Genomic DNA, 144,179 nt, shown 5'->3' with positions numbered 1-144,179 from the left:
GGGTTAGAAGAGGCCAAGAATGTCACAGAAGTGACAGGCTTAGTGTCAGGAGATAGGGATTTGATTTCCATACTTTTCAGCACCTCTTGTTACTTGAACCTTCCAAGAACTTTGACATTCATAACAGAAGTGGCTAATTCCCACCTCTCTCTTCCCTAGCAATCAGCTCTTAGTGGGAGACAGCTAAAAAGAGTCACAAAGTTTTTCTCAAATAGCTTTGATGCACACCCTCTCACTCAGTACTAATGCTGTCCTTTGCTTTTTATGAAGTGGCCAGGACTTCATCAGAGTGCACAAACTTGGAAGCAGGAAAATATCAAAATAAATACTATAGTTATCACCCAGAGTTCAAGAATGTGCCATGTAGTCATTCAACCGCTTTATAAAATAAACACTTTGTTTTAGGATCCCTAGTACATTATGTGTATGAACTCCTTTTCACCTCAGAGCTAATGACTGGATTTTCAAGGCCTTGTCTGAAGTTAGCAAATACTAACTAGGTGCATGAAAACAAAAGATCAAAGGGATGCAGCTACAGGATAGTGTAAAGGGCATTTCAAGGACATTCAGCAGTCCAAATGCCCTCTCCAGACATCTTACCAGAATCACCCCCCAACGTATGGTCATATGCTGCTCTCAAAGGTAGTTCATATGGTGCCTGAGCTCACCTCACAACTTAGTACATACTTACAGATCATCTCTCCTAGCTGCAACAGCCAGTCCAGCACACACCATTTATCCCACTGTTCAGATCTCCTCTCTGTGCTCGTTAGCACATTTTGCTGTCAGTTTCCAGCAAGGCCCTGGGTATTGCAGTTATTTCAGAAGACTATCAAAATCAGACTTGCAGAGTCTATCTTATGTTACTTTTTGAGATGGTTTACTGAAAACTACATAAAGCAGAAATGCAGTAAAGCTGCTATAATGTCTCCCTGTAATAAGACACAACATGACATTGGCTAGATTTGAACCTCCATTTAAAAGCAGGGTTGAGAGAAAAAGTTAAATTTACTAGGCACTTAAGACCTAGTCTAAAGACTAGTGAAAGTAATGGAAAACTTCTCAATGTCTTTAGCTTTTCCCCAAACAAAAAAAAAAAAGGAACCATTTTCCACAACTAGAATTTAAGATTTTCACTTTTCTTATATTGACTAAGCACTGGTTGCCCAAGAAGTGACCAGTACACACTGCAGCACCTCTCCATGGTACATTTAGATTTCACGTGTGAATTGTCTGTGAACAAACTAAAACTTCCCCAAATTCATTTGCTCTTCAGAATTCTTTGTTTTACGGACACTGTGTGCATCACAGTGGCCATCAAAATGTCAGGCTGATTTGGCTTAAGATGTGGGTCATGCTAATTGGTGGAATAATAATAACAACAATAAATAATGCACCATATTTTCAGTGCAGATTATCATTACTATGAATGCACAATTTACTGTCCCTGAAAGTTATCAACAATAATTTAGAACTTGTTATTTTCAAGAGAGCGTACCTCTATACAGCTTTGGGTGGTAAAACATTAATGGAAAGTGGATAGAGGTATCAACTAAATTGAAGTACACATTAACAACTGGAAAGCTTATTTATGAATATGTTTTTTGTTGTATTCATTAAACTTTATGGATACTCAAATGTGTATTTGATCTAAACTGCAATCTAATTTTTTCAGCATATGAGATTGTTCTTTATTTTTTTAATGAGTCACTAATATAAATAATGAGTTTTGAACATCAAGGAAATAAAAAATGGCAATGTATTTATTTTATAGCATGCGTGATTTCATGTTCTAACAATATTTTCTTTTTTGCACTCCCATATCACAACTGGCTTTTGAGCATATGGAGAAGCAGGCGTGTCAAAAGTATCCCAGGGTGTACTAAAAGAAAGGAAAAAACCCATGGTTTAAGGTTGAATACGAATATAAAGTTTAATAGCTTTAACTAAAAACTGAGAATCACTGTTCCTTTTGTCTCCTGTGCTGACTTGCCCTTTTGCATAGTTTTACTGCAGTTGCATTAAGTTTTATATTTCAGCATATTCCCACTGCATATTAGAGAAGTGGAGATGTGCCATGTGAAGATACCTGATACACAGCTAGAGTTGGGCAAAACGTTTTTGGCCAGAATGTTTTCCCTTTATGACAGTGATTTAATTCTGTCCATTTTGGGTAAGCTGTTTAAGGAAAAAAACAAACAACAAAACAGCAACAAAAAACAACCTAAGTTTTAAAACTAGAAAAGCATCAGCATTTTTGTTCTGAGATACTTTGATTTTTAGTTCAAGGTATTTGGCAATCAACATCAGTTTTATGAAAGAATTAACGAGGAAACAAGTAACCCTTCCCAAGCCCCCAAACTTGGTATCAATTAAAAATGATTTTTTTTCCTACCTTTTATTTGGCTGAACACATCATTCCAGGTTGATGCAAAAAGAATTCTTGTAAATCTTCCAATTAGTCCCCCAAACCAATTATTTGTCCAGCTCTGCATATAGAAGTCTACTTAGAATAATCTCTTTGGCAAAAACACTAACTGTAATTTTTTCATGTGACTGTCAAAATACAAGGTTATTTTCAGATAGATGAATGGTATGCTTTCAAGCAACTGCTCTTGCAAACACTCTCTCCATTTGTTTGTGCTTATCATGCATCAGTAATTTTGCTTTGATACTGAAAATGTACAAAGGTACAACCCATGGTCATGAAATTATGCAAGAAGGATGTTAATAGAAGGCTAAAGAGGAACATCTGCCTTTGAATCTACAAAATGCAAATATGTAAATCCATGCAAATATGAAGGCACTGTTGGCTTAAAGGGGATGCCAGAATCTTCTTCTGTTTTACTGTTTTCAAACCTGGGATCCAGCTCCTCATGACATGAAGAGTGACTGGAAAATTTGCAAATAAAATTTATTGGGATTATCATAATCATATTAGTTGGAATAAAAATCATGGATAATTAGGGGCCTGAGGCAAGATATGTACTTACATCTCTGTTAAATAAAAGCCTTGTTTTGCTATCAGATGGCAGTGGGCGATACAAGTGGTCTCCTCCTCTGAAAATCAGGACAAATACTTGTTCAATGACACTGGAATGTCATGGATCCATGCAAAGCCTTTTTAGTTTTGCAGGGTAGCACAGGGAGCTTCATGAATAGTGAAGGGGGAAATACCACCTATCTACACCATGAATGAAATAAGCATTCATGAGAGGCAAGTCATGTTGTGAAGGTGATAAATTATCACCATTTGTGAGAAATGAGAAGGATATGGACAATGTCCAAAGTCACCTTGATGAAATAGTGTTGCTAATAATGTATTGAGTATTACTCGCTTCATGGAAACACAGATCTGAATCTACTGCTCTTAACAAAGTTGGAGAAGATGGTAAAGCCTGCTGAGATATTAGAGCTGGAAAAAAAGAGAAGTCCAGATGGAGGCTCTGCTATTCAGTGCAAATGATGGCAAAAATCCAGTTCTCTTGAATTCAAACCCGAATAATTTTCCCACTGTGACAGAAAGTAAGCACTGCACAGAGTCATGGCCTGTAATGCAATACTTTGGACCAAACTGTCTTCATGTTCCCAAAATACTCTGGTCTTTTCCCAAGAACAGGACAATCAACCGAATGTAATGAAAGCTGTAGAAAATCATTCTCACTGCTTAGTAAACGTTTTTCATTCATACTCAGTAACTAATGTAGAGCCAAATACAACTAGCCAGCAACATTATGTGTCGTGCCTTCCCTAGAACTCCTCAAATCCGCTGTCAAACACAAGACAGCAATGTGAGCTTGCAGCCCAGAAAGCCAACCATATGCTGGGCTGCATCAAAGGAAGCATGGCCAGCAGGTCATGGGATCACCTCTGCCTCTGCTCTGCTCTGCTCTTGTGGGACCCCATCTGGAGTACTGTGGCTGGTTCTGGAGTTCCCTGTGTAAGAAAGACATGAAGCTGTTGGAATGAATCCAGAGGAGACCGCAAAGATGATCAGAGAGCTGGAGCACCTCTCCTATGAAGACAAGCTGAGAAAATTGAGGTTGTTCTACTTGGAGAAGAGAAGGCTCAGGGGACTCCTCATAGGAGCCTTCCGGTGCCTGAAGCAGGACTGCAGGATTTTTTCTAAGGGAATGTAGTAATAGGATAGGATGATAGGTAACAGTGTTAAGCTGAAAGAGCAGAGTAGTTATTAGAAAGAAATTATTGACTGAGAAGGTGGTGAGACCCTGGAACAGGTTACCCAGAGTAGTTGTGGGTGCCCACTCCCAGGAAATGTTGAAGACCAGGTTGAATGGGACTTTTTTGCAACCTGCCCATGGCACGGCGGTTGGAACCAGATGATCTTTAAGGTGCTTTCCATGCCAAACCACTAGATGATTCTATGGTTCTATGACTACCAGAATGCTAAAGTTACTTGATGAGTAACCGGTTGGTGTATCAATCTCAGATAGATCAAGTTTGCTGTTTCTAGAAATAGGGCTGACTGTCAAAGCTATTAAGATGCAAAGTTTAGCCACTCATTTGTTGAAATTGTATTTCACCCATTGTTTAAGCTACAACATGTTTTTTATTCTCATAAGTGCAGACAACACCTGTCAGGCATTGCCAACAACACAGATGTTCAATTTCATTCTCTTCCTGAAAGGTAGATTAATTCTTGCTGTCCCTTCTATTATTTAAAATAAAAAAATAAGAAATTTTTAAAAATTCAGGAGAGTAAATGGAACAAGATGTAAAAGCCACACAATGTCCACTTTGCAGGCAGCTGTAGCTTCAAAACCTAAGAAGGTAATTTAAAATTACATATGGTTACTGCCCCATGGGAAGCAATGCTATCTTCAGCACAGCAGTTTATCTACTACCAGGTCTGAGCTCTGACATATTTCATCCACCTGACAAGAAGTAAGTTCTGCCACAAGGTGAAGAACTTCTGTTTCTTTGCATCCTTTAGTGACTGGGCTATGAACATTTTCACACAAGAATCTTAAAATTCCCTAAGGTTCATAACTCTAGTGGAAAAAAAAAAAAACAAAAAACAACAAAACACAAAATCCCACAACCAACTAGACAACATTTTTACAGTTTTGCTTTCACAATTCCTAGTCTTTGGTGTGAATGAAATAAAAATAGGATGAAACCAAGTCATACAGGAAACATGCGTAACCTGACACTGAAAAGCCAGGTGCCATTTGAGTGGTTTCTTCTGTGCTCCCCAATATGGGCAAAGTTCAAGTCTATGTAATTTGTCTCCATACTAGAAAAGTACCTGCATAATGGAAGTAATTAAAAGATAGGCACTCATGGTGTTTATCAGAGAAGTAAAAGAGGAGATGTGCAAGGTAAGCTGATAACAACTCCATGCAGAGATGTCCAATAAATGACAGTTAATTGCCTGAGGAGACTGTGGGTGAGAGCAGCTCTGCAGTGGGAAGGGATGAAGCATGTGCTGGCCCCAGCCAGCCCAGTTCTGCCACCTGGTGAAGCGGGTTGGGGAGCTTGCTCTTGCACTATGTGAAAAGACTATGATTACCAGCAGGTTTTGCACATGATAACCAGAAAAATGATCCTCACTCTGGGGCCATCATGCACAAGCTTAAGCAGATGAGTAAGTGTCCAATGCCAACCCTCTTGTACCATCCAGAGACCTAGACATCAATATATAACTAGGGTCTTTTTTCTGTTAAAGGATTTTGAATAACTGAACCATGATTCTTCTTTTCCCTCTCTTCATACGTTCTTTGTTTTCTTTCCTTTTTGTAAATTAATTGTAGATTTATTGCCTTGGGTGAATTTTTTTCAAAGGACTCACAGCTGCCCTAATCCTGATGCTGTTGAAGTCACCGGGAGTTTTGCCAGTGCCTTTAATGAGAACAGTATTAGGCCAGTGGTGTCAGCTTTGAAGCCCCCGCTTTGTGTGTACCCATGTGAAGGTGGGGAACAGGGTGCAGATAAAATGAGAACCAGTCTAAACCTGGATCCAGCAAGGGAAAATAATGCAAATAAAACCTTTCTTGTGGTTCAAAGGAATCTCTTCAGTCATTTCTTGCACCATTCCCAAAAAGCATCAAATTGCTTTTGCAACCAGCACCTGGTTGTGGAGATGCTCCACTGTGCGGCTATGGCTTGGTTTAATGGTGGTTTAATTTACCTTTTGATGCTAGCTGTTTTTCACCTAGGAAAACTGTGCAGCATTTACTTTTTCTCTTCAAGTGCTTCAAGTGAACAGTCTCCTAGTAATGCATGCTTAGTCAGGAATTTTAAAGCTGGAAGTGACCATCATTGTTATACGGTTACACCATGAGCTTTTTGACAGTGCATAGAGTTGCAGCCAATAATTTCAATGTTCACCCACAATTTCTGTTTGAGTTAAATACATATTGAATATTTGTGTGTGTTTTCTGTGCAATAAACAGGCAAATACACACCTAATCTACCTGAACTGGGTGTGCCACAAAGAGAGAAAGCATTAAACAGATTGAAACAGGCAACTTATTGTTAAACACAAAATAAAATCAGGAATTATTTTTGTTATTATTTCTGAATTGTATGAATATTTTATTGTTTCTATTAAATATTAAAAATTTGTTGATTTTGTTTGGCATTGCCTGTTAGGATTTTTAGATTGGACAAAGTTTATACTAATAAACACAAAATAAATTCAATTTATTTATCTGCATTCAAGAGTAATACTAAGATCAGTATTTCTCCAGAACAGATTACTACATTGCCTTGATCTATGCAGTGCCAAGCGGGATGATAAACAGGCTTCAACTTGCTTGGAATACTCTTGCCAGTATTAGTATTTCATAAAAGAAAGCAATCACAGTTTTACAGATTACAGTATTTTTTGTAAGCTAGCAAAGGCAGTTGATTATAAGATATTGTTATTTTAACACCCCACAGGCCCTAGAGAATTTGGTAAAGAATGAGCAGAACAAGTAGAGTGCTGGAAAAATAAAACCTCTGAATTCAAATCCTGATCCTGCAGTCAGATGTTCTGTGGCCGTCTCAGTGTGGCCAAGGCGCAGTTAACTTACTAAAGCTTTTGCTGCTTAAATCAAGTGATTGCATAAGAAATACAGATTTTAGGTCAACAAAACAAAAAACTGTGGCCTTCGTGGCACCTCCTTTTTTAGTTTTTCTTAAATCCCAGTAAGGGTATGTAGTAGGGCTGTAGTATCAATTGTTCATATTTAGGCAAATCTAAGTCCATGCTCATGTTTTGATAATTATAGACAACTATTCACATCATAGAAGCTATTAAACAGAACGAAACAATCTCTACCTCAGAATATCCTTGAGGACAAAGCATTAAGTCATAAGAAGTATACCCTGGCTGACTGGTTTGCATGCTCTAATACTCCTGCTCCTACTTTCTTAGCAAAAGAAATCGCATGGTTCTGGTGGCTACTGGGCTGCTTGGGCCTTCATCTGATCCACCTGGTATGTCTGGGGAACTAAACACAAGATGCCCAGAGGCCTTTGTCAAGGTTTCTGGAAAGAGGGCCTCAAACTGTGTAAAGTAATGTGAAGAATGTGCCATGTCAGAGTGGATTTTTATAGACTGAAACTCAGTGCAATGGATTCATTCACTGGGGCATAGAAAAGAGGAATGAAAGGATACTAAGAGATGAAAAGGATTTGGGGATTGCTTTGGAGATCTGTGTTCTGTGTAGGGCACCAGTGCTGTTACAACACCTACAGTGCTGTTTGGGGAGCAGTTCTGGTTTGGGTCAGAATAGAGAATTTTCTGTCTTGTAATTTTGGATTCAGATAAGTCTGTCATAGGTAGCTGTACTTGCTGAAATTAACAGCAAGTTTCTCAGTCAGTGTCTGCTTCTAGGAGTGATAACGCTCAATGTTTAGAGTTACTGCTAGAGAATGGTGTGCAGGACCAAGGCCACTGCTCAGTTCTGAGGAACATCTTATGCTCCAGAAAGAGAAAGGGAGCAAAGGGGCACACCTACAACCATCCTTGAGGGAAGAGTGGACAAGACAAATGACCAAAATTGACCAGAGTATTCCACCCATACATGTCATACTTGGTATAAATATGAGGGATCACGAGGGTCAAATCCCTTCAGCCTTTGCCTGTGCCCATCTTCACCCTTCTGCACTTGTTCCTGTTCATTTCAGCATCCTGGGAGGATTCTGTCTATTCATTTGCCCATGGTCCTGATCCATGCCAGCCTGAATCTGTGTTCCTGCCTCCAGCTCCCAACTGCTGCTGACCCCAGGAATCCAGCCTGGACTTTCCCAGGGCTGCCCTGCAGCCTTGGTGGTGACCTGAGAGTTATTGAAAGGAAGAGGGGAAGAATGTGGTATCATTTTTCCATATATTTGTATATATTTAGTAATTTTCTCTTTTCATCATTACTGTTTCATTAAAGCTGTGTAGTTTAGTTTCCAACTCATAGGTCTCTCTCCCTTACTCTCTCTCCTTTCTTTATCAGGGAGAGAAGGGGGTTTAGTAGAGACCATCTGTCATTCGGTTAATTGCCAGTCCAGCGTTAAACCATGGCAGGGTATGGTCACTGAAGATACCTGTCCCTAGAACTAAGAACAGATTCATCTTGGACAATACCAGTCAAAGTGGCTCAAACAGACCAAAGTGGAGAGTCTCAACCTGTCTCAGCAATCAGTACTCCAACTGAAAGAACTCCACTTGCCTCCTGTACCCCATTTACTTACCAGCATAAATTAGCATAAATGTAGCCGATGTAGCTATTAGAAGTTTTGGGAAGAACATCTGATTAGCAATTACATTGTGCTCTAGCATTGAACAGAAGTACTTAGTGCTACTCAAAATTAGAAAAAAGATGGCTTCTAAAAATGGTTCTTAAAATTACTCCTAGAATGTTTGATTGTTTTATTGTCAAGAGCAATCTCAGCTCTAACTTGCAAATATCTTCTCTAGCATCATTCAAGAGCCTGGGAGAGTGTCTCTTTGGAATATGTTTCTCAGTCTATTTTAAACTATGTTTTCACTTCTGCTTTAAATGTAATATTTGGCAATGTTTCTTTAAAGGGTTCTTATGTACTCTTACTGCAAGGGTTTTGAATGTGCCTCTGAAAACCACCAAACAACAAAGTTGTTGTTGCCATTGCTGCTTGATCTTTCTGGGAGGCCAGTCCCACACAAACCTCCTTCTCTCTTCAGAATACTGCATATTGTAAATACAACAACAACTTTCAGTTTAGTCAGAGGAAAAAAATGTGGTAGCTTTTTTTTTTTCTTTCAGATCATGAATTAATTTTTTGTTTCATGAATGTGAGTTTTGAAAGATGCACGGCCATTTACGTTAAGCAAAAAGACTTCAGATATAACAAGAAGCATGAGTGATGTGGTGAAATACTATTTTCAATTTGCCATTCTGGGACTGAACAGAGCATTATATGTAGATGTGCTCCCAGACTATTATTCCTTTTTACACCTTTAGAGTCCTTCCTGTGCTGTAATCACAGGTATTCTCATCATATAGTAGGAAGATAAATGTTTTCTGTAGAAGTGAGTGAACTCTGACACTTCATATTGTGAGAGCTCTAGCCCTGTTCATGAGACTGAAGAGAAAATAAGGAAAAGGCAATTTAAGAAAAGAGGAAAGAACAATATTATTCATGTAATACCTGCTTTTCAAATTTAAATGGAAAATTATCCTCCCATTCCATAAGATTATTTAAGATTTTGCATTTTTTTCCCCTGCTGAAATGGAAGCAGGAACTGAAGGGTAGGAAAATAATATAAACTGGGGAAAAATAATTCAGACCAGATGAACCATACCATTTTGTTTAGGCATGTTAGACATCTTCTATCTTGATTGTGGCTTTTTAATATAATTATTTATTATAAGTATTATAAGTGAGTTAAATGTTTTAAGGAAAAATGTAAAATGAAGGTGTAAATTGAAATTTGTATGTGTCTGCAATGTTTGAGAATGACGCTAAAAATTCCCTATAAATTTGGAAATTTGGGATAGTTTATGAATCAGTTTTTGTTGAAATAGTGCCCTTCTCCCTCATAGCTTCATTTTAACTAGTGGACAAAAAAGATGGTAAAAAACTTTTACTCATCTCTACCAGTATTTTCTGTCCTCTTTTCTGCCATTTGCCACCTCTTGTCATTTTAAATACAGAAAAGGTGATTAGTTTCAAAATTGTTGCAAGCCATAAAACTGGGCTGCTTCTTTTAAGCATTGTTCTGCCTGCCGAGTGCATGTGCCTGTCAGGGAGGGAGGAGAGAAGGAGGCAGGGTGGGAGGCAGGAAGGGAGGAAGGGAGGAAGGGAGGAAAGCATGAAGCCAGGAGGGAAGGAAGGGTCACCGATTCTTCCACATGTTTTAGCTTAGAGTCAGAATGAAGCATGAAAGGTGTATTTTGTATTCCAGAGGATATGCAAAACAGTGTTCTATTTACTGGGAAGTAGAATTAAGATCTTGCAGACCAAAAGGAATAGAGTCATAGAGTACTTCTCAGTAAAGTCAGGCAAAGTGTAATTATGGTTGCTATCAAACACTCAGGAGAGAATTTTCCTTCTTCACAAGAAAATGCTTGTCCCCCATCAGGGTGAAGAATAAAATCCCAGGTGAGGAGGGAACTGAAATAGAACTTAAACTCTCAGACTAAAAAGAAATTCCAAACTAGACTGGGAATTTTGCTGAAAAAAAGCCCAGATCAATTCTTGTTTCCCTATTTGGTCTTCATAGCAGGGCATGATGGATTATATCTAGTAAATGCTGAAATCCAGACTTTTGTTACCATATGCACTGTAGTGATGACCAGCTTACAGACTTCTTAAGGTACTGGTATTTTCTCCACAGTTCTGATCGAAAGAACCCCTTAAGTTAACAGTTACAAGCCATGTCTAGACTTATGGTTCTGACAGTGTAATCTGCTGGTTTATGTAGCTCTTCCTTTTCTTTGCTTTAGAAAATGATCACATTAGTTCCTAGTTCGTGTTTTACAATGCAAACCAAACAAGGCTCTTCTACTGTCTTGTGGATTCCTCTATTGTCCTCTCTTCTTTCCATTCCTCCCTCATTACCATCTGAACAAATCTCTCTCAAATATGATACCCAGCTTTGAACTTAACAGTATAAAAGAGGTTTCATGTTTTCTTGGTACTCTGACTGTAGCAGTACTCCATTTCTGCTGTAAGTTCTTCTACTAGTACATACTACTATTATGTCTGCTTTTCTTTCTGACTGGCATTGGCAGTTTATAGCTGTTCCTTACTCAACTGCATATGAAGCTCTTACTCCTCACAATTAATTTCCAACTGATGCTATACTTTGAAGTCTCTACAGGGTCAAATTCTTCATAATCCAAATGCAAAAAAAAATTCCATTGGGCAAAATGAGATGATTTTTCTCCCAAAAATGCGGAGTAGTTTCATTGCAGTATTCATGATATCATGAGGTGCTAAGAAGTTTTAGCTTGGACTGATTTGCACTAGTCTGAAAAGTACTCTGGAGCTTTTCCATGCACAGAAAATGCTGAACAAGTGTGCCAATAGTCTATTTCATATCATGTCATTGGTATTACTAATTGCATCATTCCTTTGGATCTTCTTACATCTGAGTCAGTACCAAAAATATGAAGGATATTCTGAAAAACATCCGATTTAAACCAACAATTAATTTAAGGAATTTCAGAGGATTCTTTTAAATGTAAAAACCTTAAAGTAAATTCCCCAAACCATTTCTTGTTCTAATCATTGATTCTTCATCCTATCCTGTTCTTTTTGATAATTGACATGAGACTTGCTAACAAGTGCATAGAATTTTCTTAATTCTAAGTTTTGCAAAATAGTTAACTGTAACGCACAGAAAATGTGATGTATAGCTTCTTCCATATCAAGGAATAGCCTCAACAATTGCATTTTTAATACCATAACATTAAGAGGTCCCTTTGCAAAAATAGAATAACTGCAGAATTTGCCTAGTTTTCAGAATTGCTCCTAGTAAAGCTATCTCATTATAAATTAAAATCTCATGATGAAGAAAATAGCAACACCTAACATTATGCACATAAGAACACTACAAATGTAGATGCATTTTGTAAACAGAAAACAAAGTTTGCATATTGAAACTTTTTGCATACCTCTTGGAAATGAAAACTGCTCTTAATTTAAGTATGTCTGTTGCAGGTATATGTATCATTACAGAGCTGCTTGCCAAAATCCACCTGTATGCATCTTTCCATCAAATACAAACTAAATGTAGTAATTCTTAAGTAGTAAAATACTAACAGTTGTAGAAACATGCTTATGTGCCAGTTATATGGACATTTAAATCATACTACTGGATTACATTTTTTTCAATGTAAAACTAGAGTTTGGATGTCTTTAGAATTTGGCAGAGTAGCCCAACACAGTACCAAGTTACAAGTCTTGCTAACAAAAGAACTAACCAACAATATTGCTACAACAGCAGCAAAAAGAACACAAAAGAAAAATGTTGCAGTCCAGTTGCTTCTGGACAGCCAAGGATCAGTCTCTCAAGCATACCTTGCATTATTTGTGGAAGGAAATGAGTCTGCCAGTTTCTTCCTGAGTTGTAGGTCTCTTCACATTTTGACATGCATTTGTCACATGGAGATGGACCCTGAATGGTAGATTACAAGCTTCCAAGAGGCTCACATTCATGAGGACAAATGCTGGAATCTCCAAGAAATTATTCCTGGTGGTAAAAGCTACCAGAAAGTGCTTTTGCTGCCCAGATTGTCACAGTGTGCAGCATGAGCCATGTTAGTCCACTGATTTTAAGCAGCTATTTGAAGAACTAATTTGGTGTATGAAGCCTTAAATCCTTGACTATATGAGAAGTTCCTCCTGTTTCTTAGCTTAGTTGAATTCATGTTGATTTATGTCAGCTCATCTGACAGCTTTGTTTAATTTCATCCTTCTCTCCTCCATCTTATTGCAGCTTGATCAAAAATTTGAAATGGAAAAGAATTCTAAACCAAAAGCCACCTTCTTTTAACGTGTATTGACAACTGAGGATGTTTTTGCCAATTTCTAGGTCAGGAGATTTTTTTTTTTAAAAAAAGTTCTGCTATAAGTTTTGGGTTGAACGAATGGGTCTTTTGGTATATGGAATCAGGAATTTCCCAACTAGCAATTTCTTTGGACTTTTATTTTCATATTTAAAGCCACTGACCTTCAGTTTTACTGTAGATACAGAGAAACCATAATATGTGACTGACTATAGCCAACTACAGCTAGTGAGTAGTGGGGGGAATATAGAAACAGGCACTTGTAAGACTGATCGAGGGGAGAATGTATTATATTTTGTTATATTGGTCAGTGATACCATAAAATACATGCAAATCTCTGAACATAAAGCCATAAAGGAGGACGCATAGTTTAGCTTTTTTCTTTTACAGCAGCACAGCTTGGTAATTCAAGATGTATTTCAAGTGATTCAGAGGCACATGAAGAAATGAGAACAACTGTTTCCTGTAATCATTATAATTAATTCTGAAATGTTAGGTAAACTACATTCACTTAGGTCTACTCCACTGAATAAACCAGGACCATCTTAGATTTAAAATCTAGTGTTATTAAAAGAACTACTTAAAAATATTGGCACAATTAGTCTGCTCAGAGGCAAGCTACTGCATAGCACTGGTAGTCTGGGATATTCAAAGAATAGTGGCACTCTGTCAGCACAGTAATTATGTCAGTTACAACACAACTACACATATATTTTATATGTTGTATATAACCAATTGAACAGGTGGTTATATTAGTCTCACATGCAAAATACTTAAAAAAGAAGATTCCCTGCCTGCATTTCTCTGAACCCTGCCTGAGGGACAGAACAAGGAGTGGCGAACAGACAACCCGTTTCAGCCCTCACTCTCAAGATCATTGACACTAGTCAAGGAAAGGCACCACAGAGACAGATCATGAAAACTGTTCCCAGGCTCTTTCAAGCTGATTTGGTTCAGAAACCACTTCAAAGGATTGTGGTTCAGGTGCACACCTCTTGGTTTTACATCTGTGGAGCTGCAGCTACAAGGACCCTCCCCTCCTCACCTTCTCTGAAAACTCTCTCTAGAGATGGCTGGTGCACGCTGGAATCCGGCTGCATGGTGTTTCACCTGAGAATCTTTCCAGAAAAGATAAAAATGATCCTAATTTTTTTCTAGGTACCATCTTAAGAATATGCTAACCAGTGTTACACACAGCATCCAAAATACAGAGCCAGCGAATCAGAGCAAATAATCTAAAACTTGTAATACCAGTCTTTCAAAAGGGAATTTCCATCCATTACAACTAATGAATGGGAACCACAATCTTTTGATAGCTCAGTGGGCTATACCTAGTTCTATTCTGTACGTTTCAGTTGTCTGAAGACTTCCTGCCCACATTTATCTTCTTCATTTTAAATAGAAGGCCATGTATGAGTCTGAATATGCTGGACTGCTGCAGCTTCACTCTCTTTGTCAGATCTGTGTTGCACACACTCTTTAAATTTGAGTTGTTTCTGAAAACCTGGAGGTTTGAGGGTTGCTACTATTTCAAATTAAGCTGGAGCCTGATATAGGTCTGCAGTTAAATGCTAATAATTTCTGTCATTCTTTGGGAAGGGTGAGTCTGAAAATATTGACCAAAGTGAAAATGGATAAACTAAGATTCATTCATAGATTTGGAAAGCCATAGATAATGGAAAGCCGTAAGGATTCTATATTTCATCTTGTTTACACTAGTTCATTTCTAGGACATGGAGAGCAAAAAGTAAGGCCTGAGAGAAAGAGACCATGCTCCACCTTCAGTTACTAACAGTTTTGCCTAAGCAAGAACAAATTGGCATGTGGTGCAGTAAAAACAGATACTTTTGTGAGAGCTGGTCAGATTTCTGTATACACAGGCACTAACCAGAATTATACATGCAGAGTGTCACTGTGCTGCATAGTAACAGCTGATACCACTCAGCCCTTCTCTTCTTTTTCAGAATTTCCCTTGAGTGTGTGGTCTCTACAGTAATGGCCAAATGCAGCTTGACTGTGTCTAACTCTAGTGTGGGTTGGTGACAACAATATTCAGGATAAAAATATTCTAATTCTGGCTTAACCTTGATCCACCAGACTGCATGACAAATATGCAGAGCAACAAATATGTGCTTGGAGGGTTATAACTTATATCGACCACAGTTGACAGATATTCGAGTTCAGAAGGCCCCTAAGGATTCACACATAGCTAATGCACTGCCCCCTGAAATCTTGCTAGCAAGGACGTATTAATTTTTGCAACCACCGATCTTTCTCAGGACAGTTGCACATCTGGTGTTTTTATTCCCACCAGTACTTGCCCTGTTCAGTAGTTAAAAATTGTCAATATTGATAGCCCTTTAAAACTCCCCCGTGATTCTTAGCAGAACAGAAGAGCTTTGAACAGGATTAATGGCTTGAAAACTGTTAATCAATTGCATTAATAATTATCTGGATAGTAACCCTGATATCACTGGTTGATTCCAGAATAATCTGGCTTCTTAATTAGGAAGCTAGATAGAGTTATTGAAGAAATTACTCAATTCCATAAATACGTACAATTTAATGTGAAAGAAGTGTCAGAACCATCCACATATCCACGAGAGAATCTAAAGTGTCAGAGTAGGATTAAGGAAATGGATCACTTATTTCATATAACCCATTTTTAGGTCCACTGATAACTAACTCACCCACACTACACCTGCAGCTAACAAGCTGTTGCAAGGAAGAATGTCCTGCAAAAACTGGAGAGGAGGAACTGGTTCAGCTTGAGGAAAAGTAGCAACTGAGGCACACTGTGTGGATATGGCTCACATACAAAAACTAAAAATTAGAAATCAGACCAAATGTAAATGGTGCTTAAGAAATGGCACACACAAATTCTTCACAAATACTACTCTAATTCTGGAAACCCCTCAGGGGCTTGCACAAAAAACACACACTGAATGATAAATAGGGAAAACTCATCTGTCAATGGATTTATTTGCAAACATCATGCTTCATTGTCTCTGTCTTACAAATCTACACATTACTTCATCCCACTACTATCATTATAAGGTTGCATGGTATTGACTAAGGTTAAATAGCACTCATTATATTTCAATCTATAAACTGAAGCCAATCAGCATGCCTTGATAGTTCACTACTCTAAATTCTCAATAGGATTGAATAATAGAGGAGAGCTAAATCAAAGCTAACTACTTTAGCTCCAGCCAGTCTGTCTCCACTCAAAGCATCCATTCAGTTGGGAAGCACATCAAAATTTAGAGCATCGACATGTACTGTGAAAGGCTTTCACACCATGAGGAATCTTATACTCGTGGCTTGAAAGCCAATAATATGACACACAGCCTATATTTGCACCATGCTACAGGAGTGCTCAGTTGCTGACTGCAATGAAAAAGTATTTATTAGCCTATGAATTTTATTTAATATGTGTGCACTGACATTATGTTTGTTTTTTCTTTAAACTGAAAACATCAGAAGATTAGAAATGGTTAACAACTCTACTTTTTAATTCTACTTCCAACTGAGAGTCCAGAATCACAGAATAGTGATACAATTCTCCATCAAAAATCTGGGCGACACAGCCATATGGAACACAACACAGAACACTAAAATCTGTTTTCCTAGACAGTGAAATTAATGGTTTTTTTCAGGCTCATAATAAAGGAACTTCTATGCTGCTGGCAACTTCGTATCTTAATTCTTGATATTTTCAGTGAAAGCGCAAAAGAAATGAGCATCTAAATTGCCTACTTATTGTGGAATGACAACCATCTTGTTTGGACAAATTCCCATCGCTTTTAAGAAAGACCCTTGAGTAAATCAGAGATAGCAGAAGTATAACCTTGCTTTCTCTTTTGACCACAAATTTAATTTCATTGCATATTCTTCATGATGAACACACATGGTTAAAGTAATGTATAGAGTATATTTGTTCTACTGTGTTTCCCTTTATGTTTGGACATGTGAAAATCAAGTGCATTAGGCCTACCCTGGTTTTTTTGAGATTGGAGTCTGGTCAGATATACAAGGTCACTGCACAGATGTTGTACCAAATGCTCTTTGCAACATCTGTATTTCTTACAATCTTCTTGACAAAGCCTGAATATTAGTGAAAGATTACTCTTTCTCATTAATGCCTGGCAAACAGGAAGGACATGAAGAATGCTGACCTTGAAAGGCTTTGATTTAACTGTTGACCTATGATTTCTTTTTACTTTGAAGAAGAAGGATTTCTTTCACTCCTACAACCTTCTGGCTGTCCTAACATTGTCTACAGCCAGAAAGGATGAAAAGCCATTGCAGCTATGAAGTACATTTTGTACAGCAGTGAAATGCATTGCTGCTTGCAGAGTATCAATTGCTTCAGATTGCAACCCAGAGGCAAACATGGATCTGTGTTAGTACTCTCTTATGTCACTGAGTAATAATTGTATCAGATGTGTCAGGTCAGAAGTCCAAACTACCAGGGGGATATTCACATGGTAGTGACTTCCTCAGATCCTCAGAGGACAGAAAAATCAGGAAAATAACCTTGAGTTAATGATGCGGGAACTCGTGTGCATTCATGAGTAACCAGTTTACAGCATGTTACGGTATAGATTATATAATTTCACCACAGAGAACTATGACAATTTTCAAAGTTTTTTACTATCCTAGCCAAAACAGGACAATATGACTGATTAGATGATGTGTTTAGGGGAGGAGCTTCCAGCTTTAATTATGTTTGCTTAACATTTCACTTGCTTTGTTTCTTTATCAAAAGGTTCAGTATTTAGATTCTGACACTCTTCTATGTTTTGTTAGGGGGTTTGTTATAATTAATTTGGTAATAATATTTACCTCTTTCCCACTTCTCTTCAAAAAAGTTCAGTGATTCAGTCTCCTCTTACCTTTTGCTCTCTAAGTTTGCTTAAGCAAATCTAGGAAAGGAAGTTCCGTTTAGAAATTAAAAAGTGTACTAACTGGCAATAGATTAAAAAATTCAAGTTTTCTTAACTATCATATCATCCTTTCAAAAGCAACTTCTCTTCCTGGCCTACATTTACACTGAATAGCTCACATTTTCCCCATTCTAGTGCTATTTTCTTGTCTTGTGCTTGCTAATTGCTTGCCAATGGCTATGCACTCACTTTGCAGGAAGAAGGTTCCCTACAGGCCTCCTTCAGGTACTTGAAAGCCACTGTAAGGTCCCAAAGCCTTCTCTTCTCCAGGCTGAACAACCCCAACTCTCTCAGCCTGTCTTCATAGGAGAGATGCTCCAGCTCTCTGGTCATCTTTCTGTGGCTTTCTTTTGACTCATTCCATGAGTCATGTCCTTCTTGTAATATGGACTCCAGAATGGGACACAGTACTCAAGGTGTGGTCTCTCACAAAAGTGGAGTAGACGGGGAGGATCACCTCCCTTGACCTTCCGGCCAGGTCTGTCTTGATGTATCCTGAGATACTATTGTTGAGTTTCTCATAAACCAGCACCCCCAAGTTCTACTCTTCAGGTATGTTCTCAATCCATTCCCTGCCCAGGTGCAGGACCTTGTACTTATTGAATTTCATGCCATTTGCACAGGCCCACCTCTCAAGCCAGTCCAGGTCCCTTTGGATAGCATGCCCAGAGTATGCCAGCCAGACCACACAACTTGGTGTCATCAGCAAATGGCTGAGGGCACACTCAGTCCTACTGCTCATGTCACTAGCAAAGATGGTAAACATCACTGGCCTAGTACACACCCTTGAGGAATGCCACCCATCATTGGTCTCCATTTGGACATTGAGCCATTGACCACAACTCTTTGTGTGTGACCATCCAGCCAGTTCCTTATCCACCAAGTGGCCCATTCATCAAATCCATATCTTTCCAATTTAGCCACCAGTATGTTGTGTGGAAAAGTGTGGAACGCATTGCAACAGTCGAGGTAGATGTCTTTTGCTCTTCCCTTGTCCACCAATGTTGTGACCCCATCATAAAAGAGCCTGTGTAGGACTATGCTCTGAGAGATCACCAGCATTCCTAAAACGCTGAGGCTCCCTTGAACTCCTGATAAATTATTTCTGGGTACCAACAGTTTGAAAATGACTGACACTAGTGTGTGCTGTCTTTCCACATTACTGTGGCTTTCCAGTCATCCTTACCTTACATCAGCATTCTTACTACAACTGAGACAAATTTCCCAATGCATCTTATACTGAATATGTCAGACACCTAACAGACTTCTATAAGATACGCAGTTTTTCATGCAATGCATATTTTGAGTGGAACATTTTAATCATTCTTGCCGATACTCTTCCTAATCTGAAATATATTTAGGGCCAGATGCACCCACCTCCTATCATTTGTCATCAATGAGATGACATCAATGAGAGGCAGTAAGATTTGCTCAAGCAGTGGGGGTACAATGTACACACCTTATGTTTTCTGAAAATAGTAACTCGAAATATTCTCAAGAGTTTGTTATTCTAGAGATTATACTCAAGTAATGTGTCAGATTTGACTCTCTGTGAAGGAAGCTTGCTGGCCATATGTATTCATAACATGCATACATCAGAACTCAAACACCTGCAACTCAGATACTTAAGGGGGTTGGATAATCCTTTAATGAATCTGATTCTATAGGATGAAGCTGAGCTGCATTAAGTCTAACTTCCATATGCTGTCTACCAATGCTACTTCAAGAGAAATTCTTCTCACATGTCTTAAATCAGCATTTGAGAAGTAGCAATAGAGGAATCTGTAGGATCAGAAGAATAGTTCAGTGTCACCCTGAGAGCTGCCGAGCACAAAAAAGATACAACTCTCTTCCAGCACATTATGGGTACCATATGTGGTATATTATCACATTCCAGGACAACGTCTAGTGCAGTACAAGCAATAGGAACCTTTCCCACCAATCTATTATTACAACTCATTAACTGCCTTCTCAGCTGTGATTGCAGACCTTGCATGTTTTCACTCCATGAATAATCATGCTCTTACCTTTAATAGCACAAGATCGTCATTAACAGTGAATCTATAGTTCATTTGCTGAAAGTATTTGCTGTTGGTGCTGGGTTTAATGCTGTTGTTTAATAATAGGATTTCAAATGTGGTATAGGGTTGGTGAGTTAACTCCATGTGGCAAGGTCTATTGCCAGGGCATGAGTAGGGTGAAAGGTCTTAGGGCTACAGGCTGAGGAGACAAAGGTCAGTTGGCAAAGGTCAGGGTCACCTGTGGCTTATAAGCCTCCTAGGTAGCAGCCTGCAGCAACAGAAAAGCAGAAAAAGGGAAAGGCATCTCCTCGGAGAAATTCAAAGATAGGGTTTGATCTAACATTGCAATGAAGGGTTTTTACAGGATTTTTTCCTCCATACTATTCCTAGATGCAAAGCATGTTTAAACATCATTCTTATCTTGCTGTGGCTTTCCAAGAACTCAATGGAAGAGAACACAGATAATTGTTTTTCCATATGGACAGGAAAATATATGGGATGTGGCAAGTTTTGGATTACCACTCTGCAATATTACTCTTTCCAAACTGGATGGAAGAAAACACAAAGATATTTATAGTTAGCACTAAACAGATAAGAGAGGGAGCTTATAGCAATCATATCTTTGAGAATAGTTTATAGCAGAGGGGATTCTTTGGCTCTTCATAGAGCAGGCTGTTCATTTTCCCAAAAGACCAAAGGCACCAGCGGACTGTAACTAAATCTGGCATGTAGGCTGAGTTCCAGGGGTAATTTCTAAAGAGATGAAAGGATAAAGATATTTCCTGAGAAGAGCAGATGAAGGAACCTGCCTTTCTGCCTGAGCCATAGGTAAGGAAAAAAAAGATCAGATTGCAATTTACTTTAAGATTTTGATATTCACCACAGCAACTTGCTTTTAACTAGTGTGTAGCACAGGTGTATAGCAAGCCACAATTTGATACAATTGCAATCAGGAGCCTGATAAACTTCTTAACGTGGCTGTATTGCATCCAGTGTAACAGCAGCCTCCTTCAGCTAGCTTTGTACCCAGATGCAGGACAGTCATGTTATGCTTGTCATTCAACCACATTATGCCACCAAGTAAACTACAAGGGAACAGTTTGATAAATGTAAAAGGCCTGCATCTACCAGAAGCTCAGCATAATTCCTACCTGAGGTATGTTGTAAGAACTGGAAGAGAAAAGGAAAGAAGCTGTTCCCATCAAAATCTGTCTCACCTTGACATGGGACCAAAACAGGGCTGAGAGACAAGCTGGAAAATTTCCATTATTGTGACAATTTAGATGCAGTAGTAGAAAACATCTGTAACTATTTTAATAAAATTATAAGACTTTTGGGACTATGATTTTATTGCAGTGCTGCCTGGACTCTCTCCCTGTAGTGAGCACTGGTGAGGCCACTCTTCTAGTGGCCTCTTCTAGTACTGTGTTCAGTTTTGAGCCCCTCACTACAAGGACAATGTGGGGATCTAGTGAGTCCAGAGAAGGACAATGAAGCTGGTGAAGGATCTAGAGCACAAGTCTTATGAGGAGCACCTGAGAGAACTAGCTTTGTTTAGTCTGGAGAAAAAGTGGCTGATGGAAGACCTTATTGCTCTCTTATAGCAAGGTGGGGTAGGTCTCTTCTCTCAAGTAACAAGCAACAAGACAAGAGGAAATGGCCTCAAGTTATTAGAAGAAACTTCTTCACTGGAAGAGTTATCAAACACTAGAGCACACTTCCCAGAGAGACTTTAATCACCATCCCTGGAGGTGTGTTAAAGATGTGTAGATGTGGTGCATAGGAACATGGTTTAGCAGTGGTCTTCGTAAAGTTAGGTTATTGGTTGGACTCAGTGATATTGAAGGTCTTTTCCAACCAGAATAATTCAATGATCTGTGAACTGCAGCAGAATTAGTGTGCAACCTCCTTACAAAATACAAAGCATCTTACATACACAACCCACCTTCATAGCTATAGGTCTTTCTTACTCTCACTACCATTGGAACCTAGGCTGGTTTTCTGGATTTAAATTTACTGCTGCTAAACAAAGACTTTAGTGGTGACCTTGAGTTCCTCAAGAGAAACAAGTGCTTCTGCAGACACATGAAACAAGATCAGAGCCTATCTACATAGCAAGATGAGGGATATAGACGAATAATGAAGAGTAAGAACCAGAAGGTTTTACTGTCTTGCTGGGAGACTACAAAGGGCCATAATGGCCCTCAGCATATGTCAGAGACAATATTGGTGTATGTCTCCATTCTGTGATCTTAGACAGAAAGGGAGTACAGAAAGACTCAAACAATTTATATGAAACCAAAGATGAAAGACAAATTTTATTCAGGTGAGAAAACCTGATCTTTGTTTCTGAATTCAAAGACATTGAAAGTTTGTTATTTAAAGATCAGTTTGTTGGGGAACTGTTCACTTCCCCTTATAGGACAGACTGAAAAAAAATTGTTCCATCCTACAGGAAGCTTTCAAGGAACAAAAATAGCTGAAGAAAAGCCTCAAGGAATAACTCTTATACGTTCCTGAGTGGAACAACGGCAAAGTTAAGCAGAGGAAGAAGGATGATCCTTCCCTGAGAATGGATCCAGGGAAGCATCAGAAAATACAGAGAGCAGGATGGAACTGTATGTGGGGGTTCACAACATTTGGGAAAAAAGCATCACCTTGCCATGTTTTTTTTTGCTCAGCTACCAAAGGACAAAAAAAAAAAAAAAAAAAAAGCAAAAAAAAAAAGCAGTATTTACACAGTCTGTCAGCCATTAACTGCCGCATTTGTGATCATAATACTTGACCAATGACTGATTTGATTGCAGCTGGATTGAATAACTAGCTGGTGTTGCTGCCAGCTGAGATAAGCAGCACTGTTCACGTGGAGGCATGTGGCTGAGTAGTGGTGAGGTGTGTTCTGAGGCCAGTGAGCAGCAGCTGGCTGTTGATAGGAAACCCACAAAATGAGAAGTGTTGCTGCTTAGATATCATCACAGCTGGCACACAAGAAATTTTCTTCTGTGCTGCACAGCGGTGCAGTGTGAACCATGACGAGAGAACATCAAAACATCAAGAGGGTAGAAGGGTATAGGTTTAGGCTCTATGCAGGATGCTGTCAAATAGTAAATGGAAGGTTAGGATGAAAAATTAAATCCAGAATTGCCTTAGCTTTAGGAGATGCACCTGACAGTGGTTCCAGCTCTCTGGAGATATTTTCATCCTCCATGTCCAAGTACCTGATGCAGGAATCTGACTGCTGAAATAGTTGTTACATTCTGCTTTGCAAGTCTTGCTGGGGAGACTACCAGCTTAGAAAGCCTTTCCCCACAGCAGGCCTCTGCACAACCACATGGATCTGTAACTACAGTTGCTGAAGTAGTTGATAGCTGTACTAGGTTGGTGTTCATTCCCATATGGGATGAGAAGGCGTTGTGATGCACACTCTGCCAGTGTTTATCACAAGTGCTTGCTGATGACAGATAAAAAGCAATACCTTTTCCCTTTGTTTTCCTTATATGTTTGGGGGGAGAGGGGCAGAAAGAAGGAAGTAGGTAAGGGTAGTTTATGATTTAGTTGAAAGTTATGGATTAGAGCATGGTTTTTACTTCCTGAATTGCATACAGAGTTAGGTACTGGAAACAACATTATAAAATATACACTAGATTGGAAAACTTGGGTCATCCTTCTAAGCAAGGAACTTCATTGTACTTGCTTTTAACAGCTGGCACTATGCCTCCCTTTTGACAGCTAAGTCCCTTACTGTTGACTGCATAAAAGGAAAGCATTAAAAAAAAATATCAGTCTCTTGCATTAACAGGAGATGACGGAGGGAGAGAGAAAATTTTAGGAATGTTAATAATTTATATGTGACATGAAGTGAGGAAGAATGTTTTGTATTTCATCCCTTTCTTCCTGAACAGTTCTCACATTATCAACCAGGTCCCAGCTAAAATGAATGCTAAATATTTCTACTAGTGAATAAATTTCACTGAGCTTCAGAGCATTTTCAAAATCCAGTTCTTACATCAAGAAGTGATGTCTTTCTTTCCCAGAAAAAATCCCAGTGGTTTTCACCAGGACAACATCCCAAATCTGGTTTGACTACTATTACTAAAAAGAAAACAAAGTTAGGGAAAGTGTGTTATTCCTTAATTATATTAATAAGTCACAAATAAATCATAATGATATGACTGGTTGATGTGATGCACCATACATGCTGCTTCTGAAACGGCATAAAAACTATATGGATCAGACAAAGAAAGTTGCGAAGCTGATAGTAGTGGTTTATTGACTTCTTTAGAAGAAATAAAAATCAGCCAATAAAAATCCTGGAGTAAGAATTAAAAAAAAAATCTATTTTGGTTTTGAAGGATGATAAGTAAATTGTAGTTTGTTTTTGGCCTTATTTTATAATAGGAGATCAATTTTAAATGCCACAGCATGAAAAGCAAAGCATTTAAAAATTTCAAGTATACTTTCTATTAGCTAGCTTTCAAATGTTTCTTGAAAAGAAGCTGGGAAAATTTTATTTGTCAAAAGAGACAGTGAGAAAAGCAGGTAAAAATAATATGAATAGGAAACTTTAACCTTTAACCTTTAACCTAGGTCTTCTTTTGATCAATTTCTCTTTGGGCTTTAAAAACCTAAGACCCTCTTCTTTTTTAGGCAATGAGCAACTTTGATTGATGGTTCTAGTTTCAATGTACTTTGTGTTTCAATGTACTTTGGCTTTGAGTATTAAAAAAACAAAACAAAACAAAACAACAAAAAAACCCTCACTTCAGCTCAAGCCACTAACAGCTACAGCACAACCCTCTGCCAAAATGTAGAAAGGCTAATGTCTGCAATGAGCTAAAGGTTGTATTTAAAAAGAAACTAAATAAGGACCTTATAACTGGACCTGAAAGATATTTTGATCCTTAACTAGCTTTGTCTCTGTCCAGGGACAAAGAAGTTCATGTCAATTTGTCCATATCAACAAAGTATGTCATGCTTCTAGAGAGATTCAGTTATCTCCATGCAGATTACAAAGGGTATTTCTTTTTATTTAAATCAAGGGTAGTAAGATGCGCAAGTACTAGTCAGCTTTACTAAGGATGGAAACTTGGTATAGGCTTTATGCCTTAATTACACGAGCCATTCACTGCATCTCCCAGTTTAGATGATTTAGACCCACATACCCAGAGCTGTAAGTACTTCACACTAAAAGAGCTGATGGGAATTTATGGAAGTACCTGAAGTCCAGGATTTTTGTCAAGTTGTACAGGCAGACTCATGCACTTACCTGTGTTGGACCTGTAAAGCCAGTCCCCAAGGACTTGTTCATGGTGACTGAATTTGATGTAGCTGTCCTTTAATTATCTATGACCAGTCAGGAAAAGCGAGCTAATTTTGGACATTATGTCAGAATTAACTGAAGCAGGGACTCAAGCCATTCAACGTTACACTGTCAGTTGTGAAAGTTAAACACAATATAAAGTGTTATAGATAGTGTCTACTCCTTCTCTATTCAGCAGCAACGGGACACTTGCCAATGGCTTCAGTGAGTGGGAACTGGACCCTGAGGTCCCATTCTCCAGGTCCAATTTCTGCAGTTGCATTTATGAGCTCTATCTATGAGTGAGCAAGTCAGGTTCTCATTGACAACTCTTTTTTTTTTTTTTTTTTTCCCCCCCAGATAATGGATATTGCACACTTCCTATCCACCATTCCAATTAAATTGCAAAGCTAAGAAAATTCTATCACAGCTTGCAGATAATGAGAGGTGTCTTGCATTTACAAACTGGCTTTCAGGCACTGGAAGCAACCAGAAGTACAAAGAGGTATTTGTTGTAGAACAGCTTAACCATTCTGAAAGCAGGTGTTCCTGATAGCAGATGTTGCACAGAGTAACTACACTGCTTCAAAAGTTATTGCAGTTGGGAGCCCCAGTGCTTGCTGAGGGAACCTCTTACCTTCTGCATCAATATTTGCTGTTGTGTTAGTGGTATCAGTAATAGCTAATTGGTGGAAAACCTTTTTAAAAGCCTCGACAGACTGACTTTCAAAAGTTAATCCAGCTATGTTAGAAATCAATCTACAAGTGAATGAAATTCTGCTTTTGGAGTTTGTTATTTACTGATGCAAATACTGCCAGGTAGTCTGATCCAGAAAAAGGGCTACATATTTAGCAGGAGGCCACATTTGTGCCTTCTGGCTTTGAGGATACGTAAACCAAAAATTATTATGAGTATGCTGGTTATTACAGAAGAGGTGAAACTTGCTCACTGATTTATGTTCTGTCAAAACATGCCAATTCAACAAAAGCAAAACACTTAATTTGGAGTTCACTGTGTTTCTGTAGTTTTACAGTATAATGACTGGGTTTTGTATTAGGCATCCTGCTTTCTATTTAAGGAAAAAAAAAAATTAAGCATTGTGGTAACACTGAAATTAACAAAGCAATAAGTAATTCTTAAATATCCTTTGAGCTTTATGAATTCACAAGAATGTTACATGTTTTGCCTTATTTCATTTGCCAATCAGTTTGATTCCAATCCCTCTTGATGAGCTGTACTTCTGGCATCTGGTCATCATATTTTTCCTGGGGATATTTTCAAACTCAGTTAGAGAGTCAGTACGTAAAAAGCCATCTTCTAGTTGGTTGGTTAGCACATCTTGTCTTGTTGCAAGTTTTTTTAGCCGGTAAAACTCCCTAAACTTACAGTTGCCTTATTGCTGAAAGGGACTGTAGACAGTTTACTTCGCTTTGAAATTTTTCAAACAAACTTTTAACTAGGAGCAGTCTTTTTTATGAGTAGTATTTATAGCATCCATTTAAACCTATTGAAGTTCCATTCTTCCACCTGACAAGCTTGATGGATTCACACATTCTACATTTCCTGGTAGCTGAACATATTTTGTGGCAGCTTTCTGCTGCAGTCTGAAAATGGAAACTCCTGGTGATAGGATCAAAGCCAGAGGGGGGAAAAAATCTGCACAGAAAAAAATCTGCACAGAAAAAAACTATCTGCTTAAGAAACCATAGAAAAATTGAGGTAGAAATATGGTCAGCAGTAGACTGAGTACTCTGCACCGGGACCTGAGATTTGGAATCCTTTTCTTGCTGTGGAAATATAAGGAAGGTTTTACAATCCTTGGAGGTACAATAATGTGCATTGAACAGTTCACATCAGAGCAAACATCTACTTCTAATAAAAATCCTTATCTCTGTGCAAAAAGCCTGTGTGACTATGCATGTGATTTGCAGCTTCCTATAACTTTGAAATTTGCCCGGCAAATAAACTACACAGGGGGGCACCTCTGCAGCTCACCACCCTCACAGATCCAAAGGCTTCATTCTGCCTTACCTAAGCCTTGCAATAGGATCACAAACACTTGACATGATGGATCATTTTAAAAAAGCTAAGTGATTACTGTATTTGCAGTTTTACCTGGTTTTTTTTTTTCCTTCAAAAGCCGTAGACTGGCTAATAAGGCTGAAATTGTGGGACAGCAATTAGCGAACAAGTAACACGGCAGTTCTTAAATGGGATTCCAAATGGTGTTTGCTATAAATGTAGTGTACTGTGTGCTGTGAACAGAGAAAGTTTTACACTATTGTTTTTTTCATGTATTCTAGTGGGTGGATCAACTGTTTAAAGAAGTCAAAAAATATTAAGGGGTATATATCTGTGCATGCCTACAGTTAGTGTTCACAAATATCCTTCTAAGTATTTCAGATTATTTTAATTTATTTATAAACTCGCATGCTCTGGAATTTTATTAGTCTGCATTCCACTCCAGGAACAAGTTCCAAAGAGCTCCAGGAGTACAGAAGAACATGAAGGAAATTGTTGCTTTCAGACTGACTAGAGAGACTATAAAGTCATGCCACAGAGTAAGAGGTAATATTATCTGAAAGAGGAAACAGTTGTCAAGGACAGGAGAGAGCTGTTCATTTTTCAGAGGCATGATGCAGCAAAACTTTTTGAGGGAAAGGTGAAGGCCCATGTAATCATCCAAATTAGGGTCTGGATACGAGAGATAAAAGTCACAGAAGTCAGGTATTAAAATGAATGCTAAAAATTAAGGAAATGGTATTCATGGTCACTCTTAGTGAGAACAGTAAGAACTTAAACATTCTGGCTGTTGCCTTTTTCACCTCCATGCTGAAATCCACAAAAAACTCAAGGAAAATAACATTTTTTTGAACTATGCAGATATATTTTAAACGTCAAAGAAAAAGGGTATCTACAGTCCATGCCTGAGTCTGTCTTTGAGCCAACTGTACAATTTCCATAGCTGCATTTACCTCTCAGTACACAGTCTAAGGAGTAAAATGGTAGAATTCCTTACTCATCAATGAAAAAATTACTGCTGGTAATTCTGGTCATTTCAAACTTTCAGGCTACACCCTTTTTTTTTTTTTTTCATATATAGAGACAAGGATGTTGTAATTGCTGTTTGAAGAAACCACCTAGAGACCCATACCTACACAGAGACAAGGACCTTTTTTTATCCATCTGCATTTTATTTTCTGAACAGTGATTTTCTAAACAAAAAATAAATACTTTCATTTTAGTTAAAATGCCATTTTGCTTTTCCAGCATTGACTAGCAAGTTGCCTTCAACAATGTAACTAATGAAAATGAGATAGAAAAGGAATCTCAAGAGACAATCTAGTCCAATACTATTTTTTTGAAGCAAGAGAAACATGCTTCCACCATTCAGGTCAGATGTTTTTCTTCCTTTACTTTGTTCAGTAAAATGCATGGTACTATAATACTTCAGGGAGAACAGCAGAAATAAATTATCTCATATGCCACGTAAGAACTGAATTACAGGATGTACTCCTATACAAACTCCATTCTTTGGAGATGACTATATAGTGAGACATGAAGCTCATGTCTTAGTGCTGATTGTCCTGCAGTGCTTGTTTGGTCCATTTCTTTCCCACTCAAAATTATTCATTGTGAAAGATGAGGTCCACTTTCTGTGTTTTCTTGTACCTTTCCAAGCAAAGTGTATGTAATATTCACAACACAGATGGATATAGAAATTGGAAGGCAGAAAAAACAACTTTGAAGATTTTAATTCAAAGCAGAAGAAAGTGCCATGGCCCTTTTTTTTCTGTATCTATTTGTGGGGAGAAGGACAGAAAGGAAGTGTTCGTTTTATTAATTTCATGCCCTTCATTCAGAAGACTAGCATCTCTGATAGCTATTGCTACATCCAACTTGATAGCAGCATGACTTGTTGGTTTCTGTTTTACTACCTCTAGGAAGAATTTACTCCCTGACAACTACTTTGGGTCTCCTGATCCTCAGAAGAAGTTGGTTTCCTTCAGTGTCCTTCACATCTTACATTGTTTATGTCCTACAATTTTGTCAATATAAAAAACAATTTAAAAATGCACCAAGCCTTCTGAAACTCATCCCTCTGGCACAGTCTTTTCTAAGAGACATACAAAGATTGAAAACCAGTAAAAGAAATTGTGTCACCTTTAATTAGAAAGCTAATACACATCTGAGCTGTGCTCCCTACACAGGAAGAGGAGTTGGACTTGATGATCCTGATGGGTCCCTTTCAACTTGGCAGATTCTACAATTCCCAGAGAATTCAAACAGAAGTTTTAGTCAGTTCTTCTTCTTCATGGGTGATTGTATATGTTCTTGTTTATACATCTGAAGCCAAACAAACATGTTCATGCAATACTATAAGAGCTTGATAGCTCACTTTTTACAATAAGGTTTACCTCTAATTAGAAAACAAAGAATGTCATTATAAATACGCCCTTGTCACATGAGAAGACTGGAAAAAAAGTTGCTAAGCTGCCTGTTTTTTGGAAATACAATACTTTCCATGAACTTCATTTCACCTGTGTTAACATCATTGGTGTCAGGTAGCTGGCAAATTATCTAGCAAGTCATAATTAACCAACTGCTTTAAAAAGTACCAAGTCTACTGAAGCAAGGCTAACTGTACATACCAAGTAAATCTAAAAATTATACATTCTACATATCTTTTCTCATAAAACTCACAAAGAAGACATGGAAAGTGATGTGCTTAGATGCAGAAAAGGCTTGTGACATTTTCAATTGAAATATAAATACTAAGTAAAATCAGTCAAGCAAGAGGGTATTTATTGCATTTTACACATTTAAAGTGACACTATTTGAAGAACTGCTGCTACTACCAGTAAGAGTGAAACCTAACTACTTCTCTACTACTCATTGAAGCAGTGATAAAACATGCAATGTGATATTTCATGCATGTCCAGCTAACACATTTGTAATTGTGCATCTGTACATAGCAGCCTATTAGCAGTTTAATGCTATTCCAAATTACTATGAGCCTCAATTAACTTGTTTATCTTCAGTCTATGACTGAATAATTGGTATAGAAGTCAATGGAACTAGTTAAGACATGCTGAGACTATGGCCCAAAATTAATCTTAGCTATTCTAGTAAGAAAACTATTCTTATCAATAAGTAGACTGAAAAAAAACCCAACCCAAACCAAAACAATCTTACAGCACGAAGAGACAAAATCATGGAACCTTCCCAGTTAAAGATGCACCATTAATTACATAATAAGAGACTAAGTACAAAGATATCACAAAATGTTTTTAAACAATCCATTGTCTTAATATAGACCCAGCATATTTTCCTCCTGCCAGATTTTGTGCAGAGGTAAATGGGTTATTATTGGCAGCCCATGCCAATATTTATTTTTGTAAGTGTCTTTTTTTTTCTACAATGCAAAGCTTCACCAAATGGTACTTAGTATTTGGAAAACACAGTAATAAGGGCTTAGCAAGAGGATGAAAGAACTCTTCACAAAACTGTGTAGGAGTAGCTATTTATTTCAGTAGCTCTATGTTACTGGGAAAAGACAAATGCAAAGACCACCTTTTGAAAGGGATTTGTATCTTGCCTTTCCTTGAACAAATATAATTCACACCTTATCTGTCCATCTGTAGGATAATGCCCAAAGCTGATCTGTGCTTGATGTGCAAATGCTAGGTCTATCATTTGCATGCACAAGTGATATGCAGAGACCCATTTGCACTTACATATGTAGAAGATGACATTTGAAAAACTGGCTCCTAGAATCATTCCTTCTGTGAATGTTATGCAGCCATCTGTACAAAAGTAGCAACCAAATACTTTGCCATCAGCAGTGTTAGACTTTCATATATGAATGGTTGAGAGAGTTTTCTTGTACAAACTTCATTTCAACAGAAAACTGTTTTTCCAAATAATACATTTTTTCAACATAACGTTAAATGTGCTCATGATTTTCAGTTGAATCCTTCTTTTTTTCACAATTGCCAAATGTGACTGACCCAATACATGCTAAGCATGTTCATGCCGTGGGACTCAGTTTTCTCTGTGGTGCTATGACCAGAGATCCTAGTGACACATCCTAGCAGCTCAGCAGAGAAGTGTGATCTCTTGAGGGACTGTAGCTTGTCAAATGAAACATTACCTTAGATAACACTACATCATTTTTGGAGGAAAAAAAAAAATAATCAAGGTTCTTTTTCTTACCCCACTTCTAAAAGCATTTTAAAAAATCCAACAAATACAGATTTTTCTCTCCAGTCCATTTCAGTGAATCTGAAAACCCAAACTTGCTATGAATGATGCATCATTCTTCCAGATGGGAACTGCTCTAGGTCAAAGGCCATTTTCAGAGAAAAGTATTGTGACAAAAATTGTCAAAAATATTATCTTTGCATTAAAACCAATGCAAAGTCAGCTGCCCAAGCTAGGTACGACCTGGTCAGTACTCTGCTTTCATTGAAGTATTTTGCAATGAGAGGCATGAAGGGAATGATTTCTGATGATGAGAACCACATACAGAATCCATGGGTCATGAACTATGCAAAATACTCAGTATGCTAAATCTGCTGGGGACTGCACTGTTGAGACACTCCAGTATGCCCAGTTAAAGATATCAAACACACATGCTGCACGTTAGATTACAGCTGACTCAAATAGCCTAAACACAAGTGATGGCTGGTGGGAGAACTCATGAAAACAAGAGTGGTAATTTTCATAATCTGCTGGAATAGCACTCAAACTACAACAGGTTTTCTCTGCCTCCACACACTGTGCCAGAGAAAGTGGAAGAGTAACTTCTATTTGTCATATTGGTCTGTGTAAGTGCTCATTCCATGTTATTTTTCCTCAGTGTGTTAATGAGACTGAACTTTTCTGTGCACACATATACACATGAATAGATTTTTTTTTTTTTCAATGAAACATCATCAGTCTTATACTCAATCTTCTGCTGGGGAAAACCAAACCAAACCCAAACATAGCAAATGAGCAAACCGACAAAACCCAAACAAACCAAACCCAAAAAACAGCATTTTACATTTTATCCATATATTTAGGGCACACTTTGCTTTCAGATATGTAAATACTGGTATCTGCTGGACAAAACAGAATTTTATCCATGAATTGTAAAAAAATTATTTACTCTTCCCAAAGAAGTGTTGCTGCAAGCCAGCACTTTTTAGAAAGAGATGTTGAATTAGACTTTACCTACAAAACCTCTCTGGAGAACCAACATGCTCCTTTTAGGAGGAGATATTTAGAATTTGCCATTAGAGCTTTCCCTTGCTTTAACATCTTGATTTGCTCCTTTCAAGAGTAGAGAATGCAGAAAAAAAACAATCTTATCACACGTTGTAAGTGCTTTATTGTGACATCCTACTTTCATAGCATTTCATATACACTTTATGATATAGTGAATTATTTGCACAGCATGCAAGACAAAGACAAATCAGGATACGGAAGCCAGTGGACTAGGTATTTTCTTTTTTTATATGTTTAAAAAATGCTTTTTAGAGCCCAGTCCTCTACTGGAAGCTGAAAACAGTCACCAGTGCTTTTTTTTTTTTTTTTTTTTTTTCCCTACCTGAAACCTTTCTGAGTCAGGTTGCAGGGGAAAAAGACATCAGGTAGATGATAGTTTTTATGAAATACATGTTTAACATCGCTCCTCCCTCTTCAGGTTTTCATCTATTTCCATAGAAACAGAGATGGAAATGGACCATTAGCATATGAGTCAATTTAAATTACCCACAGTCAATTTGTACCAGTGAAAAAAAGTCCTTGAATTAAGGACAATAGAAGTTTTATAATTATTCTTTAAAAATGTATTTTTTAATGTATTTTTCTGCACCTGCCAGGCTGGGTCTCTGTGGAACACAGTCACAAAGGCACTTGGAGCCAACAGGGAAGCAGGAGGAGGATGAGAACTCCAGATCACATGCAACAGCTGGAAGTAAAAAGCAAAACAAAAGACAGATGAAACGTTGGGGTTCTAAAGCCTCAGCACTAAAGTGCTAATTTAAAACTGCATAAACTTGTTGTTTAAAGAGCATCTTTTTAATATCTTTGTTTGAAAACCAAATTCTCAAGTCTCTTTAACAACTGCAGCTATAGCTTTTAGGGATTCACTCTCTTTGGAAAGGTGCAATTAAAGGAAAGAAACAGCTTTGTAAGTCATGGGGATACTTTGTTACTAATCATGTAACCAGTGCAGTCTACCCCCAGAGACATACAGGAAGGATTTCCAAAGTATCTTTTGCTAAGTAATTGCAGGGCGCTGAGCTGTAGGAACGTTAGCCTCTTGAGATGATGGTTTAGCAGCATGGTACAGATGCAGAACCTGGCATTTCTTTTATTGTGGTGAAGCTCCATTGCCATTAATGACATTACTCCTGCTTTCTAAGCATGAGAAGCTTCCTTTGTGGGAAATCAGAGCAATCAAAACCAGTTTTGCAGTGGCTGTTTTCAAGCTCGAGTATGCATGTGTTGTGCTCTGCACATCACGTCAACGCCTTTGCTCTTGTGGCTTTGTAGGCAGTTAGAAGTCTACCTGTTCTTTGCAGAGTTCGTGTCCACTGGACAAGGCTTTAAAAGTATCAGCTAGAAGTTTCTGCTGCAAAACCATCCTTCTGCTTGAAGACAGAGCAGCAGTATTTCTGCATAGCTGTTGGGATGCCTAGGGCTCAGTTGCTTCTCTCTGGATGAGTTTCACTCCTCCCACAGATGGTTAAAGGATGAAAATCACATGCTTTGGTGCTTGAGTTTGGGGGTTTTTGTTTGCTTCTTTCTTTCTTTTTGTTTGTTTGTTTGTGCGTTTTTGGTTTTGTTAGGGTTTTTTTTTCAGGAATTCTGCCTGATTTCTACAGTGCAATGATATAAAGGTCAAATTCCACCAGCTTCTGCCAGAGAATTCTCTGAATTTTGTTCCTTTGTTCAAAGATACACAATGAAGCAGTACATTTGCCTTTAAAATGTTTCAAGTCTGGGGACTTTTTTTCCCCTCCAAAACCTTTACCTTTGTAAAGTATTTGTTGATTTGTCTATTTAGCTCCACTGTTTCAGTATTTAGTCTTCAGCACTGGGCTGAGTACTTTTTTTTCAGTCTCCACAGCGCTCAGAAGCGAAAAAGAACATCATGTTCCTGTGCACTGCTCAGAACACATGCTTCACAGCTTTGCCAAGTTTGCAGCTGACCACTTGGCCTACATTGCAAGAAGACTAATTTTCAAAATTTACAATTGTTTTTTTAAATGTGTGCCAGATAGGCCGACTCACTGTGAGACTTCTTTGATTTTATTGACGTTTAGAGCCTCATCCTGTTCTCATTGAAGTCAATGGCTGTATTGCCAGTCCTTGTAGAAGGGCTTGGATGAATCTCTAAGTGGGCAGAACCATACCCTTTCAGCTATTTTGTCCATTGAGAAATTAAAAAGATCATCGACCCCCACTCTGTAGTGTTGTATAATGGCCTTTATCCTGGATTTTAAAGGAACTGCATGATCTTTAAAGATAGCTACCAAACTAAAGGTGGCAACTGACAAATTCCCTAATGTTAAGTCTTTCATGCAAACAGCAGGACTAATGGTGTTATTTTGTTTACTTTTTCCCAGAAATAATGTGTGCTTTTTAAAGTCCCAAGTCCTGCTTGCTGAACGTAGTGTCTTCTCTAGGTGAAGGAAGTGAACGAACAAGCAACTGTTAAGCATCTAAAATACTATGTTGTGATTGTACTAGCACAAGTTTTAAAACAGTGGAAGTAAGCATAACTCTTAAGCCCTAAAATGTTTTGATTAGTGTTTAATGTCTGAATCAATTTCAGACTGAACATTCCGTTTACAGAAACAGACTACTGAAAATCAGCATTTGCAAAGATAAAAGTATAAGCTAAGAGACTTAAAATTCACTTGACATTAGAGTTTGCAGCCAACAACCGCATCCAATCTGCATCACAAAAAGAGCAGGGCAGCAAGTGTTCATATATGTACTTGTATGTATATGTTAGAACACAAAAAAACCTCAAATGCATGCAAAAAGAAAGAAGAAAAACAAACATAACAGGAAAACGGTTTAGGGTCTTTTGTTCCAATTACTCACCAAACTATTGAGGGGCAATGAAAGCAAAGGAAGCTGAGTAATTTCTCTCCCTGCTTGCTAAGGAGCTGCATTCTTTCCAAAAATGTGAAACAGCGTAATATCAGTGTGGTATATGAATGGAGGAATGAAGGAGCTAAGATAGACTATTCACTGAAAGAAAAAAAATTTTTTGAACACTACTTTTCTCTCCCCATATCAGTGTTACCCTTCATCTCTGGAGTCATTATAAGAAAGCACATAGAACAGACTGAAATTAAGATAATTTATTAGAAGAAAACAAAAGAATATTTGTCCTATAGAAGAGCTGATGCACACTGCTTCTCTTCCTATACTTCTGGTGAAAGAACACAAACACCTAATGATTCCAGTGCAGCTGAAGTTGTAATTCCCACAACTTTCTGGTATCTGGATTCAGGATTGCTTGGGACCCTAGAATCCTTGAATTGGAAGATCCCAGTGCATTTTAGTTGCTACTGGACTGTTCACTCCTGAAGGTTATTGGAATAACATTCCCAAAAACAAAAAGAGAGAGAGAGAGAGTTGCCTGCTGCAGGCAGAAAAAGATACGGCTTGTCTGAAGTGGAGCTAAACTAGGGCGATGTATCAATACAAGTTTTTAATAGTGATGACTATAGGAATATGAAATGCTACACCAAATAGAAGTGTGGGAGAACCACTTATAACAGCATTGCTTATATAACTTATAACATATATATATATATATATAACATACATATATACATAACATAACATACATATATAACATAACTTATAACATCCTTTGCATTCCCAATCTCACCACAATCTAACATAATTGAAACTGCATTGTTAGAGAAACTGGTAAAAAGTACAGAATGTGTTTCTACATTTCTGTTAAGGTAAGGGAAATGTTATGAAATCAGTCAAGAGAATCACTAAATCCAAAATCAAGCAATTATGGAAGAAGTTATGTGAGACTGCAAGAGGGAAGGAAGAACAGGCTTTCCTCTAAAAAATGAGCAAGGAAAGAACAAAAATCTTTTACTGTGAGTGTTAACATTTGAGAGTTTTCTATCTAAAATGGCCTTAATTTCCAGGTGCATTGTTTCCCAATGAGGAAACAAAGACAGTCATAGGAAGACAAAGAGATCAGAGTAGCTCAAATAAAATGAGAAGAGTCAAAACCAGGAAAAGCAATAGCCCAGGACTCCAGGGCAAATATCTTACAAGGTAGATTAGAGTCATACAATGATGCTAGACCTGTTTTCCCTTTCCTTTGCTTTGCCTTTGCTTTCCTTGCTCCCAGCACACTCATCTCCCCTCCCACCCTTGTCCCAGCTAGGCAAAAGAAGACAACTATAATGAGAAGGACCAAGAAATAACTCTTCATGAACCACTATATCTAAGTATCTGCAAAATCTGAAATTTTTTACAGATTTTATACCAGAAAGGCAAAATAAGAAAAGAAAGGAAATCTGCCTCAACTACTGGGGTTGATCTAGTGCCTATCTGATGTAGCAGTCATTGGTTATTTATAGTATAGTATCATTCAAAGGGTTTGTGTGGACCAAAGTCGTAGGTGCTATGCAAGCACATTGTAAGGTAAAAGGAGTGTCTTGTGGATTTGATAACCAGTGAGAAGAGCAGGGAAGCATTAACTAGAATACACCCTAAAGAAAGAGGTTGAGAAACAGGTCTCAAGTCACAATTTCTGCTTGAGACAACAATGACCATGTCAGTTAGATGATACTGTCCACAGGCTTAGCAGCACATTTAGTCAGTTCACATCCTTGTCTGGACAAAAGTGGCTCATATGGGCAGAGAACCTGATGAAGAAAACTGCAGACTGTGAAAGTGATAGAGGCAGCATGGGTGTGCATGCATGGGGGGAGGCTATGTCATCTTTCTTTGGTTTTGCTTCAAATGTTTCTTTGCTGTTTCCTCCATTTCTTTACTGGCCATTATATAAACAACAGCACCAGAAGTTCATAAGGGACAGTACTCCTACTTAACTAGCCTCTGTGTGCTATGTTTCACAGGCTAAGTTAGGGTGTAGGTCCAGTATCAATAGCTTTCACTTATTTCTTGGAAATACACATGTGGGACAGGAGTTCTGGGCTGCAGACCTAGCAAACAGAGATGTGAGACTACTGGAGCAGACTAACTACACCCATGAAAATGTAGACTGCATAAAAACATGCTAGGGCACTGCACTAGGAATTTGGTTTGCCCCTACAGTCAGCAGGTCTGTACTTAAGTCATGCTGCTGATCTTTAAATGGAAGCATGAACCTAATTGCAGGATAAAGAGAACTGGCTACAGAATGCAACAAGACAACCCATCCCTCTGAAATCACAGTTGAAGTAGCAGTGGTGCTTTTATTGATCATGCAATCCCCTTTTTAGGAATATTTATTTTAAATGAGTCAAATTTATCTCCTAGCTTATTTGTAACAATGGACTTCTGCCTCCTATAACAGAAACAGATAAATGCTCAATTAATAAATGAATGGTTATGTTTATGAAATAATACTCAGTTTTATATAGGCTAACAATTTCCTTGGAAAGAGGCTGATTAAAATCTAAGACACAGAAGGGGAAATTGTTACAAGTTCCTTGCTTAAATTTTTACTTTCAGTGCTGCCTCAGATAATATTCATACATTACCCAGTGAAAGAATTCTAGCTTCTCTTTCTCAGAGATAAGCATACCCACATCCAAGATTTTCTCATAAAAGAATAAAATTCTGTCCCGTATCAACAACAAATTAATACTTAATTTTCACACTGTTGTACCCTGGAATGAGAAAAATATAAATTAGTAACTGTTCTTATAGACTGCTTACAAAAGCCACTGTTTTAGTTAATTCCTAATTTGATCACAACTTAATAGAAAATGAGAAAATGTACTGTAAATGTTAGCACTGAAGCATACAATTTGGATTCCAGGAGCAATATTATGGGTAATAAATCTTCACAGGAATAACTCTTTATCCAAAAAAAGATTTGATGAAGATATTATTTTCCTACATGGAAACAGATCAAGGTACTTAGGATACTGCTTCTCTGTCATGTATCACTCATAACTAAGATTGAATCTTGTTCCCTTGTATGGTGGAGGAAGTACTTTTACTGGTAGATACAGTTACATGGTTACATACACTTGTGACTATTTAAGAAACCTGTGTGGTAACCTGATGAAAAACTCCAATTAAATCTTCTCTATTGACAAGATTAATAAATATTTAACAGTTTAAGTTCATAACATTCTGGCAAGGGAATCCTCTACACAGATCTGTCTGCATAACACCCTTTTACTGGCAATGCACCTAGATACATAAATAACTCAGTGGCAAAAGCAGACGTGGTGGTTCACCTCAGGTGAGGATTGACAAGCAAACTTCAAAGGGCTCAACACAAGGATACTGGACTATGCAGTTTGTGTCCTTTGTGGGACTACATATGACAGTGGTTTTCTAAGGAGCTGAGTATCCTCTCACAGAGGTGGGGTAGGTCCCAAAATTATAAAGAATGTTCAGTGGAATACATTCCAACCAGAATTATTATACCTGGTAGTAAACCTGCATAAATGAAACCAGTCAGCAATTTTCTGGAATGACAGGTGGTTGTACTTGCCTTCTAGAGCTTCACTTCTCCAGAAAAAATACTATATTAAAACATTAAAGTTATCAAAGTTCTTACTCATGAGCCAAGTTCCCATTGGACTAAGCTGGTGATCCATCACAGTGTTCTACTGGGATCTTGTCCAGCTCTTCTGCAGATCAGAAGACTCCAACATGCAGGCTATGTCCAGGTGAATTGGACAGAAGTGATCACAAGCACAGGATGTCATACTTTCTGCTGAGACCATACTATCAACAAAGACTGGTGAGAAGCTAGGACTGTTGAGTAGACAAAGATGTAGACCTGCCAACCTAGGCGTATGTTCTGTGGGCACACATGGGAAGAAGAGAGTTGTAAACTTACTCTGCAGCTATAGAGGAGGTGCAGAATTAAGTTAATATGCAAAGTGTGATTTCTGCTGCAGGCCAGGCTATGTAGACTCCTAGAAGGCCCCACAGCTTTGCACTGCTCTCCTCCAGTGGATCTGTGTGTTGCTTGGTGCATTATAGAACAGAAGCTATTGCCACTAGCCAGAGTCGAGCTGCAGGGAAAGCACTGAGACTCTGTCTCCGCATTCTGGAAGTTCTCAGCTTGATCCTAAGCCTGACTGCTCCGTCCTAGCAACTGCTCTGAGGGCTATCATGTTTCCCTGCTAGACCACACTACCCCATTAAATCAAGGTCACAATGGGCAAGTCACCCCCAGCAGTGGTTATCAGAGAACAAATCCTCCAACAGAAACAGCACTGCAGTAGTTTTTAGGACGAGGCGTGGGCATCGGCAATTTCTACACTGAGCACAGAGGATGACCTAAGCCCTTTACCTACCTCTCACCATACAGTTCTCCAGAGTGTGCCTCTTTTTGCAATACCTCTCCCAAAGACAAGCACAGCTGGGCCTTGAATCCCCCTGATGCACCTCTCCACAGGGTGTAAGACAAGAAAAACTGTGAGGTATAGTTCACACCTGTTGCTGTGAAGACATCCCCACAGCAAAACTACAGAAGGCATCTGTCCTTTTATTTGGAAATAGTCAGAGGAGAGAATTTTTCTCCTTCTTCTATAATTACACCAGCTTCATCACCTAACTTAAGCTCTCTCAAAGTGGTCTGATTGACTGAGACAGTCAGGACAACACACTGAATACCCAGCTGTGTTCATGGACGGAAGAAGGACACTTCAAGAAATACTGAGGCTTCAGAATGAATACTGGCATGAGAAATAAAACTTATTTCAGAGTATCTCCAAAAATGGTCTCCTTTCAGCTTTTTGTGCCAAGGCTTACTAAGATTCTATGCAGTGTTGATATGACATGAAATATAGCACTGTGTGGGAAACAAGCTCACCAGGCTTACTGGAATCACCTGGTTCTCATTTTAGCTGCTACATTCTGTACAGGACCCAGATACATATATCACACATCGATCCAGCCTGTCCCTGTTCCCACCACAAGGAGCAGAAGAAAATCAAGTTTGTATTATATGATCATGGTCCGTACAGAGAATTGCAATTACAATGTTTTCTCAAAGATCCAGAATATGTGATACTGTCCACCTTGATATAAGGTAGGAATTCCAGCCCACTGTGAAGAATGTATGTAGAGTATAAGCTCCTTCACTTTTCTTTAGAATAAGGGCTTTTTTTCAGTTCAATATTCTAGAGCTGAAGTGCTATTCTAAGTATTCTCTGCCTTGTTTAATTCTTTTAGATCATCAGTAAGCACTTAAAAAAAGAAAAAAAGGAAAAGGAAAAAAGGAAAGAAATAAAAGAAAAAAGAGATAGGGAAATTTTCTGTGTGTTAGAAGTGAGATATTGGGCTGTGAATTCAAAAGGAGCTGCCTTTCCTCAGCTCTCCTGAGTGTAGCATCATGGGACAGCATGTGCAACAGAACGCATGACGTTCACCCAGACCTCATCTCACTAGAGAAACACTCTCCAATGACAAGTGCTTACAAGTGCTTTTCATAGGTGAAACTACCACACATGCTCCTGTAACTCAGATTGCACACAGTTTTTATTAACCACATTTTTGGTCTCCAGCTTCTTTCATTTTGCTGTTACTACAAGCAGCTGAGAGCCAGTTGTAGCTAGACTAAAATACCTAACTTGGGCAAGGCATATCATAGGCTCACATGGCTTAGAATTTCTCTGGAGGACATTTTAGTCATGAATATCTAAATTGTATTTATTATCTAAGTATCTAAAGGCCTCTGTGCTGAATGCTGTAGAATTGCTGAGTATTGAAAGAAGGCATACTGGTCAAACATGGAGCACCATTTTCTGCCTCCTGTCCTTCAAAAAAAAAAATATCCTCTGGTTCTGCAGGGCAACCTGAGATGGGGGATTTGCTTCCCACAGTCCAGCCTCTTTCCAGTTTTGAGTTCGGTCACATATAAGAACAATCACAGTTTCAGAACATGTTGCACTACTTTAATAAAACTTCCTCTCATCACCATCCACGAAAATGTCTGTTGTACCAGCAATTCTTCTGTCTTGCAGTTAATCATGATGTTTCTTACAGTGTACCTCATAGTTTCACTCCATTCCCCCAATCTATATAATTTTGCAGTTTTTTTCCTATGCTCAGGTCATCAACATTAGAAGCAGAAGACTTTCTAGACTATCCTAGACTTTCTCTCTAGGAGGACTAATGAAATTCAAACCATTTTTTCTGTGTCATATTCAAGACTTTTTACTGTTGGCTACCGTTTCAATCTATTTGTGTACTGAATTCAGCTTTTTCTTACGTCTTCGAGACTGTCACAAGATCCCTCTGAGATCTGACTTATGATATGACACAGCTGATGAAATTCAAGTTCCCCAAATTGTTTTACCTCAAAAACTGATGCTTCAGAAAGCAGGGCAGAGAGCAGTCCTGTCTTTTAAGAAGCTGATGACCGTACCATAAGTCACTGTTGCATGCATCACATCAAGAGGTCTTTTTTTAGCAGCACACTGCATTAATAAATTGCACTTGGTTTCTGCTTCAAGCAGCCAACACACTCAAGCAAGGGTAGTGAGAGACCAAACTCTGTTCCAGACAACATAGCTCATTTTCATCACAGTCTGAGGGGGATCATGGTATCTACACCAGACACTGATTTTTGTTTGTCACTCAAACCTATGTGTATGCAAAAAAACAAAAAAACAAAAATCAAACAAACAAACAAACAAAAAAACCCAAAACCCCAACAAACCAAAAACTGCTCCCTACACCAGTAACAGATACTGCCTGAGAACATGTGACTCTGTTCTAGGTCCATTTCCCTCTCTTGGAAAGGTTACTGAGAGGCACTCCTTTTCCAAGACGTGTTTTGATTCGAAAAGCACACAGAAGTGAAATACGTGTTCTAATATGAAACAGGCAACAGCAATGTACAAATTGATGGATAATGGACATACACTACCATCCTTATCTTTGAATATCCATTCTTTTCCTTAGACCCCAAAGCCTTACTTGAAAACTGTGGTTTACCCACATGCACACACTTTTCTTTGTGGTTTAACAGATAAAATGAGAACGGGAGGAGGTTTCACCACTTTTGCTGCATGAAAAAAAAACATTAAATTATTCTGTTATTCTGAGGCTCACTGATAATATGAAGATGACAACTGAACATCAAGGATAGCATTTTCTTGTTCTGCTAATAACAGAGGGCTTTTTTGGTTGGGTTTTTCAGTTTAGCAAATTCCTTATGCAATTGTCTTGATATCGGTTCTTCAAGTTTTTAACTCAATTTTTTTTTTCTAAAATAACACTCTTCTTCACTTTTTTTTTTTTATTTTTGCAAAGACAGTAATTTCTAAACAACTACTCAGTTCATGCTCAGATACACTAGCTCACATACATCAGTCAAATCCTGTTCTTCCTCTTATTAAAAAGGTGATCTAGTAGCACATACCAAATTATTATTCTCCTAGAAATATCATATATAGTATTCTGACTCCACTATATTCCAAATAAAAATAAAAGTAATTCAAATTTCATAGAATCACAGATTGGCAGAATAAACTAGGTTGGAAAGGACCTCTGGGGCCCATACAGTCCAGACCCCCAAATCTACTCCAAGTTGCGCTAGCTTCAAAGTTAGATCATGCAAAAAAGAGGGTTCCAAACACTAGCTGCTTCTATAATTGCTATGTTTACATTAACATTCATTTTTACAATAAGAGATATCTTCTTGTAGCACAGCAACTACAGTGCTGCTGTAAAATGACACAATCACCCCACTGACAGGCACAGTTAATGATCAGAGCTATCACAGTTATTCACAGTTCGCATGTGCATGAGTCTTGTTCTACATGTGCCCTGAGGAGACCCATGATGAACCACACTGTCCTAAAGCTGCAAAATGGAACTGGCACCATTAGTGCCACTTGCTGTTCCTACCATGAAAGTGGAGTAGATACGAATAGTAAAGGTAATTTGCCACCACGCATTTCCCCTTGAAAAAGCGAGAGGCAAATGTTCTCAGCCTTCTCCTTGAACTGAGATTGTGGGAAGCTTTACTTTCTAAGGTGCAGTTCACAGCACCTGTATTATTTTTGGCTTGCTAGCTTGACAGCTGTCATGTCATGATAGTATTTGCAGCAAACAGGTGGAAGCCTTGTTGCTATGCCATTAGTTAGCAACAGAATACCATGATACACCTTTTTAATCATGTAGCAAATTTGTCTCAGTTTAAAGAAGTAATAGCTCTGCCCCCCCAAATTAAAGAGCAAAGATTAATTAATTTATTGCTACAATAAAGAAGAACTGCTTTCCTAGCCCAGGCAGCAAAAGAAAATTGAATACGCTTTTCTTCAGTCCCTGAACTCCTAATAGGTTCAGAGGATGAACTCTAATTTTGTATTTGCTTCCTAGCACTGTAACTGTTAGAGATGTCACTCAAGATGTATTTTATGTAGGAGCAACAGCACATGTTCCTGCCTAGCAGAATTTGGATTATTCATGCCCATATTGCAGTGAATTTCACAGGCTCCATAAAAACACATCTAAATTGGCAAGCTTTCCAAGGCTTGGTCTTGCATCTTATGCACTTTGCAAGAGAAGAGAAGTTGCCATCTATCAGGTACCCATATTGAAACTTACTGCGATGAGTGACTCCTATAAATAATTGATCTAAGGGTCCAGAACATCTCAGACAATTAGTAATACGATGTGATCTCTTTTACCTCCGTATTATTAGAAGAAACTAGAAAACCCTTACTCGGGACTGACCAGTCTCACCCTAAACTAAACGACATCTACTTCTCTGATCCACCTCACTACTGTGGGGTGCAAATTTACCTCTGATCAGATATCAATACCAATACCTAGAAATGGCATCTCTAGGAAAACAGTCTTGGTAGAAAACACATGTACAGATGGCCCTGGAAACTTGCATGTATCAATTCCCATGGAGGTTTCATTACTTCTGGTGGTCTTATTCAGATGGTGCTGATAGACATCAGTGCACAGCTGATACAGTGCATGTGAAAACTTCCAAGATTTCTGTTCACACTGCACCAGTTGTACACACAGAAGACATGAGTCTTTCATGGCTGTCAAACCTAGCCTTTTCTATCACTTAGCATACAAATACTGAAAGAGCAGAGGAGGAATTACTCATAGATTTCATAAAAAGCAGAATCTATATTTATATAATTTTATACAGTTGAAAGATAAACACTGATGTTGCAATTGCAGATATGATATTTATAACACTATTTTATCAATCATGATGTGACTTCAGACATTGAGAAACATTGTATATTTCTTTGTTTTAATAGTCTGTAGATCAAAAAAATTCTTATAAATTTTAAAGTGTTTCTTGAGAAAATGTGAATTTTTATATACTTAGTCAAATAATGAGACTAGAGGAAAAAAAATCCATAAAAAGTCGACTTTCAGACAATTAAAAATAGCTTGGATCTTTCAAGCAAAATATTTTGAAGACTTTCAGGAAAACAAAGTATTTTCTGGGTGTGATTTGGACACAGAAATCTTGTGTTCCACCAGTTTTGTGCTTTAGAAATGTGCTCCAAAGCAGAATGGAGCTAGCAGATCATATTGCAGAGGTAAAGTCCTCTGCTTTTTCAGAGCAGTCATCTGGTTTTCAGATTTCAGGTGGGAGGAGGGGACCAATTTTGGAGCCACTTTTCTTCTACTGGGAAACTTCAATTAAGAAAAAGTATGATTTGTCTGGATTTATGTCTTCTTCTGATAATTCACATATATGCACACTTACAGAACTATGAAAGGCCTCCAGAAGGCATTCATTCCATCTCTCCAGTCAAAGCAGGACAACCAGTATCTCTGCCAGGCAACTGCTTGACTAGACTTCCCAAAAACCTCCAGGGATGGAGATTATACCACCTCCTCAGTTGCTCTGCGTCTTGGAGAAAGGAAAAAAAAAACCCTACATGTCTACCTTAGCATGAAATTTATCATACAGTGGGAATGTTTATAAAGGGAGATTTGTCTGATTAGCTGAGATACTGAAATTTAATGCTGATGCCAGTTTTTTGGCTGGACAGAAGCCAATCTATCCTTCCACAGAACTGAAATAAATTCAAATCAAATCACGCTGTGATGCCATGACTGGCATGCTGCTAAACAGCTTCCTTTCAGTTTTAATATGAAGGCCTTCAGACTTACTTCTCTGATTCTTAATACAATAGAAAGCTTCATTTCTTTCTTTATGGATTCCTCTATCTTATTTTTAGTTCATTCCTTTCCTTTATATGATAAAATGCTTTTAAGTAGTGAAGGAACAACTTTTCATGTGGCTGTTTTGTCTTCCGAAACTACATTTCCAAATAGCAGAATTTTCTTTGTCCTAGATGTGACAAGAAAACATTACTATTTGCAGTCTTTGATGCTTGTCTTTCTTGCAATCCATTTTATTTATTTTGTGTTTAATTCATGTCTACAGTAACTATGGACAGATTTTCCTGTTGTTTTTCTGATTCCCCACTGTGGTGGTTGCTCCTTTGGGAATTACACTTGAGTCATTTAGCAACATGTCCTAACAGAACAGCACAGTTAGAGTGTGTGAATTTATTTTCATCTTTGGGAGTAAGAAAGAATGTAAGCATCAATTCTCTTTCAACTTCAGTCTTCAAATCTGCAGGCTGAAAACCCAATTGCAGTTAGACAGTATAATATTGTCACAAATCACAAGACTCTGCTCTGAACTAAGTAAATAACATATGCCATTAGCATTCATCACATCTAAGGTAAACTCTAATAAAACTCCCCTGCAGAATCTTCTCAAACTTTGCCCACCTTATCCCTGGAGATCAGATGCAGCACTGATAAAATCCACTAATCTGAGTATCTTACTTTACAAATGGATTTGCTTTTGTTTCTTAGAAGAAAGAAAACTCCCTGCTTACGGTGTGCCAGTAAAGAAGAAAAATGGAGTTCACTAGATGTAGTAGAAGAGATGTGATGTTTTGGGAACTCTGCTTTCCCCACAGGATCAAATTATGAGTGCATTTTTTCCTCTCATTTTCCATACTTCATAATTTCCTCTCTAAGATGAAGCTGAACTTTTTTTTTTGCCAGGGGAAAGGGAACTTCCAGGGTAGATTCTCTCCAGTGCTGTATGACCTCTACCACAGAAAGCTTATACAGAGGTACAATGCAAATGCTGAGATTGCCTGACTCCTACTAATACAGAACAAAAGCCCTTCTTGCTTTTTTATTGCATTCCCCTAAGCAGCCTCTGGCAGAAATGCTCAAGAGATCTCCTTACAGATGGAGACTACGGTTTTCACCCTTAGCACAAATACCTGTGTATGGCTTGCACCTCAATAACCCTGCCTCTACCCATATTTCACCCCTCTGTCTTTTCTCTTTTCTTCTGACTGTTGCCTTGATAATCTTTCTTTTTTACATGTTGCCTGAGTGACTTAATCTTTCAACTGGTCAAGAATATGCTTCTTCACAAATTTAGACCTAATTAAGCCCAGCTAAATGCAGTATACCCACTGTAATCTTAGTATGCAAAAGTTTTATGTAGTCCTTAAGACCTTCTGAAAAGTAGCTGACTGTATCGTCCTCCTTATCAAGTTTTATAGTAGAGTACTGCTTTGCAATATTCCTGGAGAAAAATATTTCAGAGCCTTCATCTACCAAGATTAAACATAGCAAACACTGGGATTATGCTGTGGTGTGTGGGCGTGTGGGGAAGAAATAAGAGGGAGCTGGAGTGACACAAGATACAACAGAGAAGATAGCAAAGCCAGCAACAAAGCAACCTGCTGCTATTGCCTACCTTCCCTCTTTTGGGTCCCTTTCTCTTTGATTCACAGAGAAAGCAGCAAGTGAGGTGTTGAGGTGAACCCAAAAGTCAAGTTCAGTGAGGAAAACATGTAAAGAAAGCAGAGCCTCAGATGCTCAGCTACTACAAACAAGGGGAAGGAAGGAGGTACTGGATCCTGGGAGGGACAGCATGCCAGCAAGGAGGGAGCAGAGCCATTGGCTCTAGCCCTGCATTTCACCTGTGGGACAAGTCAAGTCTCAGGAGCTGGAAACCATTACTTGAGAGGTTTTTAGTTCCCTTAAATACCCACAGTCAGGCCAGTGCCCAGAACTGGCATTCCAACCAGCTAGTCTGTCTAATCCCCTTCAAAATCCATGTTGGTTTTGCCCTCAACAATAGCAAATGCTAGAGACAGCAGTCTGGACAGAAGAAATGGAACATTCTTTCTTAACTCTGCATCTGCCTGCATTTTCAATGCCCCCTCCAATGCCCCACCTGCCTCCCCCCCCCCCCCCAAAAAAAAAAGTATGAGAAGAGAATTGTCACTTCCCTCAACAATTTTATTTAGCATTTAAACTACAGCAATGCTTTTGTGTATGTGCAAACACTGATCTCCGTTCCAAAACAAGTGTTTAGTTTAATAGTAATTCTGTGTGCTTAGATAGGCAGATTTGCACCATTTCCCAGGGACTGGATCCTGTGACTCCAAGGCTGCAGGCTTGCAGTGCTCTGTCACGCTCCTGTGGGGTCAGACCCATGCTATCACCCCAGAGGCCTTCGGAGCTGTCATCTCTCATCTGCAGTCCTGAAGTGAACTGAGTCCTAATGAATCAATGAAGAAATTATTAATGGGTGTCAGGGCACAAACGTCCTTCTAGTGTTTCTTGGAAGCTTGCAAAACTAGAAGCTCAGTGGGAATAAAAGAAAAATCTCATCCAAAATATACGAGGCCATGGAAGAGCATATTTTAAAAAAAAAAAAAATTTTAAATTATAGCTGATAAGAGATTTCCACTTTCCAAATATGCAGTACAACCAAATTTCTTGTTTTAGAGTTTTAGAATATTTTTCAGGAAAAACACCTCCAGAAGTCTTAGAACTGTGAAACCATGCTCACCAATCTATTGCACTTGACAAAAACTACACCTTGTAGTAAAACTGTTCCACTTTTCCTCTCAGTTTTCCATGATCAGACCAGAAGCTAATTCACTATCTGAGGCTGCCCAACTGTGAAATCAAAGCAAGTTGGCCTCCTACCTCTCCCTCAACCAATACCCACTAGTCTTTTTACCACAAGATTTCGTGCTTACTTTACCAGTCTGACAGTGTTTCAGAATATTTCAAGGCCTGATCCTTGCACTCTGTCTGCATCAAATGCTTTTGATGTTCTACTTATCTCTCATTTGGCTGCTTTTAATCAGATCAGCCCCTAGCACTTGTATTCACAGCACGGGTCTCGATGAATCTTAAGCTTGCTTCTTGCACAGCTGCCCTTGCATTCATTCCCTGCCAGCCTGGATATGTTTTATCTTCACTTAAACCACTTTCTCCTCTTTCACAGCGACACCTACAATGACTGAATCATGCTAACATATGTACGCATGTTGACTATCTAAAGATAAAGAGACCTGTTTAAACACAGCACACACCTCAGCTGCACTATTCTCTGGCTACAACCTCCTGGCGTTGTGTCACACCCTCGTCTTTTCGTTTTATTCGGTGCTGCACAGAACCTAAAAAACTCGGGCACCCTGCGAAGGTATCAACTGGCGATGCCTGCTGCTGCAACTACCACCTCCACCGGCTGCGGGGCAGCTCTGGCGAGGCTGGGGTGTTCGGGGCGTTCTGCCGCGCAGGGCAGGGCAGGGCAGAGAGACGTGGAGGTCACCGTCGTCCGTCGGACCAGGCAGGCCACCCCCCGCGCTGCCCCAGGCTGCAGAGCGGAGCCGATGGGGTGGCCCACGCAGGGCGTGGGGCAGCAGGGTGACATCTCCTTCCCGTGCCACGCAGCCCTGCTCGGAACCCAGCCCGACACACCCAGCCCAGGTAGCGGGGAGCAGGGCCGACTGTTTTGTACTAGAACACTCCGCCAACGTTAACACGTTACATCAAACGGGGAGGGGGGAGGGGAAAAGGACAGAAAGGGGGAAGAAAAAAAAAGCGGAGAAAAATCCCCAAAGGGGAACTAGGCAGAAGCACGTGTTCCTCTCACTGCCGCTCACCGGCCTAGCTCGGCTTTCCGCGGCCGACAAGCACTCGGGCCTCGTCACACGGCCGGGCGCCGCGGCTCAGGCTTCGAACCCGGTGCCCCCTTCGCTGCAAGACTGAACGGCGGTCACAACACCCAACACACAGCCCGCCAGCCCGTTTGTAGCGAGCCCGGGGCCAGGCGGGGGGGGCGCGGGTTGGCGCAGGCTCCGCCCCTCGGCTGCCGTCCGTCAGCGGGCGGGGCGGTAAGGGAGGAGCGGGTTGGTGGAGGCTTCTGGGGGCGGGGCCGGGAGGAGGCATTGCCAGCGGCGGGCAGGGCGCCGGGGAGGCTTTGAGGCGGTGAGTGCGGCAGGGGGAAGAGGGGTTCGGAGCGGGACAGGCGCACGGCTGAGAGCTGAGTGAGCCGACGCCGCGGCCGCTCTCCGGCGGCGGGAGGGAGACGGTGGCGGCACCGCCGCCCTCGTCGGTGAGGTAAGGCGAGTACTGTCGTGGCGGTCTCACCTAGCGCTGCCCCACCGGCGGTCGCCGGGGTAGGGGAAGCAGGACGGGGCGGTTCAGGGCCGTGCGACTGCCCGGGACCCGTGTACTGGCCCCCGCTGCGGGGTGTCAGACCGCGTGGGAGCGCTGCCGCCCCGTGCAACTTTTTTCCCCCGTCCGGGGCCGGTTGTGGCGCCGCCGAGCCCTGTGGCGCCGCAGGCCCGGGCGGGCTGGCGGCTGCGGCCGGCGTCAGGGCCCGGGGGCTGCGGGGCTTCTTGTCCTAGCGGCCGGGGTGTCCCGGCCTGGCGCTGCCTGCTCGGGTCGGGCGGACGACGGAGCGTGCAGCGGGCAAGACCCAGTGACGGCTGAGCTGCAGGGAACCCCGGCCCCGCCGTGAGGCGCCGGGCTGGTGCCCTCGCCCGGCCGGCGTCCCCGGGGCGGCGGAAGGGGTGTCTGTAGGAAGCGCAGAGGCGGTCGTCGCCGCGGGGAGCGGGCGGCGATGCGTCGAGCCTTCCTGACCTCGGGTCTCCGCCGAGGGCGGTCCCGGCGGTTCCGCCGCCGTCCGCGGGCCGGAGAGCGACGTCTCCGTACAGCCGTGTCCCGGCTGTGGAGGGGCTGCGCTCCCCGAGCGGGGAGCTCTGTCCTCTTGAGAGTGGCAGCTCTGCGTCGGAGACCGCGTGTCGGTGCAGGGCTCTCGAAGAAGTTAACTTGCCCGACTCTTAATGAAGAGAAAGCTTGGCTTGTTTTGCCTTCCTGGGTTTTCTAATTATTATTATTATCGCGATGATTTTTTCTGAAGTGGTGTTGAGGTTCCCCTGCCTTATTGCTTAACTTTGCAGTCCGCATAAAGACTGAGGTGTTTCAGAACGGGACGTGCTTTACGGTGTCTGCAGTGAAGTTAACGTGCTTCTTTAGCTTGTATGTATTTGAACTTGATTGGCAGTAGAATCTCCACGGGGCCAAAGTAACTCCTTCAAGGCTTGCTGGCGGTATAAATGTATTGTTAGTAGTAATTTCCTTCATCATGATGTATCGTGGACCTTGCTTGCCAAAAATAATGATCCGGTGTGGTACTTTACCTTGGTCATCTCCATTTGGAGAGCGGCAGCACTGTACTTCAGAGATAACTGTAGTTTAAGTTACAGGTGTGTGGACACCTAGTGGGGAGAAGAGTCAGTCTCCGAGCAAATTCTCCGCTTGTGTTTCAACTCTTGTTATTTCAGTGCCTCCCAAAGTATGTTGGTCTGCTCTTCTGTTGACAAAGCTTAGAACCGTAGAGGAAGGGAAGTTTGTGTTAGGCATTGTTTCCCTAGGGATTTTTAGAATAAGTATGAGGGATGGCAGTACAAAGAGATATGGCTGTAAAATGATTAAACATTTCTGCTGATTTGTGTAGTGGTGCCGTATCAGTAACACAGTCATACCCCTCTGGTTGGGCTGGTAGTAACATGGATTTGCAGAGCAGAGTTTTTATTCTCTGTCACCAAAGGAATGCTAGCTAGTGTGGGAGGAAGTTGTTGAGTACTAGCAGAATGGGAGCCAGGCATGATCTTTAAATGGGGGGATTTGAGAGGAAGCTTTCCTCTCCTCTTCCTCTTAAATTTACAATAAAAGTTTGAATCTTTAATTTTAAATTTTGTAACTGTTGAAAAGCCCAGCATAAAACATTCCTCTAAGAGACTAGAATTCTGCCTAAATTCAGGAGTCTTTCACTGGGATCAAGCTTTTAGAGAATAAATAAAAAACAAATGAGTGATTCTCTGACAATACTTCTTCATCCTTTTCCATTCCACTGGCCAAATGGAAAGCCAGTAATACATCATCTCAATTACAGTAGTGTTTCTTGCCTAAAGTGTTTGGTTTGGGCTTTTCTGCTCTACTGAAGATGGTCTTCATGATATTTATTTTAAGACTAATCAGCTTAAGTCAGTTTGAGTCAAAATGTCTGAGAGCAGAGACCATGTAACTTCACTTGGACTAAAGGGAATTTGTTTATACAGAATCTAAACACAGCAGTAAGTAAAGAACAGTCAAGAGGACTCTTTGGAGATGCTGCAGTTTTACCAGGCTGATATGGAGATGCACTGTTTGTTCCTGTGTTAGGGCTGTCTGCAAGGTTCTTGGAGTTTGAGTCTTCCTCCATGTCCAAACCTGACAGATCACCAGAACAGAAGAAGGTATAAATCATTGAAATTCATCATGGTTTACCCATTTGTATATATTCAGGTACCTGAACTGTAGAGAAGTCAGACCACGGGCTGCTGGGGGTCGTGGTGAAGAGTATGAACTGATACTGCAGCTCTGAGCCCTAGGGAAACAGGATTTATTTAAAGTTTGCTGCCATAGCTGCACTGAATTGTTCTAATTTGCAAGTAAATCAGACCTTCTATCCTATCCCATTTAAATTTTGAGTTTTTAAAACTCTGCTTAAAAACTGTTACAAGCAGTTTTTATGCTGTTACAACATTTCAAGTTCTGTGTTGTCAGACCAAGTGTAAGATGTACAAGTATTCATTTTAAATATGTGGCCATAAAGATGCTATGATACATTTGATAATAAAAGATCAGAGGAGTAGGTCAAGTCAGTTAAATTATGTACTGTTTAAAAGACTGTTGACTGACAAAATGCCTGTAGGCAATAGGAGTAAAATGAGCATGAGCAGAGCACTTGTTGAACCTTTCTTAAAAAGAAAAATAAATATTTCAGAATATTTAATGTAGACAGAGTGGTAATTTTCTAGCAGGTTTTGCTTTGCATAGTTGGTTTTGATTTGAAACTTTTATAGATTAGCTCCAATGCTTATATCTAAGGTGTGTAAGTGCATTCTGTTCTCTTGCTATATATATGAAATGTGAGGGAGCCATGCTTTTGAAAAGGCTTCTGTACAAATTTGTACATGTAATTGATACATGTGCTTTAGATTTTTATATCCTTTTTTTTTTCCCTCTAATTCTTCTTTTTCCTCTAGTAAAAGAGGCAAAATAAAGTATCTGTGGAGCTCTCTTCATGCTGATTCCGAAGGCTGTGAAGTTTGGAAGTGTGAACTAAGCACTGTGGTTCAGTTTTTCAGAAGTGGCTGCAGAAATTTGTCATTAAAATTTTGGTGGGAGCCCTATGGCTAATGCACGTGGATAGATTTGCAGGTTACTAAAATAAGTACTTGTGTGTAGGCTTCCTGAAATGAGAGCACTAATTCAGGCTTTCAGGCTCAGATGATTCTTTCCTACATCAGAAACTGATTGCAGGGGATGATAAGGACATTCTTAGAGAACCTAGAGGATTTTCTTCTGTGTTTTAAGAGATGTGCAAGCTGCAGAGAATTATATTTAGATCTAATGGACTAAAGAGGAGCGGCATACAAATCAGGGTTGTTCACTGGTAAAGGAAGCCCATATACATTTTTACAAACACTTTTTAGCTTGTCAGTTAGTCATGTTCCAGGGACTTGATGGCTGAGACATTAGAGGAAATAGTGTGAAGAGCTGTCAGAGGTTTCCTGTTCCAGCCATGTCTACTCATGTCACTTCACAATGCAAAAGGAATTGTTTCTCAAAAAAAAAAAAAAAGCTTTCTCTACACTAAGTACATAGTACACAGTAAGTACTTTACCTACTGGTGTTACATAGGCCCCTTGAGTCTTTTATTCAGCTGTAGTTTAGGAGTTTCAGTGGAACTTTGAGTAGTTAACACCTTCTGGTTCTTAGAGTAGCTATTCAAATTATGATTGGGATTGTCTTTTTAAATATATGAAAATGAGTAACAGTTGAAATAATGTTTAGGAAACTTTCACTGTTTTATATCTCTAAGCTGCTGTTTTTTTCTTAGTTGCTCTTTTTTTTCAGTCATATTATTTTCCTTTTTACTTAATGGTCAGACAACCTTGAGTCAAGTGTTGAGGCCTGTATTCTCTTGCTTCTAGTGTAATTTAATCATACACCCTGCTTCTTTCCTCCTGCTAGTGCTACTTAGGTGGTCTGGGTGTGCCCCTTTCAGTTGCTGATTGTTTTTCTAGTATTATAGCATAAACTCATTAAAAGCATTTAGAAGATGGGAGAGTGTAGAAGCCTCTCAAGGAAAACGAGAATATGGTACTCATCAAACAAAAACATTTTGGTCTTGTTTCTCCTGCAGATTAAGAAAAAAATCCCTCTCTCCTACAGGTTTAAGGAATATAGGCTTTGGGCTGGATATTGTTTACCAACTCTCCCACTGCATCAACGGCAGGAGATTGAATACCTCACTGGAGAGTTTCAGGGCTAGTTGCAGTGAGCTTCTCCTGTGTCCTGACAGACCTCTTGAGGGGAAGGGTTGTGGCCGTGTGTCTTCAGGGAGATAACACTTAAAATCTTTCTACCAGGTTAGATGTTGCTCTACAGGGATAGCTTCAGGGCTTAGCCCTCTTCCGCAGAGACTGCAGTAGCCATAAGCCACAGGAAAGCATGCCTCATATTGCAAGGGTGCAGATTTGGTGCAAGTAATTAAACACACAGTCTTTATAAAAATCCATGCCTTAGCTGTCAGATTTTTTTGTGAGGTTGCTTTATTTTATTGTTACTTACGGTTCTTTTAGGGGACTCAACCTCTGCCAGACTTGCACAAAGCTTAAGTCAAAAGTGAAATGACAAGTTCACAATCATCAAGACAATCTTAAACAATTTCATCTGTTTCCTTTTACCAGGAAGAGCATGTGTGCAGAGTTCAGTGGCAGAATATTCAAGGTACATGGGCAGTCTGTGGCAAGAACACTTGAAGAAGGTGTGACCAGCTACAAGAATCATCCGAACTTGATTATGGAGACTGAGAAGTGCTAACAAGCCCAGGAAAGGAACTAATTGGAAGAGTATTGCTAGACGTAGAAGTGGAACACATACTTCTGCTACAGTCATTGACTCAGAGTAAAACACCAGCAGTGAAATGACAAGTACTTGTGCTTTCTGATTCTCTGGTGGATTTTGTTACTTAGACATTGCTATTGACATTTTTATTATTCCATGTAATACATCTCAACTCTCTCTGTACATAAAAATATATACAGACAGTTGCATTTTGATACTGGTTAAAAACACCTTTGAATGTTAAATCGTTTGCCAAGATGACCGCTGAAGGATATCAGTACAGAGCTTTATATGACTACAAAAAAGAGAGAGAAGAAGACATTGACTTGCATTTAGGAGATATATTAACTGTGAATAAAGGTACCTTACTAGCACTTGGATTCAGTGAAGGGGAAGAAGCAAAACCTGAGGAAATTGGCTGGTTAAATGGCTTTAATGAAACCACAGGGGAGAGAGGGGATTTCCCAGGAACTTATGTAGAGTACATTGGGAGAAAAAAAATATCTCCCCCAACTCCAAAGCCTCGTCCTCCTCGACCCCTTCCTGTAGCACCAGGTCCTGCAAAAGTTGAAGCAGAGAGTGAGCAACAAGGTCAGTACTGTTCTATGAAGGTGTGTGTGTGTGCCCCATGTTTGTCAGATACTTGTTTCATAGAATTGTCTGTACATTATGTCTATAATAACTGGTGTTCAGCTTTTAGAGCACAGCTCATTTCAGTCAATTAAGAATTCTTTATACTTCATAATATTTAGCTCACACACTCTGTAATTTAAGGTGCTTTGTCTCGGGCACCATAGAGACAACACTGAAGTACATCTCACAGGTTGGAAAGTATGCTTACAATTCACAGCTGTAAAGACTTATATGGAGAATGAGCAGGTTAGCATTTGTTTTTCATTTCTAAGAAGCTGGTGGAAAGTGTTTCCCACTGTGGTTGATCAAACCCAGCACCGAGAAACTTCTTTGTAGATCTGACAATACAAATTCTAAATAAGTGGTATGTTCCTGTCATAAATATCTTGCTAATGGCAAGAATTGTGTTTTTTCATGAAGGTTTATCTGTGGCATTAAAAGTAAGAGCTGGTATTCAAAAATGAACAAAGAATGACAAGTAAGAAATTCAGATTTAATATTTTCAGGGGTAGGGTATGCATTAGAAAAAGCATTTATGTAAACAAAGGAATTACTTTTTTTAAACATAAATTGCTTACTAGTCTACATTTGCAATAGTATGTAGAACAGAACTCAGAAATGGATCAGAACTCTACTCTTAATAGAGGAAATATTTTCTTTTTTTTTTTTTAACTGGGAAAACCTTAGGGTAGAAAACTAACCAACCAACCGAAACACCCTTCCAGTTGATTCATGTCCTTTACTTGTTGATATTCTGATGTTTTATTTCTGCATATCAACAAAGCAACCATGTTTGGTTAGGTTTTTACATTGGTCTTTCACTTGTTAAAAGTCTAGAGTTGCTTATATTGCTTCAACATCTAATGTGTCTTTGATGCTTGGTGTTTATAGCTGTAGGAGATAGAAGCTGTAGTATGTGATGTCGATTCTCCCAGTGACACCCATTGTACTGAATAGTATCATCACCCCTTGCCTCCAGAGAAATGTTTGCAGCATCTTTTGCAAAGTTGTGGTGTCAGCTTATCAAATTCCATCCCACAGTGCCTGTTAGGAGTGTGTATTCAGCTGTGCTGACCATCAACAAAGAACAGAAATCTAGAAACTTGTGGAAACCAAGCAGAAGCATTTCTAGGTTGGGGGGGAGGGGTTTAATAAAGAGTAAATCTGAACTGGTTTGTTTAACAATGTGCTTAAGCACTCAAGAATTATTTTCAAGTGTGTAATGCCTAGGTGTGCATCACTGTTTCAATGAGATGGGGACAGGTTGTGGTGGCATTGTGTGTTATACTGCCCTTATTTCTTAAGTCCTTGAGCTTTCAGTTTCAAGTCATTAGATACAATCTGGAAATATGGTGTTTGCTTTTGAAAGAAAATACTACTACTTCTTTCATCATTCCTCATATCGTATGTTGTTACGCACTGTTGCCAGTGTCCAGGCAACATTGACTTTTTTCTTAACCCACCTGAGGCAGTGGCTGTCTTTGGCATATGTAGCTGCAGAGTAAACGTGGCTCTTAGGATAGAAACTTCAGTGCTGACAGGTCACTTTAAGAGGTAGAGGGTGGAGAGAAAAATCTCATGCTTTACATTTGCACACTGTGGTGAAGTAATCGGCATCCCAGGCTTTGATGCATTTATTGCTTTAAACTTAAAGAAGAGCTTTGTAACTTGCTTGGTGTTTGTACTGCAGCTTTGCTTGATGCTCCTTTTCAGAGCTCCATGCTGTGAGCTGGCCAGAGCACCGTGCTGGGAGCCGTGGTGTTGATCTTGCAGCTTGTAAAAGGCACTGATGGGAGTTTCAGCTGTTAGGAGTTATTTGGGGAAATTCTGCTGCAGATTTGGGAGGGGGGCAGGGCTCTGCTTAAGTGTGGGCATTCCTGCTTCTTTGCAATTAGGCAGGGACCCAGGTCTTGGTGACTTGAAATTAGAAACAAGAAAATGTGATAATTTAACTGGGAATCTTTAACTTAAAGGTGTGGATGTGGTCACACTGTGCATGTGACCCTGCTATGCTCCAAAATGTCTAGGCATTAACTTGCAATCAAGCCTTGTATTCTTTTGATTAAAAAAGAAAAAAAAGCTAAGTTCCCATAATTTCTTTTGAATTAAAGATTTAAAACTATATGCAAAAGGCTAGGCGCCTTCATTAGTGCCATATCATCAAGGATTCAACAGAATTAGGGGAAACTGAAATTTGAACTCCAAGGTAGCTCAAGACTTAGGTTTAATTACTTTTTAAATAATGTGTATTTACTTAAAATAAATAGGAAAAATTAATAATAAATGGTCTTTTTAAAGATCTTTTCATTGTAAATAACTAATGCAGATAGTGGTTTAAGTCCTAGCAACAAATTGGAGAAATGTTGCATTTAAACATTGTTATACAAAACAAAATGAAGTTGTTGGTATTTTAAAGCGAGCAGGATGGTGCAAAAATGGTACCTATGGTGAAACCAGAAATGCAGTTCAGATGAAGTGTAAGATAGCAATGGATGTTACAATTTCATGTACCTTTCTATTTTTGTCCATAAGATTTGGTGTAGGGAATAGCACAGTTAGTTTTGTCCAGCAGCCAGCAAGCATAATGGGCAGTGGACCAGAAGATTCTTCCCAGGATGATGCTTCTCTCTACAATTGTGGAGTGTATTTCAAGTAAGTTAGTACAAAACTTGGTTGACCAGATACAGTCAAGTTTACATTTTCAGTACTTGATGGTTTGAAACTGCTGTGCATCAAAATGACATTAAGGGGAAACTGGAAGCAGACTTATTAAATGTGCCTCAGTTAATTCTAACCTATGTGCTTTTTTCATTCTGTTAAGAGTCTATTCTGCATGTATTCCTGATGTGCATGTATTGAATAAGAACACCAGGAACTTAATTGGGTATTTCAAAGAAAATATATATACAATTATGAGTTATTTTAATTTTACCACATACATAGATTTATATGTCTCTTTAAGAAAATACTTTCTCATCATGTCAATAATCTTTAATACTTAATCAGTTGTTCTGAATGTTATTCTATTCTTCTGGCCTTGTTGAGCTTGACCGTTTGCTTATCAATGCAAATGTCCAGATAGTTTTGTATTAGATAAATTTGCAATTTTTAGGAACAATTCTGCTAGTTTTCACAATGCTGCAGTACTCATACACGAATCTGAACAGGCATCAAAGTCCATGAGGCTCATGACATGGCAGTATTGCTCATCAGCCTTGATACAGTTAGTTTTACTAATAAATAGAAGCTGTCAAATACTAAAAGGCAATCTGGAAACAGAAGTGCTGGTGGTCTCATTCTGTTAAACATCCTTGTATTTGTAACAACACTTAAACTCCAAGCTTTCCACAGTTTTTCATTTTGTCTGAGACCCATTTAAATTTCCAGAACAATTGGTCAAGACCAGAACTGGGGTTCCTTGACTGAAATTTGAGGACTCTTGCATTTGGCCTCTCTTCCCTTACCTTAATGAAGAAGATTTAGTCATGAGTTTGTTTGGGTTTTTTTGGGTTTTGGTTTTTTTCCATCCAAAATAAATAAAGGGGACACAAGAGCTGCAAGAAGTCTCTAGCACTTTCCAGTTTCAGGTGTAATGCAGGGAGATCAAATTCCCTTTGCTGGTAGGAGGTTCTCAACTGTCTGAGTCTGCCCTTTCCCCAGGTTTCTGCACCCACTAGCCAAGGGTGACTGGCTTCTGCTGGAGGGATTAAGGCACTTGAAACAGTGAAAACCCATCACGTCATCTTTATGCCCTCTAGTAGACATCTGAAGTTGATAGAATATTTTTTTTTTCCTTTTTCTTTTTTAAATTGGAGCTACATAAGGGCTGGTTCCTCTCACTTAGCCCTATCTTGCCCATCCCTTTGAAAATGAAAAATGCTTAAGCTGGACTGAGCCCGTCTTGACTTTTGTGAACTTTAATTCAGCTCATCTGATACAGCTGCATGCATTTAAAGTTCTGTCATACAGTAATGTTTCTCTACCTGGTTTGTGAAGGCTGATATTAAGCAGACTTTGGAACATAAAGCTTTGAGTGACAGAAATACTTCAAGATTTAAGTTGGGATGCTGAATTCCCACTGCTGTGTTTTGGAGCTTGCTAGGACTTCCTGAGTAACTTAAAAGGGCTGTGCATGTTAACAGTACCACTTCAGATGATTGAGAGACCAAAAATAATCCAAAACTTTCTCTTCTGATGGAAAGATAAAGAGGATTTTTCTAAAAGGGGAAAAAAAAAAAGGCAACAACACCTTTTTTTTACACTTTTCTCCTAGAACAGATAACAGATCAGCAAATTAGACAATGATAATGATGCAGAACATTTGGAAACTTTTTCTTTTAAAGATCGAGTTATGAAATGTCTGACAAAGATCTAAACTGACAGAGCATAAAACATTTGTGCATGCTTGAACTGAATATGCTGTAAGATTAGTTTCTTTATTTTTGCTGTTAATCCAGTAGTGATTGCATTTCTGAAAATTATTTACAGTTATAAATTAGGGGACATAAGAATAGGTGGAATGCATCCTGGAGCTTCCATTGAGAAAAAAGTAATTTTTTCTCTTGATTAAGGAGAATGGAAAAAGGAAATTATGGGATGAAGTGATGAGTCAGTATGTCATTTGGTAAATGTATTTGCATTCAAGCCAGAGACCTTGGTTTCTTTGTAAAAAAACCAGTTTGAGTGTCTTTGTCCTGCTGCAGTCATCAGACCTACCCTGCAGTCATGAACTTCACAGGCCAGTTGCTTCTGACTTACACTGGGAAATAGGGCAGGTTCCTGCCAGAGACCCTCCTCATCTACTTGTGGTCCCATTTTTGGTGTACAAGAGGCAAATTTCTAACTCCCAGATGAGCACATGAGTCTGAAAACAAAGACTTTACCACCTGCTTTATCGGTAATGAACACAACAATTTTTCAAGATGCACTTAAGTGATAAAATCAGGATGCTAGTAACTCAAAAAGTCTTTTTTCAGCACAACAGAGAACACGGGTACGCTTGCAAGAACTGGTACAAATTGCACAACAGTGAACCTGGGCAAGTTCATGGTTGATGCGTGGCCCCACCTGCTGGTAGAGGAAGGAAGCAGGAGAGAGGAAAGAACTTCAAAAGCAGCATCTTTCATGTTGTGTTTTAATCGTCACAGGGTAGAAGTAAAAGTGAGAGAGTGCTTATGAGAATAATATTTTAATTGACCATTTTTATTTCTGGGAAAAATACATTACTTGGCTTAAAAAAGTAGGGTGTATATATAATACTATATATATCCCCTTTAGATCCTCAGAGGTGACAACAGACCTGAAAAGCCTTGTGTGGCTGAAGTGCATCTTTTTTCTCATCTGTGTCAGTTAGTGTAAAAAAATTACATTTTGCCATTAGAAACAACAAGAATTTTTGTACTATAAGAATCATTTGTCTGTTTTTTTATCACACCAATTCTATTATGTTTTTCTACAGTTAACACAGCAGTGTTACATGGAGTGTCTTTGCTTACCTTTCTTTAGTCTTCTGTAATACTGATTCAGTCTGTTAATACCTCCCTCTGATGTGAATGCTCCTGGGGCAGTTTTAAAAGAAGGCAAAGATGAAGTGGTCTACTTCTCTTCCTTGTAATCATCTTGATCTGTTCCTATAGCTGTGATCCAGGAACATTTGAAAAAAAAAAAAAAACCCAACCCTCATTAGCAGATATTTCTTTCTTGAACTTGCATATGATAACATCAGTTTGTGAGTTTCAGCAACACATAGTGCTTAGTATTTGCCAAGAATGGATCATTCTGCACCCTGAGCAAATAACCATGCCTGCTTAAATAGTTGGGTGATGCCATGTACACGTCCAGATTTTCTTGTGTGAAAGAACACAGGTGTTGTAACTGCAGCTGGCTGTGCACTGTCTCATTTTGTGTCTTTCTGCAGAGCTGCTTTCCATGATGAACATCCATGAAATCAATCTGAAGGCTAGAATACAAAGAACTGCTTTATTTTCATAGTGAAGGATGACAAGGGCAATTACAGGATTTTAAAGAAATATTTAATTTAACTGGAGAAGTATTATAATTCCTGAGAATACTGGTGAGAATCAAGATACTTAGGAGAGAACTTAAAGAGAATTTCTGGTTTTGAGAGAACAAACAAAATATCTGTGATTGGTAATTGCGAACTTCTATTTGTGTTTTTAGCAAAGTATAAATCCAAAATACAATCCTATTGTGTGGTTTCATTAATGGAATTTTTTTCTTCTTTGTGGTATATTCCTTTTCCACTTCATTATAGAAAAGCCTGCATCCTTGGATATTGCCTAAAGTCTTTTGGTAAAGTGCTAGCAAGTGTAAATTTTATACTAACTTGATTGATTTTTGTTCAAGTCTTTCATGAATGCAGTCCAGAAAGTAGAATGTGTTCAGCAAACCACATGAATGGAACCCTAACTCTATTTTTTATTTACATATTGACCCACTTTAGAATACAGTTTGCATGGAAAACAGCATTTTAAAATAAGATTTAAGCTGACAGCTTTTCAGGTTATAAGGATCTATAATCAAAATCCTCAGGGAGAGTTTCAAGAACATGTTACTGCACTGAGCTAGGGAAAGGTGTAATTGCATATTGTTTCTACACTTAAAGATTATCTTATACTTCAAAACTACTGAATAAACTATGGCATGGATGATGAATAAATTCTTTTAACGGTTCAGTCAGATGTCAGACAATTTGTTTCTGTATTCTACTAGGTCTGTTTTTATGTGCTTGGCATCATTTGCTGTGTTAAAGCATTTCACAGAAGTTTGTCTGAGATGGTGTCTTCACTAGAGATCATGGAATCATCCAGGTTGGAAGGGATCTCTGAGATCATCAAGTCCAACCCTTGATCCACCACCTCCCTGGGCAGTCCATTCCAATGCCTAATCACCCTCTCTGTAAAGAATTTTTTCTTAATATCTAACCTAAACCTCTGCTGGCAGAGCTTAAGTCCATGCCCTCTTGTCTTACTGATGGCTGCCTGGGAGAAGAGCCTGACACACACCACCCCGGCTACACCCTCCTTTCAGGGAGTTGTAGAGGTCTCCTCTGAGCCTCCTCTTCTCCAGACTGAACAGCCCCAGCTCCCTCAGCCCTTCCTCACAGGACTTGGGCTGGATCCCTTCACAGCCTCCTTGCTCTTCTCTGGATCTGCTCCAGCACCTCAATCTCCTTCCTGAACTGGGGGGCCCAGAACTGGACACAGTACTCAAGGTGTGGCCTCACCAGCACTGAGTTACAGGGTCAGAATCACTTCCTTGGACCTGCTGGCCACATTGTTCCTGATCCAGACCAGGATGCCATTGGCCTTCTTGGCCACCTGGGCACACTGCTGGCTCATGTTCAGCTTCCTGGCAATCCAGACTCCCAGGTCCCTTTCTGCCACTCTGTGCCCAGCCTGGAGTTCCCCATGGGGTTGTTGTGGCCAAAGTGCAGGACCCGGCACTTGGCCATGTTGAACCTCATCCCACTGGAATCAGCCCAACTCTCCAGTCTGTCCAGATCCCTCTGCAGAGCCCTCCTGCCTTCCAGCTGATCCATGCTTCCCCAAACTTGGTGTCATCTGTGAGTTTGCTAATTGTGGGCTCAATTGCCTCATCTAAATCATCAATGAAGATACTAAACAGAACTGGGCCCAGCACTGATCCCCAGGGGACACCACTGGTGAGTGGCCACCAATTGGATCAGCACTGTTCAGCACCACTCTCTAAGGGCCTCCAGCAGTTCCTAATCAGCACAGAGTGCCCCTGTCTGAGCCCTGGGCTGACAGCTTTTCCAGTAGAATGCTGTGGGAGATGGTGTCAAAGACTTTGCTGAAGCCCAGGTAGACTGCATCCACAGCCTTCCCTTCAGCCTTTTCCTCATCTTTGGTAACTATGTTTCCCCCTATGTCGAGGGCAAGAAGACTCTTTGAGAGGAAGCCTCTTATTCAAAGCAGCAAGTAGCAAAAACTTCATCTTAAAATAGCTGAAAATAAGGAACCTTTGTTCACTCAGTGAGGGGTCCTCAGGGGCACAGAGGGATGAAAGTTCAAATTCTCTTTGCTGTGCTGTATTTATAATTTATTACCATTGGTTGAAGGATTAGAGTGCATTCTCCACCACTTTCATGTTTTTCTAACTTCCTCTTGGGTCAAACTTAACTCTGACAACTCCCAAACTCTTATGGTAGTCCTTGTAAGCTGCAGCCCCTGCATGAAAGGAGAGGTTTTCACAATCCCAGTATTATCAGGACAGTTTGTGGATTATATTAAATCACGGGTTTATCAATGTTTACTACAGAGCAACTAGCATGAAATCTCACTTTTTTGAGCTGCCTGCTGGCTTTCGGGAGAATTCTGACTGCTGGAGGAACATTTGGTGCTCGTCTGTTGTAATACTAATCATTGCTTTGGACTGCTCTGCTAGTGATAGTTAAAAGTCTGTTATTCTTTGATATTAAAAGTTGCACTGAAGAGGACAGTGGGCTGTGAGCTCCTTCCCCAGTGATTTAAGATGCAGGACTTTGAGTTGCATGCACATTTTTGCAAAAAAAGGGGAAGAGAGCTACCAACTGTTATTCTTTTTCTCCAGATGTTTCCTCTAAGACAAATATCTAGGGTTTTATTATGACACAGTAAGAATATGACACCAATAAGATGTGTGGTTGGGGTTGTGTGTTTTTGCCTTTCATTGTCTGTTTGAAGTAAATAGCCAATAAATCAAACGCTGGCAAGTTGCCTAGTAGTTTAGATGGAACTTGTCCACTTTTGTCATGTGACCTGCTCACTTCTAAACAGCATATTAGAATGCTTTGTTAAATATCTCTTTGGATGCAAACTAAAAAGGAGATTATTTTAAGGTACTCATCTTTTTGTATTTATTTAGAAGACCTATTCATACAAGAAGCAATAGGATCCTATTCAACTTTATGTTAAATTGGTGAGAAAACCCATTTAGACTTCAGAGTGAACAGATCAGACCTATAGTCAAAAGTATAGCAGCACTGGGACAAGTAGCACAGTTCTTACTCTCACCTGTCTTGGGCAAAATTTCCACTGCCTTTAGAGTTTGGAGAACACATACTAGTTCTGCTCTGAAAAGATTCCAATATACCAGATTGCATGTACTGTGAACGTGCATGAAATACTGCACAATCAACACTGATGTAAAGGAACAGTATCTGACACATTCCAAAGGCATGGAAGGGAAGTACTGTTGCAGTCTCCCCTTCTGAGGTCCTGGGCTAATGTGGAATTTCACTTGGTAATTCCTGTATCAAGCTCTTAACTTCAAGATAGATTTAAAGCATGTTCTTAATTAGTCTGAACTCCTCCCTTTAGCACATACTTAATCTAGATGACTTAATTTTTAGCCATTTGTATATCCACTATATAGTAAGAGTTACAAATTTAGAAGTAGAAGCGTCATCATCTGGGACACACACACACATTTGATTTTATTTAGTGAGTAGAGAGATTATTTCCAACAAGTTATTTTCCTCCATTGAGTTCAGTCTTGTTCATTAATGCATATGAATATTTTTTCCTCTGTGCTGCTAGATACTTTAGTGGGGGGGCGTTGTTTGGTTTTTGTAGGTTTTTTTGGTTGTTGTTTGTTTTGGGGGGGGGGTGCTGTTTTTGTTTGTTTGTTTCTTTTTTATTTCTCATAGGGCTCCTGTTTGGGTAAGTAGTTTGAGGGTAATGAGGGTTTCTTATAACTGAAGAAATGCTATGGTGACAGTTTTAGCTGTAAATTCAGTTATTGTAACAAATAATAACCTTTACAATGCATTGTTTTATTGCTTTGTGTAATGTAGTGTACACATATGCACTGAATTACACACTAGAGTAGTAAATATTAAGATTGTAAACCTGTGCATCTAAAACTCTCGTTTGTATATAGTGCATGCCGTCTGATACAGTTCTTCATTACAAAGCTACCTGACCCCTTTTCCACTTATTCTTGCTTATTTCCTTGTCAAGATCTTCACTGAACAGAGAATTCCTTTATTCTGGTTGTTTAGTTCATGGTCTTAAGCCACCATTTCTTCACAGCCTTCAGGCTTCTCTCTGGAAATATTCTTCATTCTACTCGGTCCAGTGGTGTGACTGCTCACAGCCTTGTAGACCTGCATACTCTTAAATACTAAGAAAACTTCAGGACACTGTTGTGAGCAAAGGTGGTATCAATATTTCTGTGAGGAATGAGGCTAACCAAAAAGGCAATTTAAAAAGTAATCACCATTTTTAGATAGTTTAAAGTTATTCTCTTTGTAGTAGGGAGGTCATATGGAAAAACACTTGAAAAAACTGAATCTGTGGATGCAACACTTAAAAGTATTCTTAACTTTTAACACTTAAATGTTCATTGAGATAACTAAAACCAGGAACCAGAACTGGTTTAGGTTTGACAGAGTGAGGCTTTGTCACAAGGAGTACCATCTGCTTGCTGCACAGCTGGCTTTAGTTACTGAGGGTGTCTGAGATGATTCCCTGCAGAAGAAATGTTACCAGGATACCCCTGCCTCCATCATCCAACTTCACCAGCTGGAATCCAAATATATATGCCTCAAAAGCAAAACTATCATTAGAATGTGAGTGCATAGGTTCAGCAGATGTGGTGGCATAATTTAGTGTTGTCTTACTTGTTTCCTTGTTCTAAGGACTCAAAGTTTCAAGCTCTCAGGACTTCATTGTTCATATAAGGCCTGTCTTGCAGCAGAAATATACATTTCCAGGACATGGACGTTTTCAGGACCTTTTGTTTTACATTTTTATGGTGCATCTCTAGTAGTTTTGTTTTTTTCACTGTGTGATGGTTGTGATTCACAATGCACAGATTTTTGGAAATAGTGGCACCATATACAGTCCTTGAAACCCGAATGTATTTTCTAACACAAATCAGTAGCTTCTTTACTTGGAAGGTGCTTTTGGCTACAGTCTTTATTCTGTCATGCTATAAACTGCAAACTTATTTAGTCTAGAGGTGTGGCAATGCAACTTCACGCTTGCGTTTTATCCTGGACTATTCTGTTGCTAGCACCATGCATGAGATTTCTCTTTTGAGAACTACTTGTTCAGGAAGTGGAAATCACAGCTACGTCAGTGGGGATCATATATAATTAACAGGGGAGATATGAAAAATACCCTTGACACCTGGAATAGTTATTCTTTCTTTAACTTTCCATGCAGGCTAGGAACACGGGAAGAGTGTTCTGCTTTGGTGGAATCTGTGCTGCCTTGCAGTAGTTGTCTGTGCAAACTTGGAGAAACTCATGGAACTTCCATATGAAGTTGTCTGCACAACCTTTATATTCTGAGGTTTTTCATATTTTTTGTCTTCAAGATACTGATAAGGAAATTGCAGGGTCACTGGGTTTGTATGTACAAACAAGTCACAGGACTCTGAAGAACCATAGCATTTGATCTTTGAAAAACAAAAGTGTATGAATGCATGTTCCTATGAAAACCCTGAATTGCAAAAATTGTTTGTAGTGGGCTAGGCAGACATTTGACAGATTACGTGCAAGTATATACATGTGTGGTTCATTATTTGACTGCCTTAGGAGACTGGTGTTTAAGTTGGCAGATCTACTTATTAAAAGCAAAGCTCTTTGGCAGGATTACAGAATGCCAGAAGGAGAAAGAGACCAAATGTTGAGGAAGAAAGAGAGAGAGAACATATAATATGCAGAGAGCATGGGGAAGCTAAAAAGCAGACCCAAATGTGGTTCCAATTTGTTCTCTTGGGCTCAAGTTGATATCCATGCAGAAGGAAAAGCATAAAGTTCTCTTATTTCAATATGAATTTAGTGTTTTGGAAAATACAGACTTTCTTTCATGTTAAGTATAATTTTGTCACATGATTGCAGCCTATCAAAAATCTTCACAAAGCACTGACAGTCCATAGCATAAGTGGACATTTTAATAGACCCTAATATTTCTTTGATTTCCTTGATTTTTTGATTAGCTTGATGCAAGATTACAGTGTTGACTCCCAGTACATGTTAAACTTCTGCATATAATTTGGTGATATGTAATTTATATCTATTTTTGTGGAAAAAACCCAAACCAGAACCCAACCCAATCTTTATACCTAGGAGTTTAGAACTAAACTATCCTGCAAGGTTTTGGAAGCAGCAGCCAAACAAGTCTGAGTATGTGTGTCAAGATAAGTTTACACCTGTGTTCTTTTGCACTTCTTTGCCCAAGTTGGGTCCATTCATAACTGCAGACAACACAGATGAGAATATTCACTTGATCCTTTGCATTATTTTTTCTCAGCTGAATGCCATTAGAATAATCATCCATCTTACTCTGTCTCCTAAGAATTCTTAGTTTGAGAGCAAGGTTTGAAATGTGGGGAAGTGACTGGTGGAAGCTGGCTTATGTACTGAAACACAGGAAAAAGAGAAGCAGAAGGGCAGACTCTGCTGAGAAATCAAGAAGTACACTATTTAGAAAAAGAAATTGAAAACAACAAAACCTATGCAAAGCCAAACCCACAAAGAAAAACAAAAACAAAAGAAAAAGCAAACAAAATGTTTGCCTTTAAACAAGACCTGTGTTTAGATAATTGTTCATACTGATCTCCCTAAAAGAGAGGCTAGGCTATTAATGGCACATTTACAATATTACAATATTAGAATCCTTTGAAAGGTAGAATGCTCCTGTTTAGCAGTTCTGAATCCTGCATAAATTAAGTGCTTGGATGTAGTACAGCAAAGCTTAGGTGAGTTACAACAGCTGTCTGCTGCATCTACCATTTTTGAAGAGCTTTATCTTGTAAAAGCCTCAGTTAGGTTTTCTGATTATGCCACAGCTGAGCAAATTAGCATACAAGTTCTTCCAGCTTCCTGCACAAGTTTGGAGTGTTAAAATTAGAAGGAGAGGACGGTGCTTGTTCTCATGCAGGCAGTTCTGTAAGGAGTCATAAGCCTGTTAGAAAAATCAGGTCAGTTTAAAATTGATTCATTCCTGTTCCCTCTCTTGACAAGAAATCTTTTTTGGAGGAATTCTCCATCTCAGAGTCAAGTGCAACCTACTTTTACTTTATTGCATGGCCCATATTTAAATAAATAAATTCTTTTAGAAAGATAAATGAAATGAGAAAGAGGTATTCTTTCCTAGTGCAGTCAAATAAAGGTAACTGGGTCTTCATTTTGGCAAGATGACCAAGGGATTTGTCTGGAGTACAGTCACAAGAACAGACATGTAAGACTTTCAGGTTTGGATGGGAGGGGAAGGGCATAGTTTTGGGTAGTAGTTTTGTTTTGTTTCGTTCTCCCCACCCCAGTATAATAGCAGGAAAACAATCAGAATGTATCTGGTCTTTTTAAAGAATAGCAGCCAGTTGCTGACCAGTGGGGAAAGCCATGCTCCTTCCAGCCAGCAGCCTTTCAGCCTCACAAACCTTTACCTATTTCATAGTAAATCATAGCTGGAAGATTTTTTCACATATTCAATCACCTCTTGTGAAAGTCAGGAATGTATTTTTACGTTCCTTTATGTCATCCTGTAATCAACATTCTGAAACAACTGAATGATTGTAGCTTTAAACTCTCTCTATATGTGGAAATAGAGATAGATGTATATGTAGATAGTACCATTATATTTTCAGATACAAATGTGTTGGTTAGAAGACTAGCTAACTTTCTTTGTAGTAGAAGAATGGTGGAAAAACTGTTTTGGGTTTTGTGTGTGTGTAATCTGTCTAAGCTCTGTACACATAAATATTCAATAGATGAATATTTCTTGGCATGCTTATTTGAACACTCATTATTCCCAAAGTTCAAAGACAGTCAACTTGAGCATTGATTCTGCTACCCATGAATTTTCTCTTGGGAAGCTGGAGAACATCACAGGACATTCCCCTGTCCTGGAGTAGGTCAGCGTAGGGCAGCTGTCTAGTGGCAGAGGCAGGGAAGGGAAGGAGCAAGGCAGAGTGCTTCTTGTTCATCTGTAGTCTTCGTAAGAGGACATAAAAATTGCTCTAGGCTTCTTCTGTGGAAAAAGAGCTTTAATTTGATCCACCTGATTTAAATGATCACAAGAAACTTGTCAGCTCGTAACACAATGCATGTGTTGTTTGAGTTCACACAAACTCTCTCTGCAGTTCAGGCTTTCCAAGACCACTTACAAAATACTTTATTTTGCAGTTTTTTCAGACTCTTCTGCTTGGTTTCACTCCTTCACAACACGCTGCTTGTTTTCAAGAGGGACACATTTTTCTCGTTTTAGACCCCAAGAAGCTCTTTGAAACTGTAGGGTCTCATGAAGGTTGCCAGAGAATATCTCTGATTTGTAGAGCTTAGAATTATGCTTGGGTTTTCTTAAAGAGAGGTTTTGCCTCCTCCTGTTAGTCTCTTTGCAAATGTATACTACCAGTGCAGACTGGGAAATCCTCTTCCATACCTACTTACTCTCACTATAGTTAATGTTTGGCTTGCAGACAGTGATGTAAAAGCATAGCCAGTTTTTCATGCTAGCTCTTCATTAGCACTGTCTTTGTTGTTATTTTCAATTCTTTTTTTACCTTTCCTATAAACAGATTTTGCACTGTGTGAATTTCTGCAATGCAAAAATGCTAGACAGTATACAGATGAAGCTCTTTTTTCCAGTTGCAGTTAGCCAGCTGGTTGATACCACCATTACAAAGTCTGTGAAATTCATTCACCACTTAAACTGCAAATGTCTAAATTAAAGTTACTTTGGCAATGGAGTATGAACAAAACAGTGGTTTCTGAAAGAGCTGTCTTTAAGTTCATGCATCAGGTATGTGTACTTCATAGTTCATGATGACCTTTTTGTATAGCATCTTAATAGTGTGAAAAATATTGGAATGAGAAATCAACCCTGATGTTGCTAAGCACAGAAATCGTGGCAGGTGTATGATATGGGTCAAAAAATCCTATTACACACAGACTGAGAGCTTTCTTCTTCATCTGAAATTAAAGATGATGGTGAGATTAACTCTGTAGATCCAGCTCAGGACTTTTCTAATAACGTTGTTATTCCTGTATCTGTATCAGATCAGCCTATTGTTTAATAGCTCTAAGGATTAACCCAGTTTTACTTTCTTATAAGATTGCATTTCAGCATTGCTGTATTTCTGTTGCTGTAGTTAGAGCCCTAAGCTTTCCTTTTTCCTTGAGGAAGAAAAAGGTTTGATTTTGAAATACATCCATTTCTACAATAGAAGACTTCTTCTGATGGTGGATTGCTGTTACCATTGTTTGATTTAATTTTTTTATCTGACAATTGCTATTTACTCATTATTTTTAACTCTGTGTGTACTGACAGATGTTTCCCATAATGCCAAGAAGATGAAGAAGCTGTGTTGGCTTTTATTAGCAGCTTCTGAGAGGACTTAAATGTGAATTTTTCAGATCTAAACAACTTGATTTTTGAAGCATAGTATTATATCCTATCTTTTTCTTGCAGTAGTGAAGAGCTTACTCTTTTCCTCTAGATTGCTTGCCTGTTTGAGAGGAATTTGTTGGCAATTTTTCCCCTATTATTTTTTCCACAGCAAAAAGATAGCAAAACAAAGTATTATTTCAGAGCAAAGCAATGTGCTATCCTGAATTTTTATGTATGGTGATTATGAAATAAAAAGATAATGTTTGAAATTATGCTTCTCAAGCAGAATTATCTTGAACCAGTAATGGCCTCTCATGAGAGAGAACTTAATGGTACCAAATAAAAGGAATCAGCTGATGGAGTACCTTTACTACCACCATGGGTTGAAGTTAATAAACTTGGAAGGTTAGTGCCAAACTATTCAGAAGCAAATACATGCCACTGCTTTTTAGGTAAAACCAATTCCAGCATGGAAATTCACTCTATGAAGTTTTATATGGTGGAGGAAATCATCTCATCATGTCTCTCCACTAGCTGGCAGGAACCAAAATTTTGAAGTGCCTCTTGTGATGGACATAAGTATTTCTTTCGATAAGAGACAGGCCACTGTCTCTGTCTCAGGTGACAAAAGGTTTTTGGGAACAACTGAAAATGTATTTCCTTCCCCGGTTGCTGGGAAGAACTCAGGAGCAAATTGTTCTCATATGAGGTATCAAGTTGAGGAGAAATAACAGAAAATTCAGATTTGAAACGGAAGCATAAGAGAAGAATATGAGCCTTCTGGACAATAGGGTGTCCTTGTACAATCTCTATAATGCGTCAAGTAATAAATACCTCAACTGTTCAGTTTGGTTCTGTCTGTTGAGATCACTAAGCTTTGTGTGCTGAAATGGGCCGAATAATTTCATGGGGAAAATGCCTTGCCATCATGCAGGAAGAGACAAAAAGAAGAACTGAAGTGGCACATGAAGCCTTAGGTCTTTGTTGTCTTAAGTTTTGAGTGCTTCTTCTAATGTACCCTTACTGATGTGTCTTTGTAATATAGCAGACATCAGAGGGAGCTTTGCTGCTGATTCCTTGTAGAGTGTAATATTAACTTACTGTGCATTAACTTACATATATGCTATTTAAAATAAGTTATGCCTTTAATAGTGTTTCATGGTTCCTTTTAAAAAAAAAAAAAACCACAGAAAAGTCTGGAGTGCATAAGTTAATAGAATAACATCACTTTAGTATCCTTGGGAAAGATAAGGTAGACTTTGTGGGAAAGGCAACTGGCATCAATTCTAAGAGATTGCTCAGTTAATCGTAAGACAAGTAAGGGAGGTTTTGTTTGCAGAGAACTATCACAAGTTTGTTCTGATTCTGATAAGCACTTCTAGGTACTGCTAGTGCAATCTTGATGCTTAACAACAGTAAACCTGAAGGTTGCACTGGGAACCTGATAAGTAGGTCACAAGATGTAGCTGCCAGTAGAACATGCTGTTTGTCCTCACACCTGCACTATCCACACCACGCTTGAATATTCAATGTCAGGTATTTTCCTTCCTGATACCATGTATGGTTTCATGTCAAACCACTGCCAGAAGCTGGAATGGTAAGTTTTTCATTGCCAGTTAATGTCTCTGAGAATTGAGCAGAATTACTTATTCTTGCATAGCTCAGCTCTTTACTGGCCCTGGAGCAGCAATTCTGAAGCAGGGGGTGGAAAGCCTTTAGCCATGCCCTAAGCTCCAGACTGTGGCAAGGAGGTGAGGTGCACCTTTACTGGAGACAGGCAGTAATGAAGCCCCAGTGCTGGCAGGCTTGGGGTTTAGCTGCAGTGGTGTGTCCTAGGCCTCCTCTGTACTCCTCATTTTATTGAGTGCCCTGCTCTACTTCAAAGCAGAAAGGCATTTTTTACTCCCTTCTTACTTTTTCTTTTTTTTTTTTTTCCCTGTTTCTACTCACAGGTCTTTGAAAGAACAGTTTAATGAGTGGTTGATTTTCCCATCTCTTCCTCAGGCTTTTTTGGGGGGGGGAGGGTGGTGAGAGGTGTCTTCTGCAGAACAGTTTATGCCATATGTATGGCATTACAATGTCGTGATCTGCATGCCAGAATATTGCACTTAGTTAATTTTTTTTCATAAGTGTGGCAAACTTTCTTCAGAATATGGCTGCTCATTTTCTCTAAATCATGCAAATACTAATTGTGAATAGTTGCAGCTATTTCAAATCCTAAATTCAGTTCTGGTTTGAAAAGGAGTATTGCAAAAGTTCACCCGTAGAGGGAAGCACTACACTGTCTTTACAACAGTCTTAACTACAAGCTGTTTTTTAAAAGTTAGCTGTGCTTCAGTTGAAGCCAATAAAGAACATCTGTTGTCTTATTTATAGCTCCTATTTCTAAGAAGTATAGTCTGTAGCAGATGAGAAAAGTGCCTGTCAGATCATAATTCATAAAGTTACTGAGGTTTAACCTGATAGAATATTATGTACAGAATTCCTTCCTAGTACAGACAGTATCAGTTCCCTTTCAACAGATGATAGAAATAGGACTTCATGAAACATTGAATTAATAGGTGTGAAACATGATTAGCAGCCACTATTAAAGTTATTAAGTAAAAGAATAAAGTATTGTACACTATGTTGCTTCCTGGTTTTATTTTTCTGCTTGTTTCTGCAGCTAAATTTTACTTAAGCCAGACACAGCCTTCTTTTATTTCTTTTTTCTCCACTTTTTCTTTTGTCTTAGAGGAACTCTTTGTTGATCAATGCAGCAACTTTGTGACAAGCATTCACTGTTGTGTCAGAGAAGGATAAAGAAACCCCAAATTTCTTTTGGGAGAATTTGTATGCTTCTTTCCCTTCTGTTCTCATAGTTGCCCCCTATTCTTCTTAGCCCCCGAGAGTGCAGCTGGTGCAACTTTGTAAATGGGGATGAACAGAGGATTTAGTTCTCCTAGCCCCCCAGGCTTCCTGCATATTGACCATGCACATGATACTGTATCAGTCAGATCATTGCTTGCATGTACCTGCTGCTGAGCCTGGAAGGTACCTGGGTGACTGGTCTCAGTTACAACATTGAGCTATACAGGTGACCAAGTGACTGTGTTTTCTTCCACCTATATGTAGCCAAGTTAAAATGAAGTGACATTACTTTTTTATTCCCACCCACCTACATTTAGTGGGTTGAACTATAAATGATCCAGTCAGAAGATATATATATTGGTCCTCCTGGAAAAATTACTGGTTGGCCTTATTCTGTAAAGTGTCACATATATTACAAGTTGTGCACATTTTTCTGCAGAATTTGATTTGAAATGCCCTTTTTTCAAGCTTGTAAGTGATGATGTCAGTACCTACCTCACATGAAGGATTCTGGAGATGGGTTTTGGGCAGTGCACTGGGACTGTCTGGAGTTCAGAAGTTCATGCTGCTGAGAACTCCTGCAGCTGTCAGCCTGTTGGGAAAGTTGCTGTCATTGTGTGCAACTGATGTGGGATCACAGCAGAAATATGGATGCTTAAAAAAGCTTTTTGAAGTCCAGAAGTATATTAGCAGGGTACTGTTTATCCATGAGGGTTAAATGTTGTCATTGAGATGCTAGATGAGGAAAGGTGTTCTGCTTTATTCAGGTGTCTTTTCATTGAAGACACAGGAAAAAGTGGAGTGTGACTGCTGATGTGATAAACCATTTTTTCAGTATAAATCTGTATTTCCTTGTGTGACTAAAATCTTTATCGTGTCATTAACAGAGAACATCTGAATGACGTTGTCACTTGTCCTCTAGTTCATATAATCATTCTTATGTAAGAAGTAGGCTGTGCTGTCTGCCTGGCACTGGAATTTAGAATTGGCATTATTTTCATCCATCTTCCCAATTGTACTACAGTCACACAGGGTAACCACCAGATATCATTTCCCAATTCCTTTTCATACCTCTGGGACCATTCATATTGCCTAAATATTGATTCCCAGACATTTGTCTTCCTCCATAAAAATGAGCTTCTTCTGAGTGCTAAGGTTGATAGTGTTTGTGGGCCTGACCAGACCTTTCTCTAGTGCTGGAGCAGTCTAAACCTCTCTTCAGTAGATCTAGAACTAGTCTCCTTTGGCTACCAAGGCTTCTGTGGTATTCTGAGTCCACAGTCTGCCTCAATGACAAGATCTGATAAAAATAAATAACAATGGTAGAAAGACTTATTAAGCCAATTGTAATGATGTGTCATACTCAGTGACACTTAAATCTCTCATATTTTTCCATTAATAGTGTTGTCTTTTCAAATCTTGTAAATTAAACCGTTACTGGAGAGGGTGGTTGAATCCTGAAGAGCTCTTTCTCCTGATACTTTTGTGATGCTTTTAATCTTTAGAAAAATCTAACTATGACCGAACTAAATTGTGAGAGTTGGTAGGGCCAAAGAGAGGTAGAGAGGTATTTTTCTTCTCAACAATTGCAGCTGAATGTACTGTTTCAGTCCGCCAAGTTATCCAAGACACACAGTAACATCAGCTTTTCTTTGCTCTCCCTTTCTTGCCTTTCATCCTTGCACAGTGGAAACCAGATGAGTAGTTTTGAACACTCTGTTTGCTTGGGTTTTTTTGTTAAATGCCATTAGGTCTCAGAAATTAAAAATCATGGAATCATAGAATCTGGCGAATTGGAAGAGACCCATGGGAATCATCAAGTCCAAGTCCTTCCCCTGTGTAGGGCCCCCCCAAAATCACACCGAGTGTCATCCAAACACTTCTTGAACTCAGACAGGCTTGGTGCTGTGACCACTTCCCTGGGGAGCCTGTTCCACTGCTCAGCTGCCCTCTAGGTGTAAAACTTTGTCTTTATATCTAACCTAAACTTCCCCCAGCACATCCTCCTACCATTCTCTCAGGTCCTGTCATCGGTCACCAGAGAGAAGAGGTCAGGACCTGCTCCTCCTCCCCTAGTGAGGAGGCAGTGAGCTGCCATGAGGTCTCCCCTCAGTCTCCTCCAGGCTGAACAGACCCAGTGCCTTTAGCCACTCCTCATGTGGCTTTCCCTCTAAACCCTTCACCAGCCTTACAGCCCTCCTCTGGACACTCTCCAGTAGCTCTGTCTCCTTTTTGTACTGTGGTACCCAAGACTGCACTCAAGATGGGGCTGCACCAAGGCAAGATGATCTTCTACTCAGAGTGAATTTCTTTCTCGTATTTATTAGTAATTCCAGACTCATCTTCTATCTTGGTCAGGCATTGAACAAAAAGCACAGATTTCTGTACAAACTTTCTCCATAGTGTTTATGGTTTGGTTTTTTTGTGGTTTTGTTTTGTTGGTTTTTTAGGGGTTTTGTAGGTTCTACTGAAAGGTCTGCAGGAACTTGCTTTTTTCTAAGGATACAAAGAAACATATAATGAATCACAAAATGCCCTCTGGAGCAGAAATCTGGAGCTTTGTGTCAGTAAGAGTTGTTTCACCCTGATGGGTTGTGAGGCTCATGTGGCCTTTCTTCCCCAGCTGAGGAGAAAAGGTGCTGAGGAAGCTGCAATGGCTGAGGCTCAGCATCTGGACCAGCTGCAACTGCGGGCCTGTGAGCAGCATCAGGCTGTGCCATCGCCCATGCAGAGTCACCGTCTGGTTCTTTCCAGTGTTACAGGATCTGTAACTTGTGTTTCCACAGGCTTGGCTTTCGGTGTGCTGTCAGGGCACTCTCCTGAAGCACTGATGTCTCTGGCCCAGGGGCTGCTATCAGGAGTACATGGGAAAACCTCCATTTGTACCACTGCCTTTAAGGCTGTTCAGTAATGCCAGATTGCTCATTTACAGTGCTCCTTACCTTGAATTTAACATTGCACACTAAAAAGTGATTACATTCAGCATTTATGGATCCTTACTGAAATTCAAATTCTGTTTCAGGAAGATGGGTAGTAATAGTGAAACATTTTTTTTTCCCATTTCCCACATCTAGTAGAGTATGTAACTGTGGAAACAGCAGCATTTCAATCAAGAAAGCAAGGTCCCACATAGCCCAGAGTTTTACTAGCAACCATGTAAGTTGAACTTTGTGGGAACCCCTGCACTGTTCACAACTTGTTATACATTATGCCACTAATAGTGCCAGTGGTAAAAATATTTTATGTGATTGATCAGTGAAGGTTTCTTAACATTTTGCTTTCTTATCTTGTTGGAGGTACTTGCTTGACAATTGCTCTTTCTTTCCCATTTCTTCTTCTGTGTTAATTAATACGCTTATGTTTATTACAGTTAGTTTCAGTCTGGTCAGACCATTTGTTTGAACATACTGTATGACTTCCAAACAGGTACATGTGTAAATCTATGAAAGCAGAGCTCACCATGTTAGTGGAAGGAGTTACATGCATAGAGTGTATCTGCATGCACATAAGGCAGTTACAGTCATCTTCAGACTTGAGCTCTGAATTATTAGACTTTTCTGTAGACCTGGGTTGTTAACAAACACAGCATGTATGCACACACTTCAATACCATTTCTGAAAAAAGAACAACATGCATGGAGTAATCTTCACTCAAGGATAAATTCAAGAAATATTAGTATATAGTATAGTACCCAAAAACCATTTAGAAATTAAACTCCTCTTCATGGTGTTTATTGCTGTGTTTTAAGTTTGGTTGTTGGTTTTTTAGTTTTGGTGGTTTTGTTTATTGGTTGGGGTTTTTTTGTGGGGGTTTGTTTGGTTTTTTTTTCACATTAATTTTCATTCTTCTAGCAGTAATGAAAGATTTGGCTGAGAAGTATCTGGAGTCAAATTCCAGCGTTAAATTTCCACTTGCCATTGCCAGGTACTAACTCTAAAATATCTCCCTTTACTGTGAACCCTTCCAAAAGGTGCAGCTGTGTTCTGGTTTCGTCTTGCACTTTGTAGCTCTGCTGGCAACCCTTGAGCATAAGGTATGCTCTCATCTCCCACCCCTTGCCTCAGAGCTGTTCAGGCCTGTCTGTACTGGGGAGAGGGAAGGGTTCACAGATTGGAGTGAACCCGGGCTTCTGGTTCATCTCATTGGTTCTCACTGTGGCAAGGTAAAAATAGAGCTAGTGGAAAATCCAGCTTTTATCATGTGTCATCAGAAGCTTCCTTATTAGCCTGAGACCCACTACCAGACGTGTCACTAGAAAGAGGATAAGAAAACTATATGACTGCTTTTCAAAACCTCAGTATTTTGGAGAATATATAATTTCCAAAAAAACCTAAGAAAAAATTTTGGGGAAAATGATTGCTTTAAATGAAAAGCTGATACTGGATTGTAGCAAAGGGATCTACAAAGCTGCTCAGATTCTTAAGAATGGATTTGTTTCTCCAAACCTGTGTGCCATTCTACAGAATACTTCAAAACAAAAGATACTTTCAAAATCAGGTACTAAATGCAGGTTGTGTGGGCGCCTTTGTTCTCGTTTACTTAAATCATCATGTCTGAAAAGTTTTCCCTTCCCTCTGTAGACCTTAATATGCATGCTGAGTTTTCTTTTGGAACACCTAATCTAGAATCATGACTTCCTAAAGGATACCTTGATATTTTGGCTCAGGAGTAGTATTGGGGTTTTTTTTCCCAAAATTAAGTGTAGTGTTGTTCCTTGGTTTATCCTCTGCCATTATCTCTCAGCATTTTGAAATTGAGGGGCATTTTTCCCAAAATTGTCTTTGTTCTGTCTAAATGTTACAAAGTGTCTTCAGTTTTGCAAGTACTATTGAGGTTTTTAGTTGCTTTTTGTTTGGTTGGGGTTTTTTGCTTGTTATTTTTTGTTTTATGTCTTGTTTTTTTCTGACTGGTAATGCATTTTATGAAGCCTTTTGCCTTAAAATGAACATGGTTTTCTATTTTGTGTGAAAGCTTGGGAGTTTAAAGTAGAAGTTATAATGATGCTATTAGTTAATTATATTGGAAATGGCACAATGAGTAGGAAAGCCTGGAACAGGTAGGATGTGAAGTGATTTTCATTTGTTTCATCTCCTACATGATGATGAAGTGAATGTTTTTTTCAATTTTGCTGAGCACCATAACTGTGTAATTTAGATGTTTTTTCCTGTCATTGCTCCATTTAAGTTAACTGCAGGTTTTCTGCCTGCCATTGTGTGTGTGTTGGTGTTCTCTTACTGTAGAGCTTATACTCACCAGTGTGTGCGTAATACTGAGAGGAGAATATCCTGAGTTTTCAGTCAAACACATAAGTATTCTACAATTTTTGTATTTATGGAGCAGATTTTCATTAATTTAAATACTTTCCTCACGTCTAAAAGTTCACTATGTCTCTGGTAGGTAGTAATTTCCAGTTTTGGAGAAAATAAATGGAATACAGGGAGAAAGAGGTATTAGAAACCCTCTGAACTCACAGCATTTTAGTGTTTTTCCAATTGCATGGTTTAGGGTAGCAAAGCAGTGTAGATGTACTCTAGATTTTTCATAAAGGTGAATGCATAACTTCCATAAGTCTCCCACTAAGATTGTTATTTATCCACTAATGGTGTACAACAAAGAAGTTCAGTAACAAATTATTATGCAAACCTATTCCAGAAGCTAAGATCCTGCTTAAAGTGTAGATGAAAAGCCTGCAGCATCAGGTAAACTGCAGGAAGAGGTGTACTCTGTCTAGGTAATCTGGGTAAGGTCTACATCTCCCTGTTTCTTTATGTGCCATGGGGACAAACTGCTTTCTGTAGTGTCTTGTCCTCACCTTGCAAAAGGTGAGACTTCCCATGAACTGAAGTCTTCACCTCACTTTGGGTTCTCCATTTTGCTTCACTTGTACTCCATCCATCATGTAGAATATCTAAATCTACTCGGGAAATGGGTTGTTTTTCTAAATACACCATGTTTATAGATATTAGTAGTGAATCTATTGCCATCATTTCAAGGCATAGTCTGATTAATGCACAAAAGTTTTGCTGTTTCTGTTGCTCAGTAGCCTGGATAGACTATTTCTGAACTGCCAAATTGTGACCTGATAGGTTTCAAATGTCTGTCAGGTTTGACTTCCATCATCTGTCCCTATCCTTCTTTGCCTCTCCTTTCTTTCCTCACCTTCAGTTTACTGTTGGCTGTTGCTGCATGATTTCTTCAGATGGCGTTATGAAATGAGCAATTTTGTTCAGAGATGATGCAATTTCAGGGTTTTTTTTAGAAGGAAGGAGGAATGTAACTAAGCTAACTAAGTTAGCAGAACGTTACTCTCGTAAGTAAAAATATGTAAACTCTTCTTAAAACTTGTTCTGCTATCATTTAAGGGACACATTCTGTGAGCTGGTTAATATCTCACAATTTGAGTATTTTCTTTGCATACCATTTCTATAATTCTGACCTGATCTTTCATTTAATCTTTCAATAGATTTGCCCTCATCATGAGATGGATTCTTAGTTTGGGGCTGAAAGGAACCTTTTGATCTGAATATAACAGTTACAATGGTCTGTCTTTCAGCATGCTCCAGCAGAGGTTGCTTGGAGTGCAGCATCTTCCATTTGAACCCAGCTAATGTTTATAAAGCAGATATGATATTAAGCTAAAAGAGATGTTCCAATGGAATCTGAAAGTGGTTTGAAGATGTAAAGAAATGAATTAATACATTCCACTCCTGAGTAGTTTGTTCTGTGTTAATAACTGTACATGGAGATCTACTGGTCAACTACACCTAATTCTTTGAATTCAGCCTTTTATTATAGTGTTATTCTGAGTCAAGTATCTGACAAAAGTTTAGTTTATTGTATCCATTCATTTGCATTTTTCAGCTAACTGTGGTGCCACCAAGGAAGGTTTTAGTTTGTTTTTGTAATGGAACTTGTCCTCTAAAAAAGGACGGATTTCACTGAGACAATCGCTATAGTGCTGCCTTTTATTGAATTATCCTGTGTCTCTAGTGTCAAGTTTTCCTTTATTTTGCCATGGACTGATAATGTAACCAGTATGTAGTCATCTTTCTTCTCCTTTCAGAGTGTGGATAGGGCATTAGAACTCTTTTGATCCCCAGGAATTACTGTGATTTTCCACAAGTCGTTAAAAAGTAACATCAGCAGGCCAAAGATCTGCTTAGGCAATTCTTTTGGGACTCCTGAATGTTCATTTTCTGGGCCTCCTAAGTTAAACTGTTATGACTAACAGATGTTTTTCTAACGTCCTTCTCAGTTATGAAAGGACTAGAAAGTATTCCATCATTATCATACCATGATTCTGCTTCTTTTTGCAGGAGACATGTCTCAGTGTCCCAGTTTGCTCTGCTTCCATTACTAGTTTGTAAATAATTATTTACTATCTTTCATTTATCTTCTCAATTTTCTTCACTTTCAAACTTCAGTATCTTCCTTGCTGTCTTACTGCTTTTAAATTTGTTGCGTATTTAGGAAGTTAGAGAAATGTTGCTTCCAAAACAGGCTGAATTCTCAGCCAAACTTGTCTTCTTTCTCCGTTGTGTTAAATGTAATTTTTTTGCTATCTCAGACTTTTTCCTTTAAAATTCTTTATTCATATTTTACTGTTGTGGTATTTTTTTTTCTTTTTCTCCACCCATTAGTTACCCTCACAATTTTGTTCAATTTCAGTCGTCTAGAAATATGTTGCATGCATGTATGTATACATAAGCATGGAGGCACATATGTGTGTATGCATGTAAGAATTACTCTGTCTGTGGTGAGTTTAATTGGGCAGTGATTACCATCATTAAGGCAACAGGCAACTTTTACTTCAGTGATTAAGCTTTGTTTATCAATCATAATCCATCAAACTATGCCTGATATTTTAATAATTTAGTTGTGTAAACAGTCTTGCTTTCCAAGAGTTAAACAGGACCACTTTAAAACTTTTGAATTACTCTTTTGGCAAAAGTAGTGCATTTAGAGATAAATCACCCCTCACATCACAGAACCAGAACATTCTTTTATACAGTACATTGTTTCTGTAAAGACACTGGATTGTGTGAAAAACTAGCTTTGTATAAAATCTGTATGCAGCTTTGTATGAATCTGCAAAATGTCCCTTTCTAATTATGCCACTATTTATTCTTAACTTTTCATTGTAGAAAAGAAATCTGCTTCAAGAAAACTGTCCTATTAATAGAATTACACTTGAAAATTGAAAGGAAACTGAAGTTAAGAAATTTTTTGTATGAGTGAAATACTTGCTTCTGCTGCTATTTCAGGCCTTTTAAAGTCTGTTTTATCAGATCAGAACTGCGATCAGCAGCTCCCAGGTGGTGATGTATTTAGCTTCCTCTTCTGGTTCACACTGGTTGTAAATGATTCAGACGAAAATATTTTTTCATTTTCTTCTTTGTGTTGAATTTCTGCCTGCCTTTAGACGCCAAACTTCTGTTGTGTTTTCTTTTCCTAGGCAATATGGGGAGTGATTCAAGGACTGAGTGAGGTCTAAAAAAGAAAAAGCTATAAAAATGTAATTGTCATAATTTTTATCAGCTTTCTGATTGCTTGTGTTCTCATTTAGGCCTGACAAGTGAGGTGTTTGTTTTGTACTTAAAAATTAACTAATTGCATTGTGTGTCATGACTTTGGTAAACAGAAATTGCGTTGAACTGTATTTTGACTTATTTTTCTTTATTTTCTTTTATAGCTTTTTCACTTCCAGATCTTACGGAGCAGTTTGCACCTCCTGATGTTGCTCCACCGATTCTTATCAAGATAGTGGAGACAATTGAAAAGAAAGGTAGGCTGAATAATGGTCTGTCAAAGGGTTTATTACATATGTGAATCAAGACTGAAGAGTGAGATCCAAAGCTGGCATCTACTCTTTCTAGAGATACTAATGCATCACATTACTTAACATATAATAAAATAATCTCATTTAATATGTTTCATTGCCTTCTGCTCCGTAGAGACTGTTTGGATTGTGGGAAATAAAACAAAGCTTATCTCAAATGACAATTAATAATTCTAGTAGTAAAAGTATTATTGAAAGGTAAGGGGTAAGGGTTTGGTATTGATTTTTTTTTTCCCAAACCAATAATCACCTTAAATTGGTTGTGGAAATGCCATCATGGCATTGAATTGGATATGCAGCCAAACAAGTAAAGTTTTTTCCCAAAGCAGGAAACAAAACAAAACAAAAAGTTAGAACTGTTTTCATACTTCTGGAACCAGTTCTTTATGGTTGCTGTATGCTGTGCCAGACAGTGTCATTTTAATGTTTTTTTGCTCTCCTGCTTTCCTGTGTTGATATATCTCCATCCTTCTGCGGCTTTCCCTTTTGTACTACTGTGTCTTGCCTCTGTTGCCCAATTTCCCTCCTCCTGGCTCTTCCTCTGATGTCAGCTTCATAGCTCTGGTGAGGTAAGAAATGGCTCTGTGTGTCCACTGCACTCAGTGACCTTAGAGCCAGGGAGTGAGGGGGATAGTGGTATCCTGATTAGACTCGGGCTGCTGTCCTTGGGGATACAGGCTTTCACGTACTGCTCTGACACCCTACGAGAGCATAAGCCTTTCCTGACCAAGTAGGAACCTGGTAGTGTCAATGTGAAGGACCTGTACCGAGCAACAGTTCACAAAAGCAGCCATTGCTTCTGGGGAATGCCAGTGGTACCATTAAGTCGTTGGTGCTCTGCCTCCCCGTATATGGTGTCTTTCTATGTGTCATCTTTATTTTCTCTGAAGCAGAAAGCTGAGCAGTATGTTTCACATGCAAATACTGTATCGGTGTGTTTTATTCAGGTAGATTATCAGACCTACTGAGTGACATACACAGGCATTTTCCACACCAGTGATAGCCTACATACACTCTGAGGTTGTGGGGTTGGTGGATAGTCAAAGGTGACCTAAGGGCCACCTCTGTCATAGAAGGGGCTCTCGGTCTCTGTGGACTGTGTAGAGTGCCAAAGGTTAGGCACACTTGTAATTTAGAAGTCTCAATTAAATCTCTAAAGCTAACTAGGATATGTAAAAACTTCCGTGAGCTACCTGTTTTCTGACTCAGCTCACTCTTATCCACCTGAAAGACCTGGTGTTTCCAGCTGACACCTAGAGTGTAAAGGAAGATCTTGTTCCTGTGTTGTTCTGCAAGCTGTTTTCTTCCTTGGGGTGTGTGATTCTGCTTCCTAGTCATGTTCTTCTACAGCTAGCCCATGGAGTTGTAGAGGATGCATGGGACTGCTGGCATCTCAGATCTTTTTTAGCCATATCTTTCTTCAGACCCAGCAGTTTTCATGTGCAATAAAGGTGTCTTTATAGCAATCATGTTTCATAGTGTGGTAGGTGGATGGTGTTGGGAGACTGTTGATGACTTATACTGTAAGTACTTTTTTGAAGAAAACAGGTGTTGTGTGTATCACTGGAATATGACTGTATCCCATTGATTTTGTTTTGGAGGTCTGGAGTGCTCTACTTTGTATGGAACACAAGGCTCAAGCAGCTCAGCAGAATTAAGACAAATTCTTGAATGTGGTAAGTACAGTTCTGTTCCTTAAAGCTCTAAACATTTGTTGCGGTGAGGCTGTTTCTGTGGTTTGTTTTTTTTTTTTGTTCCCCTTTTCAGCTTATATATATGTGTGTGTGTGTGTGTGTATGTGCTAGTTCTGAATAATATAGTATTAAAAAGACAAATCTAAGTCAAAAGGGTTTCTAACTTCTGCACTTAATATAGAAGATATTTTTCCCTTTTACATGTTGTCCTTTTTTTAATGGTGCCACTGTGGTTTTTTCCAAGAACAATTATTTTAGTCATTTCTTGGTCATTTGCTTATTCAAGGACTGACAATGTAGCTATTCAAGGACTGATAATGTAGCTGTACAGATTAAAACGTGTTTTGTTCAAAAGCAACTTAGAGATACACTATCCCTGTAAGACTGAAGGTTATTATTTTGTAAACAAATGGCCTTTTGTCTACATAGAGTTCAGTGTGTGCATTTTTTGAGTCCAGTAAGTGAAGGGACAGTAGTTGCACATTCTCTGCCTTCTTACATATAGGATCTGGAAGGGAAAGAGAGAAGTGAGCTAATGTTCCTGCAGTAGGCTGGGTTTTCAGGTTTTGGACAGTAAAGTGCAGCCACACCACTACCACCACATAACTGCTCAAGTTTCCTGAAGTATATTTCTTTGGGGTTTTTTTGTATTTTTTATTTCTGCCTCAGGGCAGAATATACTGGCATGGCAACACTCAGTTGCACTATGAGATCAGGAAATGCTGTATGAGGAGTGCTTAGCCACAACTTTGAAAGTTGGGGTGCAGTGTGGTGTATGAGCTTTTCTAGTAATAGAAAATATTAAGAAAATGAAAGAGATAATAGTATAAGTTGTCTGTTCCTACAGATCAAAAGAGCATCCTGTCCTCTGCTGATTGTGATAGGAGTGACGAAATGTATGAGTGCAACAAGCAGGGAGAGGAGATGTGCATATGGTGCTAGCAACTTAAGCCATATTTTTAGTACTATGATTCCATTCTTCAGTCCACATAAATCCATTTTTTTGTATAGCATCAATATGAATGTATCTCTTAATTTATCTGAATCTTTTTTTAAGTCTTCAAGCTGAGATGTGCTTTTATAAAATGTTCGTTTATCTCCTGAGATCAAGAACTTGTGGTTTGGTAATTCTTCTTTAAAATGTAATTACTATTTAGAAAAGAAAACAGGACTTTACCCTTCAGTAACAGTGTATCTCTGTGAGTTCTCTTTAAGATAGTATCAGGATCTCCCAGAATGGAATCTGTGTAGTGGGTGTACAGACACATGGGTACTGACATCTCCTCCACCTACTCTCTTTGAATTAGTAGAGTGCTAATTCAGAGAGCAGGGTCAGCTTTTGTCTCAGACTTACGAACTGCATTAATATGTTTTTAAATTCTGGTTAAAAAGCTCCATATTAATTGGATAAACCGTCTGTTAGCTTCAACACAGTGCTATCTAGCTCCAAAATCAAAGCTGACTTGCATCTGGCCAGCTCTGCAGATGGAATAGTTCAGGTCTGTTTATCACATTACACTCTAACAGTTGCAGAGTGCCACAAATCTATTCTTACTCATGTCTTCATTGTAGTAATTTGGGATATACTTGTGAGAATGGGTCAACACTGGAAGAAAGAGATTTAACTTGCCTTGTGAAATAGAAGTGTTCTGTGAGCATCAAAACTAATGAATTTCTATGTTTTCCATTTTTAAAAAATTTTTAGTGCTGTTATGTCTTGCTCCGGTGCTAAAAAGTACTTCATTTCATATTTCACTGCCAAACGTTAGCCCAAGTGATAATTATCCTGGAAGGATGTTGGGTTTTACAAGATAAAAATCCTAACACCTGCATAAAGCACTAAGCACCCAGTTTTGCACATGTGTATGTTCTTATTTACTCACATAACTGTTTACAGACTTGGAACCCTGAGCTGTTAATCAAACTTCCAGTCATAGTAGAACTAGATACCAGTAGAGAAGCTGTATTTGCCTGACCCTTAAGTAATACTTGCTTCTTACAGAAAATATTTACAGGTAAAACAGAGGCCTGTTAAAAATATTCTGATGTTTCATAACACTTCCAGCATGCGGCAAGTACCTACTGTTATTGTAAGTACAGCCCTACACTGTACATGAAGGCTACACAGCTGCAGTAGCCATTTTGTTCATCACATGCCAAAGCCTTGGGCATGGTGTTGAGCAACTGTATGTACTTCATCTCATAGGTGTTCCTTGGTGTCTTACATTCTTTTGTACAAGCTGTTCCCCATAAACCAGATATAAGTTAGCAGCTTTATATTGGTATAAAGCCCTAATATCATTAGCCTGAATATTTTATCCTAGTTTATGATGTCTAAAAAGCATGTTTCTCTTTCCCTTTAGATGCCTCTTCATTGGATTTAGAGACATTTGATGTGCACACTTTATCTGATGCTCTCAAGAGGTATCTCTTGGATCTGCCAAATCCCATCATTCCAGCAGCTGTTTATAGTGACATGATTTCTGTAGCTCAAGGTATGATTATCTCATTATTTCAAATATGAAACAAAAAAACCTTTTACTAGGTTTCTGCATACCCAGTGGTCCAACTGTAACACAGAGAATGGGGGAGATTCTGCGTAACCTGGCAGCATCTCAGAAAACATATCCCTTTTGATGAAAGCTGTTTCAATACAGATCTAGACATGCATCATTTACTTACCTCTTTTGGTAAAATATAATGGAAAATATAAGGGATAGCAGTTTTCTTCATTTTAGTAAGCAGAATGACTATAGAAATACTGGAGGGGTGGAATCAAGGACTTATTTGTATGCAGAAAGCTAATTTTTAACTTTTTATCAGTGCTGACAAAGTAAATATGTTAGAGGTCATGGTGTTCTGTGGTATGTTGAGAGTGCAGATTATGAAGTGAGAAATACATGCATGTAAGATTCATCATCTACAGTGTTTGTTTCAAACAAGTACAGCTTATAGGCTTTCAGCACGTGGGCCAAGTGTTCTGTTATATATCTCAGGACAGGATATTGTTACTGGTAACCTTCAAAGTTAGAACAGCACCTGTGAGACTTATCTAGTGCATCTCAGATTTACCCAATCATGTGTGATGCTAAACACAAGACAGACTTCTACCAGTACACTCTGAACATATTGTGGTTTTTACCAAAATGCATTTTTGTTTCCTTTTGACTTATAAATACTTGTTCTTTACTCTTCCTTGAGCATTTAACTTTTTTGAAAAGAAGAAAGGAGTCTTATCTTGCAGCACTAATGAAGGACAGAACTGGTGCTTCCAGAGGAGGCATATGGTTTCATTTTACTTGTTGAATGTTCCCGTGCTGATACCAAGAGCCTTTATCTGTTTGCTTGCAGACGTGCAGAACTCAGAGGAATATGCTCAGCTGCTGAAGAAACTCATCAGAGCTCCAAATCTACCTCCCCAGCATTGGCTCACACTCCAATATTTGCTGAAACATTTCCTCAGAGTTTGTCAAGCCTCCAGCAAAAATACCTTGAATGCAAGATCTCTGGCTGAAATATTCAGCCCTCTGCTTTTCAAATTCCACATAGCAAGGTACATGGGTCATCTTCATTACCTTTTATACTGTAAATATAGGTTAGTTGTGCACAAAAGTAAGTTTAATTACGTAATTTTCAGACCTTACTTTTAATGTGAAGGGCATTGTTTTAAACTTTTCAGATGTTTAAAAATAATTCTTATACAAATTTCTGCATTTTTTTCCTAGTTTTTAGTGTCTAATCCTTCTCTTGCAGCTCTGATAATACTGAACACCACATAAAAATCCTGGAGGTTTTAATCACAAGCGAATGGAACGAGAGACAGCCTGTACCAGGTAAAAACTACTTCTAATTTCAAAACTTATATACACTTTTTTTCCTAAAATACTGAAATTCAGCCTAAGGACAGGAAAAGCTTGATGTGCTTTGTTGCTGGTTTTTTTTTTTAAATCCTAATGCATAGTTGCAGCACTAAGCAGTAGTTGTTCATGTGTTCTGTGGTGGTGTGCAACATTGTTTTATTATTAATTATTATTTATTAAAATGCTCTTTTTCCTTAAAATTGCTTTAATAGGGTTTGTACAGCCTTGGAAATTCAACTTCTTTTTCAGTAAAAAGTGAACTTTTAAGACCTATAGACGTCTAGAATGCTTATCTTACAGTGCTGATGCTAGGCAAAATTCTGGAGGTTTTCTTTAATTCTACTCCCAGGCAAATTTTCTCAAAACCGCAATATCCCATAGATATCATCAGCAGAAAGTAATATTTCCCCCTTTGCTTACATATATGCATTTTTTACTCCAGAGACTCAAAAAATTTATTTATCAATATCAATAAATACCAGAGAAAATATTAAACCCTGTTCAGAAAATTTATATTAGACTTTCATTGATGCTGTGAGTTAGCATCTGATTTAGTCAACAAACAGTAGAAGTCACCTCTAGTTTATCCAGAAATCTCTACTTTAAATCACATATTATGCAAGGCAGAGTTACAAAGGAAATTACAAACACAGGGATTTTAGATGTTTGCTTAATTAATTCCTTTTGCAGATGATTTAAAGAGAATATCCAAATAAAATGTAGGGCAACAGTGAACAGACCATTGAACTAGAATGTAGCTCTCTCCCACCTCTCAGATCATGGCACAACAATTTGTAAGGCTGCTTCAGATTTCAAGTGCTAGAACACAGCAGGAGAGAAGTGCCTTATTTCTTGTATTACGGTAGATATACTGTATAATCCCTTTCATCAGCTAAAAGATGATGGTTTTGAAGTATGTATCTATTTTGAGAGAGTTTCTGCCTATTTCAGTTTTGTCAAAATCGTTGCAGAGGTTCCAGAACTGCCTGTTTATTTTTCTTCCTAATGCATTTGTAACAACCAAAATAGTCTAAACTTTCAATGATTATTTATCCTATGTTACTAAGACTCGGCAAATATCTGCTAATTGTTAGAGAATAATTTTCTTTTCCACCTGCTATAAAGCAGAATACATTATTGAATCCTCTAATATTCTAAAGAGCTTTCTAATAGCTTTTTTTTTTTAAATGCTGTTTGCAAATCCCTTGGAGTATGTAAATTTACATGGCTACAGGCACCGATTTGGAGTTTATAAAGGTAGGGTCTACAGCAAGAGTTGCTAAAGCTTCAGAGTGAGAGTTTCTTAAGTTGTACTTAAGTGATCACTTGATTATGTATCATCCTGAGGTGCTTCAAAGGAGGAAAGTATAAAAGGGAAATGTGTTGATGTTCAAACTACTAATAAGGACAAGAAGTCCAGTCATATTTAGAGAATCACTGGGGCGCTTGAAGAAGTGTTGCTATCTCTGTCAGATTTACAGGGTTGAATAATACATCAATAATTAAAATGTAAAAATTGTTTATTTTTAATATTGCTTCAGCGTTAATTAGTATTTTGTAATGCAGTAGCTTATTTTGAGGGTCCTCTTGAGATTTTTCAGATTGTCTGATACAAAATTAGAATTGCTTCCCTATGCATTTCCAAATCCATCCTGGACTGGAATGGTGGCAGTGGAATGGTTTTCAGTAGAACATTTACACATATATTAACATGATGAAAAAAACCTCAGATGCAAATTCGCAAGCTTTTTAGCCTGTGGTGAGAGAGCCTCTGCTCTTAGGCCTGTAAAGCACTTGAATAAAGCCTTAATAGAATGTTACATAACTTTACAAGATTAGGACACAAGTTTTCTACCCCAAAACAAGTCAGTAACCTGATCAGCTTAAGACGTCTGTTTTTACAGTTTTCATAGAAGACTCTAGGATGTATTTTTCAGAATTACCAACTTCAATATTATTGCTTCTAATATCTAAGAGACACTGTAATAAAAGGAAGATTACTAGAAAAAATATATACATTTGTCATATAAGCATTATGAGAGTGACAATCAGTAATAGAATTTTGAAAGTGCAGAAGAGATTTTAAGCAGAAAGAACCTTAGCTGTGAAAATAAGGTAAAGACTACAAAGCCGTAAGAGGGAAGACAGTGCTGCCAAGTTCCTTCTCATTTCCACAGGTTGAACTTACTGCCTGCTCCTTGCTTTTTCTCTCTGTTAATTCTGTTTGGATTCTGTAAGAGAAACATCTACAGTGTGGATGAAAACACTGTCTGAAACACTGCGCGTGAAGTTCTAGTGGTATTTTATGCACTAAATAGGTACATAAAATGTAGTGCTGCAGATAAATGATCTTTGCACAGCTGTGGGGTTTTTTTCTTCTTGCATCACCCACTAATTATCATTTTTGCCTTAAAGCAATAGAACATATGTAATTGGACCTTATATCCTAATGTATCTTAAAATTAGTATCTGAAATCAGACATCTTGTAGCTAGAGTGACACTTTGCACACTGTAATTCAAAACCAGGAGTTACTCCAAGGCCTTTACTTGCATTTTTAATCACAGAAGGACTCTGGATTGATTTTTTTTTTTCCTCTGTCACAGTGTTCAACAGTATAACTATGCGATTGAGTTCGTGAATCAGAACATTGTGCCTATGGGGTGGCAATTGAAAACAGACTAATGATGCAGAAGTAATATGGGGCAAATAATTGGTGTTTGAACAATTGGTATTCAGATCCATTTTCTGATTCCTGTCTCATTCCTTGAATTTATCAGTTGGAGAGCTGAAAGGTGGTATTAATAGGCAAGCTCAGTGATTTAGCATCCTGTTTTAACACCCCAACTTGATGAGCAGCTACACAGACTTTAATTTAAAGAGTCAAGATGATATTACAGTATGAAACAAAGTGCGTGTCTCGTAAGTATGCTATTCAAAACAGTATTAGAATAAATTATCTTGATTGTAACAGATTACATCTAGCCATGCTGCCATGTCTCACAGAATCATACAGAGGCATGAAGGTGCATGTGCTTTTAGAGGTAAATACTGAGAAGCAGGCAGTATTTATAGGCATATAAGACAATGTTTCTTCTAGTTCATTTTCAGGGATCATAAAGGTTTCTGGCTTTCCTGTCTAGTGGAGGTGTGTCCTGGATGCAGGTCCCAGAGCCATCCATGGGACCCAGTGGGTGCTCAGGGCGGCAGCATAGTCAGTTTGGAGCTGGTAGCTGTGAAGCAGGTCCTACACAGTATGGTGGGACAGTGGAAGAGTTGGGAGGGGAATTTCAGGAGTCAGTGAAATGGGGTGTCTCTTGGGGTCGAGGCATGGTAAGGAGTGTGGAGTGACTTTGGGTGTGTGAGATTAAGGTGTGTCTGACTGCGGGAAGGCAAAGAGGAAGGGGGGAGGTGGCAGGAGAGAAGGGACATGGGGAACTGGGCATTGTGGGCAGATGGGCCATGTAAGGGTGAGGAGCAGAGAAAAAAGCTACTGCAGTGGAGGGAAGGGGCTGCTGCCTTGTGCAGATGAAATCTTGTGTCCTGTGCACACTCTTTGCTTTGTCAGTGTGTTTACCTCAGTTTATTCTGGTTTCCCAGGCTTGTATATAAAGGCTGTAATGCTCAAGCTGTGAAATACTGCAATTTTAGACACGGAAGAGGTAGGTTTTACTACTCTTAGCTAAGGTTCATAGCTAAGCATGAGCTGAGGTCCTGAGAGTGCCACACATGTAACTGCTCACCTGCTGGTTGATGGGGTGAGAGCCCTGGCAGTATCACCAAGATGGAGACACTTTGCATGAGATATTACCATGCATAGTAGCATTCCTCTTGGAATCGGACACACAGCTCCCCTGGGCTGCTGCGGTGCAGGTGCTGCCTGAGCTCCATAGCCCAAGGTAGTGCTAGTACTGTGGACACGAACAATCGAGTAGGAACGCCGACCCTCGTCGGACTGTTCCCGCATCCTGCCGGGGGCTTGGCTAGGCTGTCGGCAGTGCCCGGCAGAGCTGGGGGGTGTGCGGGGGACCCGCAGTCCCCGTGAGCGCGGGAGGCGGCCGGGGTCCATGCCTTGTCGGTCCCGGCAGAGGGCTCCCCGCCACAGGCCCTGGGGACAGCGGCGGCCGGGGCACGGCGCCCTCCGCGGAGACAGCGCTGGCAGCAGCCTGGCGTTCACGGTTCTCGTCGGAAGTGTTCGGTAGAACGGAAGCGGCATCCGCGGCGTTATTGGGATTTTTTACAGGTTGGCGCGTGCGCTGGTATTTTTGTGTGGTTTTGTGTAATGCACGCGAGGAAGCCTCTCAGACCGGATCCTTCCTCTTCCCTCTCCATACGTAATTCTTGAGGAATAAAAATGCTTTCTAGTTAAAAGGACACAGTGAGTATGACTGCAAGCAGTCGGCTGCTGATTGTCTGCAAGTACAAATCTATAGATTCAGTCAGCACTATTCAAGGTTTTGAAATTTAAATTTAAATGAAAGTTAAGATAGGGCAGTTGTGTGAAAATGCAGGTGTGCATATACCAGTAGGTATTTTTGACAAGATACTTGATTCCTTTCTGCAGGATGATTAGGAACTTAGTGTTTCACAGGGCAGTGTACTGAAAAAAAAACCAAAAAAATTGAATTTAGGAACAAAGGTACCTGTGCTTTGATGCAATAAATCAGAACTGTGAGTCTGGATTTTCTCTAAGCTTATCAGGGTTTTGAAGTTTACACATGTCAACTTCTAAAAATTATAAGCAATTCTGTGGAACAGGTTTGGGTTTTGTTTTCTTTTGAGAATATGCTTCTGTATTGTGGCCCTATAAACTGAGAAGCATTATTAACCCCTTCTGTGATTTTTACACTAAATGTGAGGCATATCAGTTAGTGTCAGAAGTTGAATTCATTCCGAAACACAGGTTTCCAGCTCCAGCTGAAAAAAGTTGTACCTCTACAGCTGTGATGCTTGAAATTATATAGAACTAACAGTTGTTCAAGTAGGCAAAGAGTTACAGGTTGTTACAGGTTACAAAGAGTTACAAAGTTGTTACAGGTGAAGCTAATTAATCAACATCAAAATGTTTTGATGTTAAACATCAAAAATGTACTGCAGATATCTGGGATTTCATTTGAGGTACAAGTGGGTTTAGTATTCTGTAGCATAGAAGGATTTTGTAGGTGCAAGGAGGTGGACAATTCAGTGCCCTAAGGTCCCAAGCTGATAGCAAGGAACAGTTACTAGAAATTCTCACTGTTCCAAGTGGAAGGAAAATACCAATCCCTTTCTCTTCTTTCTCTGAATTAAATCTTATGGTCTGCATCACATTTCACTTTGAAGTATAGCTGGCAAAGAATTTACCCTTTGTAAGCAAAGGAGAACAGACTCTGTAGTTGCTGCCCTGTTCCTTTCGCAAGTCTCATCTCTACCAAACAAAAAGACAAGGAAAACTGACATAAAGTGCTCCCTGTCTATATAGCCCCTTTTTACAACTGCCTGTCCAAGAACTGGACAACCTGAGTGACCTTGAAAACACCATGGATATGGGCAGGTGTTTTTTTTCTATTTTCATTTTGCAGGAAATGATACTTTACAGCATCATGCTGAGGGTCTTCAAGGAGACTATTGTATTTGTGATCCAGTGTGAGTTGTAGGAGGTGATGCTGTGCTTGCAAGCAAGGCTACTTGGCTTGCAAAGAGCTTTTCTGAGAGATGCAGCTCTTATCAAGAAAGTTTTTTTATTCTGTTTCTTTTGGTTGGTTGGCTGGTTGGTCGGTGTTTTTTGGTTGGTTTTTTGGCTTTTTTTTTTCTGCAGTAAGTTAGTTAGCCACTTCCTGCATTTGACTGTTCATGCTGTTTTCTAAAATTTAATACTGCACTCAGCAGTCAGTGACAGAGACTATTTAAAGACCTCTAACAGTAGTCTTCTCATTTACTTAGCTAAAATGAGAAAGTTAGTCCTGCATTGGCCACTTGTTAGCTGATGACAACTTTTACTTTGAATCTGTCTCCCCCTCCCCCTCCTGAAGTCCCTGGTTCAGCAAATATTTGAACCTGCCCAAGTTAATCATGAAACTGAGATCTTTATCTGAAAGAGACGTGCAAGCTACCAAAGGTGGTGGTGGTTTTTTTGTTTGGGTTTTTTTGTTTGTTTGTTTTTCGGTTTGTTTGTTTGTTTGTTTGTTTGTTTGTTTGTTTGTTTTTGGGGGGTTTTAGGGGTTTTTTTTCTTCTTTTTTACAGTACTAAAGTCAGGTTCACTTTTTCATGATGAACCAGAGTGTAAGTGGATACCTTCTGCACAGCACAGAGCTTTAAGCAGCTAAGAAGAGAGAGAAGGCTTGGGTTTTCTCACTGTATGTTACAGCTTTTTTTTAGGGATTTTTATGGAACATTGGTTGGAAAGCAGAGCAATCTGTTTTTCAGAATTTTTCTTTTCTTCATTTGCTTCAGAGAAGCTTCTCAAGTAAAGGGAGTTTTGGAGGGGTTTTTTAGCAAGCTTTTTATAAGAGGAAACCAATTAATTTTTCAGGTTATTGGATTGTGTTTTCAGGCTGTGTTACAAGGGCAAGCAATTGTGATGCATAATTTACAAAGTAAGTGATTTTGAATTTCTGTGTGTGTTTTCTTCATCCCATTGTGGAAGTATTTTACTTCAACTGGTTGGTGAATGAAAATCACCAACCTCGGCACCACAGCAGGTTATAGAGTGAACAGGGAATTGCCTTTCTGCCTCCTGTGTTTTTTCTTGCCTGCAAGCTAGATTAGTCTGAGCTGAGCACTAACCTCATTAAACAAGTGTGGGCAGTCCGGAATTTGGCCAACTGTGAAACCCTGTAGAAGTCCTTTTTCCTGAAAGCCTATACTCAGTGGAATAAAAAAATTTTATTGATCTCACAGTGGATCTAAATGCAGTAAGGTGGTCTTTGTAGGAAATCTTCACCACCTAATTTAAATACTTACTCTGGCAATTCAACTGTTTGGATAGCAGGTGGGCTAAACCTCCAAGTTCAGTGTTTGGGCTTGTGTCTGTGATGATTTTAAGTATCCAATTTCATTTGGAGATGGGAGGAATCTTTGAAGCACGTCTACCTATACAGGGAGGGGAGAGTCTACTTCAGAAAGAATTTAAGCATGTTATTGCATAAAGCAAACTAGTATGCATTTTTTGGTAGGTGTTGGTACTGCAGACATGTTCTTGTATGTTAATGCATGTCTAAACGGGGTAAGCTGCTGAGAGGGTAGATATGCATGAAATATTTGTGAAGCATGTAAGTTGTCTTAATTTTTTCATGAGTATTTGTGAGATTGAGCACACTTCAGCCATACCGGGATTTCTTATGATGAAGATACAGATAGTTGCTACAGCTACTCTTTGTTGTGGTTATTTTTGGTATCTTGTTTTCTGCCTCCATAGATTATAGTGAGTATAAAGCATTCACATCACTTTACATAGCATTCTGCTCTGGAATTAATAGCCTATTCTGTACATGTTTTTCTTAAGAGGCCTGAGAGACTTAGAGTCAGTGGTGGTGGGAGTGAACAAGTAAGATTCCTAAATGTTAGGAGGATACTGATGACATGAAGTCAACCGAGGAGGGAGACAAGGGACTCTTGCTTTAAAAACAATTAACTTCATAAATATCTCAATGGGAACAGGGTAGAGAAAAAGCATGAAAAGACAAACTAAATCTTTTTGTAGTCTGGTAGATTGGTGTTTTATGTTCTGCATCATCTCCTTTCTGCATATTGCTCAGTTGTTTTCTTTTCCACTATTCGGATGAGTGTGCTGAATGTAAGAGTACAATATTTGGGGTTGGATCTAAAAATTAGTTCATCTAGATCAATTTGGATTATAGTTTGTTATAAAGTGATAAGAAGGGGAGAACATCTCTGCAATAAGCACATTTTATATAATAGTATCAAGTATATCAGAACTGTGTATACTTAACAATAATGGAAATATGCACAGTTTAAAAACATAATCTGTACTTCATTATGTGGAGATATATATGATGGTGTGTAAAATGAGAAGGCAGTGGATACTCACAGAGTCATGTTTTGTTCCCTTATGCATCCTTAATATATACAGTATGTCCAGAAGCCTTTAAAGCTTTTAGAATGTTAAACTTCAGGCATCTAGGCAGGAGAATGCAACTGAGATGTGATCGACCTACTTCTGGAGGGAGCTGCACTCTGTGTGAGCCTGCATGTGGGGTGTGTGTGTGTGTGTGTGTGTGTGTGTAAGAGCTACGTGCTGCAGCATATCAGCCTTTTGTCATCCTGCCAGGATTGGACTGTACCATGCTGCAAAATCAGGAAAATGAGTCGGGAAGGCGGGCAAGGAGAGTCTGCTTCTTCCTTTTGTTTATAATACCAGGTCTATATTGCAGTTCTGCTAAATGTAGATTCCTTCTGAAAGTGAAATTGTTTTAAGATTAATGTAGAACAAAATGATGAAGCAGGAGTGGTCTGGTGACATTATTTTGACATGATTGGCTGAGGATTATGATGTAATAGGTTACAGTGCAGCCCCTCATAGGTTTTAAAATGAATTCTAAGACACCATTACAAAGAGAGCCTGACTCTTCTTGTATCTGAGCTTAGTCAGTGAAACTCATACAAATGTACAGTACTGTTTGGAATATGGAAGAATTGGATATAGAATATCCTAAGACAGATATAAATTGTGGTACAGACTTGATGTTTTACATAGAGATGGATCCACCAGGTAAAACTGCAGTCTTCTTATACAATTTGGTCTTTACAGTAGCTGCTGAAAAATTCTTAGTGGATATAAGGATCTCTTTACTTTGTTACTGATACAAACAGTTTTTCCTTTTTTTTCATAAACTAGAATTAAATTGTGGGTTAGTGCATGGTTATTGTAATTACAATCATAACCTGTAAAAATACCTATCTGCTTGCTTAATTGTATTTTTATTGAATTGACATGTTTCTGTTTTGGTTTTATTCTGTCAGATATAGTTCTGGTTCTGCTATTATATCATTAAAAATTTATTTCTTTTATTATTATTTTTTCTATCTGTACTGTAACTGAATGGAGATGCTGTAGGAGTACTTATTTCCCGAAACAGTGATTGTAAATAATTGTTTTGGTTTGTTTAAGAAAAAAAGTATTTAAAATGCAGCAATATTAATTGAGTTTTGCACCTTTTTTCCATGTAATATAAAAATATTGGGCTATGTTGATACTCATTGCAAGTTTAAAAAGATTGTCTTTTGTAGCTGGTATAGAGCAGGGACATTGATAAGGAATGATGTACTTACTGGAGAACTGAAACAGCTGGGTTGATTTTTAATCCTGATTCCAGTGTAGTCCCCCTTGCTACTAAGTCAGGAGTGCTGCAGTAGCTTCTCTGGCACCCACTGGTATATGTATACAGCTTTGACATTGAGAAAAGGGGGATGTGGTTTTTAATCAGTCCTGGCATTTGGAACACAGTTTATTCTGTAGAATACTAAGATTAACACAAGGCATATTTAGGTCACAGTTGGGTTTCTTAACATTTTTTTTTTTTTTTTTTTTTTTTGCCCATCATCACACAGAATGCTGAGAATCACAAAAAAGCAAAAGTCTTCTAAAAGGATTGATGTATCCTATTGCTATAGATATGCATCTTCTATTGCTCAGCTTCTAGGTGAGGAAACAGCAACATTCCTCTAAGATCTTTACCTAGGAGGGAATTTTTTATTATTTTTTTTTTACTTTTTTAATTGTTTATATTCACCTGAAGATAGTGAAAGAAGGTAAAAGCAAACTTCAGATTTTTTTCTCAATTTTTTTTTTCTCAAATGCTTTCTTCACAGGTGGAAGAGATAAGCACGGTGTTACATTTTGCTTAAAATATGTTACTGCAAGAGTAACAACAGTACATCTTTCTTGCTCTCAGTAAAATGTCTTGATTCCTCTAATTTCTTTTAAAGATATGATGATGGAAAACTCTTTGTTTTTTCCCTCATGCATGTAATAGTGTGCAGTTTTAAGGAATATATTGTTAAGTTTTCAATGAGTTATAATCAACTTTTTTTTTTCTTTTTTCTCCTTTCATCTGCAGCACTGCCTCCTAAGCCACCGAAGCCTAATACTGTAACAAACAACAGCATGAATAACAACATGTCATTACAAGATGCTGAATGGTACTGGGGAGATATCTCAAGGTAAATCAGCTCAGGACAAGTATTTCTTATGTTTAGCTTTATGTTCATGCAATGCTATTCTGTGTGTATGTATTATGCTAAAGTGTGGAAAAATAGTTTTAAGAGTTCTTAGAGCCATTTATAGGATATTTTCCAACAAATATATGACAGTTGGTTTTATTCCAAACATGACAAAAAAGTTATAGGCAGCTAGAATGTAGTATGTGAAATGACTGTTCTGTCACCTTAAAACAGCTGTATGAAATGTTAGCATGAAAGGACAACACCAAAAAAATAAGATTTTTTTTTCTTGTCTGTCATCCAGAACCACAACTGTAGACACAATAGTTAACAAGCCAGACTAACAAGTGCTATTTATTAGCAACATTAACTGTACTATGTATAGGTACCTTAGACCAGCACTAGCTGCACCAATTGTGTAGGCTTGTATGAACAAGCAGAAAGACCTTTGCATTAATACATTTTTCTCCAGCAGTGAGAATTCATAGGATATACCATTTTTATGTCACAGTTGTTCTCCAGCAATTTTAAATAAGCTATTTTATTAATATGGAGAGCAAGAAGGCTCCGCTTATTTATAAACAGGAAATTTTAGAGCACATGGAGAGGCTTAGTGAATAGCTGAAATTACAGGTTACTTTTGCTTTCATTTCAGAGAAGAAGTAAATGAGAAGCTTCGAGACACTGCTGATGGTACCTTTTTGGTACGAGATGCTTCAACTAAAATGCATGGGGACTACACACTTACTCTAAGGTCAGATTAGTTTTACTTGGTCTGTTAAACCTGAGAGTAAAATGCAATGCTGCATTTAAGATGAAGTGTTCTTTAAGAAATAGTATTGAAGTATGCCTAACTTTTAAAAAAACTTCATTTGCAGGAAAGGAGGAAATAACAAATTAATCAAAATATTTCATCGAGATGGAAAATACGGCTTTTCTGACCCATTAACTTTCAACTCTGTGGTTGAGCTAATAAACCACTACCGGAATGAATCTCTAGCCCAGTATAATCCTAAACTGGATGTAAAATTACTGTATCCAGTATCTAAGTACCAGCAGGTAATTTGGTCTATTGTCTTTGTGTTTGACTTACATACAGAGAACTACTGCATACTGGAGAGTCATTAAGAACTTGGCTCTATTACCATCTGAAAAAAAAAATAAGTGGGTATAAAGATGGATATTTTTGTTAAAATCAGCTCCCCAGTTTGCCCATAAATAATTAAAAGCTTAAGTATTTATTATGTATCTAATCTGACATTATTAAGACATAAGCTTGATGTTAGTAAATATCTTACTCATTAATGATGAAATATTTAATTCTCAATATAAAGCTGAACACTTGCAATGCAAGCCCCTTAATTTATCATTTACATATAATATATTATACTTCCATATTGATGAAAGAGAGGACACATTTACTATGTAGCTATCTAGGCATTTTTAAGCAGTTTTATCCTGAAAAACCTGTGCGATGTAATTGTCTTATGGAGTATCTTTCCTTCTGATCATCATTTCAGGATCAAGTTGTAAAAGAGGATAGCATTGAAGCAGTGGGAAAAAAATTACATGAATATAATACCCAGTTCCAAGAAAAAAGCCGAGAATATGACAGACTCTATGAAGACTACACGAGAACATCTCAGGTGAGTTAGATTTGAAACCACAGGGAGAGTCGAAGACTTTTGCAGACTTAGAAGATTACTGTAAGTTCATACTACTGTCTTCCTCCATCCTCCTCCACCTCCCTTCTGCTATCACTACCATTGCAGAATTGCTACAGGTACTTATATTTGAACAGTCACCAGGTGTAACATAACCCATCTAAATGGCACCTGCATCCAATGCAATTGCTGAACTAGCTTGATTTACCAAGGCTTCTGCAATTTACCTCATCAAACTAAGTTGCAGTTTTCAAGACAGGTTTGCAGGAAAGCATTGTATATTTGTACCAGTTTTTGAAGGGTCTGGTTTTGTCTGTGCAGGGTAGAGAGATAATGTGTGTAGATAACAGTGCAGGAATGAAAAGCTGCCTCTATCCATGCTTCACCTTAACCAATTATTAGCAAAGTTTTGAAGTGCCAGTGAATTAGTGTTGTTTTACAGGCCCAGAATCAAGACTGCTTCTTAAAATGTGCAAGATGTGTCTAAAAGTAAATCAAGAAATGTGGAAGAGGGCAGGCAACTAGAACAAATGTCTTAGCTTTTGACTGTCTATGTAGGGGCAGTAGGATTGACTAGCTGATCTCCTGAAGCCTGTCTAGGCCAATATCTTACATTTTAATTTCAGAAAGCTGGATTTGCCTCTGAGGACATTAGTTGGTAAAAAGGGCAAAGTGCATTTCCATAATTTGTAATAAATAAAATACATTCTAAATTTGTACCTAACTCTTTGTCTCTCCATTTTAATTTCTTGGAAAATTGTTATCTTCTTAAACCTCATCATAGTAGACTTTTGCACAAGTCTGTTCTCTCTTTGTTAGAAGCCTCTGCAGATGGAAAGCATTCTGGTAAAGCAGTACTGAAGTCTTATATTACAATATACTGACATATTTCTGTGATACAAGCCAATAAATCATCCTTTATATCAGTCAACGACTGTAATAAAAACCGTTTTATTTTCAGGAAATTCAAATGAAAAGAACAGCTATTGAAGCATTCAATGAAACAATAAAAATATTCGAAGAGCAATGCCAGACGCAAGAAAGATACAGTAAGGAATACATTGAAAAATTTAAACGAGATGGAAATGAAAAAGAAATACAAAGGTAAGTTTTTTATTTGCATTTCATATTGTGATGATTTTGGAGAAAGAAACAATGCCCAAGTATAGATCTGCTTAAAAATAAAGCAAGATGGCAAGTTTAAAGTTGTTCATTTGTAAGCAAGGCAAGCCTCAAATGGGGTAGGTATGAACTTGCCAAATGTATAGCTACATCTAGAGAAATAATGTGTTCTCTTAAGTGTCTACTCTGCAGACTATGTCTAAATAGCAGATGATAAGGTTATGAATAAAGCAATATGAGAATGTAACTTACCACATTATTCCATTCAGAATTATGCACAACTATGAAAAACTGAAGTCTCGAATCAGTGAAATTGTGGACAGCCGGCGCAGATTAGAGGAGGATTTAAAGAAGCAAGCAGCTGAATATCGAGAGATAGACAAGCGTATGAATAGCATTAAGCCAGACCTCATACAGCTGAGGAAGACAAGAGATCAGTACTTGATGTGAGTATCATTATGAATTAACAAAACAAAACAAAAAACTTAAAGTTCTTTTTTATTGGTATCCCATTTCTGTGACTAACAATTTTTTATTTGCAATTACTGCCTAGGTGGCTGACTCAAAAAGGCGTTCGGCAAAAGAAGCTAAATGAATGGCTTGGAAATGAAAATACAGAAGAGTGAGTATTAAAAGATTTCACTATTTATAGTATTTCAAACCATCCTATACAAACGTGAAATAAAGCATATTTAATTCCCGGACTGCACAGGGAAAAATCTTAAGTCTAGGTCTCTAGTAACAATGCACACTGCTAACACATGGCAGCCTGACATCGTGCAAATACTAGCGCTCTGTCTCATTCATGAATCCTCATTGTTCAGCCAGGTACAAATCCAGCTACTATATCGAAGCAGTGGAATATAACCTGTGTCTTTATTCTTACCAGCAGAAAGACCAGATCAAAGGGTGCTAGTATAATAGGTAGTTATAGGAACGCTATACAGATGAATAATTTATTCAGAAGGTTCCTTAGACATGCTCAGGCTCTTTCCAAATTTCAAATTGTGCTATTTAGTATAGTGTTACCCACATCAATATACCAGATTGCCACTGGAGATGATAAAATTTTATATCATGGATAGTAGTCCTTGTCTGGTTTTGTGGTCTGGTTAATTTTTCTGGGAAACATCGTGATAATGTTCTGTCATTTCAGCAATTCAGTTTACCATAGGTTCTGACAGGGGGTTGACTAATGAATACCTGTCACTTCTTTCCTGGGAAAAAAGCACCTGGGTTGTGTGAACATAGACCAAATTTAAACAAAAGTGAGTCACAAAACAATGTCAAAAGTCTAGTAATGGTGAAGAATTGAACAAATAGAAACCCAAAGTTGGCTGACTAATATTCATGTCAAATTTTTCTGCCAACGTTGTTTCATAACCATGCATTTTACACTGCCTGGCTGAACATACAGCAAAAGCAGCAGGCTGACAATGAGTGCTTTGTGGATTTGCATTCTAACCTTGTCCACATCTGATTTAATTTGGTTTGGTTTATCAAGTCTCTGATCCTGGAAATACTGCATCTCTGCTATGGGTATACTGGTAGAAGCAGAAGATGAAAAAAGCCTACATATTTTAAAGCCATGTTGTTCACTCAGTAATGGCACAGCTCAAAGATAACATGTAGAAAATCTAAGCACGTGTTTCCAGTAGAACTCCCACTACTGAAAAGCTAGACACAGAACAATGCTAGGCCATGGTTAATTTTAAGGTAGCATTAAAAATGGTAAGCAAAACAGTTTAAAGAAAAATCTTTATTTTCTCTTACTCTGTGACTGTCCTTGAGAGTGAGTCTGCTAAGTGCTCAGGTTTCTGCTGAAAATTAAAACTTTCAGACTATGTCTTGAGAAAAAAAGTAGTAATGCAGAAAAAATCAATATAATGAGCAGCAGGAAAGAGGAAAAAGAGGAATTGCTTTCTGTAGATGCTGGTTGAAAATAGAGCCACTGCCTGAATGCATTTGAATTATCATGCAGGACAAAGGAGTGCAGTGGGATAAGGGACCTTAGAGAGAGCATCATCTGAAAGAAAAGAACCCTTCTTTCTGAAAAAACAAAATTCTGTGTGAGATTGCTTATTTCAATAGACTACTTTGGGAGTCTTCAGAAAGACAGAACTGCAATTGGGTTGGAAGTCATGTTTTCTTAGATCAAGGAAAACTGATTAAAACCTGTTACAGAAAGAATAAATTCATTAGCCAAACACAGACTGACAGCAAGGTGAGGACAGTCAGGACCCACTGGTGCAGGATGATGGGGGAGTGGGGAGCTCTGGAACTGCAGAAAATCAAAGTGATGTCCACACAGCTGAACCAGAGACATCTTCTTCAATGGTAGGCTTTAGCTCAAAGGTTTCTGTGTAACACTGAATCAGCTTTACAGTTGGTAGCTCTTTCAGTAGAGAAGGCCCTGCTTTTCTCATAATAACAATTACTCAGAGACAGAGAGTACCCTACTATCCACCCTTTCCACAGAATTGTAAATAATTAATCTGTCTACCTGTACAGCTTCTCCTAGTTTTCCCAAGCAGTAGCCATAGTTGATACATTGCATGATTTTTCACTGCTGACCAAGTGTTCTGATCTTTGAAAATAAAGCTGACTCAGAGGGTATTGATTTCATTTGGCTTGCTATTTACCAAAATGGAGAGCAACAGCAAAAGTACTGAAGTGCTTGCTGCATCCTTTTATATCCTTCTTCACATAAGGGCTTTTAAAAGGAACAAAAAACAGAACTTATTTTTATTCTCTGGTCTAAACTGTTAAGTATCGTATGGTTTACATTCCTGGTTTTACCAGAGAGGCATCCTATTACTCACTTAATTTTTATTTATTTTTTTTTCCAAGTAACACAAAATAGGGATTACTTAATTCATGGATCTTGCTCTGCTGTGTGTTTCATAAACACATTTTGTCCTTTATCAATAGCCAATACTCCATGGTAGAAGATGATGAAGACTTGCCCCATCATGATGAGAGAACATGGAATGTAGGAAATATCAATAGAAGCCAAGCTGAAAATCTGCTGCGGGGAAAGCGAGATGGAACATTCCTTGTTCGAGAGAGCAGCAAACAAGGCTGCTATGCCTGCTCTGTTGTGTATGTACCCTAATTTGTGAATGATGTAACCAACATTTGAGTTGTATACCTTGAGCCAGGGGCAGGAAAACACTTGTATATGCCTGAATCCTGTTGGACATTTGGGCTTAGAAGCAAACCAACAAACAAGTCCTGAGGTCATCCTTAGTGCTGCTTCATTTCCTGCACAGCTCAGACCCGTGCCACTCCCACAGCTGACTGTCGCACAGAAAAAGGGAACCCAAGGCATGAATGCAGACCTTTATGTGCCACTGCCAAGTCCTGCCTGTTTCCTGCCTCCATAAGCTTACCACGCCATTTGGGAATTGGGGTTAAAACTAGGCTTTTATCATTGCCTCACCACAGAAGACAGGGGTTCTATGTAGTGACTAGCATCTTAAGATTTATTGCCAGTACCTTGTTTTCTAGCTTAACTTTACTGTAGTGACAAACTAAAAACTGGTTCCTTGTTTTTTTCTTTTTAGGGTGGATGGAGAAGTAAAGCACTGTGTGATAAACAAAACACCTACTGGGTATGGATTTGCAGAGCCATATAACTTGTACAGCTCGCTCAAAGAACTGGTGCTACATTATCAACACACATCACTTGTGCAGCACAATGACTCTCTCAATGTCACACTAGCCTACCCAGTATATGCCCAGCAGAGGCGATGAAGATCTTAGTACTCTGTGTTGATTGTTTTTCTCCTGTAGAAAGGATTTGACAGCATTGAGGCCTCTGGAGGGAAAAGGCTCCTTTCAGCCTTACTCAGTATGAACTGCAGTTTCAAAGCTGTCTGTCTTCAGATGGGACTAGAGCTTTACTTTACAACTGCAGTGGGAGAGATCACAGTATTAAGCTGTGAACATATGTTTCTTATCTGAAGTGCTTTTTTTTTTTTTAATTAACAGAAGAAAAACACAAGAGAGAAATCCTAACCTGATCTCCCCACAGGGACATGGAGGCCTTTAACCCTGGTGCTTGTTTATGACCACTTCTGAAGCTTTACCAGCTAGAACTTTGGATTCTTGAGACACAAGGTGTATGAGGCCTTTGTCATTCGGTTATTGGAATTTTGTGGCCACAGCCTGGCTTGGATTTGGTGTTGATGCACTCAGTGGATCCAGACACACAGCATTGTGGATTTTTTGGTTTCTAGCGAATGATATGTAGCAGAACGGCACTTTCATTTCTAAAGGACACTTTAAAAGGACTTCAGTAACAGTATGTTGTGCAGAGTAATTGTAATAGCAAAGTGCCAGGAAGTGTTTTGTTTAGATGTTTAAAAATCCTGTTTTAAGAATATATTTAAGTCTGAAGAAAACGGGACTTTTAATGGCATACAGTATATAATAATGTACATAGCATTGGATGACTAACTATCATTGATGGAAATTATCAATACCAAACTGCTTCTCTTTTCTCTTTCTTGTTTTCTGAAAGCTGACTTCTTAGACTGTGCTATGCAATACTGAATTTTCTTTAGGCTGTAGTCTTCTCAAGCATATCTACTAGTTAGGCTTGTTCTTTCTTCTTGCTGCTTTCTTGCTGCTTTCTTGCTCCTTTCTGTCCTTCTTTCTTTTTTTCTTTCTTTGTTTCTTTTACTCTTTCACTCTTTCACTCTTTTACTCTTCCTTTCTTTTCCTCTGTCTTTCTCTCTTTTGCCTGAGAATATTTTTCCTGATGATTATGTTTCGTTATTGATTTTGTTGTTTGGGTTTTTTTTTTTTTGGTTGGTTTTTCTTTTTTTTCCTTTTTTTCTTTTTTTTCTTTTTTTTTTTTTTTTTTTTTTTTTTTTTTTTTTTGTTCTTTTTGTTTTTTGGTTTTGTTTTATTAAATGTACAGAAAGCCAGCAAGAGTTGGCTTCAGGATTAAACCTATAAAATATTTTACAGTTTTCTTTGTATAGAATATTGAGCTACTAGCTCAAAATTTTAAAGTTAGTAATTTTCTTTTTTTTTTTTTCTGACTAATTATTTTGTTGGGCAGTGCCTGATAAGCTTCTAAGCTGCTTTATTCAATTGAAAATATATGAACATTACAAAATATCTTTAGAATCCAACAATATTTTTTCAGAGATATCTTTAGAATACGGTACCACACTATGTTTGCTTCTTGAAGCATTTTGTCTTTCTATCTGGAAGACCAAAAATTGCGTATTCTTCTCTGATAGTAATTTCAGAAAAAAACAAGAAATTGGCTATTGGTGCAGATAGTTTGGATTTCAGAATGAATCCAATCTTCACAGTAAATAAATTACTTCTTGACCTACTGTGGCTGAACTTTTGTCATCATGTAAAGGTATTTCATTTCGTATGAAGGAAGTTTCCTAGATTTGTTTTTTTGTAATAGTGTTGTGAAAAAAAAAATCTCCCACCTTTACTAAGAATGTTTAGATTCAGCATGGAGCTACTTAAGACTGGAAATTGTCAATTTTTAAGGGATTAGGCTGGGATATTTAATATCTTTGCTTTATTTTCTGAATTTTATTGGCTGGGGTAGTATCAAAGTGAACATTTCTGTAATTTGAGGCACCAGAGACTTAGAGAATTAGGGTTTAGTTAAAGGAAACAAATACATGAATCCCAATGTGATTTACTGTGATTGTTTATTGTTGTGACTCCTGAAGACATTCACACATTGCAAATTGATACAGTGATGAACATATGAATATATTCTCCTCCCAAGATGCAAAAATGAGACCTGTTACTACTAAAAGGAGTTGCACACACCATCAGTAGTAGTACCCATGGAGTTCTCTTCATAATAGCTCTGGTTTAGATATCCATGTTTTTTAATTCAAAGAATGCAGTGCTTATTAAGCTATTGGAAATAATAAGAAGAAATTTACCAGTCTCCAGTAGTTTTTATATTATCTTTTGATTTTTACCTTATTCCTTCATTTCTGGGCTGTAAGGCTTTTAATTTTATTTTGAATTTGTGGTATTTTTGTGGTTTGTTGTGTTTTTTGTTTTTGTAGGTTGTCTTTGCTTTCCTGTAGATGTATTTTCTTGCTAAAATTTATATTGGGAAACAAGATGCAACTGATACTAATGTTTGGGGATAGTTACTACTTTGTAAGTTACCACTTACAAAATTATGCTGAATATTTTTTCTCAATAGAAGTTTTGTCTTCATCTCTGCCCTTCCTCATTCCACACGCTTTTCAGACAATGTAAATTTGGTTTACTAATAACTGGTTTTAACTATGAAAAGCACCAATAATTACTCTAGCATGCCAGTTATATTACTGGGCTTGAAGTTAAAAATTAGTTCAATATACAACAATTTAACACTTGTAGCAATCCAAGATATTCTTTGGACATGTATTAATTTTTGAATGTTAAATATTTTAAGAGTAAGATCATGGGTTTTTTTCTCTGTAAGCAAAGCATATGTAATCTGAATTGATGTTTCACATAGCTTTTGTCATGAAAATTTAACATAGTTAAGGCAGTTGGATCTCATTTCCCTCATATTAGGAAAACCTCTGCATCCTTAGCATGCCCAGTCCCAGTATGGGATGTCTATTGTTCTGGTCTCACTGTACAATTTCTCATGATCTGTGGTTGTAGCAGAGGAAAAAAAAAGAAAAAAAAGGAAAAAAAAAAAAGGAAAAAAAAAAAAAAAAAAAAAAAAAAAAAAAAAAAAAAAAAAAAAAGTGTGTCTGCTAATCTGGCAATTGTTTTTCTTGCACAAGCAACAGTGAGAAATAAGCACCGTGTTGTGAGGATGAGAGCTTAGGACTTCCTAGTGGAAAGTCCTGCCTACACAGGGTCTGTGCAATTCGCAAGGATGACTTACACCCTCAAAGTGGCATGATTGGGTTTTCTTTGGTCATTATCTATTGTGTGGGCTCTACATTTGCCTGCTTCCATAATGCACAGAGCTACGTCCTGCCAAAGGCCCTATTCAGTGCAGTTATTTTGTCCTTAATGTACCATATTGTTCACTCCAGTTTTGATTTAATCTCAAACAGACTAATACAGAAAAAAAGCACGTGCATATAATGGAGAAACATTGTGCTTTTCTGTATTTCTATTGGCACACAGTTTTTCCATCTAATATAATTAAAGGATGGGATTTGGTTAGGGAATTTTTTGTTTCACATTAAACCCCTGAGTTAAGCTGCACTACAGCAACACACAAGGCCTTTGGAAGTATGAGGCATAAATCAGACAACCAAAACCCACAAGCCAAATTATGAGTTTCTGATTTCCTTAAGTTGAAATTTGCATTTGCAAGTATGGGGATATATAGCTGTGCATATGCGTGCACACTTACTGTGTTTATGTATTAATAGTACTCAGTATAGGTGCATTTTCACCAAACATGATCATTTTGCTGAATTCAGTAAGCGATACCATTAACTTTTTCTAAAGACACAAACACATGCGCACTAGACCTTTGTGCGTGCAGCATGTTGTCAAATACAGTTAGAAAACTGAGTTTCTGTGTTGTTGATATTGTTTTTTTTAAAAAAAAAGCTTGTCTGTAGAGTTCAGTTATCTAAATCTTGTCAAGCAATCTGTAAAACCAAATCTTGAAATTTTCTATTTTGTGTGAACTGTTCTGTAGTGAAGAAATGGCTTTGTCTTGTAATTGGCAATGAAATAGTATTGCTTGGGAAAACATTCAGATGCTTCTAATGGGGAAAACTGCCGATTTTCACACAGTGCTTTTGCTATGCATGGTATTAAGTTGGGAAAGTGAATCCTGATACTGGGTTTTTTCAGGGTCACTTTAGAAATGGGCAGCTCAAAGCACAATGCCTCCCATGGGACAAGGTTCCAGAACGCAACATTAAGTGTAGAATCAAGCTGTATTTACTGCAGCTGAAGACTAAACTGGACTATGGAAGTTGGTAACGTTACACTGCACTTGTCCTCATGAGACTGCATTAGCTGCCCAAGATGCTGCTATTTTTTTTTTCCTTGTTTTAAAAAGTAAAGCTCTGTTCTGTTAAATGTCTTTAAAACATTTAAGATTGCTTTGTTTTAAAATGGTCTTTGAGGAGGTGAAGGGTAAAGTTGGTTGCAAATGGCCTTTACAAAGCAATGATGAAAACATGCCTCCTTGAAGTTTTGTTTAAGCTATAGAGTTGATGGAGCTGTGTCTTGTTTTTAAGTTGCTTTAAAAATTGTAATAAGTCTTCAAGCAGAATAAAAGTTGTTTTGAAACTGCCTTTCAGTTGCTGAGGCTTCAGTAAGGACCAAAATGTTTATTTCCCAGCTCTTTCTGTCTGTATGTGGCCTGCTTTGAAAATGGGACCCAAATGCTCATCTGATTAGAGAGAACTATGGGACAAATAGTTTGAGTACACCCAAAGCCATCTTGTGTATTGAACTGACTGGAGTATTTCAGCAACTCTGAAAGAATCTTATGTCAAATACTGCCAAAATTGCAGATCTGCTCATCTCATACTCTTGTAAAAGCAGTATAGTATTCACGATCTGTGATATGATTTTCACACTGCAGATGAAGACCTGGTTCTTCTGAAATCAGTGTGAGTTTTATTACTGGTATCTGTGAAGCCAACCTGTCAGCCTTTCTAACTGGAAGTAATTTCCCAGCTCCTTGGCTGCATCTAATTGTGAAAACCAACATGTGGAGGCCCATCCTGTCCAAAGTTTCCATTCCAAAATCTGCTCTTGTTTTGCTTGCAGCACTCACATAATACCCTCTGACTCTTGTACTCGGGTAGCACAGACTTGAAATAACTATTAATATTATTAATAATCATAACATCATTAGTGGCCCATTACATAGATTAAAATATCTTAAAATATTTTTAAAGACTTAATTTATTTTTAGCCCACTTAGTAGAAAGTGGGGCTGGGTCTTCAGTGAATGTGAATGTATCTGTTGTAGTTTTTCTCTGTTAGTAAGCTGATTCTTTTAAACATGCTAAGTTTATCCCTGCTTCTGGAACTGATGTTGAGCAACACAAACTCTTCAGCAGCTGTAGAGCTCCACATCTAAAAATAAAGTTACCTAGGTCATTAGTCATGCATTTTCCATCATCAGCTATTGAGAGAAATTATGACTGGCTGGTCATAAACTGTAGAAATCTACAGACTGACAGATTTCTTGTCTTCATCACACATTGTTTAAAAATCACTCTTAGCAGACTGGAAAAAATAGTTCGGAAAAATGTCATTCTATTTTTGCTGTCTAAAGAAAAACACACACTCCCTTTCTGCTTTCTTACTAAGGCTTGGTGGTAATTTTTCATAGGGGAAATTAAAGACCATTTAAATCTATCTTTGTGCAGCTACAAGTGAGCATTGAGAATGCTCATGGTTTTGGGTTTTTTTTTCATCCCCAAGCTGCTTGAGGTCTGTGAAGTTTGTGCTTAAGAGTAACGTCTCACAAATCCCTTTTTGCTGCAAAGCCAGGAACAAAAGAGATCTTGAAACTTCTCGCAGTTGCCTTCCCTGGGCCCCACTAAAGGGATGGGTGGTATCCCCTCCCCTCAGGCACTGGCCTCCACCAAGCACCCAGCACCCAGCCTTCCCTGCCCCTGGAGATGTTCCTGTAAATCCCACACCATCACTGGTCAGCTGGCCACTGAGCAAGGGTGGCCGTGGCAGGCAGAGATGGCTGTGAAGCAAACAGGCCAAGCAGGGGGGGCAGGCAAATCCCAGCTGGGTGCCTGTGGATGCCTCTGCACGGACACACAGGCACTCCCAGGGCTGCAGATGGGCACAGCCATGGGTGAGGAGAGCCCTGTGGCACAGGCCTGCCCCTTGCTGCCCACAGTAGCTTCCCACACAGACAGCCCTCCCTCATGCCATGGAGAAGAGGTCCTCTTGTTTGCAGATGGACCCTTTTGAGATGATTGAATATAAGATAGACTTCACATTTACCCCAGGAGCCCAACACTTCACAGTAGCCCTCATTTGGAGGGTGGTGGAAACTAAGGAAATGGTTAGCAGTGGGTCCTGACAGTGATCCTGACTAGAAAGGAGGCTACAAATAAGAAGTTCTGCTTTCCCTGTGAGATAGCATGCTGGAGAGGTTGTGTCGGGTGTGTTTCCCACCAGCCTTGGGTTAGATAAAAGGCACCAGCCCTTTCCTGTCACTTCTGAAACAACAAAAATCATGAACTGCAGTAGCACTACTGAGGACATGGCAATGTTGTGTCTTCTCTTTTTGAATCCCTTTGAAGACCTATGTTCTCAAATACACGGACTACCAAAAATAGAAGCTTTGTAGGGATGGGTAAACTGATCAGTTGATCAGTTACTATTCAAAACTTGGGTAATCATCTAAGGGACCAGCACTTTAACCTCTGAACAGCAATCAGGTAACAAGAAATGTCCTTGATATTCTTTGGAAAAGCAAGTTTTTATCAATGGCTGTGCCAGACCACGGTTCCTGCCAGAATGGCATCGCAAAGACACCTCTTATTGCAATGTTCTTTCTTCTAAAAAGAGATTACCTTTGCATATTAAAAAAGAAGGTGTTTAGACCACTGATTTAATGTGCAAATATTGGGAGAAGAAAAAATCTAACAGGTAGCACACAAAAGGATCTAATGCCTGCTGTCCTTTGGTCTTTGAACAAACAATACCAACAAAATTGGACATGAATGTAGTTAATTCGGATAATGCTTCCACTGATGTGCCTGGTATTCCTAACGTGTTAAAAGACTGTAGCCTGAGAAGATAATTAATTCATGCTTGAGAGCATTTTTTCCTCTGTAAATGTATTTTTCCTATATGGTATACATGGTATACATTCTGTGCAGGTTATTGGATTAATCCTTCTTTTGCTTGGGTTGTTGTTAGTTTTATTATTTTCTTTTTTTTCTTTTATTTTGCAGCTACCTGAATTACTTCACTAAATGTGTCCACATGGAATGGAAACCCAGCAGCTATCAGAGACGGAGTCAGCCATGCCATACCAGAAGGCAGAGAGAAAGTGAACATCTCTCACTCTCTCTGAGCAAGGATGCAGGCAGCACCATGCTAAGGCCCCAGGACTTTCTATCTTCCTTGACAAATCCATGCAGGAATACTATTCTGTTGAATAAAGGCTGCCGCTTGAAAAGAGAGGCGATTTGTAGACTCATGCACTTTGCAGCTCTTCCCCCTTTCCGGCAGACAATCAGGTTGAACATTTTGAGGTGGGATTCATCTCATCTAATTGATGCATGTAAAAGAAAGGTTTGTCACTAAAGGTGTCTGGCAGAGCTCTTTTCACAAAAAGTCAGGCAATTCTCAGAGGTGATTCACCCCTCTTACCTCAGACATTATTCTTCAAATATGGTGACTCATGCTCTGAAGTCACTTCATGGACTGGGAGGGGAGTCAGGCAAAGGGCTCACACTAGATGTGCAACTTCAAAGTGGCTAAGGTTAGATAAACTCAAGTCTTTTTCCTTCACGGACTTCAGGCAGAGGAATGCAGGTAAACAGTAGCTCCAGGATACTGTTGGCATCTGTTTGCTCCAGGGCAAAACCTACCACTGTCTCAGGCCTGGCTTATCAGTGCCTACGTAACTAAAAATAAACCTGTCTTTTGGGGAATCATTTGTTTTCTTGACAGCCCTCTAGACAGCTGAAAAGATACAATTGATGCTGGATGATGCTGTTTCCGAGAGAAATCAGTTTGTTAGCCAACACATCTGTATTTCCTTTCTGATCCAGGGAAACTTATGGAACCTGACTTTCATTCCTTCCAGTTTCCATAGACAAGAACACTGGGTGGTATATTGTGACACTAAAACTAAGAGAGGAAGGCCTTCTGTCAAATTACCTCCCAGTCACACTGAGCTCAACCTCAGGGCCGCAGAGCTGTGTGAAATTACCCATGCACCTGCTAAATGGAAAATTCAAGAAAGTGGCAGGCCCTGTGATATTATTTGAATACAGAAGTATTGCATAACTACTCTAGTTAAAGCATCCCCTTCTGAGGAGAGTGCTCTGCTGAGGGGGGCCTGCAGACTACATGGGAAGTTTTTCTGTCCACTGGACAGAGGATCTGGAAGATCTGGCCTTGCATACCTTCAATGTCTAGAGCAGATGCAAAGATAAGTCTAAAGCAGGAACAGCATTTTGGGGACAATCTTCAGGAGACTGGAGATGAAAGAGGAGAGGCTGTTTCACTACAGATAACAGGCAATGTAAACAAGAGAGGTATGGACTGCCAAACAACCCACGAGTCCCCAGGATATGTGAATAAGATCCTCAGGATAGGTTTACAGCGTTGCACTTCTTATGGTAGGCACCGTAGGTTTCTGGACAAAAGAACAATGTTCTTAAGTGAAGACAGACTGATCTAGAAGACTAAATGTGTGCAGCTACCCTCCTGGAGGGCTGTGGGTATTTCAGTGGGGACAAGAGGACAAACTGACAAGAAAACAAACCCAAAACAAACAAAAATTGCACAAATACAATTAAATTATGTTGATGCTTCAAAATGTCTTGATCATAATTATCAACACCAGTGTTACTAAAACTAAAATCTTCTCATGTTCTGCCTGTTTCTGACTGCAATTTTGGCAGGCACGGACAAACAAGGTCTTGCCCATGGTTCTCCAGTGGAGAAAAAGCCTCTTATCTGTCTGGGCCACATAGCTTCCAGCTGGGTGTAGCCAGAGGCTGGACTCAAGTTGTCTTGTGTTAGCATAAGTCACTTGAGTGCATGTGCACACTTCTGGCCAGCTGTTTGTGACAGCTCTTAGGAAACTTTGGCTCAAAATAGCCATTTTCTGAGGAAAGAAACAGAGGGGAAGGGAAAGTAATTGCTACTGAAGTCTTGGTAAGAAATCTGTTGACAGCAGTCCTCCTTTTGGTGTCACATAGAGAAAAACAAGTCCTCCATTATAATGGTTCAAAACATAAGGACAATTCTCATTAAAAGCCCTCACTTGTTTAATATGAAACCCTCACAAGGCTTATGGATTCAGGAGAACTTTTTTCAGTGTTCAAAACTAAAAACGGGACTATGTTTTCCATCTAATCTAGTGACCGTGCTACTAGTTACTTAGTATTTGTGACATTTAGGACAGTCAGCCATGAGCAGCGGCAGATATAAGGCGTCCTGGGTGAATGCTTTTCCCATCAGATAAAGAGTTGGCTTCAATTGCCTAGTGGCATTATTCCATATAAATAAAAATAATCATTGGGTTAAATCATAGAGTCATAGAATGGCTAGGGTTGGAAGAGACCTTACAGATCATCTAGTTCCAGCCACTCTGCAGAGGCAGAGACACCTCCAGTAGATCAGCTTGCTCAAGGGCCCATCTGGTCTGGGAACATCCATAGCTCCCATGGACCACCTGTTCCAGCCTCTCTGTACCCTCACAGGAAATTTTTTCCTAATATCTAACTTTAATCTCCCCCCTTCAAGCTTTAAACCATTTCCCTTGTCCTCTCACTACACACTCATGTAGAAACCCCTACCCCAGCTTTCTTGTAGCCCCCTTCAGACATTGGAAGGTTGCTATAAGGTCACCCCAGAGCCTCCTCTTCTCCAGGCTGAACAACCGCAACTTCCTCAGCCTGGCTTCACAGTGGAGGTGCTCCAGCTCTCTGATCATTTTTGTGGCTCTCCTCTGGACATGTTCCATGAGCTCTATGCCCTTCTTATGCTGAGGACTCCAGAAGTGGGCACAGTGCTCCAGGTGGGGTCTCACAAAAGCACAGTAGAGGGGGAGAATCACCTCCCTTGACCCAGTGTCCGTGCTTACTGTGATGCAGCCCAGGACATGGTTGGCTTTCTGGGCTGCAAGTGCACATCAACAGCTCATGTAAAGCTTCTGGTTCACCATCACCCCCAAGTACTTCTCCTCAAGGCTGTCCTCAATCCTTTCTCTTCCCAGCCTGTCTTCATGCATGGGATTGCCTTGACCCACGTGTAGAACCTTGCACTTGGCCTTGTTGAAATTTACAGAGTTTGCATGGTCTCACTTCTTGAGCTTGTCAAAGTCCCCTGGATTGCATCCCATCCCTCCAGTGTGTAGACTTCACCACACAGCTTGGTGCCATCTGCAGACTTGCTGAGTGTGCATTTGATTCCACTGTCCATATCACTAATGAAGATGTTAAATAACACCAGTCTAAGTACTGACCCATGAGGAACACTACTTATCACAGATAAAAAAGAACAGTAAAAATAAAAAACAATTAAAAATGCCCAGCCATTATGGCCCTCACCAGAAACAAGGGAAGACTTAATTCACAGTCCTGTTTCAATGGTTACTCCACGTGTACAGCTTGAAGCCTCAAGCTTCTTGGAAACTAAGCAGGATCAGGCTGAGATAGCTAATTGTTTAGCTATAAAAACGGGTGGAGTTTTTTTCTTTAACCAGTTTGATTTCTTGGTTTTACTGAGTATTGCAGCTCAGGAAGAACTACTTTTAGACCAATACTCAGATTTCAACGCCCAGTTGGTCTGTGATGTGAGTTTGAGGATTCTCACAGACCAAAGCCTGTGAGGTTTTTCCATCACAAGAAATCATCTCATGCAATTGTAGAAATCACCAGCAAATACTACTTAAAAATAGAACAGGAAACCAGATGCAGCAAGATCTGTGTGACACAGAAACTAGACTGCACCGGTGTTTTCATTACTATCTACCTGGCTGGCTTATTTTTACTGAAAACTCAATAATGCTGAGCCTTTTGGATCAGAAACCTGAACATTTGAACATAGTAGTAACAAAAAGACAGATGAATGTTTCAGAAATTTTGTGACTTTGAAAAACGTACCACATCGTAACTAACTGTTAGCTTGGAATCAGAAAATATTCTCAGGTCTTCTGTTTCAAACCCCAAGTCTCTGCTGGGGTTCATGTGAATTAGTAATGGACAAATATACATGATGGAGCTGTGTGTGCTAGAAATCTCTTCAGGTTCATTGACTCCATCTAATCCCAGCACAAAAGTCTCTGTAGAATTATTTTAATTCCCTATAGATAGATGTGGCTGCCCTACAGGTTACTTTTTTTACTGTTAAGCTAAAGTGATTACTTCTGCCCACTTGCTAAACTAAAGTGTTTTAAATTGGTTTCTGCTTTCTTTACCATCATTTTTAAATGTCACTGAGCAGAAATCACTGGTCAGGCTTCCTACCCTGGAAGATATGCCTGGTCTGGTAAAGGAGAAAGATTTCTCCTACCTTTTGCATGGAAGCAGTATGAAATTGCAAAAATCCCCAAGTGGATGATACAGTTATGCCAGAGGTATTCGTTAAATAAAATTTAGTAGGAGATGACCCACATTAAAACTTCACTCAAATAATCCCTTTTGGAGAACACCTGTTCAAATGATGTTCAACCAGAAAAATGGTGATTGTATCTACTAGGCGATTTATTTGACAATTTTTTCAGAAATTTATCTAGCATTGCCATTGCATTTGTAAGTGGCAAAGTGTAAATTATCAGTTTCTTTTAATTTTGCTGCCACAAGCTCTCATGGAGTGCTTTTGTACTGGTGTGATAGAATCCTGTTTTTCTTGTGTACCTGACTGCATGCACCCAGTGGTGTTTGCATTGGAAAATAGATAATGTATTTACCTGGTCTTCAGCAGTCACTTTCAGGATGGGACAAACTGTTGATACCAGAGGAAATACACAGGGGATGGTAAAAATATTTTCTTGTGATGGTTACCTGAATCAGGAAGGTTCAGCTTGTTCTGTTTGTTTTATTGTGGAGATGGCTGGGAGTGGTGGGGGGAGGAAGCGGTATTTTCGTTAGTGGTAAGGGCAAAGGGAGGTGTACATTTCCTCTTCTAAAAGTGCAATATATAAAGCTGCATAGAAAGGCATATAGGTCAAGTCAGTCTGTAATTGTCACTGCTGCATCACCAGCTTGCATCATAAGCACAATCAGCCAAATGTCCCACACCTACCTTTTTTCTCAGTTTGGCAGTAGAAATTCACAGCTCAGACTTCCGCCTTATCAAAACTGAATCTGCAAAAAAGCCCTGATATAGTACCCAACCCAAAGACCAGTTCATAAACCATTAAGTAAGTGCTCAGCTTTTTCCAAGATAGCAGAAATCTTAAATTACTTACAGTTGCTATCTCCATCTAAGAAAGGAGATCACTAAACTAGTAGAAGTATCAGGTAGGAAAACAACTATGGTTGAAGGAGCATGTAGCTTCACTGAGAGGGGGAACTTCTAGACCAGGGTGCTTTAGTTTGAACAAGAGGCTAATCAAGAGGTGTGATTGGTCTGAAAGACAGAGAGAAAGCAGACAAGTAAAGGACACAGGAACAGGCAATCCCAAAATGTTGGAAGTCAAGCAGACGCGATAGAAGACCAGCTTGGCTGAACAGGGACCTACTCCTACAAATCAGCCTAAAAAAGCCGGTGTATGCCCAGTGTTAGGTCAGGTGACATGAGAAGAATACAGAAATGGTGCTAAGTACTGCAGGGAGAAAACTAGAGGCCAAGGTCAACTGGAGCTTGAACTGGCAAAAACTGTGAGAGACAATAGCATTTTGAAATACACTAATGGCAAAAGACAGTGAAGAGACATCAGTCCTCTACAGGATAAGGATGGTCACCTCACCAATAGAGATTTAGATGAAACAGAGATATTTAATGCATTCTTCGCCTCTGTCTTCAACACTGATGGTGGACCAAGGGGGCCTCAATGCCTTGGAGGACCACAGCTGCAACAAGGATCAACTCTTAGCTGACTCTGAACTTATATGGGATCTGCTGCTATAGTTAGATACCTACAGCCCATGGGGCCCAGTGGGATTCATCCAAGTGTCCTTCAAAAATATCTCTCAGTTTTGAGCAGACCTGGCAATCTGGAGGAGATCACAGTAGACTGGGACCTGGCTAATGTTGTTCCAGTACTCAAGAAGGGCAAGAAGGAGGACCCTGGAAACTACAGACCATTCAGTCTTTTCAGTGCCTGGTAAAAATATGGAAAAGAGTATTCTGAAAGTATTCTAAAAGGTACTGAAAAACACCTGGAGGACAACGCAGTCACTGGTAACAGCCAGCACAGCTTCATGAGGGGAAAGTCCTGCCTGTCAAACTTAGCTTCCTTTTATGACAAGGTATCCCACCTAGCTGACCAAGAGAAGCCAGGGGATGCAGTACTTGTGGACTTCAGGAAAGCTTTTGATATTGTGTCTCACAGTATCCTCCTGGACAAAATGCACAGCGTACAGCTAGACAACCATGCCTAGACAGAGTGACAGTGAATGGGGTGACATCAGGCTGGTGACTGGGCACTAGTGTGGTCCCACAGGGCTCCATCCCTGGCCCACTCCTCTTCAACATCACCAATGACGGGAACTGGAAGGAGTTTTAAGCAAGTTTGCAGATGGCACAAAATTGGGAGGAGCGGTTGACTCCCTGGAGGGCAGGCAGGGCCTTGCAGAGACATCGACCCACTAGAGATGGGCAATCACCAACCACATGAAGGTTAACAAGGGCAAGGGCCAAATTCTGCACCTAGGACGGGGCAACCCTGGTGGCAAGAACAGACTGGGGAATGAGGGGCTTGAGAGCAGCACGACAGAGAAGGACCTGGGGGTCTGGGTTGATGGCAAATTGAAGATGAGCCAACAGTGTGCCCTGGCAGCCAGGAGGGGCAACCATGTCCTGGGAAGCATCAAGAACAGCATCACAGGCTGTTCAGGAGAGGTGGTTGTCGCACTCTATTCTGCACTGGCACGGCCTCACCTTGAGTACTGTGTGCAGGTCTGGGCACCACGGTATAGGAACATCTATAGGAGAGCAACAAGGATGGTGGGGGTCTGGGAGGGGTGACTTATGAAGAGTGTCTGAGGTCACTTGGATTCTTCAGTTTGGAGGAGGATGAGGATGCTCATTGCAGCATACAGCCTCCTCACAAGGGGAAGAGATGGGACTGGGACTGATTTCTTCATTCCTCTGACCGAAGACAGGACTTGTGGAAGCAGCAGGATGCTGAATCAGAGGAGGTTGAGGTTAGGTATCAAGAAAAGGTTTTTACCCAGAGAGCAGCTGAGCAGTGGAACAGGCTCCCCAGGGAAGTGGTCACAGCACCAAGCCTGCCTGAGTTCTAGAGGCATTTGGATGACACTCTCAGGCACACGGTGTGATTCTGGGCAGGCCCTACATAGGGACAGGAGTTGGACTTGGTGATCCTGATGGGTCCCTTGAAACTCAGCATATCCTATGATTCCTATGAAGGCAGAAAAAACTTGGTTACTGCTACTCAGAAAACAAGGTCCAAGACCATCAAAACAACTTAACAGGTGGTTGATTTAAAACAATTGAATACAAATAATGAACCCTGAAATTCTTTGACTGGGGAAACTATGAATACCAAAGACTGATCAGACAAGTTCATGGTAGTCAAATCCATCAAAACTACTAAACAAAAAACCTGCATCTACAACTGCCAGGCAGTAAAATATTTAGACTGAAGGTAGAACTGCAGCAATGATAACTTCAGTTGCAATGTTCAAGTCCAAGTCCACATAGTTATTAACATTTCTATATTAAAAATGTGTGATCTCGTTATACTTTGTTTTTTTTTTCTTCAGAATTTTGTTTCAAACTTGTGTCTTATGAATTTAATTTTTTTTTTTAAATCTTCATGAGCTCATGACTGACCTAACTAAAAATTCTGGAAAAACCTATCAGAATTCCATCTCCACAAGATATTGGCTCACTTTCAAATTCCATAGTGTACAGTACTATAACTAAATGTTCTAAAATTACATCAAGTATTTGTCAACATAGACAAATAAGGGGATATTCTTACTGCATTCTGTTGATCTTTTCCTTCAAAGGTAAATCCAAGATTAATTTCCAGTATTTTTCAGCTTTTTCACAGCCATTATAAAGGTTCAGTTTTAAACAAGATTGAACATGTTCATAGCTGAAATCTAAATAGGTTCGGCATCCCTGATGAAATGTTCTGCTTAAATGTTTGATCCTTAATGCATTCTACACTCTGCTCACAGCAAATGTTCCTCCCAGCTGCTGTTCTTCCCATTAACAGAAAGGGGAAGAAGAATTAGGGTACTGCTTTATCTAAACATGTTGAAGTCAAGAGTTCAGTAGCTGCCATCTAATATGCAGTGGCCTATAATAGATTGGGTAATTGCCTGCTCATACATTCAGAACTCATATTGCATAAGAAGAACATTTGCTTTGTAAGAAACATTTTCTTGATCACTTAGTCCTTTCAGTTCCCAGTCCTTCAAACAGGCCTTCTTCCTTTTCCATTCTGGAAAATTCTCCACCAAAAAAAAAAAGAAAAAAAAAATCAGGATTTTTTTTCTTTATTACCCAGTGTTTAGCCTTAAAAGTGAGTTTTGTCATGGAGTGGAAAGAGGGAAAAGAAAAGCCCTGGCATCATGTCAGATTCAACCCATTTAACCCTGAATTACCACAAGTCAGCCACTGCCTTTCCATCTGAAATTTCTGAAATTTCCATTTGAATTTCTAAATTTGTGTTGCCACTTGCTATTCATCCATTTTGTTATTCCCCATTACTTGAAAAAGTACTAGTGAAACGGACTCCTGATAAACTTTATCTTATCTTTGATTTCTTCGTTTCATACAGTAGCCTCACAGTTATTTTACTTCACTTTTGGCCTTCTTTTAGATTAGGAGCTAATTGGTAGGAGGCTGTGTGAAAGTTTTTTTAGCTATCAGACAGACTGTTCACAGGAACCACACTTACGACTCTCATCAGCTCGACTCCTGGATGGCTCTGAGGAAAAGTGCATGCATTCACCTGAAATATTCATATACCAAAAAGTTTTCATCTCTCTCTGGGAATACAGGTGGGTTATTCCCTCCTCAGATTCATTCTTTTTCCTTTGGTTTTGTCTTTTTTGTGACTACTACAATGACTAATACAGTGTTATTAGGCAAGCAGAAATTCATTTGTGTGTGTACTAAATTACCCAGTGGAAGCTTGTCATTGCAATTGGTCATATTTCTGCCTTTTCTCTGTTTCAGCAAAGCTTTATCTCTTAGCTTTCTGCCACAAGCTTCTTTGAGGTGGGGATGAAAAGCATGAGAGAAGACTCAATCCATACAAAATAGTGAAAAATTAGACACAAACACACACACAAAAAGAAAAAACCTCTGAAAGTTAACAGAAAAATTTACACAGGCTCTATAAGGGCCAAGCATCCTCTTCTGGTGTCTAGGAGAGATAACCAAGGACACTGCTCTTCTCGAGGAGCACTGTGATATTTTTTTACCACACACTTGGTTCAGCAAACCAGTAAGACTACCAGACTGCATTACCAGACCAGTCTCTTTCATGGCAGTTATTCTTCTCTATTGAAATAATTAAACATTCACAGGCCCAGACCATGCATAGGAATTAGGACAGATATGATGGCCCACTAGATCTTTCATCAGGGCATGTAGAAGAAGGAGGTTCAAAATCCTATTCCAACACCCATTTAATTATTTATATACTCTAATTGGCACTATTTTTCTACTTTAATAGCACTAAAAAGAGAAAAAGTCTCACTCCAACTATCTATTAACATAGTGGAGAGATTACTCCTGAAAAAGATGCTTTTTTATTCTTAAACTTACATAGGGAGTGAAGTTCATTAGCAATTAACCATTATAGTGCATCAAAGATTCATCTCCTTTCCTTTTGGGTTGTGTCCCACCTAACAACAGCAATATTATTTATGTTGCATTTACTTTCATGAAAGAGCAAAACTGTTGCCTGGCACTGATGAGGCAAAACACTGTATTCCACCTGATAGGTTGCCTTGGCTCAGTTCACACCTTTTCAGACATTTCTGAGTATAGAGGGAAGCTGAGGACTGTTGTGAAAGGACTTTGAAGTCACCTGGAATGGTCTTTGCTTCTGGAGCTGTTCAGCACTGTGGCATCAGCCTGGGCAAAACAACCCCCAGAGGAAATACTCAGACTTTTTAAGTTCCTGGTCAGGGTGGAGACACCAAGAGCTCTGGCCCCAGAACTGGGCTTGTGGAGGAGACTTTGTTACAAATCAGCTTAGCTGAGAAACAATTTTGTGAGGATTACTGAGGGAAGAGCTAACAGCAGAAAAATTTTATTAGGTATATGGCATTAGATGAAGCAATGGCTTAAAATAAACTGCTTAGATATTTTAAAGCTATGAGTAATAGGGAAGACTAGGAGAATGCTCTGGATATTTTTTGCTAGATATTCAAAGAAAGCATTCAAGAAGATTTGCCAGTAACAGAGACTGTCTGGAGGAGGAAGACATGGGGACACGAGCACGAGGAGTGAGGTGGGAGTAACAGATCCCAAAGGTCTGGAGCGGAAGAGTCTCTCCCACAGGAGAAGGTGCTTCGTAGAGCATGTTTTAGGAACTCCTTTGTACCCATGGGATGTTAGACCGGTGTGGACTAGAAAATACTTTCTTTGTTTTAATAATGTACTATGGGGTTTTTATACCACAAACAGAAACTGAATGACCACAACAGTAAATATTATCATCTGACAGAAGGCTTTGGGAGGCAGAAAATACATGTTGTACCGTATGTCTGAGATGGGTTTGCAGCAGTAACAATACACAAATCACCTCTGTATTTTAGATACACTGGAGCTGAATCAGTAATGACCCACAATGCCCTCACCTCTGTCCTGAACTGAGTCTAAATCCTTAGAAAAGCTGAGGCTTACTTCCAGGAAGAAAACCCCTGCATGAATTTACCCCTGTTAAGTTGCTGTGTGCTTTAGGGACAATGGGAGAATGTATTTCCTGTACCAACTTGCTCACGTAAAAGAGAACTGTTATGGTGATTTAGTTTGACTATGCAGTCAGATAAGTCTCATTCATCGCAAGTCAGGGATAAAGAAAAATTAACTTTGATCATGTTGTTTTGATTCTTCTTTATGAATAGAAAGCATGCAGCTAAGTTAACTTAAGATGACTGAAAAGGCCAGTACAGTACTTAGCTACAACTTGCAAAAAATTTAGTATCTCTCTAGTATTCAGTAGCTTTTTCATGGACTTTGATTTCATTATTGTGAATGCTACTGAAAACCTGCTTGAGAAGGAAGATAGTGAAACTATATGTACACTGATCTGCACAGATACCAGTGGCGGATGTGTCCCTTTGGAATCCAAATTTACCCACATGTTTTCCTGGTCTTCTTTTTATTATGTTAAGAGCAAAGCAAAGTCTAAAGGTGTATTACTCAATGCATTGTAGCCTAGACTCTCCTCCAGGACAAATATGGGAAGTTAACAAGCTTTTTAAACATATTAGTCTTCAGTCTAACAGGTTTTGAGCTGCATGTGTTGCATTGCTTGAGCTAACAAATAATGCTTTTTAGCCAATTGAGATAGGATCTCTAAGGAAGCAGGAACAGAGTTCAAAATAAAAGTATTAGCTTGTGCTGAAAAAACATCAGACAAAATCCTGAATGGTTGTGAGCATTGTCATAGCTGTGATGTAGGTATGGTACTTGATCTTTGCTCTTCCCAGTGGGTTTTCTAGTTCTGAACTCAACCTCATCCTTACATAGCTGGTGAAGCATAACACACCTTCAGTGCAGAAGGTATGGAAAACTCCTGGGTTTTAGCTGACATGCACAGACATGTTCAATGTATGGGATTTCAGTTAGATGCTTCTTGTCCAGCCAAGTGCATCTCTTTGCTACACAAAGCCAAATTGCTGCATCATCCCAGGACTGCATCTGGGATGGCATTGCTTAGAAGCCCACCAGCAGATATACACTCCCCAACCTGCAGTGCCCTGGAACCTGGTTAGTAATGAGCCTCTCTGAGCTTCATTTCTCAAAAAGGAAGGGTGCTGAGCACCTACTGATCTGTTTGATTTCTTAGGATTCAAAACCAGTCACCACCACTGGGAATTACACAGCATATAGCAAGCCCTAAAAGAGGAAACAATAATGGGATTGTTTTTCTCTGCTCCTCTCTGCTCATAGCGGCACGTAATGTCAGTCCAATCACAGGTTTGCTGCACAGTTAATTAGTGGCTCAAAACCACAGCTTGTTTTCCCAAACCCTCCAACGTATAGTTGTCACCTCTCTGCTTCCCCACTGCATTCAGAATTCATTGTCTACAATACAGACACCTCTACTTTACATTTCATGTCAAAGAAGGAAAAAAATCACATTTCAATTTCCATGACTAAGACATTTTAGTTAACACTTCAAAGCTGTAACTCCCTGAGGTTGCTTCTTATTATATCTAGAATAAAGTGAATAAAAAGAGAGATAGCTAAAGCTACTTCTCTGTTATGGCCAATCTGTTCTGTAGGCCTCATTAAACCTTGAGTATACTGATCCTCATCACATCATCAAGTCTAAATGCTTAAAATATTTTCCAGCTATGGACCATTATTTTACCACTGTGCAGACAACACTGTTTTGTACTCTCAGCTTTCTCTTCTCCTATCCAGACTCCATCTCAGCCCCATGAGAAAGACAGCACACATCCACACATAAATGAAAGACTGAGAGACACTTATAATTATTTTTACTGCAAGATCCTATTTGTTTTTTCTGGGAAAAAAAAAAACTCTTATCTTACTGTTGATTACTGTACTTAATTTCCCACACCCTTGGATCTATGCAGCATCAGACACCAGACAGCCTGGCTAATCTCCTGAAAATCCAGGGAGAAGCAACACTTCCTCATGGACATTTTGGCGATTGTTGCTAACTAGTTTAGTCCTCATACAGTGGAAATACTCAGGAAGAAAGAACCAGGTACTGGGAGAACCACCTCACCAAGGCGGAGATTTAGGTTTTCAGATGAGAAGAAGAAAAAGGTTTGACAAGTTTTTCCATGCACATTTTTGTATTACTATGCTTGTCTTTCTGCATACTTTCCAATTTTTCCCTTCAACACACCCTATGAACTTGTGGGCAGGTATGATCTGAAGGTCCTAATGCCTGTAGACAGTAATAAATGTTGGGTACCCCAGTGCCATTTCTGAAATCTACTTCTTATTTCAAGTCCTTCAAGACCTCACATTTCTAACAGCTCCCATAGAGGGTGTTTGACGTTCCTGAGGAGCTTCTTAACCTTCACTAAATATAGGGCTGGGCTAAGGGGAGGGGTAACTTATGGTGTAGCTTCTCAGTGGTGCTAGGATAAGCATCAAGACATAAAGAGTTCTAAATCAGGCTTGTCCACACTAATTTGGTTTCATCAGTCTGCAGGAAAGTCACACTACTGTGAGCTTGTCACTGGTTTTTGCTTCATGGTGTAAATCTGAAGGAATGTAGAAGAGGACAAAATTCATTTAATAATTAAAGTTGCGCTCCTAGAAATATTTTACGCATATGGTTAACTAAATGCAACGAACTCTCTATTGAATACATGTATTTGTAAAAAGTAGATACAGATCTGTAAGATCTAATTTATAGGCTGTATTATAGGCACTGTCATTGATAAAACAAATCTCCTTTGTGTACTTTCACCCGAGTACAATGTGATAGAATTTGGGTTGCTCCTCAGAAGAACCAAGAGAGAATTGGAAATGTCTGGGACAGAGTTATTAGCCAGAAGGACTGTCTACACCAGGTAACATAAAGTGCATGTGGGTCTTCTCTCCCTTGCTGTGCTGATATCCATGTTTCAGTTTGCAGTTTAGGTGAAAGATAAGAGTAAACAGATAAAACCCCTCAGATTTCCAGAACCAGACAGTCAGAACTTGAAGGTTAAAAGCTAAGCAAAAGGCTAAATGTTCATAAGTACAGGGAGTCCACACACAGCAGAAGTCCCAGTTCTGAAATACTCTCTTCCTGTTTAGATTGCATAGAAATACAAGTCAGTGCAAATTAGCACTTCTCTCAGATAAGATAACAGTCCTTTGAGAACAGGGATAGTGTGTCAAGAGTTAGCTGTTCAGAGTCCAAATGCTCTTCCCAAGAGCTTCCATGGATTTAAATCTTTCCAAACCTGTCTGGAGAATATTAGTAGTTCATTAACCTTTGTTTGTTCTGCTGAAGACAAAATCCAACTCAGAAAGAAGCTGGTTTTATCCTCTGCTGAATATTAGGTCATCATCTGGCACATCCCTCACATCCCTGTTAGTGCCCAGGTCCATGAGTTTCATCATTGTCTGAGGATCTGTTACCTCTCATTCCTACCCCATATCACCACCATGCACTAATCTCACCACTGCTTGTTAGAACTGTAGAGCAGAGCCTGCAGCAGTTCCACACAGCCTGAGAGGTGTGACACACAGCAGTACAAAAGAGGAGGAACCATGGTAATTTGTCCTGCCTGCCATGTGAGTAGCAAGCATGAGATGGAGCCTTGACCAGCCTCAGAATCACGACACTAGGGAATTTCATAAACTCCTAGAAATTACATGGCTCCATCTCTTGTTCTTTTCCTCTTCAGCCAAGTGATTCGCTCAGTATATCTGGGAAACTTAACTAAGAAATAACCTAATAAAACTTTGTTGCTTGCTCTTCTACTTCATTAAAGTAGTAGTTATCCACCCCCAAAGTTTTGGCCTTAGGGTTTTTTTGGTCCCCACCCTCACTCTTTAACTGCAATTCTTGTAGGAAAGTTTCAGACAGAATGGACCACATTATTCAGTTGATGGGCTACCTCACCCATTTTCCCAAACATCTTTTACAGTAAGTGGTTTTACTTGCATAGTAAAAGCTAAAATAAAAGATTGCATTTACAGCTCATTGCATCACCGTTCACAGCAGTAGGTCCCATTAACAGCCACCTAGCTCTTAGGGACCTGCAGTCCAAATGTCTGCAAATCTGTTAAATAAGAAGGACCAGCATCTAATGGTAGATAAAATTATTTGACATTGACAGTTGTCGAGGTCACAATTGCCTGTCTGTTTTTGAAAGATGCCACTATAAAATGTTAAAGATGTAAAAGGTCAAACGCATCATTTTAGTAAATACAAGGTTAAGGAGAGATCAAGAGAAAGTGATTCAGCTGCATGCTCCTTAAGTTATTATTTTTACAGATTATTCTTCCATAATCTCACAGAACAGATGAGAAAGAACAATACTTGTTTATTTTCCCCTCATACTTGTCTCTCTGTACTGCATAGGCTCCACAGGCTATCGTCCAGCTTCACGTAAAGGAACTTGCCATGATTCTGGTGGGATCAGATTCTTACAGACTTCTGTGTTGATGGGGAGCAAAGTTTAGAGATTTCTCACTGGGAATGAGTCAGTAGTGGAAATCTTTTTCCGCAGAAACCTGAAGCTTCATTTAATCCATTATCAGACAAGACAACAATGCAATTTCATATTTCAGTTGCAGAACACCAGCTAGTCTCTTATCAGGGTATTATAGTAGTTGCAAAAAGAGAAAGCCACCGGGTGAGAGTAGAGTGCCTCTCACAAGTAAGGAACCAGAATATTATTCTCCTACATATTCCACTCTTCTGTGTGAGATGGGAGGCTGAAAACTTATCTGTAGACACATTTCCTTTGAATTAGATCAAAATTTAAGCTGCTATTCAGTGACTCTCACAAAATGTTCTTTCTGACACAGGCTTTTGTCTGTGGCTTGGTTTCTTTTTTTTTAGGTATTAAAATACAAAATCATCCATGGAGTTAATGTTTTCTCTATTTTGGGCAAAAATCAAGCCATGAACAAAAAAGTAGCAGCTGTACCTGCGGATAAACCAGGCCATTGGAAAAAAAATGTTGATTCCTTTTCAGAGATGCCCTGTAATAGGGACAATCTGATTAGCTGATTTACATTCCTATCTGTAGCAAAATGACTAAAGCATTTTTCTTCTGACTTTGAGTTTGCTGGCATGTTTTATAGCTTTCTGGATGAATCTCTGCTGAGATACTGATTGCTGAGGATGGAGACTGCTGGACTGTCTGAGCACTGCCCATTAGATTTCAGCTATTGAGGGATTAGCTATCTTCTAGCAAATCTGTAAAGCTAGACCTAGTGTTCAATGGCATCTTGAATCTATTCCCACTAGCGATGGGGCTCTTTTACTTTTATCATGATGGATGTTGATCACTGAGCCTTTATTGATGTGTTTGAGATGTGTTGCGTGCTCACAGACAGGTGGGAACAAACTATCAGAGCACATTAGGCATGACAATTAGGAGGACGCAGTGTAGACAACTTTCAAAAGACCCTATCCAAACCATATAGCCCTTCAATTTTACTAGCACGCCTCAAAACAACCAACTAAGAAAAAAAAGGTTTAAAAATCATATGCAAATACTATTAAAATGGGTAAAAAGAAACAAATATTAAAGAATCAGCACACAAACAAGAAAGTGAACAGAATTTTAACCACTTAAATTAACAGAATTTATCTGTTAATAGACAGCTACAGAAAATTCCAAGACAGAGTTTCAGATGTATCTCCGGGTGAAGGAATTATTTTGTCCTGCACTCTTGCATTGTTTCTCCACATCCCAACACTTCTGAGCCTGAAGTTACCAAACTTGTAGGTATCTATAGTCAAATACAGTGGGAACATCTTCACTTTGGAGCATTGTCTTGAAATCATGCTTGACCAATCTGATAGCCTTCTTTGATGTTGTGAGTGAATGGGTAGATGCAGGAAGAGCAGTGGATGCAGTCTGCCTTGGCCTTAGCAAGGCTTTTCACACAGTCTCCCATAACGTTCTCATGAGTAAGCACAGGAAATGTGGGACAGAAGAATGGACAGTGAGATGGATAAAGAACTGGCTGCACAATAGGGCCCAAAGTGTGGTGATCAGTGGTGCAGAGTCCAGCTGGAGACCTGTGACTAGTGGAGTTCCCTGGGGATCAGTGCTGGGTCCAGTCCTGTTCAGCATCTTTATCAATGACCTTGCTGATGGGACAGAGTGTCTTCTCAGCAACTTTGATGACAGAGAGCTGGGAGGAGTGGCTGACACCCCAGAGGGCTGTGCTGCCATTCAGAAGGACCTGACAGGTTGGAGAGTTGACAGAGAAAAATTTGACGAATTACAAGAAGGGAAAGTGTAGAGTCTTGCATCTGAGTAGGAACAACCCCAAGTACCATTGCAGGCTAAGGACTGAGATGTTGGAGAGCAGTGAAGGGGAAAGGGACTTGAGGATGAGAGTGGATGGAAGGATGAGCATGAGCCAACAATGTGCCCTTGTGGCCAAGAAGGCGAATGGCATCCTGGGGTGCATTACTGAGAGAGGTTCTCTTCCCATTCTACTCTGCCCTGGTGAGGCTGCATCTGGAATGTTGTTCTGAGGACCTCAGTGCCAGAAGGACAGGGAGCTACTTGAGAGAGTCCAGCACAGAGGAACCAAGATGATGAAGGGAGTGAAACATCTCCCTTATGAGGAAAGGCTGAGGGAGCTGGGGCTCTTCAGGTTGGAGAAGAGGAGAATGAGGGGTGACCTCATTAATGTTTATAAATACATAGAGGGAAAGAGCCAGGAGGATGGTGCCAGCTATGCTCAGTGATAGGACAAGAGGCAATGGATAGAAGTTCGAGCATAGGAGGTTCCATATAAATACGAGGAGAAATTTTTTTTTTACTGTGAGGGTGACAGAGCACTGGCACAGGCCGCCCTTCTCTGGAGACATTCAAAACCCACCTGGACACATTCCTTTGTGACCTCCTGTATGTGGCCCTGCTCTGAAAGGGGGGATTGGACTTGATGAACTTTGAAAGTCCCTTCCAACCCCTAACATTCTGTGATTCTGTAAATAGAAATATTTCAACATCAAATGCACGAAGGACTTGTGATGGCAGTTCTCTCCCTCCCCTTCAAAAAATCCAGAGGGTCCTTTACCTAAAAAATACTTCAGTTTCTTTCTAGAAAATCAATCTTCTCAGTATTGGCTTCTATTTTTCTATTACAATAACCAGAACAGCTGCATGAGGCAAAAGAAAGAATTTTTTTCCAGCTTTATCTTGTTCAAAACAGACACAAAAAAAGTTGCTATGAAAATCATCCCTCAACGGCTGATAAAAATAGAACTGCAATTTCTGCTACCAAATACTACCTTTATCTTAAGGCTCTTAAGGAGCATTTTCAGTAATAATGGCTGATTTAGATGGATTCCCAGGGTGCTGGATCATTGCCGATGACATTAATGGTTTAAGGCTCCCTGAATTTTGATTGATTGCTGTAATCTGCAGAAACTATTTCAGGACATAGATTTATTATTATTAAGCCTATAAAATGGTGTCAGGGTCAAAGCAAGCTGATGATTTGTGTTGTGATGCAAACATTACACAGGAGAAGATGAAATCTTTTAATAAATGTGGAATTCAGGAGAGAACAGTGTTTCATCTTCTTTGAAGAATCTGTGGTCAACAAATACAGATTACAGCAATAGGAAGGGTGTATTTAGGCTAAGGTTACTCTGCGAAAAATAACCTTCAACAGCATGCTGAGTCCATTGAGTGTTATTTCAGTCAATGACTGAGATCTTTCAAGGAGTTTTACTATTTTAAACCAAGCTTACCTCTGCTTCCTCATTTTTTATCAATATTATCTGATCTAATATTCTTGATTTCATGAAACATTTTGGACCTATGTCCATGTAATAGCATACATAATTTAAAAAAACTTTTTCTTGGTGAACTTTTTCCTTCACAGGACTCCTAGCTAAAAAGAGGGAGACTGAATTGTACCCTAACTCTATGAGAACATAATGGGAGACACTATAGCAGAATCTGGAGGTCACTGGGTTTTTTTCCAAACTTCACGTGAGCTTATAAATGGAATCAGAGCAGCAGATTTCTTGTACAAGAAATAGTTGAGTAATTCACAGCATTGCTTGGAGTAGATGCAAAATATCCTTTCTTTTTTCCTTGTGACAGGATTAACAAAAAAATTTCCTCATCTCCCTATAACTCATTACTGTGTTATTGCAGTCCATTGTGATCAACAAGATGCAAAACTAGAAGGAAACAGCTAGCTTGGTCCCTATTAGCTTACAAAAGTAATTTGAAAATTAGAAAGAACTAAAGAAATATGCAACACACACACACACAACAAAAGAAAAAAAAAAACAAAAAAAACAAAAACAAACAAAAAAACCCAAACAAACAAACAACAAAAAAACAAGGAAAGGAGTTGGTTTCCCAGTAGGTTTAATGTTCCACAGGAAGTTGCACTTTTATGTAAATATTTGTAAATGCTATGTTTTAATGTCACTGGAGTTGAGGCAGGCCAGTGGAGGAGCAGGAGAGGAGAAAAACAGGCCAGGCAGGATGCACAGAGGCTGCTACTATAGGATATAGGCATGACCAAAAGCCAATGCTTGCACAGCATGTAAACAACCTCCTAGAATGCAAGCAGTGCCTGCACACAGGGTTTAGTAAAAAGTCATGTCAGGTGGCCACAGAGAATTCTTGTCCTGCTGAGTGAGTGAGAAACCTTGGAAGACTAAACTGTTTGATAATGAGGGTCACAGAAATGGAGTGGAGAGAGGAGAGGAAGAGAACTCCTGTCCTGGAGGATTTAAGGGAACCTTTTGAAATGGTTCCCTCAGTTCAGGTGCCACAAGAAATGGGAATCCGTCAAAAATGGCCATAAATCCTTGATCACCCCAAAAATGTTATATAAAACAATAGATTCTGAGAAAAAATACAGTTTTATGAATATGTAAGCTTTTGAGAAATTATTTGGAACTGTAAAATTCTTCCAGAGCAAAATGTTTCCCAAGTTTCTTGGTTAGTTCTGGATCTGCTACATCATCTATAAGAATCTATTTAGAGGGTGTCTTTCATGCCTTGAAAGCATTCAAAATTACTTCCTTCACTAAAAGGCAATGAAGATTTTATTTGGGCCAAACCCTTTATACATGGTGGTGAATTCATCACTGGAGTCAGACTGGAGCTCCAGGAGAGATAATGCTCAGGAATACCTGAAGATCAGAAGCAGTCTGTCTGTGGGAGTTCAGTCCTGCATCTCTGGCCACAGTTAAGGGTCCTGCCCATAAAATCTTCTGTAGTGTGGAGATGTAACACAACTAGAACTCTCTTCAGTGAGGATATTCCTATAAAATGCTGTCAGCCCTACAGTTACTGCTGAAAAATACATGGGACAGGATTTGCTAGCAATCCAGGGTTGGAGACCTGAGAAAACAACTCTAATTCTTTTCACTCAAAATCTGAGCAGGAGTTTGGAGAAACTTCCTTAGTGAAAACAAGCAATGTGTTTACATTCTTCTTCAGAGCAAGCAAGCCTTAAACCCCATTTAGCTAATGAAAAAATATTCTGAACTAGTTACTGAGAGAGAATAAACAAGCTGGGTCAAAAAAAGACAGTGGATAATTAGTTTGTGGATTTGCCCTTTTCTCACTTTCCTTATTGTTTCTAAATCTGTCCTAATTTTTCTCCGTGTGCCTAAGATCTGTAGGGCTCTTCAGTGGATAATGGGAGTAAAGGAACAAAGGTCCTTGTCTATATTGGCTGAAGGACAACTGAGGAATTGTTCATTTACAGCTGAGTCATCCAATCTTTCCGAAACTGGGATGTTGGTTGGGTTGATCAGTTGGACACAGAGGCAGAAAGACTGATGACACATATTCAGACACAAGAAAAGCTGAGGGACAACAGCACACCAGGAAAAAACATCAACACACGAGGAAACGCTGCAAGTTAGAGGGAGTTTTATGCAACCAGCTCACTCGGTGGATACAAAAGCTGTCCAGTTAGGTGGATAACCCTGATCTAAAAGTTACTTGTAGGCTAAGATAAAGCTACTAAGTAGGGAGGAGTTGATAAAGGTATCAGAAGCCTAAGTATGCAGTTAAGCTGCCTTTAACCTGTCTCTTTTATACATTGTTTTGAACAGCAAAATGGAAAGGGGCAGAAAATAAAATGCATGTCTGAAAACCACTGTAAATAATCCAGTGAAATGAGAGTGCAGAAAGATTAACAAATGCATATAAAATTTTTTGGTGTGGAAACTTGAAAATTATTATTTCTACTTATTCAAGTGGTAGAGTATGAGGACTAGGTATCTTATCAAATGATATGCTTGATTTTTGGCCTGGTTTTCTGAAACAATGAAAACTATGGTTGATCTGCTGTTTCTTCAATATAGAGAAGGGCAGAGAAATAGACTTGAGCTGATTTGGTGTTTCTTTGGGGTTTTTTTGTTTTGTTTTGTTTCTTTATTGTTTTTGGTTGGTTAGTTTTGGTTTGGTTTGGTTTGGGTTCTTAGGTGAGACCCTTATTGCAGTGGGAGTGGTCTTCACTCTTAAACCAGAAAAAAAACCCAAACACATGTTAATTTTATAGCTATTTGCATGTAGAATTGTATAAAAAAGCTATACAACTGTAAACTATTTATGCAACTGTGACATACATTTAGAATTACAATTACATGGCTCTACAACTACATATACATATACAAATACATACACACACATGCTTGCTTTACTTTGGATAAACACAAATATTAGCTTGATAAATGGTCTGATCTGACAAATGCTAAAACATGTCCAGAGGATCCAGGTAGCTGCAGGTTCTGCTGGAACTTTGTTGAGGTTTGTTTGTTCCTTTTCTTTCCTCTTGAGCTCTATGCTGTGCCTGTACAGACTTACTGGTGGCTTTAACTCACTGCCTTCCTTTTTACTTGCTACAGGGCAATTTCTTCATCTGAAAAACCAAAACTAACTAGCTGAATCCCCATTTCACTGTTTGTTCATCCCTCTACAATACAGCCAGAAGAGATCTCCTTATGGCCACAGATGAACTCGGTAGCAGGGCAATGAACAGATGCCAGAACTCTTGAGTCACAATCTAATTAAACAGCTATTCTGACAATTTAGCTCAATGCCAAAGCCATTCAACATGGCTGATAAGTTTCCTGAAGAGCTTTTGGAAGGTAATATTTGCAAAATTGGAATGCATTTCCAAGGTTATATTCAGAACCTTATGAGCAGAAAAGGCAAAGAAAAAGGCTGTGGTTGTAACCCTCTTAAGATGGATGGTCCCACATCTGTGTTCTTCCTGGTGTTTGATAGCTCTGATCTCCAACTGGAGCATACATGGGGCATCCCTGGTGCCATCTCCAGCAGTACCTCTGTACGCTGCAATCTTGAGGCACTGCAGTGTGGATGAGTTAGAACTGGGTGTCAGAGAGACACAGCAGATATTGAAATTTAGGGATGAGTCTGTCTCTGTAAGTGGGTAACTCTCTCCTCAGAAGACCCAAGGAATTTCTGGTAAACAAGCTATGCAGTTTCCAGAAGAGAGTCAACCAAAAAATCTCTTCAGATTTACCACACCTCACTCCACTTCATGCCTTCTTTGCCTTTTTGGTTTATTATTTCAGGTGGTAGAAGAAAGCCAGAGCTTAGGTTTGATGACCTTCTAAGGGGCCTGTCCCTTCCTCCCAAAACCATGTGTAAGGTATGAATGCAGGGTTACCCGCCAAGATGCAGGACACCCCTCCCCTGCAGGATTGGCTCTAAACTGTGCATGCCAAGTGCATGCTCCTCTAAAACAGTGCAGAGTCATCACTGTCCAGTTCAGAAGGTAAGCATTGCCTTAAGACTAAGGAGAAAGCAAGCTTCTAAGGGTAGACATCAGCCTTCCTCCCTGTGTTGTCTGGATCACTGCACCCTCCTCCTAAGGAAGCTGGGACATAAGCAACCTGGAAAAAACCTCTGGTCTACAAATAAGTGCTTCACAGGAACACAGGTGTAGAACAAAGAGTGTGGAAGCTGAGAAGCAGAGAAGTGATCATCAATCACCCACCCCCATCTGTCATAGGTGAAGAATCATCAGATCTATACCCAAAATATTCTGATAGGTAAATTGAAAATCCTATCATTGTGGATGATAGGAACTACATGGAGAAGAAGCCATTCTGTGTGGGCCACAGGAACAAAGGAAACACACTGGTAATAGTGGAAGGAGGACTAACAAGAGCTAACATTCTGCAAAGTCATGTGCAAGGCCTCAAGAACAATCTGGACCTTAAAAGCTGTTTCTGGGTGAGTCGTGCCCTCACAGAGGTATAGGGAAGACTAGAAAGCCTTGAGTAGATGACTGTGACTTAAGCAGAGCTTTGTCCTCCCTCTCACAGAAGCAAATTGTTTTGTGTGCCCTGGAAAACAGGTTAAAAAAAGCAGGTAAAGCATCTGTCAGACTTGCCATGATCTCAGCTTACCAGAAAGTTAGATGGGCCAGAAAGGAAAACTTTCCCAAACAATTCAAAGAGGAGATGAATTTTACTGCTGCACCTTTTTCTTTTCTGACCAAACTTGTTATGACTGTTTCTTAGCATAAAAAAGTAGGTCTCTTCCAGGACAGCCAATCTCTTTCCAAGCAATGTCTGAAGATAAATAAAGTAGCAAGTGAGTAAGACAGTATCTGCTTTCCTTTGCTGAAGTGGAAGGTCAACATCACTTAACAGCTCTCTAGAGGTCAGATTAACCTTGACAAAACATTTTGGCTCAATGGATAAACGTATATCTACTTCACTTGGTCTAAACTCAGACTTCCCTTAGTAAAGGTCAAGGAGAACTGAGCTGACTCTATTAATGCCAAAATGAGATACAGAATTTTTAATTGCACATGTAAACAATTAACAAAGCTTCTACTAAAGGTTCAGTGAAAGTCATGTGGTTATTTCAGAGTTACATCTGAATTATTTCTTTGTGCAATGTAATCTGTGTCAAGTGCCCTTGGGCAGGAAGCCATTGTAAGCCAGTTGACTAGTTCACCCTGTTCCTTATCAAAATGCCTTACTTAAATAACCAGTTCAGCATTTACCTGTGGGATCTGTGAAGAAATACCAAATGGGCTACAAGAATAAACAGACTTGCTAATCATCCAGGTGGAATGAATAATTCACCCTATCAAATTAAGTCAGCCTATTTGCCTGCTTCCAAAATATCCATAAGCAGACCAGAATTCCCCCTCACCTACTCTTCTTTGCATTCTCCCAGTTGTTGCAAGGCTGATTATACACCTTGACTTCCTCCTCTTTCTGGTGGGGCTCCTCTAAAGGGCTCTTTTTTTCCCCCGAAAAGTCTCTCCCCTTCTCTAGTCCTCAGAGGTTCTCCTTTACACATTGAAAACCTTCAATCTCTTTTTCTGATCTCCTTCTGGTACTTAAACAAGATCCACAATAACTGACTGTTACTGTCTTTGGGTCATTTTTTTTCCTGTTTTCTGACTTAATGGTGTGTAGTGAGGAAAGAGGAGAGTCTGAAGTAGCTCCAGAGCAGCTGTAATTAAGAATTAGAACATCTTACAGATTTTCTGTTTAAGGCACAGGCTTCTTGCTTGAAGACCCTTTTCGGAGAGCAAGCTCTGTTTAACTGGGTAAAATCCTGACAGCCCTCCTCTTCTTCCTCTATAAAATGGGACACTTTCCAGGAGGACACAATATGTTTAGAAGGGTGTCATTGAAGTTCCTTGGCTGATTTATCCCACAAAATTATGCCTAAATGCAAAATTCTGAGCCCAGACAGACCTATGCAACAGTAAATCCATGCAGAAGCATCCCCTCATGCACAAGAAGGACCACCTCCATGCCAGGATGATAAGAAAAACCTCTGGAAACCTTCTCCTTCCTTTTTTCCACATGTACATTTGATGCATTTAAAATATTCCAGACATATATTACAGATTACTCTGGAATATCCTGTTAACACTTCTGTCAGTGACACAAAATAAACAAATGTGCAAGGGTCCACAAAGGCCACTTTGTCTCATCTCTGCCACAGAACGCAGGAAGGTGAGAGCTCCAGGAACCTACATCCTGCTACCTCCCATGGACTTGTTGATGCATGTACAAATTTTCATCGAAGGTAAGTAAAGAAAAATACCCATAGGAAAAATGTCGCTGTGTTCCCCTTAAGCCATGGTACTGTCCGGAATTACCAGTATCATTCATTACAATCCTTGTGCCACTCCTCAAAGCAAAGAGGATACAATACACAGCAAATGCATAAAATACAGCAGCTGGTTTGTGAAGTCATTGCTATGTTCTTGGCCCAGTGGAAACACAGAAGTGCACCAGTAATACAAATAAAGACTGATAGACAAATAAGCAGATTTATTTTAAGTGTGTCTGAGACTTGTTTTAAGACTTTCGTGTTCACATAGACTTGTTCTAATACATTTGTTCCATATAAAGCAAATTTTGGTGAAAACAGCAGCCAAGCTGGAGAGACCTATCTGTCAATGCAATAAAGTGTATTATGAGATGAACACTAAGACAGAAGAGATCTGACTAGCTGGTGAAGATTCCTACTGGGGAGAGATCCACCTTCAGTCATCTATCAGATTTTAAATTTCCTTGCTTAAAATGCACCCAACCTGAAAATGGAGTCTATTAGTTAGAACTATTGCATATGCTTGCATAGCTGTCCTCTGTCCCATTCTACTGCATTTTTTTTCTGATCTGTTTCCATGGAAATGGGAGTGAGAAGGTCAGACATAAGGTAGAGGCAATTGTTTTAAAGGTGCTTAATGGGTTTTGTTATTCCCTGATCTCATTTTTTTATCTGAGAATGGATGTAGAAATGAAAGCCAGATACCCCCCTTTTGCAATTTTTGGTTATATTTGATTTGAATGTGTAAACCCAGGAAGCCAGGAAACACCATTTTACTTTCTTCCACTCCTAGGAAGAAGATTACTCTCAGAGGAAAGTATTGAGATGGGCAACCCTGGGGTCTATTCTTGAACACATTAGCATGGTCTTGTCATGTCACATGCTATGTGACACTGCTATGCAGTGCTTAAAAGGCCCAGTCTGAAATAAGGCATCTGTACATACCTGGAAGGGAGCACCAAGTTTAAAAAGTCTGTTTGCCTATTATGAAATGGGACTGCTATTAACCTCAGGATTGTTTTGAGGCTAATTACAGCTAAGTTTGAAAAATACTTTGAGAAGCAGCTCTAAATAGAAAACATTTGCCTTTTTGCTACTACTAAGCAGACGCACAATAAAGGTATTAGTCTGCTCTTTTTTTTTTTTTTTTATGATTTCTTCCTATTTTACTGTCATGCTGCTAGCTTCCGTTTCCATGGAAACAGGTCTGGAGAGGCAGTTTGTAGCAATGTGCAACCTATTGTTGGGAATGACACACGTAGATCTTAGCTGCTGGATGTTGACTGGTAGCTATAAAAATTAAGGCTCAGTGAAAGAGGAATGACAAAAGACAAAAGGAGGGAGACCAAGAGATTTCAAAGCCAATGAAGACCCATTCTTCCTAGCAATTTATGGACCTTAAGTGATTTCCCTCTTCATTATCATCTTCAATTTCCAGGCCTGTACTTGGACCTGGCCTCCTTTCTATTACTTTTTACAATTAGGTAATAATTTGTTGCCATGGTGCCAGAAGGGCACTTGAGACACTCCTGTGCTTGAATCACACAAACCTGAATCGAGGTAATTTTCCATAATGGAGAGCAGAAAAAAACACAGGAAAAATAAAATGATTTGGCTCTCATCAAACACAAAGGCAGGTGACAGAGTCAAAAATGAGCTATCCAGAGCTCATTCTACAATTTCTTTTCCTGCTGCCCTACTGCAGCAGCGCTGATGGGGCCACGTTTTTGCCACCCCTTTCCCCAAGGCTTTCTGGGGTCCTCCTGAACCTGGGATTTCCTTGCAGAAATGGTCTCTTTTGCTTACATAGTAATTTGAAGTAGCTCTTCCAAACCCCATGTCTACCACATTCTATATGCCATTTCTTCATTAGCTCTTTTACCTGTTTTACTGCATTTCTCCCCCAACACTTTGCAGACATACCACTGACCCTGCTAAATCTGGTAGATAAGAACCATCTTTCACTCTTCCCAATGTATGCTAAATTCTGACCTATCTGCACAAATCACCCATAGTCTTTCAGAGGCTTGCATGTAAATTTTTTTTTTCTTGGAAGATTCTCAAACCTTTCCTCGTCTTGAAAGTAGCTAGGCATTGTAATAGCAGAGCAATTCTCTAGTCTCCATCTCTCAGTCACGGATATTTCATATTCAAATTTGATATTTGATAACACACAGTCTGCTCCAACTTCCCATTGAATTCTGTGATCCATCACCCTCTTTGCTATCAAAGATGTTGTGTGTGTTTTCCTCTTTGCTATCATTTACCCTGCTTAGGGGCTACAGGTCTACTAAGGACACCACTATTTCTAATTGGAAATTCATGGTGGAATTGTTACTTTTTCATTAATTTTAAATAATCTTTTCTGCCTAAAATATACGATATAGAATAAATAAATCTGTTATTGTTCACTAGGCAAAAGGCACATCACCTTATTGGCAGATATTGATTACTGAGGAAGGTGTCTGGCACTGGTTACTCTGAGTCACTCAGATACATGATCCTTAACTCCCCTGCATTGCAGGAAGAAAAATGCTATTGCAAGGAGCTGAACAGCCCAAAGGCAAGACTCCTGAAGGAGGATTGAGATAATATTTCTTATTATATGGGAAAGGACAACATGTGGGCCAAGCAGAAGGGAGAAATCATATTTTGGAGGCTTTCCTGCATATGCTAAAGGCTTGTTCAGGCCCAAGATAGATGAGTTCTGAATCACAGCATTACCACAGTTGAGTGGTACAAAAGCTCAGGAACAGCAAGATGTGGGCCATTACTGTGAAAGCCCTCTTTAGTGAAAGGTGTATTAAAACCCGAGCTTATGAGGAGAAACACAAACTCATTACCTGCAACCAGTGTGCTTGTTCAGATTTTCAGTTTAGATACTCCCAAACTTATGCAAGATCTGAGTTTCACCTAGGATGTGTGTTTGTGTCAGAGGCCTTTTTTTTTTTCCTTGAACTCTAGTGGTCTGTGTACAACCCTTTTCAATTTAAGAATAGGAAGACTGAAGCACCCCAATTACCTACCTAAATGAAAAGCTTGCTGTTCTGTAATTACCCAAACAAGTAGGTAACCAGTGTTCCACTTGATGCTCAGAAAGGATTGATATTCATACAGTGGGGGTAGGCAGCATAAAGTCTTCTAATAGCAGATAAACAAAGAACCTTACACATCAATGTATCACAATAAAAAATTATTTTTGCTTATAGTGAAACAATTCTAGTGTGTCAGACTATTCTTTTTTCTTTTTTCCTTTTTTTTTTATTTATTTATTGCACCAGGACTCCTTTAATAATTTGTTGTTCTTCTTTGCAATAAGAAGAGAAGCATAGGGACATTTTGACAGGCATTTTGTACTATAAAAAGGCAGAAATAAGGGATATAAATTCATTATATGATATGATACTATTTCCTTTGAGCCTTAAAACTCAACAGTTACACATCTTTTCTGCATGAGAGCCTCTTCTTCCATCTTCAGCCTACCACAAACCTCTTTGCTGGTTCACAACTGAAGTCTGCCTATGGGAATGTTGATTTTCCATTGGAGCACCTGAAAACTGATAAAGAATTACAGCTAAGTACCAACAAGGACGGCTGTCACTGAAGCACAGGCTGTCCCATAATCATTCCTACAGAAAAAAAAAAGCAACACACAACCTAAAAGAAACAAAGAAACAAAAAACAAACAAACACACCACATGAAAAATACAACTAGAACAGAAGGCATATAAACGATTACCAGGTTCATACATCTTCCAGATAGTCCCCAAATCCTCAAATGGACATGTCAAAGGCAGGGAGCTGTCTCAGTTCCGCTTTTGCAGCAGTTAAATTCCTTCCCACACTCCAGGCTGTTCTGACTGCTGCCTCTGCTTGTCAGCGCTCAGTGCACCCCAGTTTCTCCAGAAATCAGCTTTGCACTGTGTCAAGGACTGGCAGACACACGTCAGGCATCCCTAGAACTGGAGACGCCCTTCCACAGAATCGTCTGGGTTGGAAAGGACCTCTGAGATCATCAAGTCCAACCCTTGATCCACTAACACTGTGGTTGCCAGACAATGGCACTGAGTGCCACATCAGTCTCTTCTTAGAAACCTCCAGGGACAGAGAATCCACCATCCCCCTGGGCAGCCCATTCCTGGGTTCTTCTTTCATCCCTTTTTGTGGATTGCTGTGACATTCACCAACTTCCAATCACCTGGGACCTCCCCAGTGAGCCAGAACTGTTGGTAAATGATGGAGAGGGGCTTGGAGAGCTCTTCCACCAGCTCTCTCATCACCCTGGGGTGGGTCCCCTCTGTTCCCATAGACTTGTGAGGATCCAAGTAGCTCAGCAGGTCACAAACTGTTCCCTCCAGGATTACAGGGGAGCTACTCAGCTTCCAATTTCTCTCTATAAGCCCCAGAAGCAGCTGTCTTCAGCTGTCTCACTGTTGAAAACTGAGGTAAACAAAGTCTTAAATACCTCAGCCTTTTCCTCTTCGTAACTGTATTTCCCCCTATGTCCAACAAAGAATGGAGGTTTTCCCTGCCCCATCTTTTGCCATTGATGTATCTCTAGAAAGACTTTTTGTTATCCTTAGTGGAAGTGGCAAGATTGAGTTCCAATCATGCCTTTGTCTCTCTGATTTTCTTTCTACATGACCTAACTATATTCCTAAAATCTTCCTGAGTAGGCAGCCCTTTATTCCATAGTCTGTAAGCTGTCTTTTTAACCTGAATTTCCTCCAAAATCTCCCAGCCAGACTGGCCGTCTTCCCCTCCAGTCTGCCCTTCAGCACACAGGGACAGTTGCTCCTGTGCATTCAGGATTTTCTTCTTGACGTATGCCCATCCCTCCTGGACATCTTTGTTTCCAAGGGCTGTTTCCCAGGGTACATTCCGAATCAGTCTTCTGAAAAGGCCAAAACCAGCCCTCCAGAAGTCCAGCATAGAGGCTTTATTGTTGGCCCTGCTTGCATTCCTGAGTATTGAAAACAATTATTCCATGGTCACTGTGCCCCAGGTGGCCTCCAACCACATCTCCTACCAGCCCCTCTCTGTTTGTGCACAGAAGGTCTAGTGGGGACCCATCCCTGATGGGCTCTTTTATTAGCTGGAGTAGGAAATTATCCTCTATATGCTCTAGGAATCTCCTAGACTGCCCATTTTCTGCTGTGTGGAGTTCCCAGCAGACATCTGGCAGGTTAAAGTTAGCCACGAGAACAAGGGCTGGTGATTTGGAGACATCTGCCAGATGCTTGTAGAACAGTTCATCACTCTCATCATCCTGGCTGGGTGGTCTATAACATCCCACCAGGATGCCAGCCTTATTGACCTTCCCCTTGATTTTGACCCAAAGGCACTCAACCTTATTTTTACTGACCTCAAGTTCTACAGAGTCAAGAGACTCTTTAACATATAGAGCCACCCCTCCACCTGTCCTACCTTGTCTGTTCTTCCTGAAGAGCTTGTAGCCATCCATGGCAGCACTCCAGCCATGCGACTCATCCCACCACGTTTCTGTGATGGTGACTACATCACAGCTTTCCTGCTGCACGATGGCTTCCAGCTCCTCTTCATTGTTTTCCATACTCTGTGCATTGGTGTACATGCACTTCAGCTGGGCTGCTGATTTTACTCTTAACTCAGGCTTTCCTTTCTCTAGCTCATCTTTGGAGAGCCTATTTCAATCCCCTCCCCTGTTGCGGGAGGAGCCATTCTTGCTCCTGAAGCTCGACGAGCTGCTGGTCTCCTCCAGGACTCCAGCCACCACACAGCGCTTCCAGGGTAGAAGTGTAGCAGGAAGAGCCTTTCTTGCCCCAGAGGCTCGACGAGCTGCTGGCCTCTCCATGCCTCGCACCAGAGTGAGCTGACCTGCCTCTGTGGGTGTGTGTCCCACCTTTATTGGCCCCCTGGCCTTGCTCATGCCCAATAAGGGCCTGTCCTAATCAGGCACAGGTGGACTCACACCCACTCTTTGGCAACTCAAGGCACCTGGTTGACAATGTCTCTCTACACTCCCCCTTCAAACCTAGTTTAAAGCCCTTCTGATCAGCCTCACTAACTTATAGGCTATAGTCCTTTTGCCCCTCCTAGACAGATGATGCCCATCTGATTTGAGGACACGAGGTACCATGGAATTTCGCCATGGTCAAAGAACCTGAAACCCTGTCATTGACACCAGCCCCTAATCCATGAATTAACTTGCTGGATCTTCCTGCTAGTTCCCTCATCCATCGCTGTCATTAGAGGAATGGAGGAGAACACAACTTGGGCTCCTGATCCCTTCAGCAGTTTCCCCAAGTCCTTGGAAGTTTCTCTTGATTGAATGTGTGCTTCTCGTTATTACATCATCACCACTCACCTGAAAGACCAGAAGTGGGTAATAATCTGAAAGAGTTACAAGGTTTGAAAGCCTACATCCTGCACCAGGGAGACAGCAGACTTCCCCGTCAAGTGGGTTTGGTCTGCATATGGGGCCCTCTGTTCCCCTCAGCAGGGAGTCACCTACTACAATGACCCTTCAAGTTTTCATTTTGGGGTCAGTTTTGATGGCCATCCTGAGGTGAGTGACCTTGGTGGTATCTCTGGCCTTTCTGAGCCCCTGACTTTGCTTGTAACCAAATCCTCCTGCAGAGCCCCATACCTGTTCTGCAAGGGCACTACAGGTGGTGCAATTCTTAGGGGAACATGTTTGCCCTGTTCTCTTTTCCATCGAGCACTGGCCTGTTCCCAATGACCCTCCTGGGTCAATGTGGTGGATTACTGAGGGAGGGCTCAGGGGCATGGATATGAGAGGATATGGGATCCTCTGTTCTCCTGAGAATTGTTTCCTGATCTAACTTAGGGGAGATCACTTGAAAAAGGCAATCGATTTCCTTCTCATTCTCCCTAATGTTTCATAGCCTGCTCGCCTCTCCCCTGAGATCCATCTCCTCGCCTGGGAGCTGTGTCCCCATGCTGAGCAGGTCACCCTCCTGCTCACACCGCACACAGACGGAGATGCCTCCTGCTGCCAGTGCCAGCCTGGGGCGTAACCGATACCCATTTCTGTGGGTGTTGGGAGTACTTTCTCCGAGTACTTCCCATTACTCTAGGACTAAGTTTCAGCTCCCTGCCCCATGCAAGCTGCCCCAAAAGCCTTCCCTATCCACCCACCCCCCTTCGCCTCCCTCCCCGAGGCCGTTTCAATTCCCCCGCCGCTGCCAGGCCACGCCCCCCGCCTCGTCGGAGTGGCTGAGCCAGCGAGCGAGCTTCCGGGTTTCTTCCTGTGGTTCTGAGTACCGGTGTGGGGTGTCCTGGTACCAGGAGCCACCCAGTACCGCTTGATCTCAGCTAGACCCGGGCCTCGGCTCCTGTTTTCCTCTCTCCCACCGCCTCTGCTGGTCGCTGAACCATGTGGGAGCAACGGCAGTGAGAGCACACAAGAGGATATGTTTCCCCTTGTTCCGTATTTCAGCACAGTAACAGATCCAGGCAT

General features: G+C 39.5%; 1 protein-coding gene across 4 annotated transcripts; it reads left to right on the top strand.

Annotated features, from left to right (window-relative positions):
• Nucleotides 1–49,777: 49,777 nt before the first annotated feature.
• On the top strand, nt 49,778–105,360 carry PIK3R1 (phosphoinositide-3-kinase regulatory subunit 1). 4 transcript variants are annotated; one of them, XM_030466966.1, is made up of 16 exons: nt 49,778–49,898; nt 54,584–55,331; nt 82,278–82,370; nt 84,026–84,100; nt 86,482–86,613; nt 87,470–87,671; nt 87,872–87,951; nt 98,037–98,139; nt 98,795–98,893; nt 99,018–99,198; nt 99,660–99,785; nt 100,765–100,907; nt 101,195–101,371; nt 101,479–101,547; nt 103,857–104,027; nt 104,492–105,360. In XM_030466966.1, exons 2-16 carry the CDS (start codon nt 54,998–55,000, stop codon nt 104,679–104,681), a joined length of 2,175 nt encoding a protein of 724 aa, XP_030322826.1. In that variant the 5' UTR covers nt 49,778–49,898; nt 54,584–54,997; the 3' UTR covers nt 104,682–105,360. The 4 variants fall into 4 exon arrangements, with proteins under 4 accessions (XP_030322826.1, XP_030322827.1, XP_030322829.1 ...); XM_030466967.1 differs by lacking the exons at nt 49,778–49,898; nt 54,584–55,331 and adding an exon at nt 77,830–78,082; XM_030466969.1 differs by lacking the exons at nt 49,778–49,898; nt 54,584–55,331; nt 82,278–82,370; ... (2 more) ...; nt 87,470–87,671; nt 87,872–87,951 and adding an exon at nt 92,068–92,220.
• The last annotated feature ends 38,819 nt before the right edge of the window (nt 105,361–144,179 follow it).

The sequence above is a fragment of the Calypte anna genome, chromosome Z (genome assembly GCF_003957555.1).
Source record: "Calypte anna isolate BGI_N300 chromosome Z, bCalAnn1_v1.p, whole genome shotgun sequence".
NCBI classification, from domain to species: Eukaryota; Metazoa; Chordata; class Aves; order Apodiformes; family Trochilidae; genus Calypte; species Calypte anna.
The sequence above is the reverse complement of the archived record's forward strand: the minus strand, read 5'-3'. Positions and strand labels throughout refer to the sequence as shown.

Coding starts and splice junctions, on each gene's coding strand:
- PIK3R1 (XM_030466966.1), top strand. CDS start 54,998: ATGACCGCTGAAGGATATCAGTACAGAGCTTTATATGACTACAAAAAA. Junction 55,332..82,277: donor AGCAGAGAGTGAGCAACAAG/GTCAGTACTGTT, acceptor TTTCTTTTATAG/CTTTTTCACTTCCAGATCTT. Junction 100,908..101,194: donor AATGAAAAAGAAATACAAAG/GTAAGTTTTTTA, acceptor TATTCCATTCAG/AATTATGCACAACTATGAAA.